The 144179-nt window shown below is 46.7% G+C and overlaps 2 protein-coding genes across 2 annotated transcripts in view; both read right to left on the reverse strand.

Moving 5' to 3' along the window:
- Nucleotides 1-30114: 30114 nt before the first annotated feature.
- LOC149344252 (putative 4-coumarate--CoA ligase 3) lies at nucleotides 30115-110230 on the reverse strand. Its single transcript, XM_089547189.1, has 12 exons — nucleotides 110220-110230; nucleotides 109933-110056; nucleotides 95923-96081; nucleotides 72200-72407; nucleotides 70354-70460; nucleotides 68955-69154; nucleotides 64890-65058; nucleotides 58809-58980; nucleotides 53098-53198; nucleotides 49783-49927; nucleotides 44472-44738; nucleotides 30115-30254 (listed from the first exon to the last, which is right to left on the reverse strand). The coding sequence occupies exons 1-12, from the start codon at nucleotides 110228-110230 to the stop codon at nucleotides 30115-30117; spliced, it is 1803 nt and encodes a 600-aa protein (XP_089403315.1).
- A 26535-nt stretch (nucleotides 110231-136765) lies between these two features.
- Nucleotides 136766-144179, reverse strand: part of LOC149344253 (chymotrypsin-elastase inhibitor ixodidin-like) — a 13426-nt gene continuing 6012 nt past the window's right edge. The window contains exon 2 of the mRNA XM_089542577.1: nucleotides 136766-136962. Within this exon, the coding sequence (XP_089398703.1) occupies nucleotides 136766-136962 (197 nt within the window). The remainder of the gene's footprint in view (nucleotides 136963-144179) is intronic.

The raw sequence follows: 144179 nt of genomic DNA on the forward strand, positions 1-144179 counted from the left end.
CGGCGGTGGAGCACCCGCTTCATCGCCGCCAGCGGGGGCCGCGTGACGGTGCGGCTCCTGCCGTATTGAGTGTGTGGTGCGCGGTGTCGGTGCGCGTTCATCGTATTTAGTGAGCGTGCTTTCCCCTACGATGCCTGGACCCTTTGAACATTCTGCGCTGTGAATGATTTTGTGTGAACGGAGACAGCAGTCGCCGTCGTGTACTTGTTTCATAGCCTGTTTGTACCGAGCGACACTAGTCGCTGCCTTGTTGTTTTTGTCTTTGTGAGGGACTATGGTCCCTTTGTATGAATAATGGGTTCGTTAAACTTCTCTTCGAAGCTTATATTTATCTATTTCTCCGTCCACAAAACTTCATACATGAAAATCAAAAACTGTTAGAGGAGTGTATCTTGAGGAAGGAATAAAAATACTAAGGTGTCTGTAATTGCAAACACATGTCATGCTCAAATTCATTGCCTCAATCTATCGAAAAGCAGGAACAGCTGATGTGCTGCGCTGAAATTTCGCATTAGAAAGTAACCTAATCACCAGCAATTTTTTTTTTACCGTTTGCAGATTTTTAAAAAGAAGGCGCTGATAGTATCGTGAATGCCGCCTTCACGGAAAGTTTATTCGGCTCGGCGGACACAAGATATGGACATAGCGGTCAAATTTATTTAAGTAATTAGCCAAATTTTGTTCATAACCTTTTTAACGCTTCACATTACGCTACATATTGCAACCGCAATATTGAAGACTGTAAAGATTCAAAGCTAATAACAATTTGCAGCATGTCCTTAAGTGTAACAGATATTGAGATATTCACGATTGAATTTTCGCCCTTTTTGCATCCGATTCAGAAACTGAACGCTCATAGTGCGCCGGAAATCCTGCCCACAATACTACGCACGAGATTGACGAAATCATGACGGCAACCTAGGCACCGAGGCTATAGCTGCGACTGCGGCCGGCAGGCGTTCGAGAAGAGCGCATAGTCACTGCCTCCGTGAGCAGCACGCGCTCTTTTTTTCGTGATTGGCATTGAACTTGGAGGTACATTTCCTGCCATCAGTGGCTTCGGAAAAGCAGCACAGTGATAACGCGTAAAATTTCCCTTCCCGCTCTGGCTCGGCCCAGAAAGGAACGGTGTGCAAGTTGTTTGCTTGTCCTTTATTATTTTTCATCCAAAGTAATTCCAAAAGGCGTGAACTGCATGACTGTTGCTCCGTCGTATCTCGGTGGGTAGGTTTTGTGTAACAGTAATGCTCAAAGTGCTTACCTTCAACCGCCACGCACGCCATGAATCTTTCGTTAATGGACTGCAGCACTCGTTTCTCTACCTGCGGGGGTATATTCGCACATGCTTTGATGATTCCTTATTTGAGGTCTGTTACGTTTTCGGGTTCAGCTGTGCAGTCTTCGTTCTTGACGTAACCCCAAAAAAGAGGTCCAATGCAATTAGGTCGGGTGACCTTATGTGGCCAGAACATGATTGTACCGCGCCCTATACACTGACCGGGGAAGTTACTGTGGAGTCAATTCCTTGCACGCGAAGAGAAGTGCGCAGGCGCCCCGTCATGCTGAAACCAAGAGCCATGGGCTTGACTTAACAGGATCTCGGACACGAAGACGCTGACACAACCACTTGGAATGCTCGCTGTGCATGACTTAGTTGTTAGATTCTCTTCCAGAAAGTACGGTCCCACTATTCATTTGAGTAAATGCCACACCAGACATTCACTGACCGCCGGACTTAGTGGTGGTGTTCCCAGAGCTAGTGCGGGTTCTGATCAGGCCAGATTGACTTCCCTAAGTCAATCCTCCCCAAAGCAAAAGTGGGCCTCGTCCGTCCACAGAACTTTCCTGAAAAAGTCTTGCGTCTTCGTAGCATTTGATCAACGCCCAGTTGCTGAATTCATACCGCATTTTATAATCGTCTTTACTGAGATCCAGATTCAGCGATGTGTAGCAAGGAAAACAACTGATTCTTGAGCACTCTCCAGACTTAATAGCGGGAGAATCCAACGGCGTGCTGGCTTCACTCAGCATAACTTCATTTGCCTTCCTTGAATGAAGCACAGATCCCGTGCTCCAGAACAGTTTGTGCATTTTAGCGAACATTGTATGTGAGGGAACCGGGCGGCCTGGATTCTCGGAGGCGTCGAGTCTTAAGGCGAGGGGAGCGTTGCCATTCGTTTTTACACAGGCGACAACCATCTGCACCTTCTCGGTCAACGAATATCGCGGTTCCAGCTGCCCTGCCATTCAAACGCGCATTTAGAGTTCATATGCACACTCTCCGTTAAATATAAATGGAAGGCGACTTTCTAAAAAAATAACTTAGTTTCTTTAAATCTTAAGCGTAATGGTCCATGTTTTTTGGTGCAGAGTGCAATTCGCACAGTCACAATTAGGCTGCACATATGTATTCAATGATGAATGCAAGGATGCCAGGCAATGATTAAATTTTTTTGTTAATATTGCCTTCAATTTACTTCTTACGGCATCTGTACAGTATTGCAGCAGCATTGTTTGTTTTGTAAGAGAATCGACCGCCGGCAGCGGACCAGTGGAGATTTCGGTGAAAAATAATAAATCGCAAGCCGATAAGCCGCCGGTCCTTTCTGGTTCAAGCCAGAGCGGAAAAGGAAATCGCGCGTTATCACCGGGCTGCTTTTTCGAAGCCGCTGACGGCAGAAAACCTGTATCTAAGTTCAATGCCAATGACGAAAAAAGAGCGCGTGCTGCTCACGGAGGCAGTGACTATGCGCGCCTCTGGAGCGCCTGCCTGCCGCAGTCGCAGCTAGTCTTGGCGTCGTCGGTTGTCATCGTTTCGTCATTGTCTTACGTAGTACCATGGGCGGTATTTCCGGCGCACTCTGAGAGTTCAGTTCCGGAATCGGATCCGAAAAGGCTGAAAATTCCACCACGAATATCTCATTATCCGTTGCGCATAGGGACATGCTGCATATTGTATTAGCTTCGAATCTTTACAGTCTTCAATATTGCGATTGCAATATGCAGCGTAAAATGAGGATTTAAAAACACAATTAACAAAATTTGGCTTATTAACTCAATAAATTTGATCGCTATGTCCTTATCTTGTGTCCGCCGAGCCGAATATACATTCTGTGAATACAGCATTCAAGATACTATCAGCGCCTTCTTTTCAAAAATCTGTAATCGGTGAAAAGAAAACACCCTGTATATGCAAAAAAACTTTTTAAAGTGTCCTTCAGCGCCCTCCGGCTTCTTATATACCACGTTGACAACGTCCTCGTCCCATCTCCGCTACCTGAGTCCCAACTATGCAAAACGCAAACGCTCGTGTGTGTTGAGCGATGTCAGTGCAGGTTAAGGAACCCGAGGTGGCCTAAATTTATCCAGAGCTCTTCACCGCAGCGTCCCCATAGCCTATGTCTCGTTGGGATGTTAAACACGACAATTAACAATCTGAGTTAGTGTCAGTGGAGGAAAATCATCCGAACAGAGTCTCGTCTTAAAGGATTAATATTTCTTGGTTACCAGTAAAGCTTGAATCACTTTCCGACTTTGTTGATGCTCGTACAACAGCGAAACATGTGTTGATTGCTCAGGATGTTGCATTTAAATGGTTTTCCGTCACTCGATTCAAACTCGACCCGTATAGTTCGAATTAACTCTGCTATCTCTGTTTTGAAGGAAATGGCACTGTAGCCTAGTCTGTGGGATTCGCGCCAAAATAAACGACTACCCTCTGTTTATTTTCAAAATTGGCTGGTGGTGGCTACGCCTGTTTTTATTTTTTGTCTTGTCTAGCTTATAAGAGCTCCGTTCGAAGTGAAAGCTTTTGTCGTTAAAACAAGATGAACTGTCAATGGAGGCTAATTTGTCAGTCCTTGGTGTGCCTTAAATTAAATATTTAAGAATCAGTGAAGCACGTGGCACACGCTTGGCATATCCGAGCCCATCAGCGGAGGAAAATGGCACTGTTCTTTAGTCAAAGGCCACGCATGTGGGACAGAACTTTTCCTTAGTGAGCGGCTAGGCCACATTGGATTGCCGGAAGTTATGTGTGCTATACGGCGTGGTTAGGCTGGCTTTGGTGGCTACCATGGCGTGAGCACTCCTTCGCAGCATCTCAGTTCCCGTGTTCATCCCGGAACACTTGCTGTGACCCTTGCCGTGACTGGTGGCGGCCTATTTATTAAGACGTAATTGTTTCTTGGCCCATGAGTGGCGTTCGAGGAAGTTGTAGACGGATGTTTGTAGTCGGAAGCTTATGGACGGAAATTGCCCGTACGAACTGTCAATCATAAGTATATGGTGAATAAAGTAAAATGTAAAAGCTGATTAAGCAGCACTTGATAAACAACGTATATGCAATGAAGTAAACAATAACAATTAAAAAATAAACTAAAGATAAATAATGCACACAAAAGTAATAAAACAAAAAAAATATGGAGAAAAAAGAGAGGGCACGGAAAAGATTTCGCATTTCCGCTCTTAAGCAGACAAATCCAATCCTGTAATTTTTTGTTCTGACTTTCCGAAACCAATCCCCTTCAATCAGAGCAGGTGTGAGGGTGTCAGCTAAAATTGCGACGCCGGGGTGAACGGTCTCGAAATACTTTTCAAATCTTAATGAAGACACTAAATTTAAGCTGACGAAAACGAAAATGGCATTTCTCAACCTTCTCGCTAGCTTTCAGGAATAAAGTTTAGCACCAGCATCAACAATACAAATGTCAACAAATTTATCTTTCACGAGAAACTGGCAAGTTAGGTCCATTTAAAAAATTATGTGGACCTGGTCAAGATGGCCGTCTACAACCCGGCACTGTTGATTCACATCTGCACGCAGAGCGTTGTTTTTTAAACGTTGGGACAAGCTAGTTGAAACATCCTGTAGAATCGCATCTCAGCATTATATCTCAATGTCGTGCTCCTGCTAAAAAAAATGACGAAGTTGCTCCAAATCGAAATTTCCCCTGCTACAAAGCCTGCTCCAAAATGTTCTCGGCGATTGTGACCACTGAGGATAGCACACACTAATCATATTTTTCTTTCCTTCGACAAATAAAAGTGAAGAAACAAAATCACATCAATAATGTGCTTAATTGGGAAGATACGAGCCTTTTTTGAACCGGACTACAAGGTTGTAAAAGTAGGCGGCGCGTTTTATCAGGCAAGGGCTCTCGCCCTCATGTTTCCTCACAAGTACCTTGGTGCTTCAATGTCAAGAGAAAAGAAATCTCCTCGCACGTGTCCACTCCCCCGCAGTGCTCACGAACACGTGGTTTCGGGCAGGCAAATTTCTCAACATGAAATTATCTGACTGTGGCTGATAGGAGTTTCTTTTTTGCTATCCTTTGTTCTCTGTGTCCCTAGTTGACTTCCGAATGAAATCAATGATTAGGACTGGTGGTTTGTTATTTCTTCGTTGAGACCTAAGACGAGACAAGACAGTTTGCTTAGCCAGAAGTGAAACTTCCTGTTTTCAAGCAATGTAATTCAATTAGTCCACAAGTCATTCTTCTTTTTCACAATTAAGGCATTGTACTTTAGCCGCCCCGACGGTTCATTGATTATGGCGTTCAACTACTGACCTGAAAGACGCGGGTTGGATCCCAGTTGCGGGGGTCGAATTTCGATAGAGGCAAAATCCTAAAAACCGGCCCGTGTACTGTGCGATGTCAGTGCACGTTAAAGAACCCCAGGTGGTCGAAATTTCCGGAGCCCTCCACTACGGCGTCCCTCATAGCCTGAGTCACTCTGGGATGTGTAATTACACCCCAATAAACCAAACCTAAAGCAGGCATTGTACTTGAGGGTTAAGATTTCTGGTATTGTATCACAGATCATTAAACGCGGCGTAGATAGAACTTTAGCTGAGGTTGTCTTAATTTGACAGTCGTGCTTTCCTATGTTTACAGGCCGTGCACAAATCTCATGCCTGGGATATTTTGTCATGTCACAGCGTTAACCGAACCGTTCATAGGCAACGAAAAGTTTATACCACTCAGAAGTGCAAGATGCCGGGCTAGTTGGTAATCCATGATGAAAAACAGCGCAAGGAACGGGTCGAAAACACGAAGGAAGAAGACACAGACACGGGCGTTGACTAATAACTGAAATTTTATTTCGATGCAGGACACATATATAAAGTACAAAGAGGGGGGTGTGTCTAAGGCGATCCTGCACAATCACCGAAACAGTGTAGTCATGTCCAAGGGTAAAAACGATAAACAGGTGAAAAGGCCGAAAGAAAGAGAAAAAGCGATAAAACCACGGTGTAAGATGCCGGGACGGAAAGTGAAAGCGATGAAAACGATGAAAACAGATATGCACATAGCCAAAAGGAAAAAAAAACAGCGTTAAAGTAACGGTGAAAAACGGGACTAAAATAGCGGCACAAGGTGATTAAAAAAAATGACAGAGAGGGGCATTTAAGAACAGGATTAAACATTCACCCTGCCTCTAAGAAAATCCAATTCTTTTTGCGACAAGCACAGGGAGGGTGTACTCACACATTGTTCCTTTGCGTTGTGGATTTCGAATGCTTCTACAATTTCCGTGGATATCCTATGCCGTCCTCTAGCAAGAATTGTGCAGCGATTGAAATCTGGGTAACAGGTTTCATCCGGATCATCTTCCTTACGTTTGCACTTTTTGCAGTGCTTGGCAAGGTGCCCATAAATTGCAATACTGTCTACATTGTTCCTGTGCTCTTGAAGCCTAATGTTGAGGCACCTGCCTGTTTGGCCAATGTATCTCTTCCCACAGGATACGGGCAGAGAGTAGACGACGCCGGTTTTGCAGGGGACGAGTAGTTCCGAATGAGTCTGCCCACACCCACGGGCGGTCAGAGGTTTGTTCACCTTCGGGCATAGGGCGGAAAGCTTCTTTGGCGCTGAAAAGACGACGTCAACCCCTGAACGTTTCGCGACCTTTTGGAGGCGGTGGCTAACCTCGTGAATGTAGGGCATTACGACCACTCTTCTGTTCTGCCTGTTGGACGCCTCCTGCGCGTCATGTCGTCCTTGTTTCTTGGCGACGGATCCGGCCACGGACACCAGAACGTTCAGGGGATATCCGGCGGTTGACAGGCGCTCGACCTGGTTGCTGAAACTATCCTGGAAATGATGTTCACAGGACTTCTGAAGCGCATTTTGAAAGCAAAGTCTTACTATCCCTTTCTTAACGAGTTTTGTATGGGCAGACATAAAAGGCAGAAGAGGTGATGGGACCAGCAGGTATGCTGGTTAGAGAAATGCAGTCGCAAGTCCAGAAATCTGATTGAGCATACATGCGGTGTTTCATGCGTCAAAGCCAGAGGTAAATGTTTAATCCTGTTCTTAAATGCCCCTCTCTGTCATTTTTGTTAATCACCTTGTGCCGCGATTTTAGTGCCGTTTTTCACCGTTAGTTTAACGCTGTTTTTTTTTCCTTTTGGCTATGTGCATGTCTGTTTTCATCGTTTTCATCGCTTTCACTTTCCGTCCCGGCCTCTTACACCGTGGGTTTATCGCTTTTTGCCTTTCTTTCGGCCTTTTCAGCTTTTTATCGCTTTTACCCTTGGACGTGACTACACTGTTTCGGTGATTGTGCAGGATCGCCTTGGACACACCCCCCTCTTTGTACTTTATATATGTGTCCTGCATCGAAATAAAATTTCAGTTGTTAGTCAGCGCCCGTGTCTGTGTCTTCCTTCGTGTTTTCGTCCCGTTCCTTGCGCTGTTTTTCATCATTCATACCACTCTCAGGCAGAAGGTACTTGGCGTTTTTACTCTTGTTTCTATTTCCGCCAGAAAGCAAATGACAAGTGAATTCTCATCGACTGTTGCGGCTGACAGTCTTTCCATAAACACGTACCGCTTTCAGGAAGAGTACTGCAACCACATAACGGGGACGCGACTTCGAGTCGGACGCCGGAATAGCGCAGCATGAAGCCGTACATAGAAACCATTTTAGAAAGGTCATAATTTCATCGTGAAGATAAAATCCCTAAGGACTTGAGAATATTAAGTTTTGACTTTTTGACAGTCAGCAAGCTGCTTTGGCTACGGAGGAGCCGGGCTAGACCTTGAAAATCGAAATATTTTCTGATGCGGCACCTTCAAAATAGTCATAAAATCTTTATTGCTGACGTATCGAGCCATCGATTGAAATTTGCAGTGCCCAGCCCAACACAAATTTAGGTACCTGAGAAGCATATATTTATTGTGACATGATAACAGGGACAAAACCGATAAATACAATGCATCGTCTTCATCATCCTCAGCGTGACTACGCCCATTGCAGGGCAATAGCCTTTCCCATGTCTCTCCAATTAACTCTCTCCTACGCCAGTTGCCGCCACCGTATCCCCGCAGGCTTCTTAACCTCATCCGCCCACCTAACTTTCTAAAGTGCATAAAAACAATGCAAAAAAGCTAAAAAACCATAAAATGCACAATTAGTAGCAATGGACTTAGTAAAGTTTAAACTGAGGATATTATGGTCAGAGCTGTGCCCCGGCATTTTGTAGATCATTCCACAGTGAATAAGGAGCAGAACAGACCTTTAACGTTCGTTGTCCAGCGATTAACGTCACCTTAAAAGCAGGCAGGCAAAGCCTAGACTTAGCCTTGCCGTTGTAAAAGGGATAAGAATGACGCAAGAGTTGTGAAGATCTACCAATGTCCATGCTCAGGAACCTATGTTTCGGGTTACTTTTAACAACAGAAGATGATTCACTGGAAGTGCTCGGCAATATGCGTGTAGTATGCATGGTAGCATCCTTCACGAGAGGACTCAGGCATATGAATTGGGACTTGTACAACAGGCAGCGGGATCAAAACCGACGTGGCCCGCAGTTCCGCGGCCTTGGGACAGACACGAGGTTGTGCGCTTCGCAGAGGACAAGAAAATCGGAGGACAGCAATGGTTCCATGTACCATGCCCCGTCGTCGCCGTCGTCGCCGTCTGGCGCGACTGCGGGAGGCGCGACTAGAGTGACGGGTTCCAGCTCCATGCCAGGTCGCCATGTGTGTAGGTGTATGTAGTCGGTGGCCGGAAAGACACGGGCCAAGAGGAGAGTCAGGTGTTCCCACTGACTCGGCATTATACCGATCGACGTGACGCAGAGCCGGCGCAGCCGCGGAGCGTGCCTCGGCCCTCGTCTGACGAAGGACCAATCCAAGGGAACGACGCTGCTCTCCAGTTTCAGGCTTTGTACCTGCTCCGTCACCTGTAATGCGCAATGCCAGAGATTTTAGGCAGGTATTGCGCTGCATTTCGAGCAAATTTTGTTCAAGTTTGCTACAATGCGGCTGAAGGCACGGTGTGCCTTACTACATTCAACTCTTTGTAAAGCACCGCGACGGCGGCCTGGGTTGATATGCTCATATTCGAAAAAAAGGCAAATTCTTTTCCTACCACTCACAGCTTACAACGAATGCTTCCATTACTTAGCTCAAACGGCGGCAGTGTCGCTGCGAGTGGGAAAGTATTTTAAGTATTTTTAAGTAAGTATCTTTCTTAATCTCATCCACCTACTCAACTTTCTGCCGCTCCCTGCTACGCTTGCCTTCTCGTGGAATACATGAGGATCCATAGCGCACAAAATTGAAGGGACACAACACACCCCATTACCTTTAAGGACTAGCGTATACCTTGCCTTCGCATAACCTGCGCTGCCTTCTTTTCTTCCGCTAGATTTCTAATAGGATGGCATTAGCTCATGTTAGTTCCCACCCCCACTCTGCCCGCTTCCGGCTGCTATCGTTATACCTATCATTTTTCTTTTCACAGCTATCAGCCTTGTCCTTAACTTTCGCTAAGCCCTTTTCCGTATCCTCTAGGTTACTGCCCTATGGGTGATCACAAAATGAACAAGGGAGGGGAAAACCTCAGGTTGCTTGAGCCAACGTTTCGACAAGGGGACTTGTCTTCGTCTGGGACTTGTCTTCGACCAGACGAAGACAAGTCCCCTTGTCGAAACGTTGGCTCAAGCAACCTGAGGTTTTCCCCTCCCTTGTTCATTTTGTGATCGCAAAGGACCATCTACCACACCCTCTCTCTACCATGCCCTATGGGCGAGTAAGATAGAGCTGCTGTATATTTTCCTCTTGTTGAATATTCGCAAACTGGCATTCATGATCTGAGAGAACCTGCTATATGCTCTCAACCTCATAATTACTCTTCAAATTGTTTCCCTCTCATGATCCGGATCAGCGGTCACTACCTGCCCTAAGTAAACGTATTCCGTGAACACTTACCACACCTCGCTACCATTTCAACTGTTGTTCACAATTGTGGTTTTGCGTAGTGCGAAAGCACTACTGCCCTCATAAACCTAGAAAACACCACGGTGTAGTTAAGCCTCTGAAGTTTGTCACGTGGTCCCGGAAAATGGCGGGAAAGAAACGAAACTGTATGAGGATGACCTTGCCCAACTCGGATAGATAACATAAAAGCTCTCGAGACAGGATTTCGCACCGTCGGCGGCAAGGACCGATCAACTTCGCTGGTCACTGCTATCGCCGCAGCCAATCATGCATCGTGCTGAACCGCACCTCACTCTCGTCGTCGTCTTCGTCAACTTCCTGATGTGCTCAATTGCGAAAGGAAAGAAAACGCGCCTTCAATCGCGCTTTCAGCGCCAGCGTGTTCCTCTGCAAAAACCTGCTTTTGCACTATATTTCATGGTTGTCCGTGCTAAACAGCCAGCATTTTTTTTTGTTTCTTTGCTGCATAACAGGACTTCATGTACCAGAAACAGGCTATTTCAGCATTTATGCAAAACGCGTGTAGTATAAACATTGCCTGTTCGATATGTTCAAAACACTTAAAACTGCATCAAGTACAGCTTGGCCCTTTCATGTGTTCAATATTCTCAGCACATTCAATCCTCAAGCTTTATCTGCTAGAATATGGTCAAAGATCGGTATTTCTGGATGTAGCAGCACGAATTCAAAGAAACTGTAAAATAAAAGTCATTCCATAATTTACCAGGCTAGTGCCATCACACAAACTCTACCGGCTCAGTCTAAGAATGTGTCTACTGGTGCTTACCTTTGCCAGGACCGCTGCGGTTTCTTCACCTCCAAAGCCCCCGAGGCCAAGGTTGCGCAGCCTGAGCTCACAGACCACGCAGCCCTCGAGGAAGCCTATGTCATGTACGTGCGGCAGGTCACACAAGGTGAGGCGCCCCAGGGGACACAGCAGATGCATCGACTCGAACGCTTGTTCTGTGCATGTGGTTGGAGTTTTACAAACGGTGCAAGTTAATCGCCGCACGCTCGGAGCCATGCGCACGTCTAGCTCGTTCAGCCTGAAGCGCGCCCTAGCCAGCTGTTCGAGGGACCCGCGCGAACACAGCGCGCACGGGGGGAGGGCCAATGCGCGCAGTCCGATGAGTCCTGCATCGGCCAGAACAGAGCAACAATCGAAGTTCATCTCAAAATGGAATGACGCAAGATTAAGCTCTCTAAGATTGTGGCATCCTCTGAAGAAGTTCAGGAAGGATGTAGCGTCCGTGGCAGAGGCGAAACCTGTGGGCCCCACGGACGTCGAAGGAGACGCCTCCAACTTCAACGCCCGAACGGTGCGGGGCCAATGGCAACCAGCCGCTGCTTCCAGAGTTGCAAAGGCGTCATCGTTGACGGCGACGAAGAGGTTCGAAAAGTTTTCCGGCACTTGATGTGCCGTCCTGACGTCCATGACCACGCAGTTCGTTGCTGGGCTTGGCTTCTGCCTCACAATCACGCTCGAAGACATCTTCAGGCTTGCCCTAAACACGTCGAGAAGGGTTTTGGAGGCATGGGTCATTCTTACCGCTTCGTTTGGTGCAGGGAGGTTGTCGTCAGTGAATGTGAACGATTCAAACTTTCCAGCCGTGCCGTCATGGAAGCTCTCGAGAACTCTGTGCACGGTTGTTTCAACACCTGTGTGAAGCTTCCGCTCATGGAAGTGCAAGTTGCGAAGGCTGGAGCCATGCTCAAGAATGATGCGCAAGAAAATGATGTTGTGCAGGGTTGGTATCACCTCAACGTACATGTCGCGCAAGGTTTTAGGGATCACGGCCGTGGTGTCACTGTCGGGCAGCTTCCATAAAAAGCTGCGCAAGTCTTTTCCGTGCCTTGCGCTTCCTAGGATTGACCATTCGAGGAGCTGCAAAAAACGAAGCCTGTCTCGAAGGAGGCGAATCATGGCGGACGGCAGAAGGCGGGTGTTCACACAGCGCAGTGTGGTCAGGTTCACGCAGCTGTGGACGCACTTCTCCACGGTTCTTGCTCCGGCGGCCAGGAAGTCGTTCAAGTCGAGTTCAGATATTGCCGTCGCCCGACTCTCGTCGAGGTAGTCTCGGAATGAGCCTGCCGAGCATCCCGGGAGAAACTTCGTGACTCGCAGCACGTACGAGACCCGAGTCAGCGCTGACATTTCGCGCGATGTTCTTTCGATGGTCATCAAGTCTTCCGGACCAAGGAAACCTAAGATGCGGACAATCATCTCTTTCGGCAAACACAGAAGGGAGCACAATTCTTCGCCAAGTTCCATACTGGCATGCGGGAGTGCTTTTGTGGTTTCCTTGGAGCTAACTGCCGTGCTTGGCGATGTCGCATAACGGGACCGGTGCAGGCGTAATACTGGTAGGCGAACAGCGAGTGTATCGCTGACTGTCGAAGAATAAGAGTGATGCCAATTTTGTTGCTCAGTACATGATATGAATGGCGCATGCGTAGTCTTCCTGGTATAGAAAACGGCTGCCTCGAAAGTTGTGTTCAAGACGGAGCATAAATGATGCGGCATTTTTAAAACATGAAAATGCTTCGTGTCGTTCTTAGCCTGTTGTAAGCAAAGTATTGTGATGTCCACCCGAGTCGGCATAAATGTGTGCATTTCGTTCTCAAAAAGTTTCGTAAAAGACGCGAAGAAACTTATTGAAAAATAAAATAGAATTATTGCTAAGGTAGCATTTTCAGTGTAAGTATTCTGCTTGTCACTCTTCAGTGAAATTTCAAACATTTGAGAGCCAAAACTATTTGTGTCAGAAGAAACGACTCATACCGCGCTTACAGACTGACTTCACACCGCACCTGTACAAGCCTACGATACTTTCAGAGCGGCATTGTTTGATGCGAAGCCACGATGAATGACGCCGAACGCATCCGTAATAAACGGACCGGCAACTGGTTCTGCCATATTTTCTTTCAATGGTAAAGATGAAACTACTTCATGCGGAATATTGCCATTTAAACCAGTAATGAAGCCGTAATGTGGCACAAAGTTAGGTGGGTGTAAAAATGCATGTATGATAAGAACCCTTTTAATTTGCACGGTAGGAGCGGAGGGAAGGCGTGAAATAGTTTATCTTTTCTGACATTTTTTTTTTCAAACTAGAAAAATCCAGTGAATGTATGGCTGCATAGGATTTGACTTCTGAGGCCCTTTTGCCGCCAGTCTCCTCTTATTGTTTTTAGTCACGTCTGCCGTAGATGCGCTTGCATTAAATTCCTTCAGTATCAACCTCAGGAGTGCGGGATAACGACTTACCAGCATGGACACCTGTATGAATTTTAGAAGAGCGAGTTGATGTGCTAGTTGGTTCTGTATGGCGAATGTACAGAGCAAGGCACACGAAAGGGAACAGAAAGAACGAAAGCGCTCATGTGTGTCCTTTACGCTTTCTGTCCCTGTGTGCTGTGCCTTGCGCTGTATATTTACCAGCGGAACGGACCGCGTTGCACTATAACAAAATATACTGTGCCATTTCTTCAGAGCTACTACATACCGCACATGAATCATTAACTTGGCCATACTTCTCTTTGCTGCACTTTCCAAAGCACCATAATTAGACGGAGATAACGCAATACGGACGGTTAAATTGCAATCAAGGAATTATTTTGTGATTTTTCTGTCGTTCCTTCTTTGTGTGCGCGGATTACTTTTTTTCATCGAATCCATCACTTCCTCTGCCGCTTTGGTCTTAATTTAGCGCTCTTTAATATCAAAATATCGCCTACGGCATGCATATTGGTTACTTTTCTGGTCCTGTTTGTCCACTGTTAGCCAAAGCTTTTTTTTGTGCAAATTCTTAAATATCTAGTCCAGCGTTAGTTCAGCGTTGTACTGTGTTCTTCTCCGGGTGTCTCGTACATTTGCTGGTGAAGATATGTCTGATATACATCAACTAGCCCACATGATTACCTTGTTACATTCTTAAAAAACTTAATTGCGAATCCCTTTTAGTCCTTTTCCTTAGCCTGCTTTCACACAACATTTTATTTTGTGCTTCCCGAAACTGAAATGAGGCAGAGTCTAGCGCGTCCCGGCTAAAATTTGCCGGCAAATTTTTCTTGCCGTCACGGCCACTTATTTTACGGCAAGCATGACAGTGCAGCAAGGAGGAATTCTTCGGCCAGCTAAGCTTGTGTATTCGTTGCAGCACTTAAGAAAATGAAGCAGTTCAATCCGACAAGGTGAGCCTTGAAGTGATCACTTTCAAATTGCATTACAGTCTACAACCGACATCCGCATGTGCTGCCTCAGTTCTTGATTTACAATGACCAACCATTGCTTATCCCCTTACAGGTATCTGATGTGCAACCCCAATTGAGCATAAAATGTTTTGCGCAATACTGCATCTGCGAAATAATTCCTCTTGCACCATTGCTCGTCTCCATAGGAATATGTAAAATTCCGCAAGTGCGCTTTCCCGGATAATTATGATTCTCAACACAAGATACCCGACCATGCGTTTCCTGCTGAAACAAAGCAAGAAGGAGTTGTTATTTTCCTTTACTCTTCGAAGATAAGGTTCTTATATTCTATCCACACCCTTAGCGCCCGTTCTGTAGCACACGCAATTTTTTTTTATGCAGAAATCGGACATGTTGTCTTTGGCACCATTATGACCTGGCTAAGCGCACTTGCGGAATTTTTAATATCTCTTGTTGTCAGCACTTGATACCTTTTGTGCCACCATTCTTTCTGTCATTTTTCTGGCGTTTTCGCCCCTTTCGTCTTGATAGATTCGTGCTCTTTTCGAGACGTATGTTGACCTCATTTATCGATTGTCCAGGTTTCTTTGTCAGAGGAGAGGTTACCTCAGAGGAAGTACTGCACTGCTGTACGACCAAATAAAATGAAAATGAATAAATTTGTAGTAACCTACCCACGCGATCGGACGACCATGAATTGTGAGCACATGTTCAGTCGTGTCATTCCAAATCGTCAAACATGATTTAGTTCTCCTGATTAAAAACTCGGTACCTTCCTCATCGGTTCCAGAAATATTCACGAGGGACTGCAGACCTGTTTGGCTATCAGTTATGGGTGCTATATAGTCTCCAAGCACAAAACCAAGGTGCTTCACAACAGTTGCATCTAGTTCATTAGTTCGATCATATTGGGATATTCTTCCTTATAGCATCATGTAAATATTTTTCGTGAAAACGTTGAGCAGCAGTTGTGATAACGGGCAACAGTGCCTTAATGTTTTGTAACTATTGATTACCGTTCTATTGGAACTCCTTCGTAAGCAGTCAGAAGTTCATTATCTCGGCACGTTTGTTTTATAAGCTCAATAATTTGATTTTCGATCTATGACTATGTCCCCCATATTTAAGTCATCGGACTCGAGTTAGTTTTCATGACAGATACGCAAAACGCCCAGCTGTCCACCCTAGTTCCCAATTCGACGTTATGAACTTGTTCTGAAGTATAGAACTCCAAGTAACATTCTGACATGAAAGTTAGGTACTACGGCGTGCCAATCAATGCACATTGTAGAGCGGCGTATATTCGCTCCAGCGAAAACAATGCACGTCAGCAGCCACAACAATAGTCATGCATGGTCATAAACAGCAACAAAGGTTATTTGATGGTGTTCCGGAAACGTTGTCCAACTCAGCGTGTGTTCCGCTCTTGGGAACCATTTAAAGTTAAAAGCACATTCGTACGCGGAAAATCAATTTCCGGCAAGAGGGAACGACGAGCCAGCGTACGTAGCTTTCCAATAACTCTTTAGTTGCCTCTTGTTTCCACTCACTCATTCGTTGTACTGTTTTACGTTCGCTGACTATCCTTCCTTCTTGCAGCTCGTCCTCTATTGCAATTTCATTCACATCTCTGGCGCCGCAGCGTAACCTCCATGCCTGGCTGTGTTCATTTACTCGCCGGTATATGTGGATATTTCCCAGGTAGCCGTGGCTTACGCCGTAGCGCGAGCTGCTAGTATGGTTGGCGAAAATTTTAGGCGCTGTCAGACGCAAAACAATTTGACAGCGATGGCTATTGCTTGGCCGTTCGGCGAATTATGCGCCGTCCGCATCCCCCGTCACAGCAATGTCTACTGGCCTCTTTTTTGAGACATGTTCAACTTTGACGACCGTCGTTTGCCTGTTACTATGCTTGTGCAGCATCGCGTAAAGGGCGTTGATACCACTCCCGTCTTCAGACGGTCATATATAGTTTACAATACTGGACGTCGCGTCGCACAAGTGGAAGTCGACAAGATTACAAGTGACAGCACCAAGTTTTTGAGCCTCCTCTGCCACCCTCGGGAAAAAGGACGGCAGCGGGGGCTTCTGCACAGATTAGCGGCAACTCAACCGAATCACAAAAAGGCGTCTGTCCTCGCCTGACGATAACCTACACTTTAGGCCTCCATGAGTCAAATATGCTCATCAGTTGATCTTTGGAGCAGGTATGGGAAAATTGGAGTTCATTACCAGGACCACGAAAGAATACACTATTCTCCACTAGCTGACGGCTGATCGCAGTTGAAACTCTTGTCATGACGCTTGGCCTTTGTATTGCAACAGCTAAGCTTGAACCGATCATACTGTCATCTTGAGACGTTTGAATTGTGCATACGTCTCTGCTACCTAGTCGAGTCTTCGACCTTTTGGTCAACATTTTCAATGCTCCTGAAAAGACTCACCCGTATCCTCGATGCGTTTCATAGAGCCGAGCTCCATCTTGACTTCCAAGCAAAAGTTCGATCACCGCCAATTGACCACTTCTGGACACTTCGTTAACAGCACTGGCGTACAGGCGGGGAAAATAGTATGTGGGCTACGTGCTCCTAAAATGAAGGTGATAGATATTTTATTAGCCGCAGGCTGGAAACAACAAATGCGGAGGTGAATATCAAAATATTATTCTTTTGTTTCCACAAGTGCGGTCTCCAGCCGCTAGATAATAACAGAGCTATCGGCTTTATTTGAGAAACACGTACGTGGTCCACAGAATTTTGTACCGGCTGTACACCCAGATTTCGCTAAAATCCAAGCCGCAGACTCCTTTTCCATGGTCGTAAAGGGTTTGAACAGCTTTCTCAGCGTGTGATCATATTTGCGCCGTGTGATAAAAGACTTCACCTCCATCGCTCGTCTCTCCCAGACCTCCTTAAACACCCTCTTTACTTGGAGCCCCACCGTGGAAAATGCGTTTTCTATGTTAATCCGTTTGCTCGCCACACCACCATTATTGGCCAGTTTGGGCCTCTTGGTACCCACTGAAGTTCGGAGAGGTGCCTGGTAATAAGGAATCGGCGGTATGCTGTACCAACGGCATCACTGTCAAGACCGTGTGATTTTTTTATTTAACCTGCGTTCTTTCCATCGTCGAGCACAATTATTTAATTACTCGGTACCAATGCCTCGCCCTTACCTAGGCTGCCGCTTTTTGGTACTTCTCTCCACTGAAATACCACACGGGCTGCCTTGGTCACTGGGCTCTGCGTCTCCAGGAGTATTCGTGCATCGTTCTGTACAAGCTTGGACATCTCCACTAAGACACCGATTGTCTGTACCGCCACCTTTTGAAGCCGCCTGACTCTAATAAACCTGGTATCGACCCTTCCCTCTTCCTTATCTCTTTTCTTCTGAACATCACCCGAAGAACAGCGCCAGCACTCATCCATACGACTCCTCACTGACGACTTCAGTTCTGCAAACCCAGTTCCTCCTAAATTTCTGAGAGTGGTATTCTCTACCTCAGCAGCTTTCGGCCTGACGGGCCTCCGCTACTGTCCGGCTAAGTTCCCAAGAATGGTATTCTCTACCTGAGCAGTCTTCGGCTTCACGGGCCTCCACTACTGCTCGTCGTGTTCCCAATGGCCATGTTCCTCCATTGCAGAAAAACTGCACGATCTGTCGACATTCGGACATCCGGCCATCTCGGTGTGTCCCGCACGTGCGCTCGGATCAGGCGCTCATTTCTTTTGGCCTATTTTATATTGTACCGTCTGGCGTTATGTGGCTGCCTGCGACCTGTGTCTGCGTAGGAGAATGCCTTGCCTGCGTGTTTCTGTAAGCAATCGATGCATCAAAGGAACCGTTTTATCGTGCTGGCCTCGAGCTTGTTCGTGCTATGCTGGCTCGACCGCATTAGAAATAACCTGGATATGTTGCAATGCTACCTTTCCGCGCTTCCTAATTGGTGTTTACTATCGACCCCCAACTAACGACGACTCTTTCTTACCTTTATTGTACGAATCATTGCAAGCTGTAACAACCATGTATCATAATACCCCCGTCGTTCTTTTTGGTGACTTCAATTATCCCTTGATAAACTGCACTAACCCCGCTTCCACCTTGTCAAAGTGCAACAACGAATGTGAATTCATGAACATGTGCCTGACTTTCGGTCTATCACAGCTGGTCATAGAACCTACTCGCATTACAGACCACTCCTCTAATATCCTGGACGTCATTTTAACAACCCATGCCGATATTTTTTCTGCGCTTATCTTTCTCCCGTCCTCGAGCGATCACGTTGTAATCTGTGGCTCTTTCGACTGCAGTTCACTCAGAAGCAAAATAAAATTTTGCTGGGGTTTAGCTTTGGTTAAACCTGGTAGGTTGCGTAAGCATCCATAGCGTTCTATTCGGGATCATCACTGGTTGTAGATGATTCGGTTTCGATAGAGGCGCGCTGCGCCCGTCTAGCAGCGTCTTGAGCGCGCCGCTTAGCAAGGCCCTGTTCGCGTTCTTCATCTGTCTCCGAGGCCCGTTGTCGTTTCCTGGCTTCGTCAAGCCGACGTAGCCTCCCCCTTTCTGTTTAGCAGGCGGAATAACGACGGAGCCGGCAAGCGAGCAAACGCATCTTATACCCCCCCCCCTCCCCCCGTTCTTCTACCTCCCCTTCACACTCCGCAGCTGGCGAAAGCGCGGCGAGGGCAGCGCCTCCACTCGGCTACAGCTGTAGCTACAGCGGCGCGGCTACAGCTGTAGTGCGCCGCGCCTCGCGCCGCCCTTCAATGTCAAACGTGCCTCGCGGCCGCCCCGACGCGAAGGGCTGAAACCTGTCGTAATATTGCTTACGCAATAAAATAAGAACTAGAAATTGACTCTCTATGCTAAAGGTGATTATGCAGGTATGAATACAGAGCTGGCATGTTTTTATGACACCTTTGCGGCAGTTATCAAGAGCGTCCTGTTGATACCAACTGGCAACTTTTTAAAACCGAAATGCACCGTCTAATCGCAAAGTACATCCCCACTATCACAATAACAGAGCGTGCGCAGTCACCATGGTTCAATTCAGTACTAAACCGTTTGAATAACAAGAAAAAAGGCTCTTTCGCATTGCAAAACATTCTAACAGCGACGCTGTATGGGATAAGTATTTTCGTGCCGCCAGCGAGTACAAAAAATCTTTATATACCGCCAAACACAACTTTTAGAGCGCAGCTCTTTGGCGTCCGTTCCTGGTTTTCGCGTCGTCGTCGGCGTTGTCGTCGGCCTCGTAACCAGCTCCGCCCCCCTTTCATCCCCCCAGCGCTAGCAGCGACCGACTGATACCGCTGGATACCGCTGATGCCGCTAGAGAGTCAAGATAACGTGACTGCATAGAACACCGTCGCCGCCATGCAGAAAGAGGAGGAAAAGGTCCCCCCCCCCCCTTGTTCTTGTGTGGCGGATAGGGTGCTCTTCAGTTGCCGACGCGCCGGTTATGTCACGTAGGCCCCGGCACGTCGACAAATACGTGACCACCTTCCCACGGCTAGACCTGGTTCTTAGCGCTGCGGAAGCGAGGGTATCATATTGTTTGTGTCGGCATCGGCGGCGTTGTCCCTGAAACCAACTCCGCAGCTTGGGTTGACTCACTATCGGCGTCAGCGGCATCAGTCAGTCGCTGCTATCTCTTCCCTCCTCCCTTTATCGTGTTGTCCGCTTGCTGCGCGCGCTTCTGCCCCCATCGTTTGCCGCTGGGTATACACGCCGCCCCCCTCCCCCCTCTTCCTGCGAAAAATAAAAAAAAAATTCTGTGATAGCGCATACATGTGTTGCTCGATTTCTTTGCCTCAATCTATCGAAAAGGTGAAACAGTTTATTTGCTGCGCTCAAATTTCGCATTAGGAAGTAACGTAATCGTCGGTAATTTTTTCAACAACACTCTGCCCTCTATGCTGCGTAACGACCCAAAACAGTTCTGGAAAACAATCAATCCTTCCCTTTCAACCAGTATTTCTTTGTTCCATAACGAAGGCTGCAATGTTCCTGAACACGAAGTTGCTGGTGTACTAAATGATGCATTTTACACTGTCTTCATCAATGAGACACTTGTGCACCTCCCTTCACCCCCAAATTATGCTCATCCTCAAATGTATCCCATAACCTTCGACCCGTACGGTATCTCTAATGTAATTGACAAACTAAAAAATTCATCCGCCGTGGGAACAGATGGCATTAATGCCAAAGTGCTTAAAATACTAAACAAGTCAGTAGTTTTGTTTTGCCACTCATATTTCAGCAATCGCTAACTAGTGGTACCATTCCTGCTGACTGGATGATTGGGAAGATCGTTCCTGTCTTCAAAAAAAGTAACCGTTCATGCCCCACCAACTACAGACCAATATCTATCACAAGTGTTTGTTCAAAAATCATGGAGCATATTATTCATTCTCAGGTTGCATCTTTCCTTTCATCGGTCAACTTTTTCCACCCCAATCAGCATGGCTTCCGCCAAGGCCACTCTTGTGAATCACAGCTTGCTCTTTTCCTTCATGATATTCACACCAACCTTGACCTTAATAGACCCACTGACGCATTTTTTTAGATTTCGAGAAAGCCTTCGATAAAGTATCGCATCGTCACCTGCTACTCAAACTGTCATGCCTTAATTTAGACCCTTGTGTGCTCACCTGGATCAGCAGTTTTCTAACCATTCGTCTCCAGTTTGTTGTCGCCAACTCCCATTCATCCGCTCTCTCCCATGTCCGGTCAGGTGTTCCTCAAGGTACTGTTTTAGGCTCCCTTCTTTTCCTAATTTATATTAATGACCTGCCAAATAACATGCCATCTAACATACGACTGTTTGCCGAAGATTGTGTGATGTACCGTTTCATAAATAACCGATCAGATGTTGCCGTCCTACCGAACGACCTCCTCAAAGTGCAAGAGTGGTGCGACACCTGCTCATGAAAATAAATGTCAATAAAACCTTTCTAGTCTCTTTTCACCGCCGACGTAACTACTCACCTCCAAACTGCTGCCTTTACGGTTGTCCCATAGCTCAAACCGACAATATCAAGTACCTAGGTGTCCATATCTCCAGTGACCTATTTTGGCACGGTCATATTACTAATTTAGCTAACTCAGCCAATAGTGTCCTTGGCTACTTACGGCGTAACTTTTCGTTAGCAGCCCCTTCCGTGAAACTAATTGCCTATATATCACTTGTCCCACCTAAACTAGAGTACGCTAGTTCTATATTCGATCCTCACCAAACCAACCTGTCGAATTTACTGGAATCTATTCAGAATCGCGCTTCCCGAATCATTCTTTCAGAGTACTCATATCGCGCTAGCGTAACTGGACTAAAATCTCAACTCGAACACCGTACCCTAGCATCCCGTCGCCAACTAGCTCGCCTTTCTCTTTATCATACATTTTTTCACAGCTTGCCACCGAACAACGCACCCATCCGCCCAGCCCATCGTTTATCCCGTCACAGCCATCCCAAAGCAGTCTACCCCCAGCGCGCCCATACCACAACGTTCCAAAAGTCATTTTTCCTCCGTACTGCCCTGGACTGGAACGACCTTCCCGGCCATGTCGCTTCCCTTGAAGATCTTCAAAAATTCAAGACTGCCATCGAAAATCATTTTTTTGTCATAACTGCCGTACTGCCCGCCCACCCCTCATGTAATACCCCTTAAATGGGGCCTTTGAGGACCTAATAAATGAAAATGAATGAAATGAATAATTGGAGTAAACTCAACGCAGTTACATGGCGGCCATCGTGGAACTGCGCATGAGCTCATTGATCAAGCGATAAAATGTCTTCCGAATAGCTATCTTGGCAAAAAATGAACCTTACGGGAAATCCAGAAGAGCCACCTGGGTCTTACAAGCCCCGCTGGTGGCTAACAAGCATCTCGCCACGGCCAGCCCCGTTTTTGTCTGGGCGTTAGGTCTTCAGTGAACCTGCCTCGGAGCATTCCCTATTGGCTACATCAGTGGCACAACAGAGCTGTGGTGCTTTGCGCCAACCAACGTACAGACGTCATGGCATCTGATCGCATATAGCCGGCACTCAAGGAGAGCATTTCTTCTTGGCATGCTCCACGGAAAAACTGCTGCCGAAAAGGGAGCATGCTGGTTGGGCAGTGGTCCTATTAACACGAAAGTGTTAAGGGTCCCGTTCAGCTGCAGCTCGGCGTTGGCGTGTAGAGAAAATAAGAAAGCCCACCTTCTACCTAAGTCACGTGATCTTCTGACCTGATCGCAACCTGCCTATCGGAATGTGAGCAAACTTCCCATCGTGTCAGGAGGCTACTACATCAATGATTGGTCCTAAGAGAATGTTCGTGAAGAGTGACTTGTGTCTCACAAGCCTCGCCGAGGGCTGCGCTTGAAAAGCCACCTGCCGGGGCAGTGCCGCATTCCTAACCACTGCACAGCTGCACCAACAATGGCATGAGAGCTTCGCGCGAACTGCGAATGTAAAAAATCAACTGTCTGATTCCGCATATGTGGGCATGTAGGCTGAACTTACGCGACAGAGCGGGAGTACTTGCACGGGAGAGATCTCTATTGCTATCGGACCCAATGCTCTTAAAGGTAGGCCCGTTCACACTTGCCCAAAAATCCGGCGAGCGAAGCTGATTCGCTCGCCGCAAAAACAAGGACCTGTTCTCACTTGTTCACGCGCGAGCGAGGCGGATCCGCCGCGCCGCTGCTGTTTCTCGCCTTTCCACACAGCTTCGCTGATAGCGGCATACACAGATATAGTGAGAAAAGAGCATAAATTTACGCTGTATGCGTACCATAAGCGTATGCATGCTTACGTACGTTAAACTCAGGCGCATTCTCACTTTTAGTGCAGCGTATGCTAGCACAGACGCCAAAATAGACTTTACCTATAGTGGCGCCATCTGGTTGTCAGGGCGGCAACCATTACTGTCAAAGAACCGACTCTGCTGTTAAGCCTAGAAGCGGCAGAATCGTCTCTCTGAATAAAAAAAATAAAGCAAGTTTATCACTTATACGTCTTCGTGGAGGCGAGATGAGACGAAGCAAAAGACCTGTGCCGAATTTCTGGCCAGTGAACGCACTGAAAAAGGCAGCAACAACGATAATTCAATCCGAAGCGACGGTAAAGTGAGCTAGAATTGGGTAGTGAGCTCACTCGTCGGCCGCCGCCATGCATTGCGCTGACGCCGGCTATGTTCGCGCATAGAGCTTCTACGCCCCTCCGCGAGGCGGCGCCACCACCGCTTTCTATGTAGCATCCGTACGAGCGAGCGGTAGGGCCGCTGCAGTTGGCTTTGGAGCGTGCGTTGTTTGTTTGCTTCGAGAACCCGTCACGCGCTGAATTATCGATGTGCTGAAGGTTTTGTCTGCGAAGAGATGTGATCTTCCCACTATGTGAGTGTCTTGTGCGATCGAGATGCCACCCCGACGACAGAACCACTGTTTTGCTCCAAGCTGTCGCACAGGTTATGTGCACGTGAAGGGCGGAAAGAAGCCGTCTTTATTTGGCGTTCCGAAGGATGCGGCGCTCAGGAAGCAGTGGGAAAGAAACCTTCATCGAGCTGACAAAGTTCTGGACGACACATGTGCGGTCTGTGAGCTACACTTTGAGCAGCAGTATGTGCTACGGGACTACGTGCACATAATAGAAGGCAAGGAAGTGCGCACTCCACGTGGAAAACTTTGCCTCAGAGAGGACGCTGTGCCAACGATCCTCCCGAATTTGGCATCGTACTTGTCGAAGAGGACGCCGCGAGAAAGACCCACTCGAAAGAGAAAGCGGTCAGGAAGTTGTGGTTCAGTCCAAAAGAACATATGTTCTCGTACCAGTGGTGGTGCTGTTGGTGGCTGTGCCGGAGACTCGACGGAAAGGCACGCGGAGTGTGCTCAGCTTCTGGAAGCGCATCCAGAAGAAAATGCCGATCTGCAAGCTAATACGGACGCAGATTTATTTGGTAACTTAAAACTTCCTACCGTGTTTTGGAGCAAGCACCACTTCCCAGGCCAAGACGGTGTCGTTTACTGCACGTCTTTTCTTACTGCTAAATATGAGGTACAGTCAGAAAAAGTAGTGACGTTCATTCGCTCCGCTTCCGACGTATACTGCAGGGTGTACGCTAGAGGTACATTGCTGAAAGAGGTGCCAGTGCGATCTGAAGTGCAGGCTGAGACGATCCTTGAAGAAACTAACTCTCTAATCTTGTGTTGTGGCGCTGTACCCCAAGAAGGTTATGAAGAGGCGTGGTTCACTAAAAAACTAAAGGATCACGTTGTTTCACGCCATGGATCCTACTTCAGCAGGAGCTGTATCACAAAGGTTGTCAAAAAAGGTAATTATGTTGCGACATTTTTTACATGCATGCTGCTTTGACCTACATGCTGTATCATAGCTTATACTATTTATTGTTACATCCCCCCAATGTAACAACTCTCTTTCTCGTTTTCTAGGGGCACACTGCATCTCTTGCAAGTATTTGAGGCGAGCTCTGCTCGCCCGACGATCGCGCGTTCAGCGCGAGCGCACCAAGGCGTGCTATCCAGTCGGCCGAAAGCTGAGAACTGTCACGCAGAAGAACAGGCGTCTTGTTCGCCGTCTTTTGTGCATCAAGGAAGACCTTACCAAAATGCAAGCAAGCAATGCCGCAATAGAAACAGAGGCCCTCCAAAGCAAGATCGTAGGTCTCCCACTTAGACAGCAAGAAGCAGTAAAACAGTGTTTCGCAGCTGCTAAAGTAAAGAAAAATGGGCAGCGGTACACAAGGAGTTGGATTTTAGAGTGTATCTTGATGAAAATGAAAAGTCCTCGCCTTTATGAGCATCTCCGAAAGAACCAGATACTCTCTCTTCCCAGCAGATCGACATTGAAGCGCTACATGACTTCTTACCGTACGTGTTTTGGCTTCAATGAGAAGATTCTAAGGCGGCTAAAAGAGAAGGCAGGAAATCTTGATGCTTGCAGAAGGCATGGCAGCCTGCTCATTGATGAGCTAAAATTGTCCCAGCACTTGGCTGTGAAGAATTCAGGAGTGATCGAGGGCTTCGTAGATTTAGGGCCCTTCACAACAGAAAAGCACAAAGGTATACCTTCTGACCATGGGCTCGTGATTCTTTTCGTCCCATTTCAAGGCAAGTGGAGCCAGATTATTGGGTGCTTTGCCACAAATGGCAACATGAAAGGGAACATCCTCGCAAAAGTCATTGTTGAGGCAACCATTCTGGCTGAAAAAAGTGGGCTGTTTGTCGACTGTATTACGTGTGACGGGGCCAGTTGGAACCGGAACATGTGGAAGATAATGGGCATTGGAGCGAGTGCTAAATCAGTGAGGTGCAAGGTGCAGCATCCCAGCGATGCGTCTCGACATCTGTTTTTTGTGTCGGACTTTCCGCACTTAATCAAATGCCTCAGGAATTCTCTGTTGAAGACCGGATTTAATACCCCAGCTGGCCACGTAAGTTTTACCATGGATTGACTTTATTTTTGTGTCTATTGGCATATGTGTGAAAATTTTGCATGCGCGATTTTTAAGCATATTTTGACAGCCTCTTGTTGGATGATTTTGTTTTCATTAAGCACAAGACAGTGCGTTCTCCTACCAGGTTGTTATGGAATGTGTAGCCAAAAGTAATAGGACAATAACATGGAAATGATAAAATTTGATAGCAAGAGCCCATATTTTCATGCAGGTCTCCATACAACACGTGAAAGCGGCCCACAAGATGGACTCCTGCAATCTGACGCTGAAGGCGATGCCAGGAATCACAATGTGTCACATTCAGCCAAATGGGTTCGAGAAAATGAGGGTGTCTTATGCCTTTCAGCTCTTTGGGATGAAGGTAATACAAGCACTCCATTTATACAAAGAACAGCTGGAGAACATGTGTGGGAACATATGTGCAACCCAACTCTTCTTCAGGTGAGGCTGCCTCTTAATCATGATTCAAACTTAAAATTTTCCAGGAAGCTTTCCAAAAGCCATTGATAGTGTTCTTGCTTCATTTTCTATTTAGTCCTCTTTCCCTAAAAATGCAATTTTCTTTCACTTTCAGCAAGATCTACAACGTGATACGTGTAATGACTTCACGGCATCCTGCAGAGGCCCTTCGCCCAAATTCTTCACAGGCCCATTTGCTGAAGGAGTTTCTGCTGTACTTAAGTGAATGGGAAGCTCATGCAAAGGACACTGGAGGTTTCCTGAGTGACTCTACCGGGACTGGGTTGCGTGTTACTATAACCAGCACACTTGAACTGCTAACTTATCTGACAGAGAAAGTTGGATTTAAATACTTAATGACCTCACGAACCAGCCAGGACCCATTAGAAAACTTGTTTGGTATTATGCGTCAGTCATGTGGCAGCAACGACCATCCTACACCAACCCAGTTTTTGATCATTATCAGTTGTCTCTCTTTCTACGGACTGGTAAAAACAGTTAGCCAGGGGAACTGCGACCAGGACGAGCTAGCCTCATTGCTCGACATAGAGACCTGTGCTGATGCTCTGTCACATGAGGACAACCCCAGGTCGGGTAGCAGTGCAAACACTGTAGATGAGCCAAATGCTGCACCAGCCTCTGTTGACCACAGCCAGCATATTGTTAGAAGTGACTCCCGGCTAATATTTTATATTGCTGGGTATGTTGCGCGAAAGTTCATTACGAAAATGAATTGCCAAGCTTGTACAAGCATGCTAACCATGCCTCGGCAAGGAAAAGAATTTCAGCTTGCTCGTTTGACTACCTTTCGTGACAAGGGAGGACTGTTGTACCCTTCAAGTCATCTGTACAGTTTTGTGACAAAACTAGAAAACATGTTCACGGAGTGCTTCTCATGTCACGAGCTTCATGCAGACAGCATCTTGGATGTGCTGGCAGTCGTAAAGGGAAGGTTTTTACAAGAAGTTGGGTGCACACAGCATGCCCCTGTTCTGTCAGCAAACATAATCAGCTTCTATGTTGTCACACGTTTGCACTTTTTCGTCAAAGGCATCAATTCTGATAGATCAGGGAAGCGGGAGAAGGCCAAACATTTGAAGTTGAGCCGCTGTGCATGATGCAGGAACAATAAAAGAGCGAGAACAAATATGTGTCTACCATTGTAAATAAATTTTGGCTGTCATGATGGGCAGGAACGATGAAAGTGCGAGAAAAATGTGCCTACCTTGTCAACTAAGTGTTCATTTCTTTAAGTTCGTGGGACTGGTTGTCTGCCATTGTTTTTAACCGTCCATTTTCATAGACCTTGTCAACTAAGTGTTCATTTCTTTAAGTTCGTGGGACTGGTTGTCTGCCATTGTTTTTAACCGTCCATTTTCATAGCGCATCGAATAAAGCCTTGTGTCGAAAAAGCTGGCTCACTGTGTCATTTATTTGAAGAACTTTGCATTTAAAAACTGCTTGAAGCATATGATGCTGCAAGCTTTTAAACTATCTCTTAAATGGCACTAATGGCTAATTGCCCACTTTTTAAACTACATTTGCTCCATAAAGAGCGTCAGCAGTGATTTCACATAGCTGTAAGCCATCCGCGACGAAACAGTGCCGACTAAAATAAATTGTTTCCGAAGAAATACTATGAAAGGACCAAGTTTATTGTTTGGTTTATGGGGTTTAACATCGCAAAGCGACTCGGACTACGAGACGCTGTAGTGGGGGGACTCCTGAATTTCCGACTACCTGGGCCTCTTTGAGGCGCACTGACATCGCACAGCACACGGGCCCTAGCAATTCGCCTCCATCAAAATGCGACCGCCGCAGCCAGGTTCGAACCCGCGTCTTTCGGGTCAGCAGTTAAGCACCATAACCACTGAGCTACTGCAGCGGCTATCCAGCTTACATGAACCATGCAAACCTATCTATCTTCATCTTGTATGCCTCGGATAGTTGCAGCAGTGAATTATAATCACAAGAAAACCGGCTTCTTAATATCGTACAGTAATTCCTACACTACCATGCATTGACATTTCTGTGCAAATTCGCGGCAGGTACGCTGTAGCGGAGGGAGAAGCATGTTTGAGCTTCGCAAAAGGTGACCTCATCATCGCGTAACTGCCGCTAGCAGCTTAAGCTAATATTATAGTGCGCATCCATCCACCCACTTCACGCAATTCCAATAAAAGTGGCCGAACACGGCGTGTTTTTCCAAGCGAGAGAGTCGCAACCGCTGGTACAAGCCCGCTTTACCAGCGAAGCGCTACATAGAAGTCGCTGGTGGCGCCACCCCGTGTATGTAACGCATACTGCGTCAGGGAAAGACCCCCGGTGAGCCCACTACCCAATTCTAGCTCACTTTAGCGACGGGTCCGGCTTCGACGAGCGCCGCCATGTTGGTCGCCGCGCGGCGGAAATGGGTCCAGCCCGATCGCCCTCGCCGCGCCGCTTTCCGCGTTGCTCGGCGTCAAAAGCGGCCGAATCCGCTTCGCTCGCCGGATTTTTTGGCAAGTGTGAACGGGCCTTAAGTGTGATGTGGTGCTGAAAGAAAGAATAGCGTCCGTGTCTGCGAAGCGATACGCAAATTGTGCACAAAGCCAATATTTCCGCTATTGCGTGGTACCATTAACGTGAAGCTTAGGTGTCTCCTCAAGTTTCTGACTCGTCTGCGCGAAAGGAAAAAAGACATGATGACATGGCAAGACAACGCACCAAGACTTCCTGCTTCGTGTCGGTTTCTTTCGCTCCGCGCAGACTGTGTGACTGTGCAGCTCATCGGTTTATACCGATGCCCGGTTTGCATTAAAACGCCTTTCGTGAGAAGCCCTTCAGTTACCCGACCTGGGGAAGTTTGCGGGCGGGGAAGGAAGCCGCAGCACTATAGTTTCGCAACTCTCAGCATAGGCGGTGTGCCACCTTCCTCCTAACAAGCTATGGCGGCAGAACCTCGAGCCACATGGAGCTTGCGCTCGCACGCACGCACGCACGCACGCACGCACGCACGCACACACACACACACACACACACACACACACACACACACACACACACACACACACACACGCACACACACACACACAAAAACAGTTAGTACATTTTGCTTGGCCTGTATGCTTACTCATTCAGCACGCTTTTTCTTAGAGGGAACAACTCTTTCATCCCACAGTTAAGTGCTACGTTAGAGTGAGCTCTTCTGCCCTAGGTGAGGTCGCACTCGGGAGTAATCACGCGATGGACGAGGGACTCTTCGTAACCGTTAAATAAATTTTGTAGAGGATAGGCCAGCTTTCAGGAGAGTGAGGGGAAGAATTTCAATCAGGGAGATGTGGCCGGCTAGTATGTGCAATAGACAAATATTCGCAGCCATTAGAACAGCATAGGAGGCATTCATTCAGTGATATACTCTGAGTTCATTTGGCCCGTAGTTTTCAATATACCTACCTTGCGTTTCACCTACATTCACCTCTTCTTTTGCATGTCTCACAGAGCAACACACCATTTTTCTTGTCTAAGACAATCTTTATATATGATAGTCATCTCAACGCTGATCGCTGTACTTACAAGGAGTGAGGCATAATGGACACAAGACGCAGCTTCTCACTTTCCCATTACGTGCCTGTAATAATGTCTTCAGATGGTACAGTAAGCGTACTCTTTGATTGGTGTCATGCTAGGGCGTTCGACGCGCCCTAAGAAACCATTGAAAGTGAAGGAAGCGGGACATTCGATGACAGCGTGATTATTGACTCGACCGTTCAAAGTTGAGCAGCGGAGCATTCCTTCTGTAGGTAGATCTCCCTGAGTTGGCGGCGATGCGGTTTTCCCGTCTCCGTTTGTGGTATGCTGTCCACGAACTCAATGCCTCCGTGGAGCTGCTTGTGGGGAGCCACAAGGCCTGGAATGTGGAGTTTGAAGAAATATCGTCTAGTTATGCATGGTAATGAAAAAGAAGAAATGCAACTACTGATGATGTCAAAGAAAATGGAACTGTCGCTTCGGCGCTAATACGGGCACCTTCTATAACTCGGCCGCGAGGTGCGGAGAGTAAGGAGTTTCAGGAAATTTGGTTTGGTCATTATGTTAATGGGAACGATGAAACGTCCATTGAGCAGTCAGTACATTCTCCCACACAAATCGGAGCGTAACTGAATCTATTGAACGCATTTGGGAATACAAATGTGCAGACGCTGGTTTTTATGCAGAAATATGAACAATGAATGCTTAAAAGTACGGAAACGTAAGTTTCTTCCTTGTTAACTTAGTCAGGGACTGAATTTCAGCGTATCCTACATCGGGAAAACCTTCTGGTAGTAGGCGCGAGAGATCCCGACGTTGCCGGTGTGAACTACATGAGTTACAAATTCGCTTCCCCATAGCATACTGTCCACGCCGTAGATTCCGTTCGCTATCCTTTAGAGAACACGTTTTGATTTACCTAGGCACAAAAATGCCGCCATGAATCTTTGAGTGCTCTGAATGAAACTGCGCCACGTGTGCTATCAAAGCGACACATTCGCAAAGCTATATGTCTTCGACTTTTTATCCTACGACATGTTATCATTTTTAGAAATTACAAGCCTACCTCCCTGTCTACAGTTACAGTCAAGCCCACTTAAACGACCGCCGTTGTAACGAACGCTCGGTTATTACAGATGAAGGCTGTGGTACTATCAAAATATTGATTAGTGCAAAGGCGCTGCGTTTGATATACAGCTTATAACTCGGTTAAAACAAAAGAGGAGGTGCCCTAAACTCTCTCTTGTTCTGAAAAAACTGGAAATTCCTGCAAGAGAACGGTGATTAGAGGGCGCCTTCCGCATGCTCTGGCTGCAACAAAAAAAAAACGATAAAAAAATGTTGCTTTTGAAGCTGTAGGTAGGCACAGGCTAAGCACACGTGAGCCGACAAGGCTGCAAGATCTGTCATCATCGTCATCGTCGTCATCGTGATTACCAGGCTGATGATTATGATGAAGTCCCGGCTGTGAAAAGCGTTCAAAGGGTCTAAAAGTGCAGGAAAATAGTGGTTGGCATAAGAGAGGGGCAGCGATAATTGAAAGTGATTACTGAAAATGGTCAGTGATCAACTAACGGCAGTGACTTGAAAAAGTTTGATGCTAGTTACGTGCTATGCCTTGCTGACCCAACCGGTTATGTTGCCGTCACTTGGCCAATCGGTTCACAGCATTCTGCCCAGCTGCTGCACGCAGACATTGCAGCTGATACGTTCACTGGTAACCTGCGCTGTGGTATCTTCGTCACTGCCTCCTTGCAACTTGACAAAGATTGTAGCCTGTAATGCTGCGGCATCGCACGAATACGAGGGCTGCAATAACGCGTAGTATGACGGCAAAACCGTACGCCAAGTTCTACTTAGGCTGCGAAGTGCCTGCCCACCCCGCAACAAAGATGTCCATTCATAATGAACTTCCTTAAGGTGCACCAAATTTGTTGCCATCTAATGTGACACTCAGTATCCAGCCACTGGAGACGGGCATTATTCTCGCGCCCAAGGTCTCCTATCGGAGGTACCTTATGTAGGGAATGTTGATAGCAATCGATCGGGCAGATGCCGGTGTCCCGAGACGCATCCCTTTGTCCGCCACAGTAGAAATTATTGACGTTGCTTGGAGAGAATCGAGTGCGGTGTGCCCCAAAAATTTCTTGCTACACTGCAAACCGAAAAACACCCGGATGGGAGTAAATGGCTCATCGCGTAGCGCACTCCCGAAAAGGGGTTTTTATACTCCTCATAATAGGAGTATATCGTCTACTCCTCTGCTTGAAGGGGTACTTTCGGAGTGCTAGAAGGAGTAAAGTGTTACCGCTCTGCAGACGGGAGTTTATTTAGGAGTAAAGTTGTGATCACAAAGGAGTTAGCATGGCAATTAATAGAAGTACTATATACTCCTTTGCAGCTACTTTTATAGTACATTTCAGGAGTACGTGCCTGTTCCTTTTAACTAGTTTTGACAGGAAATTTTTGGAGAAATTTTTCTTACTATAGGGTTACATTTATGATTCCCAGACGAATATATTACTTCACTTGATGCGGAAGCCGATTTGAAATAAAGTATTCGTATGGAAGGCTCATTTTAGAGCTTGATATTCCAGGATAAATGCGTCGATGAACTTACAGTGATTTATTTCAAACAATATTTTATTGGGTACAAAACATTTGAGACATGTGTTCGGCAGCTTGCTTTCGACGGTTACAGAGAACCAACGCCTTGGCCCCTGTAGAAAAGAAGAGTGCCTTAACCCACGCTGTCTTTGGGTACATAATTTAAATACCCAAAGGAATGAAAATAGAGATGCCACACTTGAAAGCAAGGAGGGAACCTTGAAATGCTTCGCTGTCAACATACAGGCTCCTTCTGAAAGAAAGATTAGAAAAACAAATGCATCAGAGGAATTGCACCTCTAAGATTGAAGTATGACGTGCTTCAAGTGTAGAAGTCAACGTCCCAAAGCCGTTCAGAGTGCACTTTTCAACAAAGTAGGTATTATTGAAGTTTAAACGTTTTTCATGACAAAAGATTGGCTAGCAGAACATAGTAGGTAATCAACTAGCTAATACATACAGCTGCAACGGAAAAAGAATGGCACAAGTGAATCATGACCGGAGCGAAAAAATCGCGACACGTGGCGCTATTGTTGCCGAGTACACCGATAGCGAGAGTGTCAGGAACATTCCATTTCCTAAAGCGGGGGTGGCCGGCAGAAAGCAGCCCACCTAGACATTCGCCCATCTGTAAAGTAACATCTTAAATGAACGCCTGTAGATCTCTTATCAGCCCAACCATGTGCTAAGGTGGCTCAGCACATAATCTCGTTTTCTTTATTTTTTTTTTTGCGCTGGCGTGGCGATCATGTTATCTTTATCACCGTTTTCATTTAAAAATGTGCTGGGGATGCACTGTCAAAAGTGGGGATGCACTGTCAAAAGTAATGTGTGGCAGTGCTTGCTTTCCGATGAGCTGCTTTCTATCGGCCACCCCCACTTTGGAAAGTGGAATGTGCTAGGCACTCTCGCTGTCTGCGCATACGGCTACAATAGCGCCGCGTCTCGCAATTTTTCCGCTCCGGTCATGAGTCACTTGTGCTAATCTTTTTCCGTTGCAGCTGTACCTGTACCCTGTCGGATGACAGCGGGTAAACGCGGTTTTCAGGGAATCACAAATTCCAGAGAGCCGCTTTCGTAAACGTTAAGGCAATACGGCGAATGGGAAGCAGCATCGATAGGGAACATTTTTTCCGCAAAGCATAAAACTGAAAAAAATAAAATGGTCTTACTGAGGCACTTGCGCATTCGCGCTGCCTTTGGCTGCGTTCCTGCACCGAAAGAGGCCTCGAGATATAATTTTTTTTTACTTGTCAGAGATTCCTCATACTTTTCAGGCACCATATCAGAACCAATTACTGACATCAAAACATGCAAACAAAAGACAGCGCTTTGCATACACACAGCGGAAGCTTACATGCAATTTCCTTGATGGGAGAGCCCGCAGCTGCGCATTTTCAGGACGTCCTCATTCTGTGTATAGGCCAAAGGCAGGGCAAGGGTGACTGACATAGCAGGCATTGTTAGGAATAGAAAGCTACCACCAGACCCACCTTCCCGCCGCCAGCTGTCTTCTGTTAAGCTTTGCCCTCACATTCATGGCCAGGGTTCAAAAGAAAACATTCTACACAGGTCTATGGCTGGGAAAGGAATATACTTTCGGGAAAGAACGCCAACCAAAAAAAAAACATGTTTGGGAATCTTCTTAGTTCTTTCAGCAGGTGTGACTGCGAGTGAGTCACAGCTTGCCTTTTTTAAGCCTTCGGTTAGTCATCCGCCGGGTCACTGATCGTAGACAGTTGATGCAAGGATAGTTCCCTCGAAGTCAGTCTTGTCAACCCGCGCTTCCTTCCTTGTTCATTTGTTTGGCATCCGCTTTGTGCTGCTTCAGTTTTTCTGGGAAATGCTTGCTTTCGCCAATGTACTACGTCCAGCACGAGCAGGGGATCTCGTACACTGGCGTATGCTTTATTCTTTTTCTTTCGCTGCCTTCCTGGGATCAGCAGTCTGAACCGGAACGCTTGCCTCCACGAGTTTCACATAATGGAATGTGTTCGGAAACTGCACGCGAAGTGGAAACTTCTTTTAACATTTTTCAAATGCGAAGAGCTTACAAGATACCACATTTTGGAACTAGACGCCTAACCATCCAGAAAAGGCAGCGTTCAGTATGGTTGAAACCTCATGTCCGCTGCCGAAAATCGCTGCAACGTTAAGATGCCACCAACTCGGAAAATGTAACAGTTTAGCTAATCTCCGTGAGCGCTAAGGCGTCGCCATGTCCTGTGCTATGACTGAAAAGAATAAAATCGCTTGCATTGTTTGCATAACAAGGCCCTCTTAAAACACAGGAAAGGAAGCAACCGATTAGGGCACGGTTCTCAGCACTGTTCGTAATAACGTGACAAAAATTCACAGACCCCAAGGCTGTGCATTTTCACCTGTAATTGCCTGTACAGCTTTTCCATATTCATGGGGCGTGAACGCATGAAGAAAATTTGGTCCCTAGAAGAACTGACCGTACTTCCAGCTGTACATGTTAGCGTAACAGCCACGACTGCAGTGTCACACTTTTTTTCAGCCGCATGCAACAACAAATTTCTCAGATACTTACTTCATGCCTGCTGTGTGAGTTGGCTCCACCGGACCACAATGAAGCCTTTGCTGTTTTGCTGTTCTCGTTAAGCCTTTCATCTCGGCGCACCCGTGGTTCACAGCAAGTCAGCGCACACTGAAAAGGGAGCGGCGTTAAGTGCATGCGCGTCTATGGCATCAAAGGAGAGTTTAATACTGCTTACCAGAACACACGACGATGATAATCCGGTCTTTAGTATTCTTGCAATACAGCGAAAGAACGAGGGGCCGACGATGTCGAGAAAACTGGTGCGTCACACACACACCGCCATGTCGGCGCGGCGAAACGGCAGCAGCCAACACTTGTATGCTGCGTAGACAATGAATGACTAGCCGCTGCTTCTGCACATATTGCTGGCTTGAGTGAGACGTTCATTGCAGCACGTTGCTGCTAAGGTCGATGATGTCCAGTCTTACGTCACGACAAGAGCGCGCAAAGGAGCGGGTGGCAAACTGGCGGCTTCGGGGAGGTCGACGCGTCACACACCGCCATGTTGGCTCGGCGGAGCTCGGCTGGCTAAGCCTCTCGCAGACTGTCGTCGCAGGCGATGCAACACCAAACGTTCTCCGAATACACTGGGGGCTTCACAGGCACTGTCTGTGGCGCACATTGGTGCGCGAGGTTGCGGCGATCCGGTGTCTTGTAACATGACAAACGTGCGTGAAGCAGCAAAAGCGCAGGCGAGCAGGCAGCGACGACAGAGCCGGCGTCGTCACCTGCAAGTGCAGCGAACCGGCAGCTGCCACTAGGCGGCGGGCAGACACTAAGGAGTGCATAAAGGGCCTGAAGGAGTATTGAAGCCGACATACTCCTTCTTGGAAAAGTAGTAAAATCATGTAAATGCTTTATTTTACTCCTCGATTTCGCGACGGCAGTAAAAAAGGAGGATTTCCTCTTTTTTACTACTTAAAGTCGATTGCGCAATTTTCAATAAGGAGTTTAAAAGCGGACACTAGCCATTTATATTCCTATTTGGGCTTATTTGTGTTTACAGTGTAAGGTGGTGCTTATGAGGAACGACAACAGCCACCGTCGAACACTCGCATTACCCTGTGAATGTTGCTCTGTGGTAACACATCTTTGGTGCAGATGTGGTAGGACCTGATTTCACCTCAAATGACCTTGTTCGGGCGAATGATAACGCCGACATCGCAGTGCTATGCATGGGCTTTACGTGAAATACCGAACCAGTTTTTCGAGTATGGCATAGACCTTCTCTGCTGGACATGCAATAGCGCTTACGCACTGTTCACTGGCATTATTGATACAATTCTTCTCCTTCAGGTCATCGTGTACAGCTACGTAAAGCCATTGTTCGCAAACATTCGCAAACAGAGGCATCAATTTTCGCCTCTTGCTTCAACCAGCTCAAATCCACGGCCCCAGCGGCTGGCCGCGGCTCCATCTTTCGAAAACGCAATACGAATGGATAAACCATGAGGAAGGCAATATTTTTGAACACGCAGCTCGAGAGGCTATCCCTTTCAACACGTTTCGTGAGTGGTTGCGGCTAAATATCTAAACGCTGGTTCACATGGAAATATTCGGCGAATTGAGCGAGCAGCGGCGCGGCGTTTCTCCCCGTGTCCAAAACCAATTTTGCTGTCAAAACACGCGCGCTTGAAACCGATTTTGGCGGTCTGAAAACACATAAGAGCGTAAGGTATAAGCATTATTTTTTGGCATTCATCAAAACGCGGCATCAAAACGGCTATGTTTCATGTGCGACAGGAGTGATTTACAAGATTCATCTGACATGCGAAAAAATTTACATCGGCCAAACTGGCCGGTGTATTAATGAAAGACTACGAGAGCACCATAATTCTCTGACTCCTGCTGACGGAGCAAACTTGCCTCGCCATTGCCGCGATTGCGGGTGTTATCCGTTGTTTTCGAATGTCACTTTTTTCGGTAGAGGCAAGGGTATGGTTGAGCGCGAAATTCTCGAAGCGTACCACATTCCACATAAATAATCAAGGAGATAACTGTATTAGCACGGCGTCTATCACGTTGATGCAGAAGGAAATAGGTTACCTGTCCCGTTGACACTGCAGCCTGACTATATCGCAAGCATCGCGGTCTTTTGTGCTGGTTTTGCGCTGCCGTTGAGCTGCGCATGCTGTGTTAGGTTTCCTGGGAGACTGGCTGTCTTTTCAATAAAGCACAGTTCTTAGTCCAGTCGTTGTGTGTGTCTCGTCTCTCCTTTGTCCCCGTCTTTTTGGCTTTTGTTTTCATAATTATGTACCAACTAACCCAGATTTAAACTCTCCTGGAATATTTTTTGTGCTACCTCTTATTGAAACGGAAAAGCTCGGAATGTTTCGGAAAAGTCTTGCATCACGATCTTTGTTATGTAGGTTCGGACGATGCTGGGCTTGCGGAGAATGAGAGCTAAATTCTTTTCCTGTCTAATACATCAGACCACCAATCCGGGACTACACGTACCATAGATTTTTTCTCCGCCTGTGCACTCCCGACCGGACAGCAGCGCAGCCGATTTGATGCTCCGTCAGCACCAATGTAAGTACATTTTGCGACTTTTGATGTTGATGGCACCATTTGTGACTATTATTTTTTATATAATTGATAATTATTCTGTCGAAAGTTGGGCCATACAATTGCTCTTATCATGGGCTCTCAATAGATATCCCGTACGGTTTTATTTTTCGGATCTGTTAGAGACGCCATCACCATTGCCACCATCTTAACTATGCCTACTGCAGGACAAAACGCTCTCCCCTCCCATGTCCCTCGATTCACCACTGTGACACTGTGATTCACTGTCCTGTGGCAGCTGCGGTCACTTTATTCGCGCAACTTCCTTATCACGTTGCTTACCTGAATCTATGCCCCCTGCTAAGTTTGCCGTCTATTAGAATCCACTGCGTTACCTGAAGTGACCACCAACTTGAGCAACACTTGTTGTTTGGCTAGTTGGTAGGACATGCTTCTGAACGAACCAGCGCAAAAACCACAACGGACAAGAAAAAGGCGGAACACGACGGACAGGAGCGCTGAACTTGCAACTTTATTTTGGAAGTACAGATGCAACGTATACATACAGCCATGTTGCATCTGTACTTCCAAAATAAAGTTGAAAGTTCAGCGCTCCTGTCCGTCGTGTTCCGTCTTTTTCTTGTCCGTTGTGTTTTTTGCGCTGATTCGTTCAGAAGCACCACCAACTTGCCTTAGCATTACATGCTCAGCTCATACCCAATTCATTCTTTGATTTTGACAAGGATGTGATTAAATCGCATTTGGTCTCTCACTCAATCCGCTCTCTTGCTGTTTTGTTACGCTTTGCAAATCATTTTCCTTTTCATCGTGCGCTGCGTTTTCAATTTAGGTTGAACCCCTTTCTTTAGCCTCCGCACTTTTGCCTTATAGGTTAGCACCGCTCAGATACAGGTGGTATGTACTCTCTAATTGAGGGGTGTCGTTAAACTGCTATTCGTCATCTGAGAGTGCCTGTCAAACACCCTCCATCCGATTTCTTTTCTCCTGGTTATCTCACTGTTGTGTTGCTAATATGCGGTGAGTTCTGGGTATACGAATATGTATTGCCTTCCTACTTGCAATGTTTCACTGCCTTTCGTATACTGTTGTGTCCTTCCAAGATTATTTGACCTTACTTTTGATTCCATCGCATTATTTTGATATCCGAAGTTCTGCTTTCCCTGTCTACTAAGTTAGTCATGTTTTAGAATTCGGCCGCTGAAATGTGCAATGAAATGTGATTAGTAAATCGGAGATTGGTAACTTATTCTCTTTTAGCTTCGGTCCCCAACTCTTCGCTATCGAGTTCTTTGGATACTTTCCCCAAACACGCAGTGAATAGCAATGAAGAGGTCGTGTCTCCTTGCCTGACACCCTTCCTGATCGGTATTCTATTACTTACGCTTTCAAAGACCATGGTCGCTGTGCAACCATGTAGATAGTTTCTGGAGACTTCACGTATGCTTTTTCCACAGTTCAGTTACACAATGCCTGCATGACTGCTGGTGTTTCCACTCAGTAGATGTTTCGTCATAGTCTATCAAGTTGTTGTGTGGTTACTAGCTATATTCTATGCGATTCCCAATTATGTGTTTGATGGTGTGTGGTTTGCTCTTGTAGGCTTTAACGTCCCAAAGCGACTCAGGATATGAAGGACGACGAATTGGAGGGCTCCAGAAAATTTCGACCACTTGAGGTTCCCTAACGTGCACTAGCATCGCAAGTGCCACCTACAGCACGCTTAACACGAACGCTCAATTTCGTACCCTGCACTCACATTAGAGCCGATGAGCGCTTGGCGCTGGGTCTAACGTTATGCTGTAAGGCGTGGTTGCGGCTGCAGGCGATAGCTGGTACCCTGCTTCCACCCAAACACTGTCTGAGGCCCAGTGGCCGACGCCCAGCGGCGCTTATGTCAGTGGAAGACACGCACTCGAGCGTTGGTCTCAAGCCTGTTGCCGGTTGTGCACGGGGCTCTATCTAACATTTGGCTTCCATCGCAATGCGACCACAGCGGCCGGGTTCGAACCAGCGTTTTTCGCGTCAGCAGTCGAGCGCAAAGGCGCCATGGTAGACTTTATTCCAAAATGAGCCAAACCACTTCTCCCTGCTAAACTCCATCCCATCTCCCTTAATTCGGGCGTGGGTAAGCCCAAGGAGCACCCTCTCCGGACCCGCATCATCTGATATTTGGAGAACAAAAACCTCATACCTTCGTGGATGTTTGGTAAGTGGTAAGCAATGCGTCTACTTAGGGCAGGTAGTGGCCGCTGATCCGGATCATGAAAGGGAAATAACTATAGAAAAAGAAGAATGGGGTGAAGCGCAGGTTCTCTCAGATCAAGAATTTACGTTTACCAATATCCCTCAGGATAAAAGTATACAACAACTGTATCTTACCAGTAGTCACTAATAGGGCAGAAACGTGGAGGCTAGCGAAGAGAGTCCAAATTAATGACAACGCAGCGAGCTATGAAAAAAAAAATGATGGGTGTAACGTTAAGAGATCGGAAGAGGGCGGAGTGGGTGAGAGAACAAACGCGTGGTAATGACTTCCAAGTCGAAACCAAGGGGAAGAAGTGGACTTGGGTAGGGCATGTAATGCGAAAGAAAGCTGCTGGTCCTGAAGCGTAACGCAGTAGATTCCAAGAGAAGGCAAGAGTAGCAGGGGTGGCAGAAAGTTCCATCGCTCGGACGACGGAAGCAACTTGCTGATCATGCGTTTGACACGGACGGAGAAGTCTGCGGCTAGACTGGAAGGCTCGCACTTAGACACGGAGCGGATAGTAAGAGAGCCCTGACGGGACCAAACAGGTTCTGATGAGGCAATCACTGTCCACAGTTGTGCACAATCGCAAACTACGGTAACAATGACACGTGACACGAGAAAATTCTGTTTCGCATTATTTTGCACATCAGGCTCAGCAAGCAAGAGGCAGGTGCCCGTGCGACTGTCGGAAGAGTGAACACGAGCAAATATTGCTGCCATGACTGGTAATAGCATAACTTGCGTGACAGTAAAAACACCGTCATTGCGGTTGGATGGATCGTCCTCAGAAGTAGAAGCATATTGCGCTGGAGAGAAATATCTCCAGCACCGCAGTCGAGGGTATCCCGCCTCACGCAAAAAATCAATAGCTAAATGATATGCGTGGTATGGAGTAATATAATGAATTTTGCTTGAATTTTGTTTGAGGAAGAGTAAGAGCAAGAAAGAAAGAAAGAAAGAAAAAAGGCAGGAAGGAAGAAAGAAAGAAAGAAAGAAAGAAAGAAAGAAAAAAAGAAAGAAGGAGAGAAAGAAATAGATAAATAAGGAAATAAAGAAAGAAAGAAAGAAAGAAAGAAAGAAAGGAAAAAAATAGAAGGAAAGAAAGAAAGAAGGAAAGAGAGAAAGAAGGAAAGAAAGAAAGAAGGTAAGAAAGGAAGAAAGAAGGAAAGAAAGAAAGAAGGAAGAGAAAGGAAGAAAGAAAGAAAGAAGTTTTAAAAGGTTGAAAAATCAACCACACAAATCTAAGATAACAGACCACGTCTTTCCGCCTGCTAAAGAGAAAGCATGATTTGGTAAGCTATTCAACACACTTGGTACGTAGAAAGCACATACAGGTTCACCATTTCAGCCATAGAGTTTCTTACTATTACCTAGAGGGAAAGCTGGCAGCCCGTCTATGGGAGTTTGCATGGAGATCCCTCGAGACCACTTCAGCCACCATGGGCGCTCAAAGCATCATGGGGCGGTGAGCTACTTGTTGCGGAACTGCAACTTTTGGCCAAAAAATAATAAAAAAATAAAGCTGTTTGATAACTACAAACGTCCTAACATTCAATATCTTGTCTAATGATTGCAACAAACGAGCAGAAAAGCATATAAGTGCCAAGTTTGCCCAAAATAAGAGACGACTCGCTCTCCTATTGGCCAAGTAATAAACACTATAAAAACTAATATTTCGTAATTAACGGGCGTATTTTAAAAATTAAATAAGTTTTTTAAAAAATTTTGCTGCTTAGATACTTTGAGAGGTTTTTTTAATGGCATTTCGGAAAAGTGAAACCTTTTATTGGCGTCGTGTGCTATTGACCTTATGCAAAATTGCTGCCATCTATCGGAGAAAAGAAGAACCAGTGGAAATCCGCCATGTTGGAGGATGACAGAAGCTCGTTCCGCCTCTGCTGTCTGGATTTAGGCGTGCCCTGCGTTTGCTTCCTTACTGCTGTGCTGGCTCGAAAATCTTATACTGTCACTTGAGCCTGTAAACATGACTGAATGGTCAGTCGACCTGTTTCTGCTGCCTAAGTTTCTAAGTGGCTTCGCAGACACTTACTACGCGTCCAAAACCACTTTCCGAACGCCACCGAGTACGGAGCTACAAGTTTTTCACGGAGTCCTACGTATGTTTGCCGACGCTGAACACCAAGAAATGCACGAAGCAAGTGTAATTTTCGTTTACGGCTAAAAATGTGCGCATTTCGGTCTAGTTTGAGTCAGTTTTTATTTGGTTCGGTACTTTTTGCGGACGGGCGTGCTGCTTGAATTGCTGTTGTTGTGGTTGCGTTTTCTGTGCGTTGTGTCGGCGCCGAAAGCAAACGATAGTAAACTTCACGCTCATGTTGGTAGTGTCGAAATAAGTAGCCTCTCAACATGCGACGCTTTTCATTTTCCTTGCAAAGTTGATACAGCATTTGTTTGTTTGCCTATATAGTGCTCTAGAGCCCCTAGTTTGCCCTAGTGCCCTAGACCGAGAGAGAAAACATTTTATTATTATTACCGGGCACATAGACCCCTGGGTCGCCGCACGACCCCACTACACAAGTGCTTACCATTCTTGGACTATCGCCGATAAAAGCACGTAGCCCGTGAATGCAGCACTGTCTATGGTTTTACCACGACGAGCAAGCAGTTGTGCACTGATATTTTTGGAGGATTCTACGCGCGTTATGCATTCCCGCTGCTAGTTGGAAATATGGTACCGCTTGAGCGGCTGCCCTTACGGTCATTTCTTTTTTTGTTTACACAACACACGGTTTCGTGGAAACCGGCTGGTTCAGTGAAATCGCTACACGCATACAAGCCGTCGCTCCACAAAATAGGCACCTTTCCCTGGTCCAACAGAAACGATTGACTGACTTGCAGAGCGCAAACGTTCTGTGCCACGGGCACTTGACCCTTGCTAGTGTTTCCGTCGAAACAAATATTCGCACTAAAAACTAACGCGTGTGACCGCTGCAGCGGATAACACTAGGAGCGACGGTTCTCACAAAGCGCGACCCGTACCACTGAACAGCTGATCACGATCACTCTCTTGCGAGGCCGATAATCGCAGCACTTCACGGGCAATCGGAGCAGAAAAACAGCTTTTGTGTGATATTTTCTTCGTGCCTACAAAGCTTATTTCTAATTTCATTTGCTACATGGCGATAACGACATGTGTTGCGCGATGTCTCGACTTGTAGGGACGGTTCTGCAACATTTGTGCCGCGGATGTCGGGGATCGCAGTCCAAAAATAGAAATGCGCTCAAATGAAGCGCTCTTGCATTTTTTCCCTGGGCGTCTTTGTGACCCTTCTGCTTACAGCAAGGCACTAAGCAATATGTGGGCGCACTGAGGACGGTGACACTCGAGCGCGCGCGACGAGCGTGCACCAGTACGTACTGTGAATCCGGCGGCTATCCTCCAACATGGCGGATCGCGCGCGGCGACCGCTAGATGGCAGTGCATTTCGCATAAGGTCTATTGCGTTTTCACTACTATGTCTTTTGCACAGTGCGTTCGCGCGAAAGTCGTCTGCGCACACACGAACAGCGTTTTCAAAATGAAACATCTCAGTAGTGCCACTCCGTGTTCCCGAAAAACTACGACTGTTCCGCAACAAGTAGCTCACCGCCCCATGATGCTTTGAGCGCCCATGGTGGCTGAAGGGCAGCGCCGCCAGCTTTCCCTCTAGGTAATCGTAAGAAACTCTATGATTTCAGCAGAACAGCTAAACGGGCGAGTTGGTGGTTTTATGTATGGAAAGGTAAACAGCGCAAATAGAAAGACCGCCGTAGAAGAAACACAGCGCGAGCTCTCGTCCTGTGTTTCTTCTACTGCGGTCTTCGTCTTCGGACTGTTTACAATTCAATGTGTTCACCATGTTTTGTCCTTACTGCAATCTGCCCATCCATTCTCTACCAAAGCTTCGCACAGACAAGCAACATGAGCCTTGTTGACGGCTATTCCTGTTTTCCTATTTCCCAGCTTTTTTGCGCTATATGTTTCCTAAACTGGAAAATCATTAGGGCATATTTTTAACGACTAGCCCTTTTGCTTTTCAGTTCGAGCGCTTCTTGCGTGAAGTTCAGCAGGGTTTCTGAATATTTTACTTGGCTATCTCTTTGCGCTTCCCAGCGTAATCGCCGGTATAAGGCGGTAAAACCGTGTTCGCAGGTAGAGACGATAGGACCCTCTGATCAAATGTTCCATTTGACGAATCCTATATGAATCTTTATAATGAAACCATACAAAACCGGGATTCTAAAGGGTATAGGTAGAAAAATACGGGAAAATCAAAATGCGGATTTATTATGGCTTCATCACCCTCCATTCGCATCCTTACTCTTTTTTTACTTTCTCTTTCCCCTTTCCCAGTGTGGAGCAGCACGCCAAGTTCACCTTACCGCCGGCAGACCTTTCAGCCTTTCATTTCATTAAATTACTTTCACTCTCTTCCTCTCTCACATGACTTCCTCTCTCTCACACATCATAAATCTTGGGGAACTATCCGAAAAGGATATGAAAAGCATACGCAAAGCTTACGAAAAGCGCACCGACTCTCGTATAGATATCTTCATACCATATAGACTGCGTGCTATGATAGTTCCATACGATCCGCTCTTATGGAACGTCTCAGTAGGGCCTCTTCGCCTCCCAAAGCAGTACTTGCATTCGATGTAGGCGGCGATGGCCGTCTTCTTCACTTGCTCCGCTTCTTCCGTTGTGGGGCGCTGATGGAGCACCAGAAAGGCGACGGGTGCCTCGCCATAATCGCCGTGCGGCACGCCTGCAACTGCGGCCTGCGCCACGTCCGGGTGCTCCTGGAGGAGCTCCTCCAGCTCTGCTGGCGACACCTGCTGGTCCATGCACTTTATCAAGTCCTTGATACGGTCCAGCACGTACAGCTCGCCCCGTGTAGAGTAGTAGCCTGTGTCGCCTACGGGGGGGGGGGGGGGAGGCACAAGTTAAGAGACAGGATGAAAGTAGAGAAGTGGTGACGGCACAATCGCGAATTGGATATACTGAATGAAACGGGAGGAATAGGAAATGGGCATGGACACGCAATATTAAGGCGAAAGCCTTTAATGACTCATTCTGCCGTCCGTCCGTCCGTGCGTCCGTCCAGCGTTACATCCAGCCCCTAGGGTGACTCATCGACGAGCGCCGCTGACAAAAGCTGACGTCATCTTCAACGACAGGTGGAGCTGTCGGCGCGGCGGCGTCGAGCGCTGCTCCGTCGCCTGTCGGTCTGCGGTAGCTAGTGGAGGAGCATGGCTTCCAAGTGGTGCAGAGATTCCGCAACAGGTGGTTCTTCTCAGCAGAAGAAGGGCGACTTTCCGAACACGAAACGGCGAAAGATCAACGAACGCATGCGTCAGCGCGGGCAGAACGCGTCGCCGGGCAGCAAAACCAGGAAGGCTGAACGAAGGCGTGAACAGCGTCAAGCCAAGGCTTTCGCATAGAGCTCATTAAGCTGCCAAAGTGCCCCGATAGTTTTTTTTATAATGGTTTGGTTTACGGCGGTTGAAAGTCACAAAACAATTCAGGCTATGTGGGACGCCACAGTAGTGAAGGACTCTGGAAATTTTGGCAACCTGGGTTTCTTTAACGTGCACTGAGATCGCACTGTAGACGGGCCTCTAGAACTTCGCCTCCACAGAAATGCAAGTAGTACCAGGACCCAAAGCCCAGTGATGCCAAGACTGTTGGGCTGCATGACCAGCGTGACGAGGACTGTTATTATAGAATCTAAATATGCTCGTACGTACCAATCTGTCTTGATCAGTCGTGGTGGTGGCTAGGTGGTGACTACTGCCGCACCAATAGCTTGGCTTGCTGCCGACGCTGCCCACTCCTTGACGCTCGAACTAAAGCATCGCACTCTGTGTGGTCGAGTTCTCTGAAGTGCAGGCCGCAGTTATTTGCGCGATCTTCGCTTTCATGATCGGTAGCGGCATCCATCATAACGCTGGTGCAAACGCAAACGAGCGACGAATGCGACGTCTGATACGTGCCTTGAATGTCCGCCAGACGTTTTCATTTCGGCTGCTTCTAGGCTTCACAGCTCGCAGCCAGCAATCACGGAGTCAATATTTACGTCACTTAACGTCACTTTTCAGCTATTGCATCGTCAGAGAAGTCTGAGTTTCAATCACAGCAGCGGGAAAAAGTTTTCATCCCTTAATGCAAATCTTCTTTCTTCTTTCGAAACCAAATGCTTCTTACATCCCTGGACAAGCGGCAACAGAACCACGAAGTGTCGAACTATCGGATTTTGCTAACAAAAAAAATCCGAAACACTTGTCCTCACTCTTCCCTCAATAAAGAATTCGTCCCTGCTCCTCACGCAGCACAGCCGTCCAGACATTACTTAAACGGTACACCTGCACGCGTTGATTGGCTTTGCGCATATGCCACCGTGATGAATAAACGCCTTTGTACGTTCAGCTTCGGCACGTTGTCGTCTGCGGACGCTCGTGATCATCGCTAGCGCCTTCAATGGTGTACATTCCTGTTGTGAAGTGAAGGGTTATTTTGGCCATATTTACTAAATGCCAACAAGGAGAGGCCATAGGAGCTTGGCAAAGCATGCCTCCTGACGAGGCCTACACCCCGGCTTCCACATCAGTTTATTGCTGGGACGACCGCATCACGCGAAATAGTTTTCGTGTAAAACGCACGCAGGTGCACAGTTCTTTTCATTCCAAGCCACAACAGTGAGGATTCGCTTTTTCTCACCTTGCTTCTTCCAAAAGCAAGTCCAGTTGGTAAGGCTACATGCCTCCCGCCGCAATAATTTGCATTTTTTTCGGCTACAGCACCGCCCATTTAGATTTAGCTTGTGCACTGAAAAAGCAAGAAACCATGAATGCCCATTCGTGCTAGGCATTCATAGTTCATTGGGGCCTAAGCAGCGAAGAAAATCCGAAAAAATTCTGCGGGAACTCAAGTCCGCTTACGTGGAGGAATGCGAAAAAAAGATGTTTTGAGGGGAGGAAGGGAATGGTCGCAGTAGCTCTCAAATCTCGGTGGACGCCTCAACCGCACCTTAAAGCATGCAACTGAAGGCGCATATATCATCGGTCCGAACCCCTGTCGCAACTAGCCTCCCACTTCAAATCTAGAGATCTCGGTGTACACCTCAACCGCACCTTAAGGTGAAATGCAGTCTCAGAAAGCCTGCAGTTAAAACGTGCATACGTCATCGGTCGGAAATCCTGTCGCAAGGTGGCTTCCAACTTTACTAAAATATGTGAGCTCTGTGCAGAGAGAAATGCACTGACACCACATATAATGCTGCATAACGAACAATTGCTCAGAATTTTGGTGAATGCGCTCGGGAATACTTCAACCATACTGAGGTCAACTAGTGATTACATCGCTGGCACTTAGTCTGCACCTACAAAATCTGTTGCTCAAACAAGCGTCGTCGCTTCGGCGGACGCGGTCTTGTGCCACGCGTCTCTTTCCATCATTCCCCCATTTGCACGTGACACCGAATGTGACTTACCCCGCTTCTGGCGTCATAGCTTCGATGTAACATCGTTTCTCTGAATCGCCGTCTCACAGTAAGGCGGCCCAGGTTCGATTCCCACCTAGACACTAATTTTCTTGGCTTGTTTTTATTCTAATGTCTCATCACTTACATGAATCGTGACGTCATATTACCCATGACGTAACGTAAAATTTCTATCACCTGGGGTTCTTCAACGTGCACTGACATCGCACAGTACATGGGCCTCTAGCATTTCGCCTTCATCGAAATGCGTCCGTCGCGACAAGAGATCGCAGCCGCGTCTTTCTAATCAGGAGTCGAGTGCCATAACCACTGAGCCACCGTGGCGTGTCAGTCCTTTCGTACTCAGCCGGTCGCTTGATCCTAACAAGTTTTCCAAATAGTCTATAATCGAGAGACCATCAAGGAACCTAGAAATAAAAAGAACCGGTCCAAGAATTTTGCGGAATATTAGTCAAGTTTTTTGCTGCGGATAAGTAGAGAGAACAAGTCCCCAAGCACGTCCCCGCAAGCATCACTCAGGTTGAGGGTAATTTGCGATAGGGCCAATGCGCACCTCAATTTATTTTCGAGCCCAGACGTCGTCTCAGCAACTCAGACAGATAAGCGATCCCAATCACTGAGGCCTGCGTAGAGCCCTCGCGTGAACAGGTGTGGAGGTGCAAGTCCTAGGTACTAAATTGGCAGTGCTAAATTGGCTCAGCTATGCCAGGAGGTTATACGTAGCCAGAGGTATGGACTTTCAGTCAGTCTGATCAGGTGGTCAGCCACGGGCCGACCCTTCACGTCCTGTTCTTCGGTCGTATCCATCGTCGCCTCGCTCCGGTCTTCCACTAGGCCAGGGCACGCCGCTGTTTCCGTTCCGCGGCCTGGCGTCTGCGCTTGGCGTCTGCGCTTGGCGATGTGCTCTTCTCTCTGCTCCAGCGTCTCAGCATTTCTCTTGTCTTTGCGCTGCGCGTTATTTCTAGCCTGGACGGCTAACTGCCAGGCTACAACCTCGGGATCCCAGGACTCGAGTTTATCCCGTCTTCGACGCCGCGCAGTGTCGGCCTCGCACTCCTTGGCCCATGGCAGTGTGGTTTCCACCGCCACATGTTGTTGTTGTTGTTGTGACTGAGAGAAGGATGAAAAGGAAATTGCACGGGCCTGCTACTGGCTCTAGCCAAGCCACCACCGCTGCCAACGTGCAGATAGAGGAGAGGTAAGAGATCAGAGGAAAGAGAAAAAGGCAAGAAAAGACGCGCGTCGCAGCAACAACTGCGTCCGCCGGAGCGGACGCTGCTGAAAAAATCACATAAGCGGCCGAAGCCGCGCTCGCCGAAGCGAGATCAGATACTCCATTCTCACCACCCCCTATTATATATACTACACCGCGACCCCTCCTCCCCCTTGCCGCGCATGCGCAGTAGAGTACAGTGGCACGGTGCGCCAGCTGCGTGCTCTGACTTCACTCGGCTCTGCGCGCATGCTCAGTCTCTCCTCGGTGGGAGGCGAACGACGTCTGGTACGCGGTAGGCGCACTGCGCACCAGCTGCTCGGCTCTGACGTCACTTGATTCCTCGCGCAGGCACAGAACTGGCGACCGACAGCCACAGCGAAACGGTGAGGCTGCAGGTAATGTAGCCCTCGCTAAAAAACACGAACTGGGCTCCCCCCGAAAGACCTCACACAGGTCTACGACTGATGAGCTCGTAGCTGCCCCCCTCCGGCGTGTAGCAGACAAATAAGCCATGGTCAACGCGACCACGCTCCTCTTAACTCCCTCTACGTGCCTGTGCACGATCCCATTTTTGACTACAGGGGTGCTGGATAACCATGAGGCCGCTTATTTTTCAGAGATGCCAGTAGACATGACAGTAGGTTTGAGACATGACAGTGAGACATGAGACATGCTAGGCAGCGGCCAGTAAAAAATACTCCCATGGAATTACAACCACTCTGGTAGCATGCAGTGCAATAGTGTAGCTTGGGGCCCTTTTATCGCAGCTAAACTGGTTAAATTCTTTTCGGAGACATTTTTATTAAAAAGCACCTCGGCTGTTTTTGCAAGCGAAGCTTTCGTCTTTGTGCTGGCAAACTGTGACAAATATTCGACGTCCACTGTTCAGCCGCAACTGCGGCATATATACAAAAACCTAAAATGTTTGTTCGAGCTGCCACCAGTGCACTTTTTGTATATGACAAAGACAAAAGATCTAATTTGAAAGTAATTGCATTGAGGTGCTGTATTGCAATGCAATGTACTTTTTTCAGCAGTAATTCAGTGTAACTTCATTATACTTGCGAGATATTCATCGTAGTAATTAATAACCCAATTTATTTACTTAGCAACGAACTATTCCTACCAAGCCGGGGATTCTGTGTAGCATTCGATCCCTCGAGGGCCCTATTACCAGCTCCTAGCTTTCAGTTTTGATGCCTTTCCACAACCTAACATCTTTTTACCCGAATCGGCGGCACTTGCCTGACTTGAGGAATCCGTCTTCATCGAACATCGCAGCCGTGGCGTCGGGATTGTCCAGGTAGCCCTTGAAGCAGGTCCGTCCCTTGATGCGGATTTCGCCGCACTCTCCGGGACCCAGCTTCCTGCCAGTCTCGACATCCACCACCTCCAGCAAAAAAGAAAAAAAAAACATGGGCCTCTTTTTTGACACGTGTTCGCGTTGCCCGTGAATTTGCACCTGGCTCTGAACTCCTCGCCACCTTAGTGGCTTTATTTCCTGCCTCTTGCAACTGTCCATCTTGACTGCTGCTCCCAAAATTTCATTACGCCTTTGATGCATCATTACATGCGAGTGAGCATAAAAAGCGTGCACTAACGCCTTGGAAGGGAACTAGATTTATTTACCTTTTTTTTTAACGATAAAGAGCATGTCTTCAAGAGTGGGCTTGAAATGAACAGCGAAGCATAGCATATGAAGGCTTCTTCTTCTTCCTCTTAAAACATGGCACATACGCACATGGAGGATTGTTTCGTTTCTTCTATAACTTCCCTTGAAAACTCGAGAAGACGGAAAAGCGAGAAGAGAAGGAAGTGGTTTCTTCGGTGAGACGTGTTGTTCTCGGCCTGGTTTAAACTGGTGATAGTTGTTTCAACTAGGTACACTTCTATTATCTTCATTACTTCAATTTCAACAAGGTTAACTTAATAACAGCATTAATACTAATAACAACAGTATTAATATTGGTTATCTTATTTTGGCTTATGCAGAACAAAATCGAGGACGCCGTACAGGCTAAAGAAGTTAAAGAACACCTGACGAGAGCCTGTCATCCTGGATGAAAACATTTAACAGCAAGCAGCAATAGTTCTATAATTCTGCACAGAAACCCTCTCGAGTAAAATAAACAATTTACGGCTAATTTACGGTCTCGAAAAAAAAAGAAAACGACGCACAAAAGGCGAGCAACATAGGAGGAGAGAAGACAACGAGTACAAGAAAGCATGACCACATCTTCCCAACTCACGCGATACACATGCCCGCAAACATTTTAAATGGTTTCCTTTTTGATCACATAGCGGAATACTGTGGCCAACGAGCCAACTACGATCACATCCTGTGGGACTGCAAAATAGAGCCGCCTCCGGGTGATCTAGTTACCGCTCTTTCTCTCGAGCGGTAGGAGACCGTGCTGGCTAGCTCTTACCCGAGAACGCAAGTTTTGGCGGTGGAGTGGGCTGACAAAGTCGTTGAGGGATGCGTACTCTCGACCACTTTACGCGACCTCTTACCAAGCTCTTTCCGGCGAATAAAATGTTTTACAATCAATAGCGGAATACCCCTATTATACGGTCCTTTCTACTGATACCTCCGTCAGCAGCCAAAAAGCTGCAGTTGGCGCCTTTTCGCAGGATTTGGCATGGAGCTATTCTTTCCGCATCCCAGATTATTCCTATATTCATTACGGAATTTTTTGCTCTTGGAATGGCCTTGCACAAAATTCCATGTCATGTGTCACACGTCATCATCCTCGTTCAATGTTTGTCGGTTTTAATCTGCCTTGAAACTCCACAAAAAGAATTTTTGAGCCATTTCCTGCGATTTTTTGTCCCATCTACTTTAAAGGAGGTCCGTTTTGTCTGGGTTCCTGGCCACGCAGGCATTCATTCAAAAGAGGTGGCTGATTACTTAGCAGGGTCCGCTCTTGACGGGTCAGTGACACATCCTGTCTCAAATTTCTTTCTGCTGGCGATTTCCAGGTTTCAGTGGTTCCAACACATATCAGCATATACGCGACCCCTTACTAAATGCCACTCATTATCAGCATTTAGCATATAATTGGAACGTCCATTCGTGTAAAACCAGGCTGTGTGAGGTATCAATTACGCGGCTGTGGTGCAGGATTCCCAGTTCAAATTTATATTTATACATATATGGGTGGTCACCGACAAGCCTATGTGACTCATGCGGGCATGTTGAATCTCTAGACCATTTTCTCCTCTACTGTCCAAAGTTCGCACTTCAGAGAAAGAGTTACCTGGAGGCATCTCTCTCCAGGTTATGGCTCCCGATAGTTCTGCCAGCGTTATAATCATTCGGTGCGAGCGCCAAAGAATTTGCATTGGATTCAATTTGTGGGTTTCTCCATAATTTCATAACTGAAAGAGTTAGGTTGATTTGCTGACTCTTTTAAAATGCTTTGAGCAGTTCTTTTTTCGCTAAACAGCGCATTGTTATTTTACTTTAAATATTATCCGGTCGTTTTTCATCGATACATTGTTGAAAATAAACCTCGGCCTCGGTACACCTCGGCCATTCTCCTCCACGTGGGTATGTGCCACGTTTTAAGAGGAAGAAGAAGAAGGTGGCGGGTTTTGCTTAGCTTACCTGGAAACAAAACACAGCGTGAACTTCATTTTTAATTTCTTTCGTGTGTTATTTTCGGGCGCAATATCTAAACTCCTCAGTAAGTGTTCAATAGTTTAACTTAACCTTTGCTAACTTACAAATATAGCCCCAACTAGATCAGAGTACTATTAACAACGCATGTTTGGTTTCATTCCAGCGCACCTTTTGGGTGACTGCTTTTTTTAAATCCACTATCTCATTTAGTCAGCCTATATGCAGTCATATCAATAAAACAGTAGGTAATGGGTTTGATAAAGAAACCGTTTGGCGGTGTTTGCATGAAGCGGTGATGGCGGTGTGGCTGGCGTCTTACCTAAACATTTCGCGTAAAGCTCTGTGTTATCGACGTACGATAGGTGACACCAAAACAGCGGAGCCTCTGAAGAGCTCTGCGCTATTGAAACCTTCCAATGGACGAGTTTCGTAATTCCAAATGTTTTCTATATGGACCATGTACCGTCTATATGGTTCATATGCAGTCGATCTAGGCTAGACGGTCTGGGCCTATAGCAACATAGCAACACAGGGACTCCACGTGATGAGATGCACATTAAATTGTAATCATATTACAATTATATAGAAAGTTTCTGTACCCTATACGGAAACGTCTGTAGAGCATGTGGGCTTTTATATATTTTATCTTAACAGGTGGCCTCGATGTTCCCATAATTTCATATGCGTGGCTCAGATGCAACGTCTCTGTATTGTGTAATGGGGTTCTTTTGGTTGTACTGCATTTTATTGTCATGAATATGTATACAAATACTTTTTTTTCAGCCGACACCCTAAGCCACATTTTACAAAGTCCAAGAGTTCCTTATACAGTGCTTCTCGTTGTGATCTTTTTCTGTTCACATTCAACATTATGGCAAAAGAGACAGACAGATGCTGAAATGCAATAACAACATAGAAATTGGTTGCTGGCTCACCTTCAGGCTTACATACGGCATGGGGACTCCGGTCGTCTTGAAATCGTGGCACAGTCCTCGTGTGTGGGTGACGCCGCAGCATGCTTCGGTCAGTCCATACCCTGTGCGAGCCGCGGAGACACGGCTCTATCAAGACGAATAACACATCTCCAGCTACCTTTCAGGAGACGAATGATGAAATTAAGATACGCCCAAGCATGAAAGCCTCTAACCGTAAAGGCAGAACAGAACTGGCAGAGCAATCAATGATAATAAATAAGCGCAAGGTAACTGACTTAAGCAAATCTAATATGGAGAGAACCGAGTATGCTGTAAAGAACGGAGGTAGCGTAAAAGCGGTGCGCAGCAAACTAGGCATAGGCAAAAATCCCATGTGTGCGTTAACAGAGGCCAATGTTAATTCTAGTATAAGACGGCTAAAGTAGCAGATTTCTACACAAATGTATACAGTAGATGATCTAATCAGGGCGTTAATGTGAGCGGCAATAGCGCACAGAAATGGGACATCCCGCCTGTAACGGAAGAGGAAGTAAAGAAAGTCTTAGGAGCAATGCAAAGGAGGAAAACAGGTGGTGAGGATCACGTAACAACAAATCCACTGAATAACGGTGTGGAGATTGTGCTCGAAAAACTAGCCACCCGGTATACGCAATCCCTTTTGACCTCTAGCTTATCGGAAGCTTCGAAGAGCGCTAACAAAATGTTAATTCATAAATAAAGGAGACGTCACGAGCTTAAAAAAATTACGGATATCACTGTAAGCTTACTGTCCGCTGCTTAGGGGGTATTTACAAAGGTAACAGCTAATAAAGCAGGTCTACCTTAACTTCAATCAACCAAGTGATGAAGCAGGCATTCGTAAAGGCTACCCAACAATAGATCTTATTCACACTCTCAATCAGGTGATAGAGAAATGCGCTGAAGATAACCAAACCCTAAATATCTATCGTTCAGAGATTACGAAAAAACACTTTACTGAGTCGAAACCTCAGCAGTTCTGTAGCCACTCCGCGATCAGGGTTTTGATTAGCAGTACGTAACAATACTAGCAGACATTTACGCGGCTACACAGACAAGATAGTCGTTCATAAAGTCAGAAATAAATCGACAATGATGAAAGGTGTCAGTCAAGTAGAAACATCTCACGAAGCCCATTCCCTGTCTTTTTGAATGGGATATTCAAAAGGCATAATTGGGAACGTTCGGGGTAACAGTTAATAGCCACTACTTTTGCAATTTGCAATTGGCCGATGACATCACCTTACTATGTCACTGAGGGTATGTACTGCAAAGCATGATAAGTTACTCGGGAGTGCAGAGCAGAAATGTGGGTGTAAATATTAATGCGCATAAAACCAAAGTAGCGTTAATCACTCTCTGAAGCAAACAGCTGTTTGCAGTTGGTAGCTAGGCGATAAAAGGGGCAAAGGAATACATCTACATAAGTCGGGTAGTGAACCAAGATCCGGATTACAAGAGCGAAATAAATAAAATATTAAAAATAGGATACAGCGCATTTGGCAGCTTCTTTCAGGTAATGAATGTCAGTTCGCCAATTTCCTGAAGAGAAAAGTGTATAAGATATAATATCTTTATCGAACCGGTGCTCTCCTATTAGGCGCAGACGTGTAGGCTAACGAAAAGGGTTCAAGTTAAGGAAAACACAGCGAGGTATGAAAAGGAAAGGGATATTGTATTATGGGGTTTTATCGTCTTAAAGCTACTCAGGCTACGAGGGACGCTGTAATGGAGGGCTGCCCATAATTTCGACCACCCCGGGTTCTTTAACGTGCGTTGACATCGTACGGTACACGGATCTCTAACACTTTGCCTCCATCGAAATGCGACCGCCGCGCCCGGAAACGACCCCGCGTCTTTCTGAACGGCTGCCAAACACCATAACCACTGAGCCAATGCGGCGGCTTAAAGGAACAGTATATGTGAGTAGCGTTAATAGACAGGGAGATGGCAGAATGGATGTTGGAACAAAAGCGGCTGGTGCAGAAACCAGTCGAAATTAAGAGCTGTAAATGCACTTGGGCAGAGAATGTAATGCGATGGCAAGATAACTGATGGTCGTTAAGATTGGCGGATTGGATTTTAAGAGTAGGCAAGCGTAGCAGGCGGCGGCAGAAAGTTAGGTGGGTGGATGAGACTAAAAAGTTTTGGAGTTACAATGCCCCAGCTAGAGGGTTAAATGAAGATATATTGGAGAGTCTTTTGTCCTGCGGTGAGCGTTGTCAGGCTAACAACTAATTGATATAGAAGCCTTCATGGTAGCTTGTGTAGCCCTCTAAATAGTTTCCTGGCAGTCGAATAGTGCTGGTACTTTGCGTACAATGTCTTCATCACCGCACAACATTGTGATGTTGTGTCCGCACCATTATAGTCATCCCATGGAGACATCCGCCAAGCTTCGCATCAAACACGCGTTGTCTGCCACAGATACCCTTGCGTCTGATAGAATAGGTTTACCTGTCGTTCCTGGGCTCATGTAGCACCGAAGGTCAGCGACGAAGGCTCATGCAGCAACGATGCGTGCCTAAAGCGGGACATATCAGCTGCACTGGCTGTTTCCTGCACGCTGAATGCGCGTAATAGTAGCACAAAAGTTTGAGACCTGACTTTGGAGGCGACGCATTTCACGGTCCTGGCGGCGCCAGTCAGCTATTTGTACTCCTCAAAACGCTTCCGTTGTTCGATCCTTGATCGAGCGCAGCCGCTTCGCCCATGGCTCTGCCCCTGCCTCGCGACCACAGCAGTTATCCTAGTAATACTGTAGACACATTGCCTAGCCGGCGCACGCGTAAAACACTGATCGACCTTATAGGCCGCGCTTGCCGACGCTCATGCAGTTTCAGTGCTGCCTTTTTATACTGCCTGTATAAGTCACCCCATTTTTTCCGCGGTGGTCTCCCGGGGTGCTGCTGTATGTGCCCTTGCAGGAATGGTGAGTTAATCACGCCTCCGTGTTTGCTATAATCTGGTTGTGTGACCGCGCTTGTTCGGTGTACCTGTGAAGCATTACTATTGCCCTAGAATATATTTTGACGGGAGCATTGCCCTGGTTGTTAATAAGCGAGTGTTATTATATTTTACCCTTTTATGTGCGCAACGAGCAGGGAAACAAGGTTTGAGCCTGGCCACTCACCCTTGCATGTTCTTCGCCTCATTTCTGCCTCATAATTGCATTTTAAATTTTAAAACGCTTGGTTTTCCACGCAAATACAAACTCGGCTTCGCATCCAGAGGGTATAGGCAAGCGCGCGCTGAGCGACGGAAATTCTTGTTTCGGTGGCGCTCAATGAAGTGGAGCAATGTACTAGCGCCGAAGGTAGCACTATGTGTATTTTAACGGAGTAGCGCTAAGGGTTCCGTTTAGCGGAAAATCCTACTTTGGCAATGAGAGCGAGAAACCAGGATCATTCGAAAAGGTGGCTGCGTCTCACGTTGAGCGGCGGAGGCAATGTCACTCGAACGTCATTAGTACATGTAAGTATATGAAATAAATCAATTTCACTGAAATAAAATTGGGGTAATTAGTCTGGAATCGAACCCATAACTATTTCGTTGCAAGTAGTTCACGCTACCGCTAGGCGACGCAGGAACGTTTGTACGCCTGGGTTAAGGCGGGGCTCTGTATGTCGGTTGCACTTTCGCGGAATGGTTGTGAAAGAAGACACAATGTCTGTGTCTCCATGGGCAACAGAAATAGCTGACGGTACCCATTAATGCTACCGCGTCATATCCTTCAACATGGAGAAACTTCAGTGTCTCCTAATTTTTTTTCTTCCTGGGCGCTAAAAGCATATAGGAGGCACTGGCAGTGGCCCCTGATACGAAGCTAAAAATTTGGCTGATCTCTTCTTTGGCCATCACCGGCCGTATCGCTGCGGCAGTTGAAAACTGTGACTGCTGCGCTGGTCACAGTCGCAAATTATGTCCCCTTCAGCCACGGGCGCCATTGCCGGGCGCCATTGCCGCCCGCCGTAAGTGACGCATGTTTGATACTGGAGCCAGGACAGGTTCGCAGCGTCTGCTCGTTGCGGCTCGTGCAAAGCGCTGGTACCGGTAAGGCATGCAGAACTTTGAGCAATATATACTGGTTATATATGAAAACACACATCTTATATCGGATTAAAGGCCCCACAAAAAGTTTTAAACGTGTTTTATTTTCTATAGTAGCCTAGAAAACTCCCCGCTCAACCTCAGCGAAGGTGATCGCGCCGCAATTATAGTGAGCATTGCTTGTCTGGCAGCATTCGATTACTGCTTGTGCAAAGTTCGGAGATCTCGAAGGAAGGAGGCATATTCAAATCCTGGCCAAGCAGAAAAAATTCTTGTATTATCAAGTCGGCTGTTTCGAGCGGACACGAGCGTGTCAACAGCACATGTGCGCTCTGTTGTGCGTGCAATATAGGTATTGCCTTGATGAAAAAAAATGACCTGCCTTCTCCTTTTCCTTCTCATTTTTCTCCTCCATCGAAAAGTATTCCTGCTTGTGCATAGGAATTTGGAACAGGTGCTGTGAACGCGAGGTAAATCAATATAAACAGCTGGATGTCTAAAAAGGGCGCTCTAGAGAATAAGGTGCTGTTTTAAGTGAAATAATATGCTAGAAGCAAAATTTGTTTTGTAAAATAAATATATATTTTTTCTCTTCGAGGGCCGTGGCCCCAATGCGGTGCCGATGGTGGGCTGGTTTATGTTCGCACTCCTCGGTCGGGCAGATCATTGTGCGTTGCAAAATACATGCCGGTTCAAATCAACAAAGACCTATGCGCTATGTCCATTACTGTATTTGCCCGGAATCACTTAAAGCCCGTGTCCTGCAGGGACGGAAAAGTTTTTGTAATCTTTTCAAACCGCACAGCTGGACAGTACGACGTGGTCGCTGTGCCCCATTTCACCGTATGCGCCTACCACGCAGACGGCCAGTAGTAGGCTGTGTATATGTATCCACTGAGTAATAATGCAGAACATATAATCAAAATTACGTGTTGTCTTTCATTGAAAATGTTATCATTCAGATAACATGCGTTCAGGCCTCTGAGTCCTTGGAGACGCGCCTCGGATGGTAATGCTGAAGCTTTCTGTAATCTACCTCAAGTATGAACGGCGTGAGGCAGTAAGAAAAATTAGGCAGTACTTAGCTCCGGTTAAGCCCGGATATACAAGCGAGAAGCTGCAGTTATGCTTGGTTTGACGTCATGGCTGTCGCAGTTCGTGCACCATGCACTGGGAGCACCACGATAACAGTGGAGGCGTTCGGCCGTCCACACATTGCCTGTGCGGATGCGGAGGAGGGGATGGAAATCGGCGCGGTTAAAATTCAGGGGGCACTTTGGCTCTCTAAAGTGCTGCAAGGCTTCTCCTTCCATGGCGAGTGCGAGCGCCTATTTTCTGAAAAGCTCATTTATAGCTCAGTAGCATGCGGCTGCATCGAAAGGTCAAACGGTGGCGAGGAGGTGTAGGGTGCGCAGAGGTAGCGGCGGCGCACATGCGCAGTAACGCGTGGCTGCGGCAAAAGGTCAGGCGACGGAGTAGGCGGCGATGGCTGCGGCCACCTGCGCCGCTGGTGACGTCACTCGGTTTCGCGCATGCGCAGGACTGGCAAATGTGGGCACCGTCTCACGCGAAGCTCGGCTCCGACCCACGTAGTGAAGCTTTTCGCTTCAATATCGCCGTTTTCAATGAAGTGCAGAACTTACCATACACGATTAGGCAGCCGCAGAAGATGTGGTGGAGTCCTCTGAGCACTCTGGGGGCCACCAAGCTGCCACCAATGTACACTACTCTGACGCTGCTCACGTCGACTGAGGGCGGGATGCCACGCTGAGCGATCACCTGCCCATGTGTTGGGTACAGTATGATCGAGGTCACCTGCGTCGGCAGGAAAAAGTCCGGATAGTGCCCGGGCTGTGAGGTTAGAGGAAGCGCTTATTTAAAGCACAGCATTGCTTTATTTCCGGCGTGTGGTCGCGCCTATTATCAGAGGGATGTCCTTCATATCTGGAAAGGTAGCCGAAGAGTAACAAATGACAGACGAGACCTTTATTACCACATCACTCAGGGGCCGATAATAATGTCTTAGGCCTGGCACACTAGAGAACCAGCTGGCAGTGGAGCCTGTCGGACATATGCCAAGCACTCCATTTTGGGGAAGGTAACGAGAAGTGGACTGCTAAATTTCTACATGGCAAGGAAGTTACCAGCTTTCAAACACAGCCCAGTGTGCGGGAGAACTTTTGCAACAAAGCAAGGAGCCTTAGACATAGAAGCCGGACGCGATTAAGACTATATCAGAATTAAAATGGGCCAGCAACGCAATCTGAGTGCAACCGCTTTTGTTTGTAGCACGCGGTGGGATCAGGTCAAGTTGTTAGCATCATTCCTAGTGCCTATATATATATATATATATATATATATATATATATATATATATATATATATATATATATATATATATATATATATATTGAAATCTTAGTGCAAACTGAAAAACTATCATTCTACGCGCAGCCATTGAAATTGGCTTGCAACACAATCTGAGCTCATCCGCTTTGCTTTCTGTTGCGTATAGTGGGATATTATAGTATTAGCTTCAGTCGCAACACCTGTATATTGTTGGAAGTATTGTACTTTAGGCCTAATGAAAATTGAGAATCCAGCACTCTGTTGTGGTCACTAAAAGTGCCCGGCAACACAATCTGAGCGCATCTGCTTTGTTTGTTCACTGCGCACTGTGGGTCATGTGGGTACGGCGAAACTAACAGATTCACTCGTAATGCCTGTATATCGCGGGATCTAGTGCACTTTAAATCTGGGAATCTGAGCACTCTCCGTGCAGACATTGGAGTTGTCTCGTAATGCAATCTATGCGCTGCCATGCAATACACACCTGCGCCGCTCTTAATTTCTGTTCCACGTAATTTCCAGTTAAAGCCTTGGTTCCAAATATTTTGTCTGTAACGACGCTCCTTTCAGCTTTTTTACGTGGAACACATAGCTTTTTATCCTTTTTCTCGTCTTTTGATTCAGAGCGTGTTTGGAACTTGTCGATATTGTGCAACAGCCTGCTAACCGTTTTTTTTTTTTGTCGATAGGGTTATAGCCCGGATTAGTTACTTGATCATATGTTCGCGAGAGAACTAGATACTCCGCATGCGAGAGGAAAAAGGCAGTCGAGTGAGGGCAAACTTTTCTTTTATCCGTCTTTAGCACGCTGCCAGTGGGTGCATTACAACTCGGCAGGCCACAATGTCATTTGAACTTCAAACCCACCAAACGGTGCCAGAGCAGGGAGGTGCGCTTGGACGTTGTTTTTGTCACATGTACGCTTCATGTATTCAACGCTTTTGCTCTCAAGGCGAAACAGCGCTCCAGCACAAGGACAATACAAAAACGGACGAATCAAATGGATGAAAAACAGAGCGTATGTACTCCCGCCTCCTCGATACGCCAAACCAATTTGCCCCTCAATTTTTGTTGATTTCTGCCTTGCGATAGTGGATAGGGTGAAGAGATGGCGATGTTGGACAAAAGAGTACTCCATCAGTGATCAAAATTAGTGTGCTTATGGCTCGCTATGAAACATTTATGATCAAATACCGGCCCAGCGGCGGCGACATTTGATGTGCTGCTGTGAAGACAAAGGCTGATTGGGTTGAAACCAGTGTATTTGCGCCTCCTAACAGGCAATAGATATTACAAAAGTGTGCATCCGCGCAGTGGCCTTCCTTGTTCCCTGGACCACTAGCGCTGCGATTTCTCTACCCCCGATGAACTACATAGACGTATGGTGTGTCTGCGGGGGAAGGGGTTCCTTGCTTTCATTCAGTTAGTTGCATTCAGCTTACGGTTCATCTCCGTCAAGGGCACTATCTATAACCCATTAAAGACCAAGAAAAATCTAACGGAATGATTTTATTTTTAGCACGTACTACTCCCTTATAAAGAAAACCTCATTACTGAAATTTAGTCACTACTGCTTCATTCATTCCGAAGTTACACAAGTTTACTTTTTATAGCACGCTTTGTCCTGTCCATAGCACATGTGGCTACTTCGCTCCGCTCCTACTCGGTGGTGTGAATTGGGTTAATACGTATATGATTTTTACGGAGGGTAGTATATCACTCCTTTCAGGCCCCCATGAAACTTTATGGCTATACTGGCACCAGAGTTATTCTAATATGCACGGGAAGCTTTCTCCTTTTCAAAGAAGCATCAGACACGATTAAGCCAATGTCTGCGAACCGCTGGTTGCTGCATGTCAAAGCGTAGGTAATGACGGTTAACGTTCTTACCACAGATAAATAGTCAACAGGAGCGTATCCACCAATCTGGTAGATGACAGCTGCAAAGTTGAGCTCTCATCTCAACACCCCCCCCCCTTCTATTCCGTTGTTTTGTTTGGGCCGAGTAGACATCTCGTATCCGTTTTGGAGAAAGGTTCCTGTAGCTCGAAGTTACTCCCGGCGGAGTGTTACAAGAAAGCCTTGATTCGTAAAAAAAAAAATTCCAGAAAAGACGAAGCGATCACTATGCGTTGAAATTACTTCAAGCCAACACGCGCCAACACAGGACAACACGAACTCAAGGACTTTCCACAGTAGGTGTGAAATGCATAACAGTAACCATTTGCTCTGCAGAACCTCAGGTTCTTGTAACCAAAAGTTTAATATAACTCATTACAACCACACCACCGTCAAGTTCAGGCTAGTTAGTGACAAAAAATTCAGAAGGCACTTTTACTGTCCAAAGTGCGTAGAGGCAAAAGCGTTTTCCGCACCACTTTGACTGCCTCTGTGGCACTGGCGACGCCACCACTGGATGACGTCATACGTAATTAATGACTAATTACTAATGAAAAATTACTAACTAATATATAATTGCAGATTAACGAATAAATACTAATTAAATGTTGATTAATGACGCTTAAGCTTCGCCTTAGGAGTGGAACGCGACCGCATGTTGTAGCGCTACAAGGGAGTCCACGGAACTCCGCCACCCGTTCGGCGCGATGCCTTGCCCTTTGAATGCCACACTTTTTGAAGAAAGGAAATGGCGCAGTGATTCTCTGTCATCTCGGAGGACACCTGAACAGCACCGTACAGAAAGGGAGGAAGTGGGAGTGAACGAAGAAAAAAAAAGAGGGGCCGTAATGAGGAAAATGAAAATTGCATTTGAGGAAAGGAAATTACGCAGTAACTGTCATATATCTCGGTGGACGTCTGCCAAAAGCGTGACACATCAGCTGACAAGCTTCTGCTGACAGCCTTCTGTCGACAACGATGAGGCATGAAAGGCTTTCGCCTTAATACAGACGTCTCTTAGTCCTTGCTCAGATGAAAAACTGGTTATTTTCCGAAAAACTCTGCGTGTGTGTGTGTGGGGGGGGGGGGGGGGGGGCGGGGGAGGAGGGGTTATTGGCGCATAAGCATCTTAGGCCGTTATGCGCCAAGCTCGAAGTATGGAAAAATTTCGTTTATGCAGAGTGAGAGCTAAAGTGTATAAGAGCTGTGGTGTAAAGGGCCTAAAGGTTATTTTTGCTACCTAGTTGATGATAGACAAACTTTTTAGAAATGTCTGTTTGCAGAAGCTTTTAAAGGTTGGATAACCTCCGCAGACATCTTTGGCTCGGCAAGGATCTCGAGGAATGAGTAATTACTCCCTTATTATAGGCTCCCAACAACTAAGACAAATACCTCAGCCTCCTTGTCAGGATTGAGATAGTGGCCGAGGTATACCATTTTAAGTAGAAAAGCACAGAATCAGAACATTATAGGTCTTGAAAAATACCGGCAAGCTAAAAACATAAAGCATAACAACCAGTGCTTGTTCACCTAAAACCATTGCTGGATGAAATGGAATATATTCTTTGTAAAATGTAGTGAAATATTTTTTCGTTAGTGATTCAAGTTTTGGGCATGAGAGTAATAAGTGGTTTACGGTAAGTTCATGTCCGCATTTTTCGCAAACAGGTTTGTCTTCTTTTGTGAGTAGGAAGCTGTGTGTGAAATGTGTGTGTCGAATACGGAGACGGCGTATTATAACTTCTATGAAACTCTCTTGGTGGGAGCATGACTTCCATTCTTCTATGAAGGGTTTTACTGAATGCAGCTTATTATTACCTTCAATATTCCATTCAGACTGCCCTTTATCTCTGAGCTTATGCTGTACTAACTTCATCCCATCTTTGCAGGGAATGTTTACTTTCTTTATTTCTTTCTTCCGAGCTTTCGCAGCACTTGCATCCGCTTTCTCATTGCCAGTGATTCCGATGTGGCTTGGAACCTAGCAAAATTTTATCTTGTCCCTGTATTATGGGTCTTGTTATGTTGTGTATGATATCACCAATTAGTGGTGTCACTGCATTTCTATGGGGAAGTGAGGCTAGCATGCTCAAAGAATCAGTGCAAATGTTACTGTTTTGAATGTTCTCATTTATTATTTTTTTCTGCAGCCACAGAGACTGCGTAACACTCAGCGGGGAAACTGGATGCACACTCAGGTAGCCGTACTGTTTTTGTCCAATTATTTTGAACCACAGCACTTCCGACGTAGTGTGCTGATTTTAATCCATCGGTATAAAATGCTGTGTATTCTGCGTACTTTTCGTTTAGTGCTAAATATTCTTGTAATATCTGCTCATGCGGTGTTTGTTTTTTTCCGAAATTGCGTTAATGTGAAGTCGCACACAGATGGCAGGCAGTACCACAGTGGGAGTGGATCAGGTTTGAAGGTAATATTAGGCAATGTGTCCATTACATCTAGTTCTTGGTATTTCTCTTCAAAGCGGAGAAGAAGTGGTGTAAAATTGAAAGGAACCATAAGCTCTATGACCTGGAATATATGGGGACCTTTGTGCACACAGGAAGACCCAGGTATTGTAGGAAGTACAGCTGCATACTAATTCCTCATAACGCAAAAAAAAAACAGGTGCAGTACTTTCAAAGCATGCATTGTTTACTTTAGTCTTTCGTGCTGCTCTAAACTTGAAGCTAGCATAACATGTACATAAACGCGGCCGCGAGAAAATTATAAGCCAGTGACTACCGGTGCAGTTCGTGGGAAACAAGCATCCCAAAATTTCACCCTGGGAAGATAAGATACTAAGGAGAGGAAGCGCGCCATCTTTGTTAAGAGGCTTCGACTGATGCCCTGATGACAAAAGCATGGCCTACGTGAAAAGAAAAATTCAATCTTTGTTGCTGGAATCGTAAAAAAAATTTAATGCACTTTTAAACGTACGCTGGGCGCTAATGGGTTAACCTCACCACTACGAACGTCTTCCCGGCTAAGTCACGGAAACCCGATAGCACGCATCAGTGGCCGCACATCTGCTTACAACAACTCATTCTTTCCCAAGGCAATAGCACTCTGGAATTCACCTCCTAACGACATCGCTTCATGCACTGATCACAAAACATTCCGCAAGAAAACAAACCTTTATCGCTTCTCTCCACTTCGTCCCAAACGTTGTTTAATTTGTCTTTCAAGAGTGGTGTATCACCTGCTGTTGAACCCTGACTTGATTAGAGCCCTTGTTATCTGAGTTTGTACGTTTTATTTTCTGTTATGAATGTTCACATCGCCTTTCGACATTGCAGACAAATGCGTCCCCCCTTATGTGATGTCATCGGACTTTTAAGGAAACAATATATCAATAAAATACAATGTTGAAACTTCCTTTAATCAAGCGTTTAACTAACATAACTGATGTCGCCGCTTTATAGAACTTCGTGCGGACTTTCCGACTGGAAGCGTTGACTTCGAAAGCTTTACTCACCCTGTACTTAGGTATGAGCGCGAGCACAGCGCTGAGGTCTGTGGGAGCCGCCACTACGACCTCGACTTGGTGGGTGAGCATGGTGAAGATGAGCCAGATGGGCGAAGCGTGCATCAGCGGCAAGTAGACGAGGCAGACGTCCCCCTTGCGCAGTCCTTGATTCTTGTGGCTGTACGCAGGACCAACAGACGCCCATTACTAACGAGGCAAAGTGCCAACTGTTGTTCACGTCGTGTGTTAGTTGTGTCCAACAAAACGGAGGAAAAAATGGAACTGACATTTTTTCTGTAGGAGGCCGTTCAATTAAGTGGCCTCCCAAAGAAGTGAAAGAGCGTGCATCTTAACGTGTAGGTGGAAAAAGTTGGTTGAAAGAAAGGAGGTTGAATGCCAGTAAATTAAGGCTCATAAATTTTGCTTGCACTTTTGTTAAGTTCTTCAGGTGATCTCTTTAACAGCTAAGTGAATTGAGGGACCTGACCGGGCCCAAGGCAGCACGAAAACACAGTAGAGGCAATGCTGGACAGCGCTGTAGCGCTGTTGACGCGCCGTCGGACAGCATACGAAGGCTTACTAAAAGGGACGTCTGATCCGTATGTGCCCGCTGTAGGAGAACAATGAGCTGCTGATTTCCGTCGTGCGCAAAGAGCAGATGGTGAACGTCCTCACGAACACATAAAATGCCAAACACATGATCCTGCACCGCTGTCATCGAGAAGGTAATCAATTTTCGGCGAATAAACTTAACGAAAGACGAGGAATAAAAAAATATTTCGGGTAGCCCACGTGGAACAATCCGTAGTGAAAGCTCAAACACACGAGACGACGAAGTGCTTTGTACCCTTCACCTTTATTCATGAAAACTGATTAAGCCAGAAGTCAAATGAACGGCTGCTCCCAGAAGGATATGGATATTAATTCACGAACGCCTCAAGGTTAAAGAACGATGGTACCCAGAAATAAGATCTGGTAGGCCATGCTACGCAACTTAATGAAAGCTTTCGTAAGGCATCGATGTGGCTTCTCCCTTTCGCGGGCCAAGAACGGTGCCAGCTCAGCTCTATTTCGGTTTCCTGTCGTGCTGGTTCTGCGACCAGACGCCGTCATGCAAGTTCTATGCGGGCACCTATAGCAAGAACAAACTTTTCAAGAGTGCTACGGTGGCGCATAATATTGCGGGGCTGAGAGGGGCGCGGGCGGTCGGTCCCATCTAGAGCGCAGTCACCTTTGTTATCTGGCAGCGGGAGTACTGTAGCCAGCGCATGCAGTATTGCCATATCTTGAGCTGTCAATGTTTCCATTTTGTTATTGATACATGTCCCATATTTGCATTTGTGGTTATTGCGTCTCTCTAGCTTTTACTTATTCTCGATGTTACTCATTAAAGGGGCACATGAGACGGCAACAAGCGCTAAAAAAACGCACAGAACACTCCACCCAGAAAGGACTGCAAGAGGGTCTTTAGTTTTCTGTACTGAGAACTAAAATGTTAATAAACTCAAACTCAAACTCAAACTTAAATAGTTCGAGATAATCATATAAGGTCCAACCATTACTACTTCGGAGTATAATTACAAATATACCTTAGCCGCATTAGCTACTGCGTGGACTGACTGCCTGTGCTAAGGATCATGTACTGTAGTTACCACCGTTTTACTTATTTTGCTTTACAGTGAAGAAATAGAAAAGGCAAGTGCTGTCTACAAAAACAACGGCAGCACAAACACAAAATGGACAAACACAAGCGCTGATGGCACTCTTGTGTTCCTTGAACCAACTACCACGAACCACCACTCTGCATCAAGCATCAAGGCTGCATCAAGCGACAAGCTGCTGCTTGTCGGTATAAATATGGGAAATACTTGGTTTTATTAATGTGCCTTAAATTATGCACAGAGTTCTAGTGGGAATAACGAGAATCTGCATAAACCCTTTGAAATGCCTGAATACTGATTTATTGAAGAAACATGTCCAAACAAAAAATTGGCCGCCGTTTTATTTGGCTAATTCCTGATGCGACCCTGGCACGACCCGAAGCGCGAATATTTTCTTGCCGTTCCACATCTCCACCTACATGTCCGGACCAAGCTTCGCGAGTCCATCCAAAACTGCGCATGTATAGGTTCTGTATTTCTAGGGAGATTTTAAGGAAAGTATAGCCGCTCTAAAATGACGCCTCCATTTTCCTACCCTTGTTCTACCAAAGAAGTCTAGTTCTAGCTGTTTTTTAAGCAGTACTACCTCGCCCCATATAGTACTCTAGACGTGACATTGGTTAACTAGAACAGAAAACTGGGCAAGTTGGAACGGATCCATCTTAAAACAGCGCGATACACGAGAGAAAGAAACAAGAGACGACACGAGCGCAATCTAACAACTGAGTTTTATTTCTAGAAGGGTTAGTTATATACGCACCAAACACAACGATAAAACACGGACACATCGCGATAGCCCTCACAATCCCGTACGCGCATGTAGCGGACTGGAAAAACCGCCTCATCCCAACAAAGCCATTCAGCATCTTAGCACATGACAAGACCCTGCAATCATCCTGTCGCCACACATTCCCCCAGAGCTCGAATCTCTTTATCTACCAGATTAATGGAAGGCGAGGCGACACATGTTCCAGTCTCCTGGCTTATCAAAAACGCCTCAACTAACTCCCTGCAGGTCCTATCTGGGTGACAGAACAAGATGTTAGTCCTGTCCAAATGGGGGAAGCAGTCTTTACATTTTCGGCAGTGCAAAGCCAGGTTCGAGGACACTGCCCTTTTTACTGATCTGCGGTGCTCAAACAGCCGCTCATTAATACAGCGGCCTGTCTGGCCAATGTACGTCTTGCCGCAGGAGAGCGGTATCGAATAAACGACTCCAGTGTTACATACGACCAGTGGTTTCTTGTGGGAAACTGTGCATTCATTCCTTGCTTGGTCGTCCCGGCACTCGATCTTCCTCCTTACCGCACTGCACACTCTGTGCACACACTGCACACACTGCGCAGGAACATGTTGGGAATATAACCCAAGAACAGCTAAGCCGCTCCTCAGTTTCAATTCAGAGCACTCTAGGTTGGTCAAGGCGGGAATAGCAACGGCACGTCTCACGGCTTCTTTGCGAAAATCGTGCTCCCATAAGGTTCAGACTAGCTTCCAAGGGCAGGTTCAGAGACTGAGGGAAGCTGGTTATCCGGATATGGCTCTGGCTCAAATATCCGAGAGGATATTGACTAGGGGCGTTTGTCCAGCAAAAGAAAAAGACGGCATGCTTACAAGAACCGTGGCGATTCCGTACGTTCATGGCATGTCTCACCGTTTGAAGAAGGTAGGCTCGAGATTTGGGGTGAAAGTGGTTTTTTACAGCGAAAGATAAGCTGAGCAGAGTGTGCAGTGCGGTAAGGAGGAAGATCGAGTGCCGGGACGACCAAGCAAGGAATGAATGCACGGTTTCCCACAAGAAACCAGTGGTCGTATGTAACACTGGAGTGGTTTATTCGATACCGCTCTCCTGCGGCAAGACGTACATCGGCCAGACAGGCCGCTGTATTAATGAGCGGCTGTTTGAGCACCGCAGATCAGTAAAAGGGGCAGTGTCCTCGAACCTGGCTTTGCACTGCCGAAAATGTAAAGACTGCTTCCCCCATTTGGACAGGACTAACATCTTGTTCTGTCACCCAGATAGGACCTGCAGGGAGTTAGTTGAGGCGTTTTTGATAAGCCAGGAGACTGAAACATGTGTCGCCTCGCCTTCCATTAATCTGGTAGATAAAGAGATTCGAGCTCTGGGGGAATGTGTGGCGACAGGATGATTGCAGGGTCTTGTCATGTGCTAAGATGCTGAATGGCTTTGTTGGGATGAGGCGGTTTTTGCAGTCCGCTACATGCGCGTACGGGATTGTGAGGGCTATCGCGATGTGTCTGTTTTATCGTTGTGTTTGGTGCGTATATAACTAACCCTTCTAGAAATAAAACTCAGTTGTTAGACTGCGCTCGTGTCGTCTCTTGTTTCTTTCTCTCGTCCTATGTATCGCGCTGTTTTAAGATGACATTGGTATTACTACAACGTTCATACCCGAAGGTAACCAGTTCAGCGATGAAGTTGCAGTGACGGATAAGACCCGCTTTCGGCAGCCCGGTGGACCCGCTTGTCTGGAACACGAGAAGCACGTCCTCTGGGCCGGCAGGCTCTGGAGGCTTAAAGTGATTCCGAGGTGTTTCCTTCAGTTTTTCGAACCTCACTGTTCCGTCGTATTCCCCTGATACCACCAGGGCCTGTGGAGGGAACATATATATACATGTTTTTTTGCAGAGCTACCTGCCGCACTTGAGCAGAAGAACCGGGGAAGTGCTGCAAAAGACTAAAGAAAAACGATCATACATAGCTGCGGTCACTAGAAAAAAAAAAGAGGTGGAGGCTACAACAAGAGAAAGCGAACATGGCATACGAGAAGCAATTAAAGCAAAATCTAGGAGCACCGGCATTTTCACACTGCAGTAATTAGTCAGCAAAGAAAGTACTTTCGCACTTCAGTGATCAGTCTCATAAAAAAGATTCTGTCTACGGACATGACACCCGCCTGCAAATTATTCCAATCATCGATACAATGAGGGAGGACGAGTATCTTAAATCGCCTGCACTGCTGGTCATGCCGCGTGATATTAAACGGGGATATGTTTGCTTCAGACAGAGTCAGCATATTTAGGTATTTTTGCTTCTCAGTGGATTCCGGAACATTGCAAACTGACAGTCCAAGTTTGAGCATTTGCGTCTTGCGCCTTGCAAGCAGAGGTTCCGGTCCGACGTGTTTCTTTTTACAACGAGAGCCTATACGGGAACCCCTCCCTCAACTGTCGCGTAACGTACGCCCGCTTTAGCAGCTGCGTCCGTATTCGTAGAAATCCGCAAAGCCAGGTGAGCCAAACCAACAAGCAAGCCGGGGCAAGCACGGAATAAAAGAAAAGGAGAAAGAGGAAGAAATAGAGAAAGACAGCGAATAAGAAGGAACATGCTTAAAAGAAGTAAAGATAGAAGACAAGCGAAGCGTTGAGAGGGAAGAAAAAGAGGAAGATGGAGAGAACGGCAGAAAAAGAAGAGAGAAATAATACAAAAAAGAAAGGAGAGAAGAAAAGGAAGTGTTAAATATGAAAAGAAAATCGAAAGGCGTCATGGCCCATATCGAATTTTTTAACTAACCGTAGTCTAATTTGTCGAGTAATTTTTTCGTTCAGTTATGCTTACGTGTCTGAGTGTCCCATCTTTGCATAAATGAGTAGCAAAAAGTACTTGAGCTTTTTTATATGCAAAACTGCTATTTAGAGATTTCCGTACAGTACTCGGTTACTAATCAGTGGGCACTGAAATTACAATGACCTCGCAAGCGTTACCAGGAGCGGTATTTCCGCTCGTTCCTGCTGCGTTTTCTGCTTTCAACGAGAATAGTGCACGTACGGCTTGCATTATGCTAGCATACCTTAACAGATGGCACATCTTTGCACACCTCCTTCGTCTTCTCTGCGCTTGCCACGTCACAGTAGACCACGGAAGGATTTGTCATCTTCAGAAGCCGAGCCATCTCTCCTGCGGAAGCGTACAAGGTAGTGCATTACTGCAGTGCAGAACATAGAAAAGCACTCGCAGTTTGTGATCAAGGCGGCTACTGAAGCGACTACTGTGGTCTGTGGAGACACCTACAGCTTCAGTATGAAAAACAATGATATTTCAGCGAATGCGGCTCACACTCAGTTACCCCTATTTTAGTGCGTGATCACTAAACGCAGCCCCACCCCCCTCCTCAGATTTCATGTAGCGTCGTCTGTCTGAAGACTGTCATCGTGAGCTTAAGGTTTCTCCGGAAGGGCATCTTCAGTCTCCCAACCGCCACCGGTGGCAGCACCTGCCATTGCAGGGCAGTGGCGCATCGCTTAACCATAACACCATTGAGCCAGGAGCGGTATGAGGACTCCCAGCGGTCCATGAATATGAAGTAGACAAAGATCAATGACGCATGCATGGGCCTCCACTCATTAGACAGTTTTAGCTGTGCGTCCGCAAGGGCTTAGCGTACGCAAGGAGCTTGCGGGGACCGTAGTGCGCATGCGCAGAACGCAAGCGCGATCCGTGCGTCTTGCGGACGTACGCAAGCCAGCGGACTTTGCGTTGCGTTGCTTGCGTGGCTTGCGTGGTTAACGTTGGCAACATGGCGGCGCCCTGCACGCCCGCTTCGGACCAAATACTGCATCGCCGCTGCATTTTTCGATGCGATAGCTCGCTCTAAACGGTTGTATTCACTTTTATTTTGTGCATTCTCACCCCTCCGTAACGATACATGTGACAAATAGTCATCGTTTTTTAGATAAATCCAAGAATTTCTTGCTGTTACGCCTGACTATCTACGGCGTACACTGTAGTCATAGCAACGACCTGCGGTAAAGTATTTCTCTAGCTTTGCGCTAGAATTTATATTTTCATTTGATTCAATTGATTTACATTAAAAAAGAAACAAAGCCTTCGAATACAACCATCACTGCCATTAATAAAAGAGGAAAAAGTTTCCTCAGCACACAGTTCAGAAGCTTTGACTTGCTGTCGCTAGATGGCGCCACTGTATCATACGCTTTCCGGGCGCTACGCTAGCCACTCCCAACTAAAACTGTCGTTGCCAGGACGGGTGGCACGGCGCGCAAGGTGCGCCCGTAGCGTACGCACAGCTTTTGCGGACGCACAGCTAAAACTGTCTAATAACGCTATCGCCCCACCACGGTGGCTCACTGGTTACGGCGCTCGGCTACTGACCCGAAAGGCGCGGGTTCGATCCCGGCCGCGGCTGCCGAATTTCGATGGAGGCGAAATTCTAGAGGCGCATGTACTGTGCGGTGTCAGTGCACGTTAAAGAACCTCAGGTGGCCGAAATTTCTGGAGCCCTTCAATGCGGCGTCCCTCAAAGCCCGAGTCGCTTTGGGACGTTAAACCCCAATAAACCAAAAGAAATCTTTATACATTGAAGACCTTGGCGTGGCGTCGATTCAGCAATACCCAAGGGCGGGAAACTCAAAAATGGAATCAGTTTGTGAAACAGTCGCTGTACGATACAAATCATGGTCGCCACTTGCGCGAAAAAGTCTTATGGCCGCGTTCTAACGGCTTCGACCACAACATACGAAGAAAATAACGCTTCACAGATGTGCGGAAATACTGGGGTGGACTGTGGCCCCTCTGTGTAATGACCTCGGTCACTCAAGTCAGTCAAAAACCAAACGTCCATTAATTTTAAAACCTTTTGATTCCCACATGAAGTGACTGAATCGTCATTAACTCACGCTCGTTGAAGGCTGTCTTCACACAGACGATCTTTGCACCGGCGAAAGTGGCAGCCACAAATGCCTTCACCAGGTCGACACTGTTTGCTGACACGAATGCCATCACGTCCCCGCGCTGGAGACCGAGATCTTGGAGTCCGGCTGCGATTCGTTCGCAGGCCTCCTCAAGGTCTTTACCGTTGAAGCGCTGGCCCGTAACAGCGTCAATCTGAACATTCACAAAGGAGGTACGAAAGTTGGCCGGTAAGGTTTTGTTTGTATGGTTTCTGACCTCCCGGTGGGTACCAGGATGTTGCGGGGAACTTTTTATTGTTAACGTCGGTTTTATGAGTTACTAAATAAAGGACGAACCGGTCAAGAGCACCTGAATAGGGCCTCTTCTCATGCAAGAAGACACGTGAGAGTAGCAGAAATTTTGCAGTTCTATCCAGAGGCACTCTGCACACGGAAAACGAAAGCAAAGAAAAAAAAAGTCGACTGAAATCCTTCTAAGCTACCGGGATGACGCACGCGTACATGCAGCATAATATAAAAGCAATACAGTCGAGCCCACTTATAACAGCCGCAGATACAACGAACGCTCGCTTAGTACGAACGAGGGCGGTGCCACCGTCAAAATATATATTGGGGCAATGGAACAGTGTCTCACATAGAACGAACTGTTGTCGCCTCAACACTCGGTTAGAGCGAACGCGAAGCTGTCGGGCCCCCGTAGTTGACCGGGCCGGCGGAGTTTGGCGCGGTTTCGCTCGACTGCGAACCCGCAGCAGGCGAATTTCGCGCACTTTGTGTTCCCCTGACACGACGCGAACACAGAGCGCACAAAGCGTCCCCCGGCGCTCCTTTGCGGGTAAAATAAAATAAAAAAAAAGGCTCGCGTTGAAAAATGAAAACGAAAAAGCGCGCGCGCGCGGTGACGAAAGAGAAAGTGGCGCCGCCCGCGTCGTTGTGATGCATACACGTGATTTGTTGCTCCGTTGCCACCCCGCGCTGAGGGCATTGCGCCGTCGATTCTTTCTGTGCGATGGCACTGCGTTGACATCTTTGCCGCATCCGTGCCTTTCCCAGATCGGGGAGTTGAAGGCTGCCTCAACGCGCAAGCCCAAGGGCTTGACTTCCGCCTGGTGCGATGGAGGACTGTACGCCGACCTCTTCAGGTGCTAAAAGAAAAGCTGTCGACATCGCAACGAAGATGGCCATTGTTAATGAACTTGCTCAAGGTGCAAAAAACTGCGAACTGGAAAGAAAAAACAGGAAGGTCCTGCTCGTGCTGGATAACTGTGCGGCGCACCATGTGCAGCCTTCCTTGAGTGCGGTGACAGTGCTCTTCTTGCTTCCCAATGCAACCTGCAAAATTCAGCCGCTGGATATGGGCATCATCCATGCGTTCAAGGCGTGCTACCGGCGGCGCGTCATCCAACGCTTGTTGATCGCGATTGATGCTGCCATGCCAGTTCGCATCAGCTTGCTTGCCGCCGTGGAGATGTTGAAAGCGGCGTGGATGGAACTCACCGCGGAGTGCATAGCAAATTGCTTCCGCAAGGCGGGTTTTATGGGCCCAGTCACCGAGGACGCCATAGATCACCCACCGGAAAGCCGGTCGCACGAGGACTTGTGGCAACGCGTCGTTGACACGCAGCTGGCCGGACCTGACGTTGCCTGGGACGATTTCGTTTCTGCTGATGACGACGCCGACATTGCGGAGCCATGCACTGACGAAGCTATTGCGCGTGAAGTACGTGCCCTTCCTGACTGCCCAGAGACCGACGAGGACGATGACGAGGATGCTGCTCTACCGCCGGTTGCTGTGAACGCTTCAACCGCGATCGGTTACATCGCGTCGCTTAAAAAACTCGTGTGCGATGGCGATGAACATATTACCGCGCTGGAAAAATTAGAAACGGCAGTGATGCGATCAGCTTTGAAGAAGCAGACATGCATCACGGACTTTTTTTCAAAAATAAAGTTAACTTTCGTCTCACTTGCTCTTTTTGCCCGTATTATAGGTGGTCCACTTACTACGAACTTTGGATACAACGAACAAATGCCGCGTGATGATCAAGTTCGTTATAAGTGGGCTAAACTGTAATGGCAAAACATGGCTGACACGGCTCAGGAGGAATAAAAAGGGCTAAAACATTAACTGTTGAGTGCTAGGGTAAAGAACCAAATTCTTCCATTCCGCAAAACTTCCTCTACTGGGCGGCTCCGTTCAGGATACGGCAGAAGAATTGTAGATGCTCGGACGCGAAAATCAATAAGTTGTTTTGGCATTGCAGGGAGAGAGAAGCAGGCGCATGAAATTTCTAGCGGTGTTCTTTCTTGGTATTTGTAGCGCAATAATCCTGAAAACTGTGGAGAAAAAAAACTGTTTTAGAAATACTCGCGAAAGCAATAACCTCTCTACGTAGCACTTGATCAGAATACCATTTTGAGCGAGTTGGCTGTTCGTGACGAAACTGATAGCGCTTCAAGCACAAGGATGGAACCGAGAGAACAACACCTGCGCTAAATCTCAGCTGCTTTTATTTATTGCACGCACAGATTTTTATGCACTGCGGAAGAATAAATGAACAAAATTTTACCAACCTATCACACAAGAAGTAACTGTCTACGTCAATATCTAACTCTTGCCTACGGCAACAAAAAAACAGTCAATCATTTCACACATACAATTCAGTTTTAGAGCGAGAACTCTCCTTAACGACCAAAGCTGCAAAAGCCAAGTCATTGAAGCCTTGACCTTGAATAAATAATTAACCCAATGCCCAGACTGGGATCCGAACCTTCGGCGGCGCGAACAGGTAAGCTTCTCTGGCCACTGCATGACAGCACTATGCTTTCACCACATTCTTTTGTTTTGAAAGGGAATTTATTACATTTAAAGCGTGTTTTATTTACACGAGGCGCAGAAAGCCTCGTATTAAACAGCAATACTTTGTCGCGCTGTGCACTGCACATCGTCGTCTTTATTAACTTCCATCTGCAGCGTGAACAGATCTGGTCAGCGTAATATCAATTAGAGGTTAATCAGAGTCTAATATGATCGACAGATGTGCCGACCACCCAGCAAGGAAAAACTTTGAGCCAATCAGGCAAAACACATGCTTTCGCATGTCTTATATGTTTCGCTATGATAAAACCAGGGTGTCGAACCGGAACTGAACCCGAAACCGGAACCGAACCCGAATTTTCGCCCGGAACCGGAACCGAACCGAACCCATATTTTTTTCGCCATCTTGGAACTGAACCCGAACCGGAACGATTCAAAGGAACCGTTCCGAACCGGTTCGGGACCCGGTTCAGCCCCAAATTTTTTGCATCACGGCATACGTCTTGTTTTCCGACAAAATGAGACGATCTATCGCATACACTTACCCACCCGTAGCTCTCTGCACTGGGAAGTGCGAAAATGGTACCCAGTATATGCGACAGCAAACTTACAGGAGGTCTGGTGCCTGGGAAGAAGCCTATTTGACGCTTCTGTAATGTACTGCCGCCAATTCTAAACACGTGTACGTCAGGTTTATGTGAAATCTTGAGTTATTACTCCTCCCTTTTACATATTTGCGTAAATCTTTAATCAAAATGTAAGGACTGCTCTAACTCAGTAAAGTACTTTAGACACCAAACTTTTGCTTGCGTGCTTTCTTCTTTCAAACGATGCGTTTGACGTTGGTGTACATGGAGCACCGCGTGGTATTCACCAACACATAATAAATTATTTATGTTTGAATTTCATCTTCCCCCTGTTTAGGTTTCACCAACATAACGATGGCTGTGACGTGTAGTGGAAATTAGGTCGCGTGAGGTGCTACAAAAAGGCCAAATAACTGCTGATACGTCATTCGTTGTAATTATAGGTCTTGAAGTCGGCTGACATAAGTGCTACAGTGAGTCAAAAAAACGCATCAGTGTTTGTATTAGTTTTACCGTGCCTCACGTGGCCTAATGATGAACTCAAGTCAAAGCCATCATTCGGTTGATGAAACCGAAAGAGCATGGGAGAAATAATTATTTTCTAAATTATTTATTGGCAGTAGGCGAATACCACATGGTGATCCATGTATTCTAATATGTATCGCGTCATTTGAAAGGAGAAAACACGCAATAAAACTGGGTGTCTATAGTCATTTTAGTACCGATTGAGAATGCCTTCCTTTTCTTTGCGTCATTTCCCACCAATAGACGAAATATTAGCGCGAGGACCCAACAATGTTGTGATGGTGGTTTTTGAGGAAAGGAAATTGCGCAGTTTGTCTCACTTCTTGATAGACACTTTAACAGCGCCGTAAGAGAGAGAGGAAGGTGGGAGGGAAAGCAAAAAGAGAAACAGGCGCCGTAGGGGTGGGCTCCAGAATAATTTCTACCAGCTGGGGATCCTTAAAGGGCAACTGCATATGTTTTATAAATCGACGAGCTTAAAAGGTGGAATGTGTGACACTTCCAGGTAAAGTATGCGAAGTCCTTTTGGCCTAGCATTTGAAACGGTGACGTAATCAAAAATTAAAATTGCGACGGCCTTCAAGCTTCTCCGCAGCGCACAACGCTAAGTGAGGGACGCATGATGACGTCATCGAAAGTACCCGTACATTTCCAACGCATAAACGCCTGCTTTGAAGGAAAAAAAAAAACAACGGCACCGAAGTCAAAGCCCGCCGAACTTTGTTTGGAAGCGTCCAACGAGATACGGAAGGGCGTGGCTGACGGCAGCAGTAATTTGAAATCATACCTTCCGTGACATCACACTGAACTTCCCCACACTCCTTTGTTGCTTTGAGGAGAAGTGCAAAATTTAATCGTCGATTACGTCACTATTTTAAATGGTAGTGCAAAAAACTTAGCATGCTTTACCTACAGCCTATAGAGATTTGAATCCTTGAGTATCGCGAAATTCTCAAAAAGTGGCGCAGTTGCCCTTTAACGTGCACTGACATCGCGCACCACATGGTGCCTTTTGCGTTTCGCCTCCATCGAAACCCGGCCGTCGGGTCCGAGTTCGAACGCAGGTGCGCTGAATAAGTAACCGAGCGCCCTAACCAATGAGCAACCGCAGTGGGTAGTGCAACATTTACTTTTGTAGGCGCTCATCGTCTTAGAAAACAAGTTCTAAATAAAACTCCTCACGATGGGCCTGTAGGGCAATAAAGAAAAAAAAATGGCTCAGTGGCTGTGGAGCTCGGCTGCTGATTCCAAAAATACAAAAATCAGCGTGCTCTGTCGCACGTCGAAAATCCCCAGCTGGTCTCCGTTAATCTGGAGTCCTCCACTACACCGTCTGTCATATAGACCCAATGTCTACTCGACACGTCAAAGCGCCACTGACCAGGGTCCGGACATTTCTGAAAAACAAGCCCACTGCATAGATGGGGCATCGAAGATGACCTCTGCAAAATACTAGAGCCATGCGCGCCCCGAAAAGCTGCGAAAATTCAAATCAAAGCCCGCTCGTTCTTTCCTTCAACAAAAACGTCCCCGCCCCACTACTCGGACCCCCTTGATGTCATGGGGGTTACTTTCGCTAAAGGCACTACATTGGTGCATCGTTCTGACTGACGGGAGAAGGTTGGGCGTAGCCTTGGCGTCGCTTCATCTGCACAACGCTTTCCGCAGCGCCTTCTGTTCTGGCACATGCCTACAAATCGCATGAAGGAACAACAACAACAAAAAAAACTGAGGGAGCGTACGGCGACAGCCTTGAACCCTATCCATAAAAAGTAAAAAAAGTCACAGGCCCTTTAAAGGGCCCGTGACCACCCTCTGGTCGCAAACACTCTCTACCTCTCTTGGAGTGAGCCTCCACTTTTTCCGTTCCCTCCTCGAGATTATTCTCTCCCACTCCTCGTCGAGTAGGCTCGGCAAGGCAAAATCCCCCCTTTTTTCTCCGATGTAAGCCGGAGGCGTGGTGTCTATGGAGTGCGTCACAGGTCTACGTCATGGCCCCGCCTTGAATAGAATTCTTTTCTTGGTTTTTGCTACTGGGTCTGTTCGAGGGGAGGGGGGGGGGCGCTGCGGGTTTCCTAACACCCTCTCTGTTTTGCTCTTTGGGTCTCCTCGCGGTGTTTCGTCGCTAGACTTGTTAGCGAGCGCATCCTTTCATACATCTGTTTGTCATTCCCAGTTAGCGAGCCACCTTTTCATTTTTTTAGGCACCGTTTCACGAGCGGAAGGGCGTGTTGACGCTGCCACCAGTTGTTGGCGAAGATGGGTCGGTTCGGCGTCGTTGCTAGTTCGCTGCTGCTGCTGCTGCTCGCTTGACGGAACCGTGGTCAAGCTTCGACACCCGTTCCCACCACCACCAGGACAGGAGTGCCGTTGAGCGAAAGAGTTAAGGTGAAGGGAGGAAGATTACTAGTGGGTTTATTTCCGTCTTTTTACATCATGGTTAGAGGTGAGGTTCCAAATGAGGCTCTATGGGAGGCTGAAGTGAGAGCTCTAGTGAGGCTCTAGGGGAGGCTTGAAGTGAGCTCAAAATGGGGCTTGATGTGAGCTGCTCTGTCGCATTCGTTCTCGACATTTATACTGTTCGCCTTCCCTAAATTCCCTAGGTTGAGGACGCCCACGCCGGGGTGGGAGGGGCCCAGATCACAAACAACACAAACTTGTGCGCACAAACACACCACTGCACTTAGGGCCACGCCCCCGTCACATGTGGAGTCTGAGGGAAAGAAGGTTGTCGTCGAGGTAGCGTTGACTGCGGTAGGTGATGGCCTCCGGCCAGTCGAAGGTTTCTGCGGGTCACCGACATCTGCTGATAATCAAAGACACCCGCCGCTCGAGGCCGGAACAAAGAGGTCACGAAAAGGCCAGAAAGTGGTTCCTCGTGCTTGGGTCGGAGATGATGCCCGCCAGCTTGTCGCGGTGCTTGGCACAACAAAGAGCAGCCGGAGACGAGGCCCTTTGTTCCCTGGCACGGTCACGGCAAATGGGGAAGATAACGTTCGTCTCCCCGAGGCGGCGGCGGCGTTCTACACGTGCAGGCACTTTGTGAAGGGGGTCTGGTTTTGGTCCTGCACTCCAACCGTGCAAACTCCGTAACTGAAGCCAGCTGTCACCTGGGTCCTCTCAGTGCGTGCGGTCCTTGGCGGCAGGCCTGAAGGTAATCACACTCTGCTCGCAGCCATACACAGTAGAAGCAGGCGTGCTGGCGGCCACCCGGCGAGACTTGTTGACGTCGATCTTAATAGCTCCTCCGTGGCCCGGAATATCTCGGATGGCCAGCGTTCCCCACCGCTGGGCAGGAAGAGATGGGCTCGCGTCCACGTTGATATCTTGGCTTGCAACATCATCTACCAAGGCAAACCCAAAACACCAAACCACCAACAAAGAAAAGCACAGATGAGACGTTCCAAACAACAAAGCACCGCTCCACGCGCAAGCGTTCGGAATTCACTCAAGACCCACCAGGCTTCCTTTTAGTGCCAAACAAAACCCTGCTCCAGAATACTGACCCCTCAATTTTGCCCGAATTTAGGGTCAAAGCGAGCGTCCGGGTCACATCTGAGGTTGCCATAGACAGACTGCCACGTTTTACGATAAGCGGTGGTGTGTCAAAGCCTACAAATTTAGAATAGAAACTCCATTCCTTATCCATCAAGCTCTGATCCCAATACCACCCGAATATCGAAAGTCTCCTTAAAATTTGGCCCACGCTCAGTTTAATCCACTGGCTTTTCTCAAAGAACCTTGATCGCACGAGACTGAGAATCAACTGCTCCAGTTAAACTCACAAAAATGCGACTGCTCACCAAAATCGGTACTCCTTCCAGTATTGGCGCAATACTTCTCTTATACCCATTGTGTCAGGCACCATAACCTATACACAAGCTGCTACAGCTGTTCTCCACAAAATTTTCACCTTCACTTCATTCCGTTAATCTCCGAATACCGCAATCGGCTGATTAACCACTCGCCAGTAAACAAGAGTACGCAGATATGCACAGCCATGCGCACTTTCTTGGCCTTTGCAAGGCATTAGCTACACTGCCGTTAATGTAGCAACAAGACCTTGGTATCTCAACCAAGTCTGAGTCTACTATCGATACAAAAGAAACCTGTGCCAACCTTCAAACACAGCAAAACTTAAATGCACTGAACGGTTCCAACTATCCAAACAGCACATGGTCTACTCAGGAATCTTCGCTACACTCCTACAGGTGCCCTTATTTCTCGGTAGCACGGCAAACTGCCACTAATTTCTAATTCAGACTTTAATCTTTCTCAATTTTAGAGAAAACACAGTAACGTCCAATCACTCTAAATCTTTAGCTCAAAAGAAAGTAGCCTTTCCCTTCTCGATTTAGCCCACAAAAAAAGGAACAAAAAACCAGCTACTTGGAATGGCTCCGCGGGGGGTGAAAGCTGACTCACCTCCGCCGTGTCGAAGTGATTAGCCCTTCAGACGCGCCCTCTGGGGTCGCGCTTTGACTGATGACACTGCTGTCATTTCGTTACAAAAGGCTCCTGAAAAAAGCCATCTACGACTTCCTCTGTCGTCTCCGCGCCCCCTCGACACGCTCAGAAAGCCTTGGTAGCGCCTGCAAAGTCGAGAACTGGCTCTTGGCGACGCACAGCGACCAGCGCGGGAAGCTGTTCTTTGTTGTCGCCCCCAGCACGAAGCTCGGCTACCCTTTCGCTCTGCGCGCTTCCGAGAATCCAGTGCCGAAAGTGAAGGACGCATCCTTTTTTTCAACTGCGCGCGTTGAACATGCCTGCGTGCTGGGTCTCTGTTTCTCAATCCCTGTGCTCGCATGCGCTGACGGTCGCGCAACCCAGCGCTTCCCGGTCTCTCGGGCCGCTTTGCCTTTTCCCTTTCCGCCTTCTTGTCAGGTCGGAGTGGTCTGAGCTTTCTCGCAGGCCGATGCCCTTTGCAAAACCTCGCTCCTTTTCTGCTATGAAGATGCGGTCTTCCCTTTCGGTTACTGCGGTCAGGTTTAGAACAATCCCCCCGTGTCGCCTGACCAATAACTTTAGCCGCAAACTTACGAGCTCTAATGCGGGAAATCTTCTCTTTCCCTTCTGCCGCATTTTCATCTGTGCTAACACTAGCACCTGTACGCGCACGCGAATTTAGGGCCTGACATTTCAACCGTTTCCTTTTGGTCCTTGCCCTTTTCCTTTTTCGCTCTGAACTTTCCGCGTGCACCGCCTGAACCAAGACTGTTTTCTCCAGCCCTTGACATGACTTGCCTGATCCTTCCTTAGGCGGCAAATTGACCTCTTTGCCTTCGCAACAGATGGTCATCTCTACAGAGCTGACAGACGGACCTTCAGCTGCCCCGGAAATGAGCAGTTCGCTCCCCTGAAGGTAGTCCTCTGCAGCTGGCTTATCGCTCTCAGTGCTTTCCTCTGAAACGCACTGCTCTTCTCGAATCGGGCTCTCTTCCTCTGTCTCAGCCTGGCTTTCAATACTGCGTTTTAACTCAACAGCAGCTTCACACACTTTATACGCCAGCTTCGCCGAGATAGCCACAACACTGGTTTGTTCACTGGCACCGCAGTGACGTCTCAAATCGGAGTTGCCACGATTCACAATCCCTAAAGGGCTTCCCTTTGTTTCCTTTTCGAAACGTCTACTTTTGGGGAAGTTATCCCTTTCACACCCGTGCCGGTTAGTCGCCTGTACAGGCCCCTTACTAGCGTCCTCGCGCTTAACTAACTCGGCGACGGTTCCTACTCTCACTACACAGCCTCCATTCGGAGCTCTCTCTTTTCTAAACCGTCCGTGCCGGTTAGACTCCGTTTCTCGGCCCTTATTCACAGGTTTGCGACTATCTGACTGGGCGACGGTCTGTTTAGCTAGCTTAGGAAGTCTCTCTTGGCTCGGCTTTGTCCGACGCCATCCGTGCCCTCTCCACTCGTTTTCTGAACGAGCTCTCGCGGAGTTGCACTTAGCTAACTCGGAGACGGTCTCTGTAGCCTCTCTATTTTGGCCGTGCTCTGTCGTGTGCCATCCATGCCGGTTTTGCGCCATTTCGCAATCCTGTATTATGGCGTCATGTCTCTCTAACTCGGCGATGGACTGGAACATTGAAGGCCATATCTGGACGGAGATAGCGCCACTCATTGCTACTTCGTTCCCATTAAGACCACTGAGCATTGCGAGCCGCCTTTTCTCAGCCTCGAGTTTAAGCTCTTCTAGCTCCGCTGCTAGCTTCTCCATACGCTCCTGGTGCTGTGCCTCTCGTTCCTCTCTTTCCGCTTCCTCAGCTCTTTTACGCTCCTGTTCTTTTGCCCACCTGTGCGTATTATCCCAAGCAATTTCAAAATCATCTTCTTCTTCCGTTTCAAAACATTTGATTGCATGGATAATATCCGCATCTTTCACTCTTTCCTCCACATGCACACCTAACTCGTCGCACAAGAACAACAGTTCTGTCCCCGACAACCTCGTCAGGTCCACGGTCGCTGCTTTTAAATATTGGCTTTGCTCGCTCATGGTGATTCTGAGCAACTACCCCTGTGCTACAGACACACAAACACCCGATCAACCACCAGTTCAAATTATTAACCCAGAATTTGAAGCCTGGAGGATCCAAAGCAAAAGCCAAACACTCACCCGCAGATGCAGCACCATGTCACCCGGTTCATCACACCGCTGCCAATCAGTTGTTGACGCTGCCACCAGTTGTTGGCGAAGATGGGTCGGTTCGGCGTCGTTGCTAGTTCGCTGCTGCTGCTGCTGCTCGCTTGACGGAACCGTGGTCAAGCTTCGACACCCGTTCCCACCACCACCAGGACAGGAGTGCCGTTGAGCGAAAGAGTTAAGGTGAAGGGAGGAAGATTACTAGTGGGTTTATTTACATCTTTTTACATCATGGTTAGAGGTGAGGTTCCAAATGAGGCTCTATGGGAGGCTGAAGTGAGAGCTCTAGTGAGGCTCTAGGGGAGGCTTGAAGTGAGCTCAAAATGGGGCTTGATGTGAGCTGCTCTGTCGCATTCGTTCTCGACATTTATACTGTTCGCCTTCCCTAAATTCCCTAGGTTGAGGACGCCCACGCCGGGGTGGGAGGGGCCCAGATCACAAACAACACAAACTTGTGCGCACAAACACACCACTGCACTTAGGGCCACGCCCCCGTCACATGTGGAGTCTGAGGGAAAGAAGGTTGTCGTCGAGGTAGCGTTGACTGCGGTAGGTGATGGCCTCCGGCCAGTCGAAGGTTTCTGCGGGTCACCGACATCTGCTGATAATCAAAGACACCCGCCGCTCGAGGCCGGAACAAAGAGGTCACGAAAAGGCCAGAAAGTGGTTCCTCGTGCTTGGGTCGGAGATGATGCCCGCCAGCTTGTCGCGGTGCTTGGCACAACAAAGAGCAGCCGGAGACGAGGCCCTTTGTTCCCTGGCACGGTCACGGCAAATGGGGAAGATAACGTTCGTTTCCCCGAGGCGGCGGCGGCGTTCTACACGTGCAGGCACTTTGTGAAGGGGGTCTGGTTTTGGTCCTGCACTCCAACCGTGCAAACTCCGTAACTGAAGCCAGCTGTCACCTGGGTCCTCTCAGTGCGTGCGGTCCTTGGCGGCAGGCCCGAAGGTAATCACACTCTGCTCGCAGCCATACACAGTAGAAGCAGGCGTGCTGGCGGCCACCCGGCGAGACTTGTTGACGTCGATCTTAATAGGCGGAAGTCGGTTGTGTTCGAAACACACGGCGAAGCGCGGACCCGGCAACCGCCCGTTTGCTTTTCTCCATGTGTGTTTGTGTTCTGTGTGTTTGTGTCTTTTCTCCGCTCCAAAGCCCATGTCATTCATTGGAGTCGAGGCATACGCAAGTTGCACGAAGGATAAGCGGTGTGTGTGCGGAGCGATCAAGTGGGCGAACGAGGGAAAGGCTCTGCTGCACTAGTAATTAAAACCTTGTTTTGGGGGGCTTGCATACAAGAAAAAAAAAACTGAGAAGGGAGCATGCACGCAGAGCGTCTCGTGACGTGACTCAGTTCTACTATTTTTTACTTTTTATGGCTAGGATTCAAGGCTGTCGCATTATGCTCCCTCCGCAGTTTTTTTTTGTTGTTGTTCCTTCATACGGGCTTGTAGGCATGTGCAAAATAGAAGGCGCTGCGGAAAGCGTTGTGCAGACGACGCGATGCCAAGGCTACGCCCAACCTCCTCCCGTCAGTCAGAACGATGCACCAATGGAGTGCCTTTAGCGAAAGTAACCCCCATGACGTCAACGGGGTTCAGAGTAGTGGGGCGGGGACGTTTTTGTTGTAGGAAAGAACGAACGGGCTTTGATTTGAATTTTTGCAGATTTTCGGGCGCGCATGGCTCTTGTATTTTGCAGAGGTTATTTCGATGCCTCATCTATGCAGTGGGCTTGTTTTTCAAAAACGTCCGGACCCTGGTCAGTGGCCCTTTAAACCTGAAATATTACTACTAGTATTACCAAAAGAAGGATTTATAAATTGGTGCAGCTTCTTTTTTTTTAGTATCCGCATATTCTTGTTTGCGCGCGACGGAAATAAGCAACGAAAGGCGGGTTGTTGGCAACGGTGGAGATGTACTAATAAGGAAAAAATTAAATACCTATTACACAAAAGGGCAATGCGGAAATACATTTGCTCGCTGGCATGCGCGATAGTGATTACGCCCAAAAAGATGCTACTGCGATGCAATGTAACTTCGACGAAGTGATTTCGTTATGCCGATTCGCTGAAATCGTTCTGCTTCTAAAAAAAAAATTGCTGCCAGTCACCGGCGCGCGGCTCCATCCGCTGTTCGCGCACTGCTCGATCTTGAATTCTCTGTCTGGCGACTTATATCTACTTTTCGCTGCCGGGATCGAACCCCGGCCGCGGCGGTTGAATTTCTTTGGAGGAGAAATTCTAGAGGCCCGTGTACTGTGCGATGTCAGTGCACGTTACAAAACCCCAGGTGCTCGAAATTTCCGGAGCCCTCCACTACGGCGTCTCTCATAGCCTGAGTCGCTTTGGGACGTTAAACCCCATAAACCAAACCAAACCATACCTTCGCGCCAAAGGGGCGTTTGTGCCGTGGTGAGTGAATTTCTACCTGTGCGAACAACGAGAAAAAATTTCAGCAATAAAATTATATTTTTTGTTATGATGCTGTATTCTTTTGGGCACGAAGGTACGTCCTAACATGTAAGGTCCGTGTCTGAAGGGTGAAAAAGGTTTTTGTGACCGATTAAAACTAAGTCGAGCCCACTTATAGCGAACCTGACGGTCCCGCAGATTCCATTCGTTATATCTGATATTCGTAGCAAATGGATTCTTCTTACGACAGGCAAAATACTAAGGCCGCTATAAGTGGCAATTATTTCTTACAAAGCTGCGTTATGTGTGCCTACTTGTGCAAAGCAGAGCCTGCCGCGGCTCTTTCCAGTCTATCTAGGGCGGTCATTTAATCCTCGTCGAGACCTTGCTGTCAACTATCAAATTTAGGGACGGGGTATAACTAATCATGGATGAAGTCTGCATAGACATTGGTGGCAGGTCGGCCACGTAGATGAGGTTCCTGGCAGTAGGAAGATCTCGCACTTGGTGTTCAACGTCTCCGTCAGAGCAGGCGCTTCCGCGAATTTGTGGTCCGCAGGCACGCAGTTATCCAAGGAAACATCCGGTCGGCTACAGATCAACAAAGCGTTGCCAGAAATCTGCAATCCAGATTTCGTGTTTTCGAGCTTCTTATGTCGTTACTGGGCTGATCCAGCGACGAAGTAGCGCAGCGCTTGGGGCGCAGAATGCATCAGTTGCACTGTCCGCTATATGACAATGCCTGCACATGGCAGCGGTGTCAAAGATTGAGACGACTGGGCAGGCTGTGCATACCACGTGGCTGGCATGGCCAGCAAAAATTTCAAAATTATCTAATCGCTGTTTTTAGTTGATCCGCGAGATTGTTCAGTAGCTTCCCTTTTGACGATGCCCCTGTCTCACGCGCACCGCGATTCTTCTACTCAGGATGCTTTGCCGAGCCGGCGAACGCGTAGGCAATGATCGCCCTCGTTGGCCATCGACGCGGGTTTGGCCGGCGGCTACTTACTATTTTGAATGGAGAATTATAGCACATGGTTACCGCGTTTACATTAGCATTTACAGTGTTACCGGAAGCCGGACTTTCCGGTTAGCGGTGCGCACAGCAGTGCCGCCTTTTAATTACATTTCTGGGTTGACATGTTCTTTCCGGGACGGTGTAATGAAGGTTGAGAGTCGCTATTTCATGTGCGTGCTTAGCGGAAGGGCGACCTCCACAACCTCGGGGTAGTTCACCACGCCACCTCGTTCGCTATAACCGAGTGGTGTGGCCAGAGTGTTTCGCTGTATCTGCAATGAATTTCCGTTGCCCGTACGCATATTTTTACCCTTTCACCACACCCGCTCAAAATAAGCGAGCGTTCGTTATATCTGTGGCCATTAAAGTGGGCTCCACTGTAAAATCCGCTGACTTCGCTTTAATACACTAGTATCAAGAAAATTTAGGTAAGGCTGTAGATGTATGGGTAGAGGAAGTAATGACCGATCGCAACATTTGTCATCTGCGTTGTGGAGAGGCCGTACAGGTAAGTAAAAGCCAAGAGTGAGAAAACCGAATGAATCAGCACTCGCGAGCATGTCCAGAAAGGACAGGCAAGCCCTTACTCACCTAATAAGCATAGCTGCCAGAAAGGGGTTGTTTGTGGCTTTGGAAATAAATGCCTGAAACAAGTTGGTGGACAAATGGTGTATGCCAGATTAACCCCTCCTTATCAGAAAATGGTTGTAGCGCCAAAACAAACAACACACAGAAAGCTAGACGGGACAGGCCTGTCCCGTCTAGCTTTCTGTGTGTTGTTTGTTTTGGCGCTACAACCATTTTCTGGAAACATGCACCAACTAGCCCCCCAACAAGTATTACTCAGTTACCCTCCTTATCACTCTATCAGGGGCGCAAAAAATTCTGCGGATGCAAAGGTTGCATTTGATAGCGCTTCAGGAAAAGTCCCAAACATTTTATCACACACAAATTTCTTTACTATGGCGAGAAGCCACGATTAGCTGAGTTTTTGAAGACTGAGCTATAGGGGCTCAGGATATATAACGTGAGTCACAAAGGCGATATCTAATAGGTGATTTAAATAAAATATGCTTAGTAAGTTCTGGATGTTAGGGAAAGCCAGTGCTCCCACGAGGCTCTCGTTGGGTGCGGGTTGGGCGGTGGAGAGATTCTCGAACATTTTCTTACCATGTAGTAAAGGAGGGGGGACTGGCAAGTCGGTTTCGGTGTGACGGAAAGGTATCTGTCTGTATGTATACGGGCCGATACATGACAATTTCGTTTCTCAGTAGTGCGCGGGAACTTAGAGGGCGCGTACGACGGCAATTTTGGGGCACCGTAAGTACACTGCGTACGAGAAAGTCCCAACTGACTAAACCTTCAAGGGAGACCTATTACTCGCGCTACGGGGTCTCCCAATATGCTCAATCAGGAGGGTCTTGTAGAGGAAAAATGTATCGGCTTTTCATCCTACACCTCATAAGGTGGATTATAGCGTATATACATAGCCGATTTTCATTAATTTCGAGTTCATTTCATTTTGCGGCTCTTAGCGTAAATTAGCCTTTTTGCTGCGGACAATAAATAAAATGGGTAAAGTGAGAACATCTCGCGTTAAACAATTTTTTCATGCTCAAGTAACGCAGCAAACACGACAAAAGGAAGACAGAAGACGACACGAGCGCTGAGTAACAACTGGTTATTTTATTCTGGGAAAAGCCGCAGGACACAGGAAACAACCCCAGAAAAACAGAACAAAGGTTAGAACTTAAAAACCATACTGCGCATGCATATCACAGTCGAGTCGTGACGTCTTTTTCAACGAAATTCGAAGAGTATCTTCGATAGTAGATGGCACTCACCTATCTCCTGGACCTCACACAATGCCAAGAAAGCCTGACTCCTTATCTACCAAACTGATAGATGGTGAAGCAACACACTCATCCTCTTCCCGACTCAGAAAGACAAGTCTCCTGTTTAATCACCCTGATCGAATTTGTAGGGAGATGGTGGAGGCCTGTATGATCGGGAAGGATGCAGATGAGCGTGTTGCTTCACCATACATCAATTTCGCAGATAAGGAGCCAGGCTTTCTTGGCATTGTGTGAGGTCTAAGAGATAGGGGAGTGCCGTCTACTATGAAATATAGCCTTCGAATTTCATTGAAAAAGATGTCATGACTAGACTACGATGTGCATGCGTAGTATGGTTTTTTAGTTTTAATCTTTGCTCTTCTGTTTTTTCGATTGTTCACTGTGTCCTGCGTCTTGATATACTTTTCCGAGAATGTAATAACCAGTTGTTAGTCAGCGTCTGTGTCGTCTCCAGACTTCCGTTTGTCCTGTTTACTGCGCTGCTTAAGCAACCGTTACCAACTAGCCCAGTTTTATGTTCTCGTAAACAAATCTTTGCATTTTTTATTTTGTATAGCGATATGCAAGAAAAAAGAAAACGCATATCACTGAAACTCATCTGCGATCTAAATCTTTTTTTGTCCTGAACCCGTTTGAACCGGTTCCAGACGGTCCGAACCGGTTCGAACCGGAACGGAATGGCCCTCTGGAGCCGAACCCGGAACTGAACCCGAAAGGCGTGAACCTGAACCCGAACCGAACCCGAAAAAATACCGGTTCGGCACCCTGGATAAAACCCTACCATTTTGTGCGTGCGTGTGCGTTCGCGCGCGAGCGCGCGCGTATGTGTGTGCGTGTGTGCGTGCTTGTGCGTGTGTGTGTGCGCGCGCGTGCGTGCGTGTGTATGTGCGCGTGCGTGTGCGCGTGCGTGCGCGCGTGCGTGCGCGTGTGCGTGCGCGTGTGCGCGTGCGTGCGTGTGTGTGTGTGCGTGTGCGTGTGCGCGCGCGTGCGTGCGCGCGTGCGTGCGTGTGTGCGCGTGCGCGCTTGCGTGCGTGTTGGCGTGTGTGTGTGTGTGTGTGCGCGCGCGCGCGCGTACAGGCCCATGTGCACGCGCGCGTGCTTGCGCGCTTTGAAGTGAACACTGACAAGTCTATAAAATATTTCCTACCAAAATCCGATATTTCGGCATTTAAAAGCTGTGTTGTAGCTTTTACGACGGCGAAAGTTTTATTTATTGCTAGGTTTGGATTCGAAGTTGAAAAATTTTTTTCACACCGCTCTGATTCAAACTCGAGACTGTCTCATGACGGAACAGCTGAAAGGTGACGTACACTGCCGTAAACGCGGTCTCAGGGATTCCTAGCGGCAAGCGGTGCAGGTTAGCAGCAGCTGAAATTAAAAATACCGCCAGCGGTATGTGGACGACCTTTATCAGCCTTCGCTACACGGTGGAAGAAAGAGAGGGGCTGTGACGGCGCCGCCGCGCAGTGATGAAAGAGTGGCCACTTAGTGTGACCGGAAGTCAGCGCCGCCGCTAGGGGCAGCACGTGTTCAAGAAACTAGCCTCTCCGCGGATTCTGCTGGCGTTGCTATGTGACAGCGGCAAAGGCACGACAATTTTGCGACCTCAGCGAGCATTGATACATCCAACCTGAATATATTCCTATTTTCTTTATTTAGCTGCCTAATGTTGAGCACGTAGAAGCTTTCATACCATTCAGTGTCCAAATACTTCCATTCCCGGCCGCGACTAGACGCATCGTCTGTAAAGCAGCGGCGCTCACCACCTCGATGCCTCGGAGCGGGAACCGCAGGACCAAACAGGGGTTTGTTGCTTTCTGTTGCCAATTTAAGAGCCGTTTTTTGACACCGTGGTGCCGATAGCAATGCCTCAATGGGTGTCCGGTAGCTCGGTTTACTAGTGTAAGGCGGTGGGCAGGGCCGTCTCGTGTTCCCTTCGGCTACAACTTTTGGTCCATTGTCTTGAATTTTTTGTGCATTTAGATACTACGAAAAAATGCATGACCATGTGTTATAGGGGCAAGAAGTGCTTTGTACCTTGCTGCGAAACCGGATACATGTGCTGCAAGGAACAGGTATCATTCTTCGGTGCTCTTCAAGGCGGAACTCGTTTTTGAGAGTGGCGAAAGGCTATTCCCCTCAGCAACGACGTTCTCCTGACTGCGAGTGCCAAAAGCATTCCCACAGTGGTTATGTCAGCCGAAGTGGTTCTCCGAAAACGTGCTCCAAAGCCTGTCGTCTGCAACCTCACCATCGCAGAAATGCTCGCATCGCGTTCAAGTTACATACGCTGAGCACAAATCGGATCTAAACGCACATTTTCTAAACTAAAAAATTGCAATGAGAATGCGATCATTCAGCAAACAAAAATATCTGTCCGTAACAACTCGTGCACCTTGAGATAGCTCGCGAAGCTCTCAGCTGCTGCGTCAGATGTGAAGATAAGGTTAAAAAGCCGACCTTCGTAAAATGAAAACAGGGCCCATCTTGCGCGAATTCTACCAGGCTTCATATTTCCAGCAGCGTGCAGTAATGCAAATCCGTTCAGCCGCGCGGCAGCTGTGACTAAAGGGCATCGAGAGCGTGAGCTCGCGTTAATAGCTGATATGACCCACGCTTGCCGCAGTGTAGGCATGCGCGTGCCAAAGGAACCAAACATGTGGTACGGCACCGAGTGCAGGATGCGACTAGTGACGTAAGCTTCTCGCTCAAGCGGACGCAGAAAGTAGCTAAAAGCTTCACTGTGATAAGCTGCTAAAAAGGCTTGGTTGCCGAGTAGGATGGCGCGGTTCACAGGGCTTCCGCGATTCCCTTTAAGGTGAGGTAGTTCTAGTATCGTATGCGAGACAAAGACCGAAAAAACATTTACACCTGCTCATTATTTTCAGCCACTCAGAAGGAGTTACCACGAAGCGTTGCCGCTATTTTTTTTTTCCTTTTTGTGTCCTGTCCTGTGGTGATCAAGTGGTTTCCGGCCCACATGGGCAGTGATGTGTCGGTACGCGGAAACGTGAACCACAACGAGACGGCCAACTCGGCCGCGCGAGGACTAACGAACCGCGCGGCTGAAAGTACGGCCGACTCGGAGTCCTGGTCGCGACGCAGTGCCAAGGACAAGATGACCACCTTCAACGAAATAGTGAAATGGTACAGACTGAACAGACAGACTATGCCGCCACCTCACCCGGGGCTTACCCGGAAGGAGGCAGTGTTATATAGACAGTTACAGACGGGGTCCCTGCTCACCCCGGTGCTAGCTAAGCACGTGTGTCCAAGTGTGTACGCGAGTGACATATGCAGACTGTGCGCGAAGGAGAGAGCCACCGCGGCTCACATCCTTTGGGACTGTAGCGTAAATCCGCGCGAAGCCAGCGAGAAGACGACGATCCCGCCGCAGCTAGAGGCTGCAACGAGGAGCTGTGATCATAAGACACAACTCAAGGCCGTCCAGCAGGTCTCGGCAGCTCTCGAGAGGCAGCGACCGAGCGAAACCGAGGAGAGGGGGGCGGCACCCCCAGGAAGGGGGCGGCGGCCCTCTCGAACCCGCGGAAGTAGCGAGGGACGTAACAAGACCTCAAGGAGCACAACGCACGAGATTGACGTAGTGGCCGCGTCGCGGTAAAAGCTTGTCCTCCCTGCTTGGAGGCAGCCTAACCGACTCTGCAGGCTTTCTAAATAAAAGTTGTTCTCTCTCTCTCTTTGTGTTTTTATAGCGCGCGGCTGAAACTTTTCATAAGTCTTGAATGTACTTATCATGAATGTACAGTTTGGCATAACCAATCCTGAATTCAGGCTGGCTCTAATTATGAATACCGTTCGAGTTATTTGTGCTCGTTTGTCCTCGTTCCAGGTCACAGCGCAGAGGCCGCCGATAGAACATAGGGCAGAGAGGAAGCGCGCTTCCGGGACGGGACCCTTTGTTCACATCGTCGTCATTCGTATTATGCGTTGCAATATCTGTCATCGTCCTTAATCTATGCGTGGTAACAATATCCAGGCAGGCAGCTATCCACAGTCGCCAGCCTTAGTAACACCATTTACGCCGACGACTCTTCAATGGTAGATCCAGGAATTCTGGGGGACGTTGAAACAACCCTCCACGAAAGCGTAGACACTACATTAGACCACTTATACAACGTCGCACTGCAGCCGCCAACAGGTAGGTTGAACTTTCCTCTTTATGCATCGAATCGAGCGATAAAAAGAAGGCAACGCTGACACCACTCAACGTTTCTAACATCCCGTATCTAAAGCTGGCACAAACACCAATCCAAAAACTTTAAACCAGACTGAACACCCTTCATAATGCTGCCATCCGCCTATCCATGTAAACCTCAAACAAACGACTTGAACAGAATGCCCACTTCCACGTTGCTGGCGAAATAACACAACGGCAGAGCGGCATAGAAGGAGTGCGCACGTCTCGAATGGAGCAGGGATGCCACGTCCACGAAAGAGTAAGGGCAACACCAATTGGGCTGACACCAATCGTATTGACTAAGTTCCCTCAGCTACCGCACACTATCATATTCCCAAATATGGCAAAAATATGACGCGACGCCTATATGAGGACGACGGAAAGGGCAAGCAACGCATCACTGCATCAACTGATAATGTGAAATATACGTACGCGGGCGCCACACGCTTTCACCGGGGTGATACGCACCCGCAGTATGTCAACATCACCAGACAACACCGATCACCCACACGGCTGGACTCTAATTCTCCAATTGTATAATTTAACCGCACTCGGAACACGCGCGATAAAATATGCTACACATGAAACCTCCATAGCCGCCATTAAAGCTATAAGAAGTATGCAGCGCTGACTACTGGAAATCCACTTAGGCGATATTCTAATTAAACCCTGTAACCACAATTATTTTATGGTTTAGGTTTGGTTCATGGGGCTTAACATCCCGAAACGACTCAAGATATGAGGTACGCAGTGGTGGAGGGCTCCGGGAATTTCGGCCACCTGTTGTTCTTTAATGTGCACTGACATCGCACAGCCCACGAGCCCTTAGCATTTCGCCTCAATCGAAAAGCGAGCGCCGCGACCGGGATCAAACCTACGTTTTTCTGGTCAGCAGCCAAGCGCCATAACAACTCAGCCACCGCAGCGGTTGCAACTAATATAACATACCAGGCCGTGGGTCGAACAGCTGGTCATGATGGAGTCGAGGGAAATGAGTAGGTTTATCAAATGGCAAGCGAAATCAACTCCGAGCGCCCTCAATCTTGTGGCCAATTCTGACGTGACCAAAAAATGCCATAACATAAGAGCAAACCGCCGAACACTACACGAATATCATGGGAAAACACACAGATTTCCCTCAACTGCAACCGTCCCTCAATGCATAACAAGCACACATGCTGGGAAAATTTCAGATTAACACTCTTTCCAACCCACAAATATTGTGCAAAATTCAATTAGATGATACAGCTCACTCTCAAAACTGTTCGGAGATGAAGACAGATGCAGGACACGTACGGTACTCATGCAAGGTTTGAATTATTTCTGTCATCATTATTATGCGTTCAACTACGCGCACTGCAGGACAACGGCTTCTCTCTTATCGCTACAAGTTACCTTGTCCTGTGGCAACAGCCGCCACCTCACCCTTACAAAACTTCCTGAACTGAGCCGCCCCCTGCACCGGACTTTCTGACGCCCTCTGCTACGCTTGCCTTCTTTTAGAATTCCCTCCGCGACTTAAAGGCCATCAGTTATTTTTAGAGGTGTGCGAGTAGTACTTTTTTCAAACCGAATCCAATACCAATAGGGTAGCTTTGCTACCAAATAAAATACGAATAGTTTGGCTGGAAACCAAATCGACTACGAATAGAATAGTGAGAGCGCCGAAAAGAATACGAATCGAGTATTTCGTAGAATGTTCACTGCTTGTGGGAATATTGAACGAGCAGTCCTGAGGAACAGCGAAACGTAGCTTTCGCAGTTGTAGTTTTGTCTGTTCAAAGACGCAACACTGATTTGGAGGGCGCAACACGAAATGGGTCTATGAACTTTATCATTATCTCGTTATTCTCACAGGAAAAAGTACATTTTGACGTTGAAAACGAAATATAATAAACTAGCGCCACATTTCAATGCAGAAGGCGGGCCCGTAAGAGCCATGGCCTCCGAGGTCAGGCATAAAGGCCGTGTTTGCTGAACTTGTTTGGGCCTTAGTTGCCACGTAGTCCAATATCTGAGGCCATGTATAGGGATTACGAAAATCGCCACGATAATTGATCACACCGGGGCGCTCAACCCCTCCATCCCGCGCATACAGATCATGGCAGCATGGAAACGCGGCTTGTACTCTACCTGTTTTTGGAATACTCATCGATGAACAATATGGCAGCCATTAATTGAAATTTGTGCCATTTATTCGAAAAGTAAAGTAGTCATAAAGTAGATGGCAATTCGATTAGTTTCGAATAATTTAAACGTGCACTATTTTATTCGTTCGAATAATCGAATATGAGGATATCCGATTCGGTATTTGAGATTTCTGAATATCCGCACAACCCTAGTTATTTTGCCTTCGCACAAGCCCATTTCTTCTCGCTAATTCTCCATTCTCCACTTCTCCGAAAGTCTCTATTACAAGACGCTCGAGATGGAGCAGTCATTTTGACTCGTCTCTGAACATTTCACGCGCTAACTGGTGACTGTCTGACACCTGACTCAACTGTGTCGATATTGGCGTAGCCTTCCACAAGTGGCTCTACCGACTGCTGAAGGAACACGATTGCCGAAGGAAGCGCCAAGAGACAATTTTTACAACAGAGGAGCTATGAGAGCAACAACGCCTTCGGAAACAACAGGGAAGCCTTTGAGCACATACAAGAGAAAAAGGACGCCTTCGGAAGCACTGACTGACAGCGTCTACCAATAATGCAGAAGCTCAACGAGAACGCGAACGCCTTCGCAAGCTGCAAGTCAGACTAGCCGCAAAGCGCGCCAAGACCAACCATCATGCTGTCTGTCACTTGCTCTCCTAGGCGACAACACAAAACGCACTCATGAACGAATGTAAACCGTTCTTTCTTTATAGTAAAAAAACAGTGCTCAACACGAATGCATCACTGAGGTAGTCAAGCGTAGAATTAAATGCACCGTCACATTTCTTCGTTTGCCTCCGAGACCATGCAACTGGTCCACAGTTGGTAAAAAGTTATCGGGGGACTCCACCGCAGACTGCGTCACGGCCGTTGTGAAAATTTTGCGCGTAAATAAGCCGCTTTTTCTCGGGTAGCGCTGAAAATCAGTTCACTCTCCTTGTATCTGAATCCTTGTTGTGGGCCTGGTTAGCTTAGAACCAGCTTATGAACCAGCTCGCCTTATTGTATCTGGCTCAAGACGTCCTCGACGATTAGTGCAATGTGGCTTTACAGTTCTGCTCTTTCTCTTGCTTCAGCAACTTTACCTGACGAAAACTGCCACCACACTGCACACTTTCCAAGAGATGAGGAGCGTTTGGGCGATCTTCTGTAGCGGGACGCCTTAAGCGTTTCAGGAAATTCTTGACCGCAGCAGCAGCTTGCAGAGAAACGACGCACATTAAACGCAGGCTTTCACACTTCTATGCAGCTCGATGGAGAGAAAAGCTCGACGCGACAGTGGGTAACCCCAAGAGGACATATCAGGTATTCTGACACAGCTTGGAACATTGCCTTTGCGCGAAAGTTTCCACTGTTGGCAAAACGCTTAGGTTACAATGCGCCCGGTTTCGGCATAAACAGCTGTTTGGCTGCGTAGGCAAAGAAGAAAATGGCAGATTTACCATCCTATAATGTTTCATCTCAAGGAAAGAACAAGTAAAGTGTGCTCTTTTTCGACTTACGACGGCCGTTGTATCCGGTTCTTTCCGCCACGTATCTTTAAGAAAGGTGGCAAAGTCGACATTGGGTATTTCCAGGTCTCGAACGGTGGACTTGACGACGCGGTCCTCGATGACGACATCCTCAGCAAAGTCTCCGAAAGCAGTTTCCTCTGTCGTTTCCTAAAGCAAAAGGTTAAATTTACGAATACTATTTTCTGTTCTGTTCGATAAGGCTTCCACCGTGTTGGAAAGAGCACAAGTAATTTGTAACGCTCCGTGAAAACGTCATTTGGATAGAAGCAGAAAACGCTATAGAAGTGATAGTATTGGAGTAAGTGCACTCCGACCCTGTGTATGTTCTACCAGGAGCAAAAGTAGTCTACATCACTCAAGTATAGACTGTAGTCGGATGAAAGTCAAGAATGAAGTGAAAATCACCCCTGAAAGGAGGTTCTCCAGCCAGTTACATCGACCGTTTGTCAGTGTGTTATGGTTAATCCGCTACCATGATACTGCATCCCCCAGCAAGGCCGCTTGCAAGTGGCTCCGTGAATGGGACAACCCCGAGGTTATGACGCTCTGCAAACACCAATGGCTGCAGGCTCTCCTGTAAGTAACTCCTGTCACTTCGTTCTCGTGTTGTACCCCGGTGTAGTCAGCACTGGCACGCCACTTTTCAGCAGGCCTTGCTTGGAGACAGGCGATAGTGTGGCCGATTTTATATAGAGAGCAGTAACTTTCTTCACGTAGGAACGTAGGTGGTGCTCCTGCTTGGAAAAAAAATTATCTGACCCTTACACTACCTCCTAATGCGAAATTTGAGCGCAGGTGTTTAGGTGCTTTGATTTGGGGTGCGCTCAATTGAAGCTGTAACTAAGGCATAGGCTGATCCACGTCGCTGAATGCCCTTCATATACAGTGCGCGCCGCGTCAGTTCATAACTTTGCCAACGAACGACCAACTTCGAATACATGACCATTGAGAATCAGAATCAGTTTTTTTTAATAAGGAAGAAAATTTAAGGTGGACATATATATTGTCACGTTGTAGTGACGGCAGTCCAGCGGTCAGGAAGACACCAACCAGTCTTGGAAACGAAGCTCTTTATTTGGGCTGACTTGCGCCCTCAAAAGAACTGAATCACTCGGCGGCGGCGTAAGCAACAAACGTGCTCCTCGGTCGTCGAACTACGAATGTCCGCCGCTCGCGGCATCGCTCAATTTAAAGGCGGCAAGGAAACTTCCAGATAACAGGACAAGATCATCTACAGTAATCTAGAAAAACCTAGATGCAGCCTTTCATGGCTGCGATCAATCGAGATTAGTCTGGTCGCTTTTTGGCGTCACGAACAAAAGTGATAACAACCCTTTCCTACAGCCTTGAGCGTGAACGAACAAGCACTACAATGATACGTGGCATTACCCCCCTTCCAAAGAAGCATCGTCTCGATGCTTTATAACGAAATTAAACACGGAGAATGCTTCGAGAACTTAGAGTCCTTTAGCGTTCCTAATAAGGTGTAAGGGCAGCGGTAAAAGCTTCAAGTCTGGTCGTGTCGTCGTCGTCGTCGTCGGTGTTGTCGTCGGTGTTGTCGTCGTATTTGTCTTCGTAGTATTCGTCGTCGACGTAGGGATCGTCGTCGTCGTAGGGATCGTCGTCGTAGGGGTCGTCGTCGTCGCAGGGGTCGTCGTCGTCGCAGGGGTCGTCGTCGTCGCAGGGGTCGTCGTCGTCGCAGGGGTCGTCGTCGTCGCAGGGGTCGTCGTCTTCGTAGGGGTCGTCGTTGTCGTAGGGGTCGTCGTTGTCGTAGGGTTCGTCGTCGTCGTAGGGTTCGTCGTCGTCGTAGGGGGCATGGTCTTCTGTTTTCGCCGATGGAGGATCTTAGTTCTTGCGCTCAGAAGCAACCTCACCTCCAGAGGCTGCTTTATTCAGTTTAACCTTCGGGGGCTGGGGAAGCGTCCACGCACTGCGTAGCCTCGGCTAGGAGATACTTAGCGCGGTGACGATGGCGACGGAGAATGCGATAGGCGGCTCGGCGACGGCGATGAGTATCCTTCCCGACGCAAAAAATCCTCGATTTCGGCTGGTCGCTGGCCGGGTCGGGGTCGTGGGGCGTCGTAAGGGAACCCTCGGATGCCCATTCTCCTGTATGGGCAGTACCGGAGAATGTGACCGGCTTCTCCGCAGTGGAAGCATTGTGGGCGGCGCTGGTCGGGTGTTATCCACTAGACGCATTTCCTCGGCCGTGTACGACGCTCGTAGGACGGGCGAGTTGGGGCGAGAGGGCGGCGCTCCAGCGCAGCTGGCTAAGGGCGATAGGGGCTTGGGTCCCGTCGTCGAGGTATAGGACGGCGCACTGCTGCGGCGTAAGTCATGGCTGGAGGCTCCCGAGGCTGCGTGGTAGACTGTAGTCAGGTCTTCCGGCGAATAACTCAAAGGGCGGGCGTCACGACTTGCAGGGGTTGTCCGGTACCTGGAAGGCTACCCCGCACCTCCACCAGATGTCACGTTGTAGTGACGGCAGTCCAGCGGTCAGGAAGACACCAACCAGTCTTGGAAACGAAGCTCTTTATTTGGGCTGACTTGCGCCCTCAAAATAACTGAATCACTCGGCGGCGGCGTAAGCAACAAACGTGCTCCTCGGTCGTCGAACTACGAATGTCCGCCGCTCGCGGCATCGCTCAATTTAAAGGCGGCAAGGAAACTTCCAGATAACAGGACAAGATCATCTACAGCAATCTAGAAAAACCTAGATGCAGCCTTTCATGGCTGCGATCAATCGAGATTAGTCTGGTCGCTTTTTGGCGTCACGAACAAAAGTGATAACAACCCTTTCCTACAGCCTTGAGCGTGAACGAACAAACACTACAATGATACGTGGCAATATACAGAAGGAGGTCAGTAGTCAGTGAATGTACTGGGGCCACCTATATCACTTAGTAAAGCAACAGTAATCAGTGAAACTGCAATAAAAACTCAATGAGCACTTGTGCAGGCCTCGCTGTAGACAGCAGTGCAGTTAAAAAAGAAAATGGGGGTACAAACAAACATAGGCATACGCTAGTCGTACATAGCTAAAGAAGTTATACTATAGAAAACAAGAAGCAACTGGAGAGGCAAACGTGATCGCTTAATTTGCGCTTGCAACATATAATGCTTAGTTCATAAATATGCTATTAGCTCCTGTGCAGTCAATTTAATATTGCATTATTTGTGAAACGAGCCTGATCATTATTATGAAGAATTATGTGTTTTTAGTTCGTTTTTGTATTTACATAGTGGATATGTATTTTTCAATTCCACTGGTAAGCTATTGCAGGAAGAAAATGATGAAAAATTAACTTTCTTTGCCATAATTGGTGCGTACATTAGGGAGAATTAACTTCTGTTAATCGCAAATCTTGTAGCGTTAGCGCTTGTAAGCTCTGGTTGTGCAATGGAAGGTAATAAGATGTGTCTAATAATTAGTTTGTAAATGCAGATACCAAGGATATGTTGAGCAAGCTCAAATACGTGGAGAATTTTCAAATAAGGCAGTAATGAGTGAGCGTTTGAATCCAAAGGGCTGAACATTATTATTCGGACTGCTTGATCATGAACTACTCATAAGGATATGAACTGAGTACTGTAAGTGTTACCCCCACAGATGGTACAGTATGAGAGACGCGAATGTATGAACGAGTTGTAAAGTGCTAATAATCTAGGCTGAGTCCATTATCGCTAACCGAACAACCTCAATGCGTGGACAGTGGATACGAACGCCGGACCCGAAGTGAAAACCGACGTCCCGGCGTACTGTATTCTCATTTAGCCTCACTACCCAAATCGACATAATATTTTTTAAATGGAACTTCTGTTTCTTCTTTTCGCGATGTAAAGTTTGGGTGCTAAGTCGAAAAATGACTTTGTGATAAACGTTTGGAAGTGAACGGCTGCGTTAAAACCTCACAATTTCATACAGAAAAATTTCAAGGCGATCAGACATCTGATGCGACCGTTCTGCGACAGAAATTATATTTCGCGTTGATTATGATCTTGACCTTTTTACTCTAAGCCGAGGCTTCAAACGCGACCGAATTTTTCTAGAGTACCCTCAGCCTGTACCTCACCAAATAGCACTAGCCATAGACATGGGAAGAAAAAGGCAAGCTCTACCAAGCTACTGGTATACTGCTTGCCTGCGGTAAGGCATGATTTCCATGGCTTAGCAAAGTTTGGTTTACATACGGATTGGCGAGAGTCACCGTTGTTGCTGAAATACAACACAGATAAAGGTACATCGTTGATTCACCGGAAACATTCTACAAGGAGATCGTATATGCGGTCGTACAAGAGGTGGAGTAGTCAAACTCGAAAACTTGTTTGGAGTAAAATAACATAGCGGTGTGCAATTGTCATTCTGCCCCTACGGTCTAGCGAAATCTAATAAAGTATGTTTTTTTTCCGAGCAAAACTTACAAGGTAAAAATATTTAATTAAAAATGCAGAACTGATATTTGAAATATTTTAAGGTAAGAAGGAAGAGTAGGCAGACTATAATTCCTGCACCGCCACTAGTAGGCTTTTGCATCGCAACATTTACATTTTATGGAAGTGAAATTCATTACTAAAATTATTTAGTTGAAAGAGTAAAAGGAATTCTGCATACTTAAGAAGCAACAGAGTTACCTGCGCCATCATCTCTGGGAGAACTGAGGTTCCTTTGGATTCCGCTGAGCAAGCAAATGGTTGTCAAAGAGCAGGCCGTTTGATGGAGACTACAGCAGAGGACATAGTGCACACTTTTAACAGTGACACGTACACATCGTCATCGTTTAATTGTTTTTTTTTCTATTTGGTAGGTAGCGGCAGCGGGTTCGCAAGGCAGATCCGTGCTGTGCCCCTGCTACAAGAGAGTCGCTTCCCTGATTTAGCTGCCAGTTAGTGTTCGGACTAGGGGATCAGTCAGGCAATCTTTGCTATCTTCTTCTGCATCAGCTCTATGACAGTACTTGTCTACTGTCCAATGTAATCAACAAACGTCAAACGTCAGACGTGACATTCTGTCCTCATTGCAAGCGAAGAACAAAGCATTAGCGAGCCGCGGCTTTGATCGAATGACAGATTCTAATTACAGACGCCATTACTCTAAATAGCTGGAGATTATATATACAGTATAGACGTGATCACTACGCGCCGGTTCTTGACACGCTGCCGGCATTTTTTTAATATGACAGCCGGTGTAACAAGCCCAGCGGCTTAGCCCAGGTGCACAAGCGGATACGCTCGGCGATTCACAATGCCCCGTGGATGACAGCCACCCGTAAATCAGCTCACGCAGCGCCCTCTCTCATTTGCCGCTTACCTATGCGTCCTCGAGGCACGCCGTGCTAGAATGACCGCAAACTTGTGCGCTGTATCTTCCAACTACGGATATTACAACAGGCGTAATTTCATTACTTCACTCGCAGACAGTGAGACTCGCTCGTAGCTATGAGGATCCGCTTGCCATAACTTATCTGCCCCGTCTTACACCCCTATCTATGCTTCAGGACCAAATTGCACTTAATACACTCGGTGAACGGATCGACGAGCCTGAGGTAGACCGCATTCACAAGCTATCTCAGCTTCATCGTGTATAGAGAATTCCTTCGTGCTCGTACTGTCAGCCTACTGGCAATCGCTGCACTGTTTCCCCGCTCGTATCAGTCGAGTCTATTTCTCAAGGATGTATAATGTATACGAGGGGTACCCAAAAGAAACCGGACTTATTTTTGTTTGAACTTATTTGTTCACATTTTAAACACAGACCTTCAATCCTCTTCAAAGCATTCCCCACTTGCAATGATACGCTTGTCGAATCTTTCACTTCATTTTTCAAAACATTGTTTAAATTCATCTTTTGTAATGCTTGACAGTGCCTCCGTCGTTTTTTTCTTCACCTCAGCAACATCAGCGAAACGCTTTCCATTCACCTATTTTTTCATTCTAGGAAACAAAGAAAGTAGCACGGGGCAAGGCCGGGAGAGTATGAGGGTTGAGGAATAGGGGCCATGCCATTTTTGGTCCAAAATTGTCGTAGAAAAAGGGCTTTGTGAGCAGGGGCATTGCCATGATGGAAAAACCAGTCACCCGACCGCCACAAATCTGGCCGCTTCCACCGCTCACTGTTGCCCAATCTTTTCAAAACATTCAAGTAGAAAGCCTGGCTAACTGTCTGACCCTGCAGAACAAATTCTCAATGGACGACTCCTCTCACGTCCAAAAAACAAATCCGCATTGTTTTGACGTTTGGTTTCACCTGACGAGCTTTCTTGAGGCGAGGTGAATTTGAAGTTTTCCATTGGCATGATTGTTGCTTTGATTCAGGATTCGATTCAGGAACACTTTAGTTGTCCCCATAGCATCGTCCTTGTACGTCTTTCTTAATATTTCAAGAGTTTCCATTCAACTTTTTCCGAGCAAAAACCAGAATTTCACCGGCGCACGCTGTTCACGAAAATCAGCCATTGCAAAAACGACATTCACACAAAACAGTCGTCACTCTAAAACTCTGCCTAAACTAGTCTGACCTCCTTAAACGGCGGCACTCGGCTTTGTGACTCTGGAATGTTCGTTCTATGCGCTCCTAGTGGCAAAACGCGGTACCACAGAAGCTTTGCCGACCAAAAAATTTAGTCCGGTTTCTTTTGGGTACCCCCTCGTATGGAAGCATCACACATACAACGGGGAGTTACCAGTCTCTACCATCCTCCAAACTTCACCTTATTTCTCGTGGCATAAGGTGCGGATACGTGCATCTCTCTGTAATTAGACCTTCAAGCAATTTAAAATATCTTTACTTCCCTTTAGCTTCTCACCTCATTTAGTATAGTAGTTCACCTCTACACAAATCCTTCGTCGCCCTTGGACAGCTTAAGGCTTCTCGTCGAACAACTCAAATTAGACAGTATATTCACCGGCTCTGCACACAGTGACCATGTCCTGTGCGCATACACTGTGTTCGCGGCCATGCTCAGAATCCGCATATTATTCATGTCGATACGATTTCTCTATTACCGATCCGCCATGTGATGCATACGAAAAATTTTAACAATGTAGCGTTTGCAGTGATTAGAATGTTTTAGTTATAATCTTTGAAAACACAGTCCAGGAATGCATAGAGCGTCATGTACAAATAAGAATAAAAAAGACAAATGTCAATCCACCATGGATTACAAGGAAATTGCTGCAGTTGACTCGACGTGTCAACAGGCTGCGACGGTCGAAGCGCTATGGCGACCCTTTGATGAAGCGAAGGAGGAACATCGGCTGAACAGTAACTCTGCGAAAGACCTATTTTCGGCGACATCTGTGCAGGCAGGCAAGAAATCCTAATCCTCTAACTGAATTCAGACACGAACAAAATGCCCTGGTCCTTACGACGTCAACAACTTATTTTTAGTACGCTATGCATGATTTTAGTTTCGATACCTGGGAGCCGCCATGTTTGTTTTGCTCGAGCGCCGCCTACCGCCGACGCCATCGTGGGCTGATAATTTGCAGCCGATGGGCTGCAGACGAAGCAGCGTGCGATCTCTGAAAGTGTCATTCGCCCGTTTTATTCCTGCAGAGCCCAGAACTTTTGGGTGGGGGTTCGCCTCGTGTCCATCCTCGTGTGTGCTATGCCATTAGCTCCTGCAATAACCAACTGGGAGCAAGCGACCATTCCTCGACGCAGCGAACGATCAGCATCGGTGAGTGCCATGCTCGCAGTTCACGCGTGCTTTTTTGTCGCCGGTTGGCCGTAGGGCAAATGCGGCATGGTGTTGCATATTAGAAAAACGAAAGCAAAATGTGTTGAAACATAAGATCGCGGAGAGCAATGAATATCTAGTTTTTCGTGGAGCGTAGTTTTTCTTGAACGTTTTCGCTGCCTGCTTGGACATGGCGAGTGTGACAGTTTAGATGCTGAGCTTGCGACAGAGTACCCCGTTTACAAACTAAACATTTTGGAAACAGCGGGTACATGACCGAAATGAATCCACTTCTGATGATTAGAATGTTTGTTTGCTGAGATACGCGCGAAGAAATTGAAATTCGGCCCCTCCTGCCGCTTGCGTAGGGCTGTTAGTACTACGAGCGATACAAGCCAGTTGACTGAAAGCAATTCGCATTCTCGCCTTCTCCGCTCCCGTCAGTGCTCACTGGTGCACAAATACCAGAAAATGTGCAATTACACGATCTAATAGGTTGGTGCGCTAATGGAACGCTATTACCACTTACTGACAGGCAGAATCGCCGCACCTGCGTTGAGAATTCCAATCTCAATCGAGTCGGGGCACTGCTCAAGTCGCTGCGTTTGTTGTATCTCTGGCATGGTTATGCATAGTGTGGATTTTTTTTTTGCAGTGCATTCAATGCGATTTCAGTCGAATAATTTATTACAATGCATGGCAGAGTTTACCGTCCTGTGCATGCCGTGTATTTTTTCATCTTACTTTGACATGGCTGCATTGTTCTTCACTTTGCAGTTGGGTAAAAGTTCATGTCGCCGCTTCCATTCATGCCATGCTGTGAAAATTAAATTAGTATTTTTGCACTAACGACATGTTTATTTTTTTCAGGTGACAGTCCCTACACCCTCCTTATATTGAAGATCATGTCGGGCAGCGAAACGAAGTTGTGGCCAAATTTGTGAAGTCCTCACATAGTGTACTGCTGAAACAAAAGATCTCTGCCAAGGCCGTCCAAATACTTGATCTCTTAAAATTATGCACAGATCATAGTTCGGTAACCCAGGCGCTGTGCTTCGTTCCGCACCCGATATTAGGCACAGGCAGTGGGTTTGTTTCTGTCTGCATTTCGTTCACAAAGTTCGCTAACGTTTAAGCTTTTTGTTGGCGCAAGTATTTTTTGTTCACCAACTACGTCCACTGCCAATGCAACTCGGAACCGGCGGAAAAGCGGTGAAGAAATGGACTCCGCAGACGTGCTGAGACCTTCGCATAACATGGTGCGCGTACATACTGGTGGCGTTTGTTTTTTTTTTCTACTTTCGTCGACTATTTCCTCATCCGACAATAAAACAATGATGTCTAGAAGACGTTGGTGTTCCGTACAACATTGCTGCTTTTGTTGGGCAGACGCAAACACGCGCTTGACCGGTAGCTAAGCAGCCGCGGACGTTGCTCCGCGCGCCGGATTATCAGCCCAGGGGAGGACGGCAACAGTGGGGTGTCGCGCAGCGCACGTGTTTGAGTGTATTTCTCCCTCTCCTGCCCGCTCCTCGTAAAATGGTGTATACGAAAGGAACTAGCAGATCCTCACTATCATATCAGAGGAGTCATTATCCATCGCCACTGTTTCGACGTCATGTAAGCTCGCGAAAGTTGTTACTTTGCATAAATCGGGCAATGCACAATTATTAACAAATTATAGCCCAATCTCGCTCACATGCTATTCTAGCAAGCTTGTCGAGCACATCATTTTTAAACATATCATTGAGTTCCTTGAAGCCAGCAATATCGTGAGTGTTTTTCAGTACGGCTTTCACTGCGGCTTGAGCATTATTCCGCAATTAACAGAATTCACCCATAATGTCACCCATAATCTTCATCTCGGTAACCAGATTAACGCTATATTCGTTGACCTATCGAAAGCATTTGACACAGTTACTCACCCTAAACTGCTACAAAACCAACGCCATACTAAACAATCCGACCGTTGTCAACTTGCCAGTTTCTTTTCGTTCGCATTACGTATCCTTCAACTCGGCCACTGAAGTGTATGTCTCCTCAGGTGTTCCGTAAGGGTCTGTTTAAGCGCCATTTCTTTTTCTTCTGTACATCAACAGCCTGCCTTCTAGTGTATCTACTAAAATTCGCTTAGATGCTCATGATTGCCTGATGTACCACACCATCACCTCGGTTCAAGATCACAACGTTTTAAGTAATTCCTTTGCTAGCTTCTGTCAATGGTGTGACACGTGGCAGATGAAAATTAACTTCACTAGAATGGTCTTTATGTCCTTTAGCAAATCCTTTCCTCTTTTCCTTTTCTCATATCCGTTTTATAGCTTGTTCCTAAATAAAGTAATCGAATATAAATACCTAGGACTGCTTTTCACTTCCAACATGTCTTGCTCGAAGCGCATCAATCTAATATGCAGTAAAGCACTTCAGAGACTCGGGTATCCGCGGCACACATTACGTGCAGCACCACGTCATTCAAAGCTTCTTGCTTAAAAAACGCTGAAGCGACCGCTTATCGAATACGGCTGAGTTATTTGGAATCCATATCAGCAATTGTACTGCGAGAGAATTTACTGTCCAAAAGAAGCCAATTCGTTCTATCTATTTTAGCTATGAGAGAATTTTCGCCCTCGTCTAATCTCAGCGCGTTTTCTCTAACTCCGCTTTCAATACGCCTCTACATCGAGTGCTTTAGGTATATCTACACGCTCATTAACTCGCCGCACCTCATGGCAGTGAACACCCATGTTAGTTTTACTATTCCATTATCAACTACACCAAAGTTTAAACATTTCTCCACTTCACGCGCGGACTGACATATAAATACAGCTTCTGCCACGTACCATCCAGTGGCGGAACTCCCTGCCCGGTGAAATTCGTTCTCTTCCGCTTCCTCACTTTTTGGCTGCAATTAAACGCCACTGACACCCTATTTTGTTCATTTTGTATTCTATTTTGTTTGACTTTTGTGTATGCACGCTTGTATGTATGAATATAAATATATATATACGCTTTTCATGTATTCCATATCCCCACTCCAGCCATCGCCCCTGCGGGGCTGCAGTATGTACGAATAAATAAATAAATAAATAAATAAATAAATAAATAAATAAATAAATAAATAAATAAATAAATAAATAAATAATAGCGCTGACAAGTTTGGAAGCTCCCTCAGATGCGGCACTGATGCGGAACCACCTAGGCTAAGCGACGACTATGGCAGTCAGGGAGCCTCGCAGTTCATCATGCATGCGGCGCGCCCGAAGTTGGTGTATTTGCCGAAAGCTCGTGGGCTGTCGTTGCTGGAATATAACAGACCGCCTCTCAGAAAGCATGGTTATTTTGTCTTTTCTGGAGCGAACGTGAAATACATCGAACCTGCAGTCCGGTCGCCAGCCTGGATCCCGTCCGCCGGCGTCATAAAAATGAGTTGTTCTTGACGTAAAATAATAAACTCTGGGATAGGGGAGTCTGAAAGATAGATCATTTTTGAGGATTGTTGCACAATACAGACAGGTTGGAAGATATAATTGACTACTACGATACGAGAAAATTTTTTGCCACAAATGCCTCGCATCTGCCGTTGCCCCGCCGTTAAGGTCTCGCTCGCGCGCCCGACGTCGTCTAGCTCCGCTGCTTAGCACGTCGTGAGAATTAACAATATTTGTTGTTGTGAGAGGATGCTGTTGACAGTGAAGCGATGCCAAGAATAGGCATTTTATCATAACGCAGGCGACTTCCGCAGCGCCGGCTGCTGCGGTTTCGATGAGAAACGGGATATATAGGCCTAGAGACGACGAGGGCAGCGACAGCAGCGCAGTTCGTCGCCCAGCGATCCCGGGTCGAGCGCCGTCCCCCAAATCTCGCTATGTTTGGGCAGGCATGCTTTCTTGTGACTCGTGCAGTCTTTCTGATAACATCGTTATTTTGTCTTTTCTGATGCGAACTTCAAGTAGCCAAGCAACGCCAAGGCACTTGGTGTGCGGTGGCAGTTAAACCGGCTGTGGGCGGGGCTTGAGTGCAGTGGCGCAGAGGATTGGCTGCCACTCTTTGTGTCCCTACTTGCAGTGGGCGGCAGCTCGCAAGCGGCGACCGGCGCGGTGCGTTGGCCAAGTTTACGCACACGTGTCAGCCCAACAGGAGACTTCGTTCTAGCAGTCGACGGTGCGACGGTGCAGCTCGGGAAGAGAGAGGGAAATGTTTAATGCATAAAATTGCTGGGTGTGTCCTCATTCCAGGCGCCAATTGTCTATTGCCGCCACTCTTGCTGGGTTCACCAGCTGGTCTTACGAATGTGAGCTGGACAGCAGCGCTTCCCAGTCCTCATTTATTGGGTTATTGATTATTTGCATAGCTGGGCTTTTCTGGCATGCCCGTACCATATGGTATAAGTCAGCCACTTCATTGCAGAAGGCGGAATGCGGATCGTAAGAGTTTGCAAACATATAGCTGAATTTGGCGGGATTTGTGTAAGTATTCGATTGAAATTACCTTAAATTGACGCCTGGCTGCCTGATTAGATTTTTGTGCTGTTCGGCGTATACTTTCGTCGTTAATCTGAAATGTAGCAGCCAGCTCGGGGATATCGGCTATTTTTTTAATTACCTGGCGTGACGTCATTTTGACGCCACATTCGGGTCTACATGGCACTGTGACCTCGGTGAACTATGCCTCAACAGGCCTTATTAAGCAGCCGTGTTGTGTTGGCGACAGAAGCCACTGATTGGTTGCCTACGGTGACGTTTGATATTGGGTCGAGGGGGACGCGCGCCGGGAAACCAAAATTAAGTTTTGTTTCGCTGTTCAGTCAATCCGGACGATTAAACAAGCCAAGGTACACTACTGAATGAACGGTCAGAATACCAAATACACACGTCGTTGAAAATTTGCGGGAAACATTTCACGACCCTTTTAATATTATTACCAGCGTTTGGATTTCCTCGATCCATTGCTCTTTGGGGAGTGCGTTTTATCGGTATCTATTCTTTGCATTAACAAAGCTTCATTCCTGAAGGACACAAAGCTGGTCGCCTATATTATATTAAACGAAAAATTGTCAATGTTATAAGATTTATCAGGCGAAATGTTTTCCTACCTAACGGAGCGTTTGTTTAATACCGGCAGCTGTTTCTCTCAGAAAAATTTAATTGCTTATTGTCGATGGATTCCCTATGTGGTCAGTAATTTTTTACTTGGTAAAAGTGAACAGTTAAGAACAATTAAAGCTTTATCCACTAAAGACAGAATTAAACTTCTCTAGTCGCTTCCCGGCTCTCCATCGCCATGCTAGCTTCGAAGGGGCGACTGTCTCTTGAGTTACTAGACTACGCTGATGTTCTTCGCCATCACCGCCATGCCCACAATAGAATACATCGGTCTATTGGGGCTGTGCCTGCTGGCACCTTGGAGGCAAGCTCAAACTTGAAGATTACTTCGCATCTCGATCCGGCTCCTCGGGTTTCCCCCAAGCACACGAATAAATAACATTCCAAAACAAAGGACAGAATCAGACACATGCCCACGCCCTGGGCGGAGCACTACCTCCCCCTCTTCTGTTTTTCCCCTCGCCCTTGAACCGCGCCACCAGTCTCTATCCACGCACTCTCACGGTGGTTGTCGAGTCACAAAGTTGCCACAAAGTTGCCGAGTCCCGTGGTCGGCTGCACGTGCACTGGCGAGCTGTTTGTGACTCCAGGGCTGTAAGTATTTGGGGTCCTCGCCATGCGCTCTTCATCGCCGTCGCTTGTTGTGAGCTGGTCCGACGGCAGGAAACCACTGTCGAATGCCTCTGGACTAATCCCATAACAGACGAGGGTAGATCCACAGTATGTGTCGGGCTTTTGGTTCCCACGGGGTCTATCAGGGTTGCTTTGACGAGCGGCGACGAGTTGACAAGTGCGACGCACTGTTTCAACATTTATCGCTGGCGGCGCAAACTGACACTTTCTTATGCTTTTTTTTCAGGATCACTGCTCTTCATATCAGCTCGAGAGAGTACGCTTAGATCGAAAAAAAAAGCAGAAATGGAACGCCATGGCTTTACTATGTTTTCTCACATAAAGCCAGAAAAAGAAAGGAATTGAACTGTTGCCTCGCCAGTTACCTCTGCGGCATCCGCTGCTGGTTCATGTCATGTATTTCAGCATCCACATGGGGGATAAAAGCAAATGCGAACAGCGCAGCGCCTGTGCACTCTGCTGTTCGCATTCGGCTAGCTTCATCACCTTGTTACAGTGGTGGCATTAAAAAAACTGTCTCGTCGTCTATGATTGCATCATTGTACCATGACTGTATTATGGATGACTCAGCGGCTTTTTGTTACCAGCCCTTCCAAGGTGATTTTCGTCATGGTGGTGTTTTTGATCCTCTGAGTGTCAGCCGTGAGCGACAGTGGGGTCTGGCGGCAGTCTTCTTCGTGCAGGGCAGCCTGAGTAACAGGGAAGCTTCTGAAACAGACAGGGGAAATTTGTGTCGATGGGTGAGGATGGATGCCGGCCACAAGACAGAACAAACTAGGAGAAACCTGTCGTGGAGTGGGTAGAAGTATTATAGACGTAAGGAATATAGGGTACCAGGAGGTCCCAGTTCATGTGGCAAGTAGAAACTTACATGGCCAGCATTGCACCCACGGTCCATTTCAATCGTCGATTGGAATATTTGTTCGCTGATCGTAGGCTGTCAAGTCCATGAATTATATTTCACTCGGCAATCAGATCTTTATGATCAACAAAGGCTACTGCACACATGCAAACAACTACGGGAATACGTAGAAAATATGAACAACTACGTAGAAAATATGAACAGAGGTCTAGGAAGCTGCAAAGTTTCTTAATGTAAATATGCTTTGAAGATGCAGTCGCAGCACGGATTTTGTCGGTGTCGGAACGGACGCCCTCGTATTGTGCAGCATGGCCTAAAATTCTAGTTCATGAGCAGCAAAACGACATATTTTTATGTTGGTGCGGGCAGATGGACCGGTGGAAGGGCCTCAGCCACTTGTTAGCTGATGTCATGGCGAAAGTATAGGGCGCCATGTATGGCGATGGCATGGAGTGGGGTGGCAGAAGCGGGAGTTGAAGGGCATCGTCCTCATGCACGAAGTCTTTAATCTGTACCAATAGCACTGAGTGGTCGGGTGCAGCCGACAGACCCGCAAGCGACTCGACAGGCGTGGCGTACTAGCGAGTTAGGGGCCTGTGCTTGCGTATCTTGTCCTAGCTCTGGCAGAGACTGACAACTTCCGAAACGGTGAGGAAATCCCGCGACAGCAGCAACTGAAAAGCGTCATCCTCGATTCTTTTCAAAATATGCTCGACCTTGTCAGCCTCGGACATCTGGGCGCTGACAAGCGAGTACAGATGGACCGCATCATCAGTGTAGGTCGTGAAAGTTTCGCCCAACTGCTGCGAACGTTCGCGCGAGCGGTGTTCGGCAAGTAACATTCGCACAGCAAGATGTCCGAACACTTCGAAGATGTTCGCCTTGAATGTCGCGCACGTGGAGAGGCCTGTTTCGTGATTTCGATACCAGTTTCGCAACGACGGTCAAATAGATGATGGTGTTGTTCAACTTCGTAGCAATGTCCTACTTGTTAGAGGTGCGCACCCCCTCGCATGATGTTAGCCTTTCTTTGGCATCATGGTCGTCAGCCCTCCTGAAAAGAGCGGGATCCCGTTGGTGGAGGGAGCCGGAACAATGGGCTCCCGAGCCCACTTGGACGGCTTGGTGGTTGGCGTCTCGGGGCATACAGGGGGGTCATTAGCGTGAGGCTGTGGAGTTCCAGGGCGATGCGAGGATGTCGAACCGAACCTGCACCAAATGTAACGGGGGATGAGGTCAGCGCTTTGGTCAACAGTCGCAGCAGCGGAACGCAGTCCGGTGTCGGTCAAGCTGAGCAGACTCTCGCTCTGAGCGATTGCAGGGCGGCTAGGTTGTTATTGTTGCTTACCACAGTAAACATGGCACATATCCATGCGCCGGGATTGGCCAAGGTACGGTGGTGAAAGCCAAGGAAGTATAAAGCCCATCTTTTTCTTCACACTCTATGTGTTGCCGACGTTATTGGCTGTGTACTCCCAAAAAGTACTTCCTACTTCCCGCCGAAAGTCCGAATGTACTGTGCCTAGTTTGAGGCCCATGGTTATGGGAAGAATCAGATTAGTAACACTGCGGTTGACCTACAATTTTCATTGCATTAAAAGGTGAAATCAAAGAAGCCATGGAATCATAATTACTGAGATTAGGAAAAGCGCACCGAGCGACGGGTATTTCATTACTCTTCACCGCACCGAGAAAAAATTGGCTATGGTTAAGCTCTGCTGAAACCTGGAGTGACGCGATAGCTACAGCTGGCCGAGTGGAACTCGCTGAGTCGAATACCAAAGTAAGCCTTTCGCCGCTGCGTTTCGCTGGGCGCTCCTTCTTCATCTTCGTCCCTGGACGTGGATTCACAGTTGCTGCGTAATTTCCTTTCCTCAAATTAATTTTCTTCATTACGGCACTGTAGCTGGCCGAGTGGAACTTGCTGAGTCGAATAGCAAAGTAACCCTTTCGCCGCTGCGTTTTGCTGGGCGCTCCTTCTTCATCTTCGTCCCTGGACGTGGATTCACAGTTGCAGCGTAATTTCCTTTCCTCAAATTAAGTTTCTTCATTGCGGCATAGCTACAGCTGGTCGAGTGGAAATTGCTGAGTCGAATAGCAAAGTAACCCTTTCGCCGCTGCGTTTCGCTGGGCGCTCCTTCTTCATCTTCGTCCCTGGACGTGGATTGACAGTTGCTGCGTAATTTCCTTTCCTCAAATTAATTTTCTTCATTACGCCATAGCTAGCCGAGTGGAACTTGCCGAGTCGAATACCACACTAACCCTTTCGCCGCTGCGTTTCTCTGGGCGCTCCTTCTTCATCTTCGTCCCTGGACGTGGATTGGCAGTTGCTGCGTAATTTCCTTTCCTCAAATTAATTTTCTTCATTACGGCATAGCTACAGCTAGCCGAGTGGCACTTGCTGAGTAGAATAGCAAAGTAACGCTTTCGCCGCTGCGTTTCGCTGGGCGCTCCTTCTTCATCTTCGTCCCTGGAAGTGGATTGACAGTTGCTGCGTAATTTCCTTTCCTCAAATTAATTTTCTTCATTACGGCATAGCTACAGCTGGCCGAGTGGAACTTGCTGAGTCGAATAGCAAAGTAACCCTTTCGCCGCTTCGTTTCGCTGGGCGCTCCTTCTTCATCTTCGTCCCTGGACGTGGATTCACAGTTGCTGCGTAATTTCCTTACCTCAAATTAATTTTCGTCATTACGGCCTAGCTACAGCTGGCCGAGTGGAACTTGCTGAGTCGAATAGCAAAGTAACCCTTTCGCCGCTGCGTTTCGCTGGGCGCTCCTTCTTCATCTTCGTCCCTGGACGTGGATTCACAGTTGCTGCGTAATTTCCTTTTCTCAAATTAATTTTCTTCATTACGGCATAGCTACAGCTGGCCGAGTGGAACTTTCTGAGTCGAATAGCAAAGTAACCCTTTCGCCGCTGGGTTTCGCTGGGCGCTCCTTCTTCATCTTCGTCCCTGGACGTGGATTCACAGTTGCTGCGTAATTTCCTTTCCTCAAATTAATTTTCTTCATTACGGCATAGCTACAGCTGGCCGAGTGGAACTTGCTGAGTCGAATACCAGAGTAACCCTTTCGCCTCTGCGTTTCGCTGGGCGCTCCTTCTTCATCTTCGTCCCTGGACGTGGGTTGACAGTTGCTGCATAATTTCCTTTGCTCAAATTAATTTTCTTCATTACGGCATAGCTACAGCTGGCCGAGTGGAACTTGCTGAGTCGAATAGCAAAGTAACCCTTTCGCCGCTGCGTTTCGCTGGGCGCTCGTTCTTCATCTTCGTCCCTGGACGTGGATTGACAGTTGCTGCGTAATTTCCTGTCCTCAAATTCATTTTCTTCTTTACGACCCCACTTTCTGTTTCTTCTTTCACTCCCACTTCCTTCCTTCCTCTACAAACGGATGACGGGTGTCCACTACAGCGACGTGCATACGGCCTAGAAGCGACGACGCTCAACGTGGCGAAGTGGCTGGCGTAGTGAAGCTATCGCTTCAAAAACAAAAGGCGCTCGCTTGGGCGACACGACGGAAATGCATCAGGAGTAACCGTTCCAAAATACGGTCATTGAGAGCACACATATTTATTTTTTATTTTTTCATTTTTCATTCGTGCCGTCTGCGTTCTCTTCCTTTTTCAACGCCGCGACAACGGTTATTCTCGACTTTACATCTGTAGGTTCCTGGGAGCCCTCATTCCGCTCCAGGCGCTGTGGTTAAGCGATGCGCCACTTCCCTGTCATGGCTCGTGCTACCACTGATGGAGCGTGTGCGACCCAGGTTGCTCTTTCCGGGGAACCTCTGGCGAGCAATCATTAGTTTTACAGCCGTCTGCCACGGTACGCAGTATGTTCACTATTCGTTGGTGAAGGCTTCCCTCCTAGGCCTTCACCTAGGGCTACACTTGGTTTACTGCCACACTTCCCCTGTAATGCTCATGCATCGATTTTTTTTAGCTAGCTTCATTATTATTGGAGAAATCGGCGAGTAAAACTCACTCTCAAGTCATACATGGTGACGGGCGGTAAAAAAATGCCAGTGGTTTACTTGGTTAAGCTAAGTGCGCCTTGGGTGCGCAAGCACGTTTACTCTTGTTTATCCTTGTTTATCATTATTTAGCTTTTTACAAGCTCCAAAATGGGAATTGGATTCAAACGCTCTTGCATTCCTTCCTCTGCTTTCCTTTTCTGATAAGCTGCCTGAGTTACTCATTGCGATTCGAGTCGCCATTCCTCCTTTTTTTTCCGGTGATCTCTGAGACCACTTGTACTCGGCGGTGGACTGCACGTTCCTGTGGCGACCTCATCGCTGGCCTCTTTTTCCTCTCTCTTGATTTATTTCCGCATGCTGTTAAGCATGGTTATACCTCCATCGCGGCTCTGCACTGGCTTGCCGCCTCGCTATAATCGCTGGATCGGTTGACTCACGCTAGCGCTCTCTTCTTTTGCGCTTTGCTCTTCTGCTCGCCGTGCACGCCATTCGGCTTGGGAAACTCGGGAAACTCTGAAAACGAAGGGGTCGGCCGACTAGCCCGAGCACTAACCAACCGAGCGGCCGGCCCCACGGACCCAGACGCTCTTGCCGAGGCTCCCCAGACCTTTGCCGAAATCACCAACCTCTACAGAGAGATGAGACGCCAGTTCCCGCCTCGCCCCCCCCCCCCCCTCCCGACTTAATTCGACAGCAAGCCACCTTGTTTCGCAGGTTACAGACACACTCCATCATTAGCCATTCTAGACTTTCGCTCATCATAGACGAGGAATACGACCCCGTCTTCCAAAATTGTAACCAGGGAGAAATCGCCACCAAGGCGCACATCCTCGGGGGTTGCGCGGGAAATCCGCCCCCTCGAACCTTACTGCCTGCTCTTCCCGAGGAGGGATGGAAACAACTCCTCAGAAGGCCAGACAAGAGCATCCAACTGGCACTCGTTTAGTGGGCCCAGGAAGTCGCCCCAACCTGGGCGCCACACCAAGCCCACCTGCCCTAAATCCCACCAGTCTATGACAATAAAATTGTTTCTTTCTTTCTCGAAAACTGTCTAAGTACTGGCTTTATCCATGAATAATTGTTGATTGCACGTTTCTCCGACGACTTCTTCCTTCGCCTCTTCTTTCGCCTCTCAATGAGAAATGGTGAGCAATGCGGCAAATAGTTAAATATTTTTTCACTACCCTGCCAGTTCTAGACGCAGTTTCCAAACATCAGTTTTTTCATGAAGCTGGACTGTGACTAACGTAGTGGAACGTGTTTGCTTACTTTGTGGTGGTTTTCCAGAGAATGAAGATTACAACATATCATGAGAGAGCGCCAACCCATTTTTTTTGTACAGGAACCTCTATTCTCCACCTATTTCAAATTTCCTAGCACTAAGGTATTTTGCGAACAATGGAAACGCATTTTATAAACTGTCATAACATCTCCAAACTATTTTGTTACAGCACTTCTTTTTCTCGTTCTCGCTGTCTGTCTTATTGGAGCAGTGTTCCATTCGGTCATGTGGGGAGCCGCGTGGTTTGGCTATTTGTGCAAAACATTGATTTTTTTCCACGTCACCATATCTATGCAACCCTACGCACCCATGTTTTCTTCTATTTTTGATCTTCTTTTTGGTGCCTATTTTATAATGGAAGCGTGATGCTCTTGCTGTGTTGTACTAGTTCCCTCTAAGAATGCAAAGCAACTACCTGAGATTTGGTATTGTTATAAATATTGACAGTTCCTATGCATCAGTTACAATCTGGCGAACAAACTCATTCAAATACAAGGAGGAACATTGCCAAAGCTTCGCCATCTTTAGCAGCTCGCTCATGGTAATGTTTCTGCAGTTCCAAAGCCATCCCATTATAATGCTCTTGCATTAGAACCCCGTGTCTGAAAAATCTGTCCATTGGTAATTCCTTCGAACCTTCTGCTCCCCCTTCTCCATCCCTCTTCACTTTCAGAGGAATTGGGGCGGGGGGTGATAGAAGGTGGGAGAGGAAAGGCCATGAGAGAGTGTCAGGCGACAGGTGGTGGAGTTGCTGGATTGGATCGGCAGAGTGGAACGGGGGTACATAGTGTCACACGGTGGTTGACGGACTGGATCGCGCCAAACGCTCGCATGGTCTGAACAGTTTGCAGCAGCTGTTGCATCATTTGCGAAGAACACTAATAGGCAGGTCCCCTTATAAAAATGGTCTATAGACTTTCTATAGACTTCTTATAGACTCTATAGCCATCCTATACACTTTTCCTTTTGTCTATAGACAGTCTATAGAAAATCTATGGACTAAAGTCTATAGCTGCTTCAATTTCCTTTCGTCTATAGACGGTCTATAGACTCTCTATAGACTAAGATCTATAGTCGCCTCAATTCCTTTCGTCTATAGACTGTCTATAGACCCTCTATAGACTAAGGTCTATAGCTGCCTCAATTTCCTTTCGTCTATAGACTGTCCATAGACTCTCTATAGACTAAGGTCTATAGCTGCCTCAATTTCCTTTTGTCTATAGACTGTCTATAGACACTTTATAGACTAAAGTCTATAGCTGGCTCAAATTTCCTTTTGTCTATAGACTGTCTATAGACACTTTATAGACTAAAGTCTATAGCTGGCTCAATTTCCTTTTGTCTATAGACGGTCTATAGACTCGCTATAGAGTGAAGTCTATAACGACCTCCATTTCCTTTTGTCTATAGACTGTCTATAGACACTTTATAGACTAAAGTCTATAGCTGGCTCAAATTTCCTTTTGTCTATAGACTGTCTATAGACACTTTATAGACTAAAGTCTATAGCTGGCTCAATTTCCTTTTGTCTATAGACGGTCTATAGACTCGCTATAGAGTGAAGTCTATAACGACCTCCATTTCCTTTCGTCTATAGACGTTCTATAGACTCGCTATAGCCTAAGGCCTATAGCCGCCTCAATTTCCTTTTGTCTATAGACTGTCTATAGACTAAAGTGTATAATTGCTTCATTTTCCTTTCGTCTATAGACGGTCTATAGACTCGCTATAGACTAAGGTCTATAGCCGCCTCAATTTTCCTTTTGTCTATAGACTGTCTATAGACTAAAGTCTATAATTGCTTCAATTTCCTTTCGTCTATAGACGGTCTATAGACTCGCTATAGACTAAGGTCTATAGCTGGCTCAATTTCCTTTTGTCTATAGACTGTCTATAGACTAAAGTCTATAACTGCTTCAGTTTCCTTTCGTCTATAGACGGTCTATAGACTCGCTATAGACTAAGGTCTATAGCTGCCTAAATTTTCTTTTGTCTATAGACTCTCTATAGACTAAAGTCTATAACTGCTTCAATTTCCTTTCGTCTATAGACGGTCTATAGACTAAGGTCTATAGCTGCCACAATATCCTTTCGTCTATAGACGGTCTATAGACTCTCTATAGACCAAGGTCTATAGCTGCTTCAATTTCCTTTTGTCTATAGACGGTCTATAGACTCTCTATAGACTACAGTCTACAACTACCTCAATTTCCTTTCGTCTATAGACTGTACACTATAGATAGTCTACTGCCTATAGACCAGTCTATAACAATCGCAATTTTATCTAACAATGTTCGATACACTGACTTTCGACTAAGTCCAGAACAATGTCAATTCATTTTTGCACTGCATGTTGAGGGGACCTGCATCTAGTGACCGCAACTATGTCGGGAGTCCCCCACCTCCTTCGCTAGTACGGAAATTAAGAAGTATTGCGTAAGGCCATTACAACACCCTCCTGTATATTGTTTTCAGGAGCATTGACAAGCTCCTTTTCGTTATACCGTGACGTATATTGTCAATACAATTAGGTATTAATGCTAACAAGTAAGCCGAGGAAAGGCAGTCGTTCTTGAAGTAAAGGCGCCCGCAAACTACTACATCGAACGAATACGCTGTCCCTTAAAGGAATCGCTCTACACAATTCCATTCCATCTTTCGATCGTTACTGTCCAACGCGCTGAAATCAGACACATTTCATCAAAAGTTCAACATTTCTCTTTAAAACGTCCTGAAAATGAAGGGGAAAATACGGGTGTGAGATTTCAAGGAAGCGCCCATCCCTTAGAAACACTTTAGATTAATCTCAAAGAGCCTGGTACTCTGTACGATTAACATCTGCCATTTCTTCCTTTGCAGTTTGTATTCACGTGAATAAGTGCTGCGACGCAACAATCACAAAGCCAGTATTTTTTCGTTCCTACCCTTGCACCTGTTGCTTCGGAGCCGATGACACGCTGATGTGGCGCATATCAGTTTTCTAAACACGAACACACGAAAAAAAGACGTTATGCTATGCAACCTTATAATTATTATTTGAGAATTGTACCACATACTATTCGGTGGGAGATGCGGCGCGTATACCGACAAGAAGTTAGATTTCGGTTGTTTTAACGAAAACAATAAGATTTTTAGAGGGTAAGCGAAGAATTTAAGCTTATAAACCAATTGCCTTCTGTGGTCTTGGATATCAGATCAAGCTGCACACGGCAAGAGTGCGAGCGATAAAGATACGACCGTGAAATGGGTTTCTGTTTCACGTTTTACCCATTTTACCGCGAGACGGCGGAAAATCATTCGGGCTGCAAACAACCCTGTGCGTGGCTGCATCAATGGCGTTGGCGTGTTTTTCGCGGATTACGCTTTCTTCAAAATCCAGCTTCATCGTCCGCTTACGGTAAGTCTACACGTTTATATTTTATTCATTTTGGTCTCCTAAACCACTCTAAGCAGAGCTGTGTGTACAGAACAGATTATATGCGCAGTTACAAACGTCCTATCTTCGTTTCTAAGGCGGAAGCCATCGGGTTCTCGACTAATGCCGCCTATCTCTGTCCCGCTGTCTTTAAAACGCGCGGAAAGGCAATCTGTGCGATGCCCTTGATGATAAGCCGCTTCTCGCGAGCTGTCTACTAGATTTTTCGTGTTTCAAGGCATATGCGCGGCCAGAAATGTCGTTGAGCCTGTGAATGACGGCCGAAATGGAACTGTGTGTTAGTTAGCGCCCTGTGAGCTCAATTTACTTTGCACCTCCGAAAACGTACTTACATACAGTCTCGTTCAGTGGTGGATTACATTTATTTTCTTATCTTTGTGTTATCGCCTGTCTGGACCATGGAGTGCTGTTCTTTTTGAGGTGTGCATTGCTTGCTACGTATGGACGCTCGCTCGGTGCGCGTCGTGGACGCCGACGTTTCAGCAAAGGTGTCTTGTAACGCTATAGACTGGAGCGCGAGACGTTTGTCAAAGTTGTATTCAAGCGGCGCTGGAGGAATGCTTGTAGTGTGATGGGTGAATAAAATTCATTGCCGGCGCGAATGGTCGGCGTGCTCAAACACCGCGATGAACCCACGAGCTCCATCCCACCTCCCCTTCGTTGCACACGTATGGATTCGTCCGTGTCTGTCATCAGAGCCGTTGGCCGCCGCCGCTGGCTTGCGGACACTTCATTTTGAAAGCTGGGTGAAGGTCGGCTCGACAAGAGGTGGCTTACATTTTGTTCCGAGTGGATCGTTCATGAATGCCGCTCGCGCGTGCACAGATTTCTCGAATACCGTTTGCGCGGGAGGCAAAGGATGTGTTTCTGATTTCAGACTGCTACGTTTCGAAAGCGCCGATGTAACTCGCCGCTTATTTGCACCTAAAATTAAATTAAGATCTCGTGTTATTATAGCTGCGCCTGTTGAAGGCGTTAATTGTTTCATTGAAATACTTCCTACTTTGAGCACGTTAAATGCTTTCGCTGATTTTTCTAGCAGCGTTGGGTTAGGCTGCCTCCATGCAAGAAACACACCTCTTTACTGCGCTGTTGGAGCTGCACTTGAAGGAAAAACTAAGTGAATTTCAGGCGGTATTTTATCGTGACAGTAATTTGCTGTCTCAACCTCGCGACTGCTTTTGAAACGGCGCAGCTGCAGCCTCTGTGTGCTGTATTAGTTTTCTGAATAATGAGCGCGGCATGGAAGCGCTGCAACCCGCTTGTTTCTAAGAGCGCGCGCAGATGTACAAGTATGCTGTTCCGTCTTTGTGCTTCAAGTTATAGGCGCAAATCTGTGGTGAACTGGTTACTTCTGCCTGCTGGTTTTGTATAGCTTGTGCCCGTTTGAGTATCGGCTTACGTACACTCGGCCAAATCTTTAACTGGCTTTGGTGTTGCATCGCTAAATGCACCTGTAAAAAGGTGCCTTTTGGCTACACTGCTGGCATATTCATGTTGTAATTTGATGCGTGAGATGGCATTTCATAGTTTCTTTTTGTTAATATAATGTTTGAGTGGAGTACTTGCATGTTTAGATCAAAGTTATCAGAAATATTCATCGTCTGCCGCTACGAAGAGACGAAACAAGCGGAATACGCAGCAATGGTTATGGTGGCGCATTTGCACTAATCTGGGTAAACGACTTGTCCGCCATGAAGGAAGTGGTACTTTACCCAGAGGATGAGGCCATATGGACAAGATCCATTGCTGCGTATGCCGCTTGTTTCAGCTGCTCGTAGTGGCAGACGAATGTTTCTGATAACGTTGATCTTGTTGAGGTATTAGCGGGGTCGCAGCGGAGCACCACAGAGAGACGACCAGCGTGGCAGGCTTCTAGTTCCGGACTGCGCGTGCCGGGCGTGCGCTCCGAGCACGCGCTGTCGTTCTTTATTTTCTTTTGTCGCGGGAACGCCGATCTCAGCGCCTGCGCTTTATAGCGTCGCCGGGCGCTACAGGGCCCCCCGCCTAGACGGAACGTCGGAATGTACGTGCCGACGGGGCAGAGATGGAGTAGCCACGGCAGGCAAGCAGGCAGCTAGAGTAACAGTGTCCCCGCGGGGTCGCTACAAGGTCCGGTAAGTTCAGGTCAGAGGCCGGGAAGAGCAGTCGGGTGGAGTGCGCCGGCTCAGGTGGACGAGCCTGGCTGCTGCGCAAGGGGCGAATGATGCAGAAAGGGGATGGTGATGACAGCGGCAGCCGACATGAAAAGTCACCCAGGAAACGTCGACGGGATGGCCGGAAACAAGTATTGACGGCAACTGGTAGGGCGGACAGTGCGCTCGAGGATAGCCTGAAGATACACCGGCGGCCAGTCTTGCGAGCGTTTGCAGTGCGTTGCCCCAGAGGGTGTGGCAGATGGTGCTCGAGGCGGCGAAGCAACTTCAAGGCAGGCGTAGGCGGAGTGAGCAACGGGGGGCTGCCATCTGGCGGGAAAGCCATGGCCGACTCGATACTGGTAGCACTAGTTGGAGAAGTAGGGCAGAAGTCCGGCACATGAGCATCGAAAGGAACGGGATGCGCTGGTGCTCCGACCACAGGCAGTGCTGGATGGGGCCCGCCCAAACGCGTCCATGCCGCAAGCAGGCCACCACCTTCGGTGGCTGTGTCGTCTGTCGCGGAGGCAGAGTCACTTGCGAAGCTGGCAGATGGCCAGAGAGCCATGGTAAGCGGTGCGGGTTGCGCATTGTGAGCGACAGGGCTCTGATGGGGCTTGCAGGCGCGTCTCGCGATAGGAAGGACAGATGGGCTCACCGGGAATGGGCATGAGGTGGCGGCCCAGCTAGCGGTGTCAAGCTGCTTTGAAGATGCAAACACCGGCGGGGAGCAAGAAGGGCCCACATCAGTGGACTGGTCGGGCTGGAGAGAAAGCGCGGACACCGGGTCAGGAACCTTTTCAGGCAAAGTGGGGCTGGTGGCAACCGCCATGCCTGTTACTGCTGTCACCGGGTTGGCCTTCTCACCCTGCTCCTGATGACGATTAGTGCTCTGCGGGCCTTCTGAGGGGCTGGGAGTGTGACAAGCAGGCTTGGTCGTTGTCGAGGGCTCTTTATCATCAGCGGGCGACGGCTTCAACCTCACAGAAGAGGCCTGCAGAGCTGTTGGCGGTAGTGACGAGGTAGATGTAGATGCCGGAAGCCTCGGCACGGCTGCTGCCGCAGAGTCGTCCTTGGCTGCAGGAGGCTCTGGCGACAACGCCACTGAAGCGCACGGAGGCAGAGCCAGAGACGCGGGTCGGATAGTAGTGGGAGCAGGACGCGAGGCGGAGCTCGTGCGGATCCCACCTGGTGTGGCGTCGAGAGAGACAGCCGGGCTGGAGACGCTGGACGGGAGTGGCGGCGATGCGGCGAGGGGCTGCTGAGGCGGGCCGGGTTCTGATGAAGGCTGCGTGGGCGCGAGCGAGGCCGGTGCAGGGCCAGAGGCTGGCGGCGGCGAAAACGGGTCCGCTGCGTCGTAGAGCGGCGGCGGAACGTAGTAGGCGCCGAAGTACGCCAAGACGGCCGCACGCAGCTCATCGTATGGCCGGCCGCCGAAAGCAGAGTAGGTGAGCCGACGCAGGAGGTCGGCCGGGAGGATGTCACAAAGGACTTCGTGTTTGAATGGCTGGATGGTGATGCCGTTCAGGTACATCGCAGCCTCCAGTTGGGCGAACCACCCGCCGACGCCTGCAGGCCGGAACGCCGGGAGCGGCGGGTCGAAACTTGGGTGCTGCCAGTACGCCATGCTGGAACGCCGCTGCGATAGAAGGCACGGTTCGCCAGGTCACCACTGTTGAAGATTTGCGGGGTCGCAGCGGAGCACCACAGAGAGACGACCAGCGTGGCAGGCTTCTAGTTCCGGACTGCGCGTGCCGGGCGTGCGCTCCGAGCACGCGCTGTCGTTCTTTATTTTCTTTTGTCGCGGGAACGCCGATCTCAGCGCCTGCGCTTTATAGCGTCGCCGGGCGCTACAATCTAAACACGCAAGTACTGCACTCAAACATTATATGAACAAAAAGGAACCACGAAATGACACTTCACTCGTTAAATTACAGCATGAATATGCCAGCAGTGCAGCCGAAAGGCACCTTTTTTACAAGGTGCATTTAACGATGCAACACCCGAGCCAGTTAAAAATTTGGCCGGGTGTACCAGGCTTAATTCACGCAGGGTATTCTGAAGCGTTTCTTCTATAGCGGTTATAAGAATAAATGCTGCAATATTCTCCTTTTTGGATCCCTCTGTAAGGTGCACTGAGTCTGTATTTTATGGAGGTGGCATTCTTAACAGGCCCTTGCGAGTCAATGCAGATATGTGGCACAATTGTTCGAAGTCTTCTGTTACAAATAGTGTAAAAGGATTGCCATAAAGAGATCAGTATTGGCTGTAACAGTATTGCCATACAGAAATCAATATCAGTACTGGATTCAGAGTAGAGTGCTACAGAGATTAGGGGTCTTTGTTACAATGTTTTATGACGACACTTATAATCTGGCGTGTATTTACTGAAATGATTGAGCCGGCGTGATAGCTCAGTGGCTATCATGTTGGTATGGCGACCTGAAAGATGCAGGTTCGATTCCGGCCTAGGTGGTCGCATTTTAATAGAGGCAAAAGGGTAAAGGCCTGTGCACTCTGCACAGGTGACCGAAATTATTCCCCAGCCTTTCACTTTAGCGTCTCGTAGCCTGTGTCGCCTTGGGTCTTTGAACCCCATAAAACCAAACCAAAAGATCAAGATTGCCTTTCTAGAATGGCATAGCCAGGATATGCCTTGCATTGTAAAGCACATGTGTAGAAATGGAATGGGAATTTTTTTTTTCAGTTCCTCTTATATTATTTTTTCCTTTGTGCTGTACAGGTGAACATGCCCCGATGATTTACTGCAGACAACAGGCCACAAGAATGCTTCTGAGGAAACTAGCCGGACTGTTACTTTCAACTTTCATGTTACTGTGGTGCATTCTTATGGTGCGTGTATTGCATATTCCCAGCCTGGATAGCTTGGAAATAAACTAAATTTGTAAGTATATTGATTGTTTCATGTGTGAACTCTGTCTGGTGACCTTTTTCAATGATTGTGGACAGTCTATAGGCAGTCTATAGATAATGTTCTACTAATAGTTTAGTAGACAGGGGTCTATAGACTGTCTATAGACAAAGGTCTATAGCACTGCCAGGCCACACACCTATGGAATGTCTATAGACAGTCTATAGACATATGTCTACTGGACCAGTGGACTTTTGTCTGTAGACTGTCTATAGACAGTAATCTACAGGAAGTGTATGGCCATAAGTCTATAGGTCGTCTATAGTCCGTCTATAGACAAGTGTCTATAGACGGTCTATAGACAGCTCTATAGGAAATGCATGACCATAAGTCTATAGATCGTCTATAGACTGTCTATAGACCTGTGTCTATAGACTTCCTATAGACCTATAGACTTTCAGTAGACATTTGTCTATAGACTGTCTATAGACAAAAGTCTACTAAAAGTGTATGGCCATAAATCTATAGACTGTCTATAGACCAGTCTAAAGGATTTGTCTATAGACAGTCTATAGACTTCATAGACTAAAGTCTATAGACAGTCTATGGACTGTCTATAGAAATTTTTATAAGGGTCAGTCGCATTGGCTGTCGAAATTTTTTTACTGGCCAGCATATCCATGCCTAGGCCTCTTTACACTGTTTGCAGACATCTTTTCCTATTTCTATCTGCTACACTCTTGCTTGCTTTCCATTCTTGTTAGCATCTTCATGGCTTTGTTCTTAAGTACTAGTTTCTTGCAAGGATGCAGTCCAACCGCGTGCAATTTCGTACGGGCATAAACATGGGCCGAATTTCCTTCATTTGCACTGGTGCCAATCTGGAGCGAATAAAGTAAATCAAATACGAACAGAAGTATTCTCAAAGCTGGGCATTTTCTTAACTGTAACGTTTTAACAGAGCAAAATTCATCCCTTTTTAAGTATATAAATTAATATATGAAATTAACATTACTTTCACGGCTATTTTCATTTATTTATCCAAAGATTTCGGTCGGTGGCCCAATCGTCATGTTAGACACTGACAGAAACTGATGGATCAATGAACGAAAACAGCAGCTTGAGTTGTGAACCCTTCCAAGAACGTTCTTCGGGGCCCATTATCCAGCGCAAACTGTTCCTACTGTATATAATAAAGAGCGTCCCAGCTAACATTAGCCAAGGTTTAAAATTTTCCGAACAACACTAAGACGACGCGACCAAATGCATATCTGTGGTGCATATCGCTGATGCAGCTCAGACGCGCTAAGCAGCAGGCTGGTTAACTAATACTAAATAGTTACCTTTTCAACTATTACTGTAAGGCTCCTTGATTATTGAAAGGCGGTTAGCTCGCCGCAAGTAATATCCATATCCGTTTTTAGAATTTCGAAAGGGCGTTAGCCTCGGCGCTGTGACCCAATAAAGTTTGCCTACATAGCACCAAAATACATGCGCTTTCAAGAAGCAAGCAGGCAAAGCAACCTCTTCAGTGCATGTAACTCGTTTAAATAGCCAAAATTTGTTTGGCGACAGCGCAGAGGATAACCGCGTTTTAGAAATTCTAAAAGCTGTATAGATATTACTTACATTGTGCTACACACCTCTCAATAATTAAGGAGCCTAACAATAGTAGTTAAAAAGTTAACTAATGAATATTGGTTAACCAATGTGCCAATTAGCATATTTTAGCTGTATTCTCATGCACTACACCGCTAACTATCAATGCTAGTGTCTGTGTGTGTGTATGTGTGCGCGCGCGCGTATGTGTGTGTGTGTGTGTGTGTGTGCGCGTGGGTGCGGGTGTGTGTGTGTGTGTGCGTGTGCGTGCGTGCGTGCGTGTGTGTGTGTGTGTTCGGACAAGAAAGCCAACAGTCAGTAGGGAAATCTTTCCTTTTATTTTATAATTTGTGGGCTTAATCAATGGGATAATAATAGTGTAATTCTTTTATCGCTAAATGCTGTGTGGTCAGAACGCAGAAGTAAAAGCAAACACATGCCCCCGGAGGAGTTGCAGCCCATAACTTAGTTAAGCTGCTGGCTGTCCAGTCTTCCAGTTTAGGAGGTATTTATGTTGCTTGTAACCTAACCATAAGAGTGTTCACTACCACCACCGTCGTCCATAGGGGCTGACATAGTGAGCACAGTATTACCTCGAGCGTCACGTGGAACCTAACCCAATGGAGAGGGTGAAGCTGTACGAGAACTCGAGAACACTTGTGCACCCTATGGCATTGACTGACAGAACCGACCGGCCCTGTATAAGCGATTTCATTTCATTTCATTTAGTTCATCCTTAAAGGCCCGATGGCATTACGTAAGTAGGGACTACAATTCATATAAAAGAAGCATAAAAAACACACGCACAATGAACACACACTAGAAACTTCAAAAGCTAAAGAGAAAAAAAAAATAAAGAGAAAGGATAGAGGGTTTACATGTGCAGTGAAAGCATACAAAGAAAAAAATTCGCTTGCGGCAGCGAGCACAGATGAACGTCAGTGATCAGTACGTGGTAAAAATGACAAGGAATTCACTTATTCTGAAGATAAAGGGCGAGTTCTGTACGAAAGGATTTTGAATCGTTTCATAAAACTATGTCGTTAGGTAGGGCATTCCAGAGTGTTATTGCATTGGGGAAAAATGAACTATTCATTGCTTATGTACGTGTCTTGATACCGGCTATGGGGTGGCTATGGCTGAGGCGACCTGAAGTTCTTATCGGGGATTTTAGAAGTGGGTGTCTTGAAGCTGGATGGTGGAAGAGGTGATGAAGCAGGCAAAGACGTGAGATTATGCGGCGCGAGTCAAGTGATGGGAGGGAAAGAGAGCGTTTGAGTGCAGTGATAGTTAATTTTTTGGAATATTCTGAGGTGATAAACCTGACGGCGCGATTTTGGATGGCCTCGATTTCGGCGGAAAGCTATGCTTGAGATGAATGCCAGATAGATGATGCGAATTCAAGTTTATGGCGGACGAATGTTTGGTAAGACAGTTTTTTAACATCTGGAGATGCTGATTTGAGGTTTCGCCGGAGATAACCTAAGACACGAGAGGCATCGGAACATATCGTTTGGACGTGAGTTACCCAAGAGAGTGACAATGTCAGGTGTAAACCAAGGTACTTGTAAGATGTTGTTGGAGCAATCGGAACCGCGTTAATGCTGTAATAGTGCTGGATTACGGTGCGCTTGCGAGAGAATGACAAGAGTTGGCATTTTTCAAGGTTTAAAGGCATGAGCCATCGGTCGCACCATGTAGCTATTGCATCAATGTCTTTTTGCAGGAGGTGACTGTCGGTGGGATGACGAATCGGGCTGTATATGACACAGTCGTCTGCAAATAGTCGTAGCTTGGGGTTTATGTTAACTGGAAGATCGTTTATGTAAATTAGGAATAGCAATGGTGATAAGCCTGCGCCCTGGGCGACGCCTGGTGTAACATTAGTGAGGGGTGAGCGGTAACCATTGCTTGAGGTAAACTGCATGCGTCCGTTAAGAAATGTCTCAATCCAGGCGATAAGGTTGTCAGGAATGCCTAGCGAAGAAATTTTTGTGAGCAAAACGTCAAATGTGTGTATATAGTCATGTTCCTTTTGAGATTAAAACAGTTGTTAGAAAGCGCTTCGTCCTATGTGTTCGTCCTTTTTCCGTGGTTTTTTAGCGCTCACCAATTCCTTCAAGCAAGTATTTTGTGAGTAGCTATGAGAGCGGAACACGGTCGAAGGCCTTTGAAAAATCTAAAAAGATGGCGTCGATTTGAAGGTTGTCCTCCGTTAAGCGAAGAATGTCATGTGTGAATTCAGCCAATTGCGTTTCACAGCAACAGTGTTTACGGAAACCGTGTTGGTGAGGATAAAACAAGTTAACTGAATCCAGATGGTTCATTAGATTGGACGCTATAACATGTTCAAGTAATTTCGAAGGAATGCTCGTTAAAGAAATAGGGCGATAGTTGGAAGGATTTGTGCGGTCACCTTTTTTAAAGATTGATATGATTTCGGCTATCTTCCAGTCGTCGGGGATTTCTCCGGATTCTAATGATTGTGTAAATATTACGTGCAGTATCTGGCTTGAGCCTAGACTAGTGTTTTTCAGGTGTTTACTGTTTATGTGGTCACAGCCAGATGATGAAGAAGTCTTAAGGGAATTAATTAGATTTTCTATTCCCGTCGCGGTGACTGTGATTTTAGGCATGGGCATTGTTGAGGTGGTAGGAGAAATATTTGGACTGCAAGCAGCCGAGGAGAAGCCTGAACAAAAATATTCATTTAGAATTGTTGCGCACTCTTTACTGTCTATTGGATCACGATCAGCGTCTAAAAGTTCAATTCGGTTCATTCGTAATTTAGGGGAAAGAATGCGCCAGAATTTATTCGGGTTGGATTTGAGGATAGAATGGAGATCCGTAGAAAAAAAACTTATTTTTGGCAGAGGCTAATTTTTCCTTATATTCATTCGCGCATTGGTGGTACCGTTCCCACGCTGTGGGCCGGTTATGCAAGTTAGCAGCCACAACAAGCCTTTTCAGTTCTCTGTTAAACCATTCGTTGTTAGAATCGGATTTTGCGCAAAAACTGACAAGCCCATTATAAACAGACAATTATTGAACTGACAAGCCCACAAATTATAAAACAACCAATAATATTTCCTTGTACTACTTGGTTTCGGTGACTCGTCGCTTCCTTCATATCTATTCCACAAAGAGCCCCCATTTCCCTTGCCTTGCCTATATGGACGCTATGTATAAAGCTGCACAAAATCAAGAAATATGGTGTGTGTGTGTGTGTGTGTGTGTGTGTGTGTGTGTGTGTGTGTGTGTGTGTGTGTGTGTGTGTGTGTGTGTGTGTGTGTGTGTGTGTGTGTGTGTGTGTGTGTGTGTGTGTGTGTGTGTGTGTGTGTGTGTGTGTGTGTGTGTGTGTGTGTGTGTGTGTGTGTGTGTGTGTGTGTGTGTGTGTGTGTGTGTGTGTGTGTGTGTGTGTGTGTGTGTGTGTGTGTGTGTGTGTGTGTGTGTGTGTGTGTGTGTGTGTGTGTGTGTGTGTGTGTGTGTGTGTGTGTGTGTGTGTGTGTGTGTGTGTGTGTGTGTGTGTGTGTGTGTGTGTGTGTGTGTGTGTGTGTGTGTGTGTGTGTGTGTGTGTGTGTGTGTGTGTGTGTGTGTGTGTGTGTGTGTGTGTGTGTGTGTGTGTGTGTGTGTGTGTGTGTGTGTGTGTGTGTGTGTGTGTGTGTGTGTGTGTGTGTGTGTGTGTGTGTGTGTGTGTGTGTGTGTGTGTGTGTGTGTGTGTGTGTGTGTGTGTGTGTGTGTGTGTGTGTGTGTGTGTGTGTGTGTGTGTGTGTGTGTGTGTGTGTGTGTGTGTGTGTGTGTGTGTGTGTGTGTGTGTGTGTGTGTGTGTGTGTGTGTGTGTGTGTGTGTGTGTGTGTGTGTGTGTGTGTGTGTGTGTGTGTGTGTGTGTGTGTGTGTGTGTGTGTGTGTGTGTGTGTGTGTGTGTGTGTGTGTGTGTGTGTGTGTGTGTGTGTGTGTGTGTGTGTGTGTGTGTGTGTGTGTGTGTGTGTGTGTGTGTGTGTGTGTGTGTGTGTGTGTGTGTGTGTGTGTGTGTGTGTGTGTGTGTGTGTGTGTGTTTGTAACAGAGAGAGAGAGAGATTTTAAGTGCAAGCGTCTGCATTTCTGGCCGAACACACAAGGAGAGTTGGATGACAACGAGGCTGGCAGGCGGCGGCCAGCGTTTTGTTCTCTCAGATAACGATGGACGCAGTATAAGCACCAGTCACTCACTCAGGTATAGCACGACACGTGGCAAAATAAAAAAAGGGAAGATAACCGTAGTGCGAAAGAAAGATACCAAATGTTGAAGAGAGTAGGCAGAATTAGAATGGTTAGATTACAGCCGGGTCAAAAAAGCAAGTAAATAAATCAAAATGAAGCAAGCAGTAAGATATACTCTCTCTCTCCCGCACGCACACACAGGCACGCACGCAGAGCAGAGTAACGCAGATGGTGAAGCGCCGAGTTGATATTTGATGTCAGTCTGCTGCATCAAATGCTCATTGGCAGCAGTCGCGGCGCCTAGAGTGAAAAAATACAGTCCGTTTTTTTTTACAACGCCCTGTGCACACGCGGCGCGCGCTGCTGTAACGTTTGTCCAGTGATACAGTCGAAGCCGGTGACAATGTGAACCGGAATATTCCGTCTATCTTCAATTTTGCCGAGAAATACACTTTTCTTTCCTTACTTCGCATACTGACGTAATTTTGCTACCGTTGCTGTCCACGTTTCTGAAGTTTTGTTTGTTTTCAAGGAACGACTCTTTCAAATGATCAATATATTCATTTGGCCGTCTCCTGTTTGAACATATAAATGACTTAAACAGGTGGAACAGGTGTCCCCCAGATCTCTTAACCAGAGCTGATTCTTTTGACTCTATGTTTTCTTCACTGCATTTAATTTGAGAGCCATTTATTTCTACGTTTACTTTTTGTATTTTGCATCTGAGCCTTGTATTTATTGCTGTATTTTGTGTTACAACTTTTATTTAACATTTTTCAATTTTGCTAAACCTGTTCTTTTTTTTCATATATTATGTATTCGCCCCTCCTGCTCGGGCCTACTGTAGGCCTGCAGTATGTTCTAAATAAATAAATTAATTAATTAATTAATAGCGCGTCATACTTGGCCTTCGATGCTATTTTTGCCTCCTGCAGTGACGTAAAATATGTGCAAAATTGAGGTCAATCTATGCGCGAAAGCGGTCCTGGATATTGCGGCCATATTTTTTGGCGTTAAAAGCCCCTTAATTAGTAGTATTTTCTTAATTAAATTCAATTTCTCTTTCTGCTCTCTCGTTATAGAAATCTGTCATTGGTTGAGCTTGTGTCCTGGGCGCGTAATGTTTCTGGTGCAGTGAAATTTTCGTTTGGGCAAAAATCTGTGCTTCTAGTATACGGAGTTGATCGCTTGTGTCGAAGTTAACTAGAAGAGCAAAAGAAAAAAAATCGGAGAGACATTTAAGCTCCGCCTTAAGGGTAACACGTGATAGCATTACTGGGTTAGTGCCCATGCATGCGGATTTGGTAATACTGGACTTTATGTTCATAGATCCCAAGCTGTCCTCATACCACTCCCGTGCAGTGGTGCAAGCGGTTAAGCGATGAGCAACGCCCTGCGCTGAATGGTGCTGCCACCGGTGGGGCTTGTGAGACCCAGGTTGCTCTTCCCGAGCAACCTGGGCCCTTTCTGAGCACCTGCCGTGACGTCAGACTTCAGCACCCGCAGCTCTCCCGTAGGTCATGTTGCACGCACGGTGATATCTGACTTTACCTACACTGTAAAAACATTTGCACCCTTAAGAGCGCACTTCCATGTCTATAACTCACAACATTGCACCCTCCCGAAAGGGTGCAAAGTATGCTCGCCGCACTCATAGCAAGGCTCGGATCGTTACAGTTGCAGCCTTATTTTTTGACTGCCTAAAAGGGTGCAAAGTATGCTTGTCGAACCCTTTTTCGGAATGCTTTAAAGTTTCATAGATTTTTATTGCTTTAAAAGGCGCTGTTCAATTTATTTTTTGAGGTGCACTCTTGAATGGAAGCTAAATATTTCCTGCGAAAAGCTGCCGACTACCTGTCTAACTTTACGCTAACGTTACGGCATCTCCAACTACAATTATAATACCCAGATGTGTGTCTGAAATAAAAAAAAAGGTGAGAAGAAAGACTGAAAGAACAGACGCGCATCGCAACAACCGCTTCCGCCGAAGCGAAGACGCCGGCTGAAACAAGATACCCTTAAGCAACCCTAAATCCGCCTCGTGCGGTAGAAGCCCAACTTGTGGTCGAAATTTGCGGAGCTCTTCACTGCGGCTTTACTCATAACTCGAGTTGCTTTGGGACTTTAAGCCCCAATAAGCCATAAACCAGAAAAGACTGATGCATTCATATCCACGGCAGTTTTATAGTCTTGCTTATTTTCAACCTGAAATTAGGTTTTTCATCCACATGAGAGCTGGCGGCATATAGCACACCTAGGAACTTTCGGAGGCACTTAATGAAACATCAAACTGCATGAAGGACGGACACAGGACTGAAGTAGACAGACGAGCGCAGACGTTCATCTATATTATTGCGTATCTAACATCCGTGGACAAAATTTTTGAATATTAGAAATTTTTAAGGCTCTATTATCTAAATATTGAAGGTTAATGGTTCGTTCTTCCGACGCATTTCCAATGCTTTTCCAATGCTCGCATCGAAGAGGTAAGGCTACCATACAAAACCAATGGGGAGAGCTCTTCACGATACCAACAACGTTTACAGCAAAAAAATCTAAGCCTGCCGACGGGAGATCTGCGGATATATTGATTGTTGTATTGAAATCTTACAATATGTGATGAAATCGTGTTCATAAGCTCTTCCCCTTTCAAAAACGCTTTTGTCCAGAATCGTTGAGTATGAACGCCTCAAAGTTTCCTAAACAACAAGACGCATGAGTGCCAAGCACTCACTGTGCCCTCGAAACGGAATCGCCTTATCAAGTCAAGGGAGATAAATACTTTCTTGTGCAAGTGAAGGGTAGGCTCATAAACACATTTTTTGGGATCATATCTCTGTGTGTGCAACGCTTTGTAAATTTCATGCGCTGTCTTGGTTTTGGCGCCGCCGCATATCTATTTTTTTTAAGCGATGTACAATTTTTTACGCAAGATAGGCAATGCTTACGCAAGTGTTTCCAACATTGGGAGCTGAAGGAATTGCCGTGCTCTTATAAACGCTTGTAGCGAGGGCTTTGTCCTGGCTTCAGGATAAAAAGAGACGTGCTGTCGGCGTGGAGATTCCGAACAGACTAATTTTATTCATCACAAAACAAACTAATTCGAAAGAAGAGCGCGGAGGCAACGCGATGGAGAGGAAGCAGAGCTGCAACACCAGTTTTCATGATTCTGTGCCGCGCAGGTTTTAGGCATCTCAAGTTATCGACGAGCGGCGCGGATGCGAGAGGTATTTTGTGTGTCCGAACCACGGCGGTGCCGGTGTGTCCCGTCGCCTCCTCTCCTCGCCCTCTAGACGCTTGTTGAAGCAGCGTTCCGTCCGTGCCAGATAAACGAAACCGCAGTTCAGCGGGATTTCATAAACCACTGCTGTTTTCAGGGCACATACATGGTTCTGTGGTTTATGCCACAACCAGCTTTCTTTCGACTATCTTTGTTAGTTTGTTGGAGCCGACGGGGCAGTTTCTGGGCGCCGAAAAGAAAAATTCCATACCAGATGGACCTCCTATTCTTCCGAGAGCATGCTAGACCTTATGTATATAAGAATATAAAAATTCGGCCGCTCGTGGTGAACTATTGCGTGAACCGGTGTCTTTGGGCATAGCTCCTTTAGCAGAGACTCTGCAACACCCTTAGCGAGGGTATGGGGAAACCGGCTAAACGTAGGCGAGACACTTGGGCGGAAAAACTAGATGGACTTTTTTAGGAACCCGAATGATTTTACCCACTTTCCAATTGGCCGGCACCACTCCTAAGTTTGAGGGTTAAATGAACGCAGACACTAAACCTTTTTCTCTCGCCACCAAGCAAGCAAACCATGCTCCACGCTGTCAAGGAAAAGAAATATGCATGGTTAACTTCAGGAAATGTTTATTTATAGTATGTCCAGTGTTCCAGGCTGCAGGTGCTGAAATTTGTTACTTAATACTTCCCTACCTAATACACCTTGATCGTGTGAATATAAAGGGCGATTTTTTTAACCTTTGCAGTTCTTTATTTTCAAAACTGAGCGTTACATCGGTGCGGTCTGCAGAGATCGGTTTGTACCACAAAGCAGCCGTTATGTACCTGATTTGAATGAATAGTTTTTTTTTCCTGCAGAGATCGGTTTGTACCACAAAGCAGCCATTATGTACCTGATTTGAATGAATAGTTTTCTTTTTTTTCCAAATCCAAAACTTTATTTTATTTTACAAATGTGCATACAGTCTTTAGGATGAGCCACAGGCCAAAAGCTAAAGAAAATAGCTTGAAAATGTCTGTGGCTCATCTAAGAGCCACAGTTAGATCGATGATTATCAAAAGTTAACTAAAAAACAAATTTACTTTTTACTTTATTGGGCAAGGTTATATTGCGAAATAGATGGCCATCTACTCCGAAGGTGAGTCTTTTTTTTAAATTTTCTTAATTGGCATTCTGGTTTGAAATATCGAACATGAAGTATACGCACTTGAGAGCTTGTTGAGTTGGCTTTACCGCATCAATAATTTATAAATTGCGTCGCTGCGGGTGGTATTGTCGCCGGATTCAAGTTAACTTCTTTTATATCGTCAAATATACCGGCTGCGCCTGTATTTGGCTAATAAGACATGCAAGACACGCATTTATAATAGTGCAATTCGAGGAAGCATTCAAATGCATTCCCGACACACAACACAACGACCACAACAATACAACGAAACACAACGAGCATTGAAATGCGTATTTTTGACGTTCTTTATTAGGAATACATTGCCGTTGACAGGTTTCCCATGTCCACGGAGGACGCCCGCATTTGCGCTCCTATAACATGTAATGTGATTTGCAGGAAGTTCACTTAGATTACTGATAACAACTGTGCATTTCCGGCTAACATTACCACTGCAGGCCATTAGCTACGCGCGATTGTAATGAAAAAAAAAATTCAGAGCATAAGGGTGAGTTTTCATTCGTAGGTTCTGTTTGTCTGGCATTTCTTGTGGTTACGGCGCTGCAGAAAAGTACGCACTATTGGGATATTGGTTTTTCTCTATTATAGAGGCAAGGCTCTGGTGCAGTGGGCTCTGTAGTTGGCTTTATCACAAGTCACGGGTATTAGATGGCTTTTCTGGACAGGTCATTTTCGAGCGCAGTGGTTGATCTGCGGAGCGCCCGTGAGCGCCTTTATACTGAAGCGGTGAACGGAGGCAGCGATCCCGGTAGGGCAGACCATGTCGTTCAGGGTGATTCACCTAGGAGACACATGTCTACGTTGTTTGTCAACCTGCAGAAGGCGGTACGAGCATACCATTTACTTGTATCGTGAAATGATGTGTCTTCATCTTGGACTGCTTAAGAAGCAAATCCAATCGAGGCTAACACCCACCGCCACAGTATGTCTGCAGGCGCGCTCTCGTGATGGCCTAAGCAGACATTTGAGCTAACGGCTTATTAGAGTGGGCACTGAATGTCCGTGCACTTTTGGAAACACGTTTCCTAGAGATGGCACACACAGTGAAGAGCCCGGTTACTGAATGCATGCCCTTGCTGCTTTAGTCTTGTTAAATAGCCTGCATATAAGAGAGCGGTGTAATTTGCAAAAGCTTTGTCATTATTTTTAAAGCAATCATAAAAAGAACGAACGCCACATTACTGCCTACTGTCCCAGCATCGTACTTACCAAATATGAAAAGTTCAGCTCAAATCAGTAAAATTTAAATAAACGTACAACTTGAAAATGTGGCATTTGCACTACCGAATGGGGCAAAATGAGAGTTCACGGGGTAAACTGAGACGCCCTTCTGAAATCATCGAAGTACACATCCTTGCAATGAATGCACACGTAGTATGGGCTCCTGGACATCTACACGAACTTTGCGGGCCTATTCTACAGACAGAGGAGACTGAACTAAGATCGAATCCGGCACCGTTTGTTTCCACGCCTCTTTAGTCACCGCATTTCAACCACAGGGTTCCAGTCTGGCTGTACTATATTTTTGCATTTCGTGCTGTAATCGCAACTTGTTTCTGTTATAGTGTCACACTTTTTACTGTTTAGCTAAGCCATCTTGAATGGTCATGCGTTTTCTTTCAATTCAATTCGTAGCGCTTGAATGAGAGGTTTTTCATGCGATTCATGACCGCACAGAGATTGCTACGTTGTTAAAAGGCGTTATACAAATACCTGGCCATGCCCGTTGGAAAGAGTGCAACCCCGGGTGTCTCAGCACTTTAAATATATAAGTTTCCGTTTTTCATATTGTCTCATTTTCTGTACTGTTCTGTGGTGAGCGTCCTTGCAAACATCAAAACATATTATGGCACCAGAGCTTTCTTCGTGCCTCTTTCGCGCTGGTCGACATTCTGTGTTTTTCTCACGCACGTTCAGACCATCCTACAAAGCAAAAAAACACGGGCAGAGCTTGAGACCAAGCAATGAAACCATCACATTTATTTTAGTTCTAACAGAACATTACGGTGTGGCGTTTTGTTCCACGTGTACCCTGCTGCTAAATATTTCTTTTTTAATTACACGAGGTGCTAAACTGCTTGAACTTTACAAATGATAAAAACAATAACCAACAGTTTTAACCACATACCGGCGTTAATCTAGGACACCAGACTGACTATGCTGTTCAGTTCTGTGAAATTTGGCGTGCAGGATTTCCGGCCTTTTCGACCGTTATCTCGTTCACCAAGGCCCTCTTTGAAATTTTTTCTCTGCTTGGAAACAGCCAATCTCAACGACCTTCAACTCACGTATAGTGGACATGTGGCGAGCAATACCCCATAAATATAAAATTATTATAACAGATCGTTTTTAAGTTAGAGGTGCTAAGTCACGGCATTTGGCGTTTTGGATTTCGGCCCACTGTCCTCCACAATAGCTGGTGGGCTAGAATAAGGTGGCAGGAGGTGGACTTGTCTGGCCCTGAATGGTGGCATTCAGCGTTATTCAGACTCACAGGTCAACGTTTTGCACCCTTGACCGCAAGGCGGCATTTGCCGCCGGATTGGCGTCGTGGAAGCGCGCTTTTGGGACAGTTGCGTAAAACCCCGTAGGGAAGATACTGAAGCTTTTATTGTCTGAGAGTAGTTCATCCTCTTTGGTAGCACAGATGTTGGGGGATGCAGCCACCGCGCGGTGTGCGGATGAATCCGGGGGCGCAGATGCAACCCACGAAGCACTGGTAGGTGCAGGCCTGCGGCGGTGGTCGGCCGCACACTTCTGGGCAGGCAGTGCCACATTGCGCAAAAACTTCGCCGGGGCCGCAGCGCCGACCACGAAACCCATCTGCGAGGAACAATGGACCAAGAACCGACGGTCAGTAAGGCGATGGCCCACTACTAATTGTTACGCTTTAGCTTGCTGAACGTGGTCGATTTAGCGGCGCCTTGTAATGAGCCCACGCTATTATGTGACACCTGTAAGATCATATCAGTCTGGTATAAAAAGCCACTGTTAGGTCACACTTCCGAGCAAGCCAACTTAGCTTATGGATGGAGACGTCAACAGCATCAGCGTGCACGTAGTTTACGCTTTAAGCTGTTCTGTCCAGTAGTTGTGCGAGTATATCTGGAAGCAACAGAAGAAAAAACTCAAACAGGAGAAAGCCCTCAGCGTTTCTTCCTCACACCGAAAGCACTTCCCATCTACAAAACAACCTAATGTCACCTGTTAATGGCCACGTTGTGCTTTTAAATAACAAAAAAATATCAGCGGACGAAGCCTAATCTGCTACGAGAGAAAGGTAGCCAATTATGCATTGAAAGACAAGCTTGCGTTAAATACGAGTCTACTGGTTGAACAGGTAGGCTAGATAAAAAAAACAAAGGAAACAGGTTAATAATCAATTATCTCTAAGATTACAGTGAAAAGAAAGCGATACCTGCAAACTGCATGGAAATCAAAGCGTCTGACATCTACATTCGGAATGATTTTTCCCTATCCAGACCGAAAAAAACGAAAACTCCTCTGTGACAGCTTTAAAGAACAAAGGGGCGTGAAATAAAAGCCTCATTGATCCATGATAAGCTTATGACTCGCAAGTGTTTGTTTTTATTGGAAAGAAAGCCTAAGCAGACGCGTACAAATTTCCTAAAGCTCCTGTGGTACTCACACATCTGGTGTGCTAAGCGATCCCTCAAATGTACAGAATTCGCCATCGACACAAAGACTGTATAAGGAAGTCAGTCTGATCAATTTTAATGCTGCTGTACTTAAAATAAAATCGATGCAGTTTCAATTTTGTTCCTGAAACATGATCCTGACATTATTTTTTCTTAAGAGAGACTTGGCTAGATGAAGAAATAGGGGACGACATTTCTCCGCTTTCCTATAGAGTTCTCCAAAATCATAGGCGCAGCAGGGGTGGTGGTGTATCCATCGTGAACGAAAATCGAACGTCTGCCCATCTTTCGGAAGATATCTGTGCCATTCAATGCTTGTGCGCCAAGATAACATCAAGGTTTGGTATTGGTTTGTTTGTTTTTTGGTGTTTAACGTCCCAAAGCAACTCAGGCTATAAGGTGCAGCGTAGAGAAGGACTCCGGAAATTTCGACCACTTGGGGTTCTGTAACGTGCACTGACATCGCACAGTACTCGGGCCTCTAGTATTTCGCCTCCATTGAACTTCGACCCCCGAGGCCAGGATCGAGCCCGCGTCTTTCGGGTCATAAGCCGAGCGCCATAACCAATGAGCCACAACGACGGATGGATAATATCAAGGGATAATATCAAGGATGGATAATATCAGCTTTATTGTTTGCGCCTTATACGGGCCACCGCGTGCTACTCCCAGATCAGAATCGTCTTTTCTTGGGCTAGTTGGTTTTTCATGCTGTAGGTGTTTGCAGCGCACACGAAACACGGACGGACAGAAAAGGGAACGAAACAAAGCGCTGACTGTTGTAGAACGAAACCTGGTTGTAGTACCCTATTTGCACAGCATCTCCCACAATTTGAAACGAATAGGCAAAAAAGTGAAGTTGAGAGTCAGAGCTGTGTTTCGTTCCCTTTTCTGTCCGTCCGTGTTTCGTGTGCGCTGCAAACACCTACTCCCAGATATTTGCAAAATTCGGAAGATGAAATCATCAGGCACAAACCGAATAAGATTATACTTGGGCGAATTTGCCGAGTGTCGCTTGGGAACGCCTTAATACTGGAAAGGGGGCCACAAAAACAATATCATTCACCTTCAATTGTACGTTACGTTATAACCTGCGGCAGGTGGTGCAAGAGCCAACACGGGTGCAGGGCACTTGGAAATCAATCCTCGATTTCACGGAATCAATCCTATACCAAATTTTACGGAAACTTGGTATAGCTCTGATGCAGAAGTTGTGCAGTTTCCATGCTAAAATCGCATTTCTATGTTCCGACAAGGCAAACGCGGAGGTGGTATACCTCTGTGTACACGAACGTTTACCCTATGACGTTCTTACAGACTCATGTGTTGTAAATGAAAAACTTCGAAGTTAGTTTATTGCATCGCGACATTGCTTTACTTTTAGTATACCGCCCCCCCTCATGGTAATCTTCATGCATTCCTTGATTTCTCTGATAGTTTCCTTAATTTAGCTTATCAAAACAGGTGGCGTGTCACTATATTTGGTGATATGAACGTTGATTTGCTTACGAAAAACTCGATGCAGACTAAAGTACTTGAATTGATGTTCTTACATGGTTGCCAAAATGTTATCGACCTACCTACCAGAATAAGCCAACATACAGAAACACTCATCGATCACTGTTTTACAAAATTTTCCCCACAGACAGTTGCCGCAGGTGTTTTTTCATCAGCCATAAGTGATCATATGCCATTTTTTGGCCTATATTCAAATAGGCTAAACTCTGCTAAACCTAAGTACAAGCAACGAACAGTGAATGATGATACAGTTGCCCATTTTTGTTCACTTATGGCTGAAACTTGTTGGGCAGAAGTATATCTGGAAAATGATCCATCCGTTGCGTACGATATATTTTTAGAAAAGGTACAACACAATTACAACATTGCCTTTTCTATGGTTGCCATACGTAAGCACAAAAAAGCTAAGAAAGAATGGATTACGCCGGTTCTTCTCAGGCGCATTCGATATAAAAACTCGTTATTTGCTCATTTCTTAAAAACAAGAGACCCAGCCGATTTCGAAGAATTTAAGAAATTCAGAAACAAATTAAATCTGGATCTAAGAAAGGCCAAATCAGCCTATTATGAAAACAAATTTGCTTCAATAGCGGACAAACCCAAACAAGTTTGGAACGTTGTAAATGGCATGATATACAGTGGGAAACCTCGTCTGCCTTCCGAGCTACTCATTGATGGAGCTTCCTGCTCTGCTGTAACACTTGCTAGTACATTTAATGAACATTTTCTTAAAGCAGGCGCTTATCATACCACAGCAGGCGCGAGTCGCCCATCACCTGTACAGCTTTATATGAAAACTAGTTGCTGTGAGACTCTATTTCTGACCCCCGCGTCTGAAGAAGAAATCGTAGTTACCGTTAATTCCCTTAAAAATAAATGTTCTCCAGGTGATGACGATATAAGTACGGTACCAGTAAAAGCCGCTATCAGAAGCATTAGTCCACCTTTAACGCATATATGCAACAGGATGATCCTGACTGGTATTTTCCCTGATAAGATGAAATCAGCTCGAGTTACAGTAATCTACAAGGGAGGCGACAAAAATAATATGAGCAACTATCGCCCTATCTCGATATTGCCACTGTTTTCTAAAATCACAGACCGTGTGGTACATAAAAGATTACAAAACTTCCTTGATAAAAAAAACATAATATGCAAAGAACAGTATGGATTCCAGGCTGGTAAATCCACACAGACTGCTCTACTGGACATAAAAGATCGCCTTCTTTCTAACTTCGAACAAAAGATTTTCACCATTGGAATATTTCTAGACTTTCGCAAAGCTTTCGATTCAATTAAACACGGTATCTTATTGTTAAAACTAGAAAATATGGAATTCGCGGTATTGCACACAAATTGTTGGAAAGCTATCTTACAGGACGGAGGCAGTCTACGTGGCTACAGGAGCTTAAATCCGACACAGGCGTAATAAAATTCGGTGTACCACAAGGGTCTATCCTGGGCCCTCTACTTTTCATTTTATATATTAATGATATTGTAAATATACACTCAACTTCACATATGGTCCTCTACGCTGATGACACTAATGTCTTCTTTTCTGGTGCCAACCTTAGCATGCTTGAATATCAATCCAATACCTGGCTCAATGAACTGCGAACATGCTTGATTCCAATGAGCTTGAACTAAACATAAAAAAACTAAATATGTGCTTTTCCGTGCCAAAAATAAGCCTCTTGATCATAATATCCGACTATATTTTAATAACACAGAAATTGAACAGGTGAATTCTCATAAGTTCCTAGGACTTCGTTTCCGCAGTGACTTGGGCTGGACTGCGGATCAACAGTCTGCGGATACGAATATCACGATCAGTTGGGTTAATTCAACGACTTCGTTATCTTCTTCCATTCCATGTAAAAAAACAGTTATATTTTTCTCTTATTCATTCCCATATTGTGTATAGTATCTTAGTGTGGGGCACATGTAATAAAACTGACTCGGATAGGTTGTTCTCTCTGCAAAAAAGAGCCTTGCGCATATTGGGTAGTTATCCTGCTAGTACTAATGACATGTTTACCTCTTCTAAGGTGTTACCGTTTTTTCTTTGCTATAAGCACTACTTAGCACTCCTAATCTACCAAAAAATAAAACTTGACTTTCAATCATTTTTTCGTTCTTATTTTAATAGAGAAGTCCCACATAACTTGCGCACAATTTCCTTGATTACTTCTAGGCCTCGCACTAATTACGAAACCCAGACTACGGATCACCAAATAACAATTTTATGCAACACATATCCAACACTAATTGCTTGTGCCCAGGAGAGTGTCACCATTCACCAATTCAAGAAGAAAATGAGCAATCCTTTGAACACCCCCGTGTGAAATTTTGTTATGCATACCTGCTGCATTCATTTTTACACCTACTGTTCTGTACTGTTCTTTTTAGTTCTGTGCGAATGTGTTTTTCTTTTCTACTCCAATTACTATCGCTCATTGTTGATGACTTCTTGAGTATTATTTTCTGCCTGATCAGTGTTTCTGTAATTGCTTATGTTGAATTCCTGTCCCACTGTGTTTTATGTACCACTGTTCTCACTGATATGTCACTCTGCGCCATTTGCACCGACGTGTAAAGCGGGTGTTAGGCCTCGTCAGGAGACACTACAGTTTCCTTTAGCCTCTCCCCGCGGACACCATGTATTGTTGTCCGAAATAAAATGAATTGAATTGAATTGAAGATTTAATATTTCTTATCCAGGATTTCTCAGAATATTTTGTTTGTGTAGAAGAAGGACTGTCCGATCACCGCTTGGTGAGCATTACACTTGTACGGATCGCAAAAAACTACGGAGCTCATGGAAAACTGTCTTGTTCATTTTAACAGCACTGATGCCTCTCTGTAATAGGTTCAAAATTAAGTGCCACTGCTGCATGAGCAAATTCATACCTAGCAATAAAAAGAGCGTTCACCAGCGTGCACCCCCAATAAGGCGCGACATTATTGATATTGAATGCAAACTAAAAAGGGTAAAGAAAAAGCATGGGATAACTATTTAAATGAAAGAGGCAGAGAATTAACTTCAAAAGAGGGTGAATGCAGCAAAAGAGAACTTTTGGAATGCGTCATTGCTTAACTTCATTGAAATTATCCTCAAAATTATTCAAGGATATGAAACAACAGATGTCAATTTCGCAAATGATGATTGATGGCACGCCAATAATTTGTGACAAAACTATAGTCCAGCATTTTAATGAGTATTTTCACAATGTCTTTTCAGTGTCAGATGTCTGCATTACCAGGTTTCCATAGAAAGAGGTATTTAATGCGTGTTTTATTTCTTATGGTGGAATTTTTAACATGCCGCTAAACCTGCAAACCAAATCTTCTTGTTGCCCTGAAGAAATCTCAGACATCTTTCAAAAACGATATCCTGAATATGATGCCAGATTTCCGGTAGAAAAATTTTCTTCTTTACTTTTGTGGGGACAGCTGCCGGATTACTGAAGTGTGGCTCGCGTATTTCTAAAGTTCAGAAAGGTGGATCACCAAAATTTAGAAAATTATCGCCCTATTTCACTGACATCGCAATGCTGCAAACTTTTGGAGCACATCCTTGGGAACTGCAGGGAGGAATTCTTGGCTGAAAACAATGTGCTTACATAGTTTCAGCACGGCTTCAGGAAGGTTTATTAAGCTATAACACAATTGTTGCCAGTGTTGTAATATTTTTAGATTTTATCAAATCCTTCGGCAACGTGTCACGCGGCAAATCAATCTTCAAACTCAAAATTATGCGCACACCTGGCGTTTTTGTAAACACGATTATCAAGGCTACGCACCATGCATCAAATCACTAGACAATGTTCACTGTAGCTAACTTAGAGCATAGAAACAAACAGAAACAAAAAGGCAGTGTAGATGGCAGCTGGGTGTTCGTCGCTGACTCGACAAATGAAGTAGTATGTTTTTGGAGCTTTTCAGTTTGCTCACTGTCCTGGTCGAGTGAACATGCTCAAACCTGATTTACGATGACCAAAAATGTGCAAAAAAATGATGGCCGATCTACGTAGTGAGGTGAAATCCGAATTAAGTGCGTTAGCGCTGTGTGGTCATTGTTATGAATTGTTTATCGTAACCAGGTGTTGCATCAGCTTTTTGCAGTAAAAATATGGCGTTTGTGGCCTAGTATTACCAGTGTTGGCGGACACCAGAGAACCGGTAAATTGTCTTAGCTAGTAAGCTGGTCAACTAATTTTTAATAATTAAATTTTAACTAGTAGAGTTAGGCGCCTAGTTGTAATTAGAGACTTCTAGCCGGTCGTTAGTAACAGCCATATAAGTTTTTATAATTACGAAAACGCAATTGCCCTCGCCACCGTGGCTCGAGGAAGCTTGGCTGCATTGTGCGAAAGCATGCATTTCAAATTTATTTCCTGCATGCTTTCAAAGCATGCATGCATTTGAAAGCATGCAGGAAAAGAAACGTCACCAGTGCATACAACTAGTCGAAAAAGCCACATTTTGTCGAGCCACAGCGGCAATGGTAATCGCACTTTTGAAATAATAAGAACTGATAAACTGATATGACTATTATTAACGACCGGCTACAGATCTCTGAGTGCAACGAGGCGCCTAACTGTAATAGTTAAAAAGTTATTAAAAATTTGTTAAGCAGCTTACATTGATTACGATACATTGTTCGTAATCATGTGGCCCTCCTCAGAATATTTTTATTGCGCTGGAATAGTTAATTAACTAAGATGAATTATGAAAATTTTCAAATATTCATTTTAGTGTCAGGACAGTTACCTTAGGTTGTAGAGCATGTTTATAAACAACCGATCCAGTTTATTGTAGCATCGTATCTCCTACGGGGTCCTTTTTTCCGGCATTTAAAGA

The sequence above is a fragment of the Amblyomma mixtum genome, chromosome 5 (genome assembly GCF_055824585.1).
Source record: "Amblyomma mixtum isolate Tamu chromosome 5, ASM5582458v1, whole genome shotgun sequence".
NCBI classification, from domain to species: domain Eukaryota; kingdom Metazoa; phylum Arthropoda; class Arachnida; order Ixodida; family Ixodidae; genus Amblyomma; species Amblyomma mixtum.

What these genes read in the sequence shown, in the direction of transcription:
- LOC149344252 (XM_089547189.1), bottom strand. An exon ending in CGGCTGCCTAATCGTGTATG is followed by an intron (nt 53,199 to 58,808) that starts GTAAGTTCTGCA and finishes CGGCTCGCACAG; the next exon opens with GGTATGGACTGACCGAAGCA. An exon ending in CATCGCCGCCTACATCGAAT is followed by an intron (nt 30,255 to 44,471) that starts GCAAGTACTGCT and finishes TCCACATTCCAG; the next exon opens with GCCTTGTGGCTCCCCACAAG.